This window comes from Seriola aureovittata, chromosome 5, assembly GCF_021018895.1.
Source record: "Seriola aureovittata isolate HTS-2021-v1 ecotype China chromosome 5, ASM2101889v1, whole genome shotgun sequence".
In the NCBI taxonomy this organism is placed as follows: domain Eukaryota; kingdom Metazoa; phylum Chordata; class Actinopteri; order Carangiformes; family Carangidae; genus Seriola; species Seriola aureovittata.
Window position 1 is genome coordinate 21,148,448 of NC_079368.1, and position 121,896 is coordinate 21,270,343.

The following is a 121,896-nucleotide window of genomic DNA, read 5'->3' on the forward strand; positions in this document are numbered from 1 at the left end:
TATACAAAGTCCACCGAGAAAGCCGCAAGGCATGGTATTCAAACCCTTGACCTTCAACTTCTCAGGCAACAGCTCTAATCATTGGTCCTCCAAGCTACTTTATCAATGAGTCAAGGTAGTGAGAGTCTTAAAAGCATCACAAAACATCATAGTTTAGTGAGACATACAAATGTCAAAAAAAGGTTACAGTATAGTAAGACATAAAAATGTCAAAAATGTCATAGTATACTAAGGCATAAATATGTCGAAAACTGTCACAGTCATAGTGTAATCAGGCATAAAAAAATCATAAAAAACAAAATAGTATAGTAAGGCATAAAAAGTCATAAAGAACTCTTATGTTCTGGGTTCAAATCCCATGACTGGGAACTTTGGGTGTGGAGTTTACATGTTCTCATTCTAACACCCAAAGTTCCCAGTCATGGGATTCGAACCCAGAATTTTCTCATAGTGAGGCAAGAGTTCTACCCACTGCTTCACCGTGCCAACCCATAAATAAGTTATTGTACAGTAAGACATAAAAAATCATAGTATATTAAAGGCATAAAAGAAGTCACAGTATTCATGATGTCATTTTCATGGGATTTTTCAACTCATACTTCGATATAGCCACTATTTTATGTTTACTCCTGCTAGCAACCTGACTGCTAGCCTACAGAAGACAGAAGCCTTGGAAGGTTAGATTGCTATTTAACACGGCTAAATAACATCAGTTGACATTTTTCTGGTGACGTTAGGCACATGACATGAGCCTTCAGATAGCCACCGCCCTTTCAGTCATTCAGATGCTAGAAGGCCTAAATCGGTTGTCGCGTTGAGACGCAGCCTCTTTGAAGGCACATTGGAATGATCTAATATGACTTCACTGCAAACATAGTGTGAACAAATTCACTGATATATTGGTAGGGACAATTCTGTCCTCCCTAAATATTGGAAGGGACATTTTCCCTACCGTCCATATGCAAACCTACGCCCTTGGAAAAAATATGTTATGTAAATGAGTATAAATTAAAACCACTATGTGTAGAATTTTTATATGATGGCATTTTTCAAATTATTCAATTATTAAATGAGACAATCCTATGTCTTGCTTTCAAACCCTGGATCAAATCCAGTGAGGAAGTGAATCAGAGGAGAATGCAGTGTCTTTTTGATGTTAACACAAGGGGCACCAAAGCAGAAAATTTTAAAATCCTATAGTCAGCCTAATAATCAGACTCAGCTGCAATTTTGTTTAACTTCATTCACTTAGCATGGTATCATTTTCAGCTTAGCTGACATATATATCTATATTTAGAGGATTTATTTTGTTTTGCTATTGACATAAAAAGCTGTGGTAGGGGTTTATAGACACAGTTAACTGAGTATACTTCATGAGTATGACATCCCCACTCTTCATCCTGCCATCAGGGGCAATCATTGGGGCACAACATCAATCCAAATTGAGGTACACCTACAAGCAGTGATTCAGAGGTCTGGATCCAGACTTAAAAAAGAATCTAGATTCACCAAATTGTCAATTTGTTGAGCTTTCACTGTGCAATATGTGTATATGTGTATGTGAATATGATGAAAAATGCTGAGTAAGCATCAGTCTACCTCTACCTGTTTGGGCAAATGATGTGTCCATCTGCACCAGATTTCTTTCACTTTAAAGACATGCTAAACACACATTATTGCACGTTAAAGCAGTTTTTGTCCCTAATGAAAAACACAATCAGAAACTAAAAAAACTAAATATAGCAAATTAATGAAATCTGTGAGTTATTTACATGCTTGGTCTATGATCATACAATATTTGATTGTATTTTTACAACATTATTGTAGCCACACAACACATAATATACTCTGTTGTGAAAATAAAATGCTTATATTACACTAAACATGTCACGTGACAGGAAAATATTTGTCCTGCACTATTCAATCTTGAAAGTTAGTCAGATGTATTTACTCCTGTCATGCTGATTGGTGTCCTGGCATTGATTTGGGCTGCTAGTTTGAAGAGTAGAACCTCAGATAGAATATGTAGATTATCATTCTCAGTGGTATTCAGTTCCATAGGCAGACAATCTGTCAGGTGAAAAGCAGTGAAAGAATACAGACATGACTGATCCATATTCCTCTCCACTGTGTGTCTATATTATGCATGCAGAGTCCAATATTTAACCATCCCAGAAAAAAGCTGAAATGTGCTGAGATATGCAAAAACTGCAGTGCAGCTTGTAATATTTGTGGTATGATTTATTTCAATAGATATCTTTAGAGGAGAGACACGAGGGGGGAAGAAACTGCAGTTTTTATGCAAAGAAAAATGGCAGCATAGAGGAGATTTTCTTATCTCTCATCATTATGCCGCCACTTCTTAGCCATCCGTAGTGCTGTTAGTGGACCGAGCATGTTATGATGTATTATTCAAAGTCACCTTACATTTTGCTGTTTATAGAAGCTGATTCAGTTTGACACAGTTGTGCTATCGGTGACACAACTTTGTCAATACATCACTGGAAAGTCGGCAGCAAATGATTTAGTCTCAAGAGATGTTTCCTGGTCCTTTTTTTCTACTGTTGATAATTTCTGGCAAGTTCCCAGACATGAAGTGTTCAATTTGCTCAGGAGAAACCTTGTAATTTATGTTAGAACAGAGAAAATCTTTAATTTTATCCAATAAAAGGATCAATCGAGGTCAGCAAGTACTTGGCAAAGACTGCCAACTGAAAAAACATTATTTGGCAGTAAGCTCTTGAAGGATAAGGCTGACATTATTGTGTATTTTTCATTCATGTCTCACAAATAGCATGAAAAGACCAAAGCCAATAATGTGTTAGCCAACTCTCAATACCTTTTGACTTCTCTGCCATGTCTGTTCCCCAACTCCAATGGGTTCTGCTGTAGAAGAGCCTCATATATATAGTTTCGTCTCTGAAAAGGGAAAAGTAATTTCCTAAAATAGCTGGGCACTGTAGTTTTTTTAGCAAATGTTACTTTCCAGAGAGAAGATGGCACTTGTTGGGGACTATATTCACCTGTGGATTAATATACATTTGGTATACGTGTGAGTTTTCAGGAGTGTGTGGGACTGAAAAACTGCAGGGACCCTGTTCATCACAATGGAGAAACATGTCAGTCATTGCAACAGTGTGTCTTACAGTCAGAATTTTGTCTGTGTTTTTTATGTTTTATTTAACCCTTAAAGTGCATTCCTCTAAATGTATGTACCCCTCATAGGTCATGGAGCGATAAACTAGTTTTATGGTGTTTAGATGCTCATGAATCTGAGTTCCTATGTGGATGTATCTATCTTATACTATCTTTCTGTGAGAGAGTTAAGGGTTTCCAGATGTTTCTGCCATGTCTAGAATTATAACTACTTTGAGAATGTATGTGTACTAAGACTTCTTACCAAAGCTATAAAAGCTTTGAGGTTTCATTGTTCTTGGTCAGTTTCTGTGAATGCATGGTTGTGAAGTCGTTGAGCCAAGCCTGTATTAAAGTTCCTCAACTGAGAGCTATTGTCTCCCGTCTCTGGTTGATTCTGCCTGATCTGAGAAACTTCATCTTCATCATCTCCTACAAGATTTTTGCCTAACACTTACTTATGTGTTATTAATAGTTTTTGGACACAGATGGAGAAGAATAAGTTTTATCAGACTTTAACTTCACAGTCAGTATTGTCTGAGTGGGTAAAATTCAGTCTTGGTTTTTGGTCTTTTCACTGCATTTGCTATCAATAATTAAAACATGGAATATCACCAGCTTTATCCTTTAAGGCATCAGCTGTCATTGAGTGGCCGTCCCCAACACATGAAAACAAAGGCATGAAACAGGAAATTGTCAATTTATAATGCAACATATGCGTAAGACAAAGGAAATGTAGCTGAACGAGGAAAAAAAACACCAGTTTTCCATTCATGGCAAGGATCTAGTGTACATGTATCAGGATCTTTGGAATGAGGTCAATCATGAAGTCAGTTTATATCAACAGACTCTTTGAAGGTTACCCTGAGTATTTCATGTAGGGCAGGGAAAGTGCCCGGCTTTATTTCCTGAGCTGAGTGGCAGATACAGTACAATGCTTCATTGCGCTCAAAGCACTTTACTCTGGGCCCAAGCATGTGGCCTTGATTTAGGTGAATGATCACATCCCATTTATATTCAAGCAATCAGCCTTCGCTCACAGAGACACATGCGCACACACAATCGTCCTGACTCTCTCACTCTTTCTCTCTCCTCTGCTCGCTCAGCCAGCAATGCTCATTACACAGCTGAGACGAGTGAGAGAAAGGAAAGCAGAGACAGAGAGACCCCAGACACAGGGGAGATCTACTCCCACACCAGGCTGTTCACTCCACGCCAGCAGTCAGAGAGTCAGTGATCCTGGCAGCAGCTGCACGGTGCTGGCTCACCCTGCTCCCTCGCCACTCTGCCAGGGAGGTCTGGAATGAGAGGCCTCCAGGCTCCAGACCTTAGGGTCCCCCCCAGCCTCGTGCTCATGCAGTGCACTCGTTTGACGTCAAAACCCAACATCGACTAATTGACATTGTGACGTTTAGCAGATGTTGGGTTTTGCTCACAACTAGACTGTTTGTATTTTATGTGTAACAACACAACTTAAAACCAACAAAATATCAATATCAGCTGTCATCAGTATTCTATGTCAAATTAACTTTGGCATTAGACATAGTCTTGACATTGAATTTTGGTCTCCTGATGTCACAACCTAAATTCAACCAAATATCAACATCTAACGACACTGGTGGCCAGCTGTGTGTATGCAGGTATAGTAATGAAGCCACAGAGAATCATCACTTGACTCTGCTCTTCCCCTCAGCTCCACAAAGAAAATACAACACATATTGTGCAACAGGTACACTACCTATTGTACGCAGACCGGTTGTACTGGCTAAGAAGTCTAAGACCAAAACACAAGTAAAATTGAATTCATCCGGTGGACACAAACATGACTGAATGAATGCTAATGTTGGTCCTTGTACAACTGTTTGATACCATCACTATTGCACCCATGACACGGCATTAGCTTTGAGCACAAAAGTTCAGTCTTGACCTTGGAACAGTTGTTTCTCAGTTGACCTTGACTTCATTCTTTTACATGAAAATTAACGTTCATTTTGGAATTATGTTTCTGGCCACTGTTTGAATTCAATGTCCAATATTGCCTCAATCAAAACAACGAGCTAAAAGAGGCTAAAAAGCTCAGTAGTGCTGCAGAGGTAGGGGAGCAGTCTCATGTGATTCAGCACTACAATAGTCTTTTGATATATCATACAGACAATAATAATTTAGTGGAGCTTAGTAAGAAAATGGTGGTGCTATTTTCTCCCCTGTACACACATACAGCAGGAGGCACAGGAAAGAGATAATACAGTATAGTGAAATCCATCATAACAGTCTCTTGTACTTATCAACACTTAAACTAAAATAGTCTCAACAAAGAAAAAACAGTGAGCTTCACAGAGACAGGGTTCATAGCAGGACATCTGTATTGAATTGTATTACACTGTGCAGATGTTCATGACAGAGATCGTAGGTAGGTGCAGATGTTAGAGTCACATGGTTTTACATTACAGATGTTGAAAAACATGGACATGATGCAGCTTTTGGACAGCGTCTAGTTTTAACACGGGTAAGGAGGGCAGGCACAATGTCAGAACAGCTCTGTTGGAAAACCACAGGAATTAAAAGCTTCTGTGCTTCTGCAGAGTCGGTGCTGTAATTATTACTTCTTCTTTTTTTGATAGCAGCAGGATCACAACCCTTTTTTTTTTTGTTTCTCTTCTTTTGGCAAAACTTGCTCCAGTTCCTGCAGCTGTCTCTCAAGATACACACTTCACTCACATACACAGGGTTATTATAGGGAGCTGTAAGCATGGAGGATTATGTGAACATCTTAATTAGACTATTGCTTTGCTTGCAGTGTTGATAATAGCCATTATTATGTGTATGTAATTGTAGCCAGTGATCAATTAAATAATGCATCACACAACATAGAATTACACATAACATTCTGCATTTATTTGGAAATTGTGATTATTCAAATCATAGGTTTGTTACACTGATATCATTTACATCACATCAGATAGGATTATGGCTGCAACACATGATGCACAACGTTTTCAACTATTGCACAAATTAAAGCCAGAGGGATGACGGAGGGGGGGAGTGACAGGTTGGGATGGAGGGATGGGCTGAGATGAGATGACAAGACTTGCAAGGGAGGCTTCATATTGCCTCGGGGTCTTAACCAACCATCAATCTGTGCTTGTCCACACTGACATACAAACACAAACATAACAGCCCATACCTGAAAACAGAAGCCGTGGTGTTAATAATAAATGACGTACTAAATGAACAATGACTCAATGTATCAATGTGTGATATGGCTCTCTCTGTGAGCAAAACATTTCTTTCTCTTATAGAAATTGTGATTCTACCTCTTATAACATTATGCTCCATTCATGTCATGTAAGAAGAGGACGAAGAAGAGCATCTTGTTGATGCAGCTACAGAGGGGTTTAGCCATTTAATTTAACACTCAACGTGGAGACGGTTAAGGTCATTTGTTGTTGACAAACTAGATTAAAATCAGCTGCGAGAGATAGCAGTCAGTTTCAATGAGCGGACGTGATTGCATTAACTGATTATTTTGATTCTTATTGCCTTGGATGGCTGTTGTCAATGAGACACGGAATGACCCCCATCTGCAAAATTGTAAGTGCACGTATACAAATGAAGAATAAAGACAGATAAGCACGGGTTGAGTGTGCTGCAGAGAGACAGATATTTTGCACAAGCACAACTGGAGCTTTTGTGTTCATCTGTGAAAACACTCCATTTCACATGGGTAATGTTAAATCCATCATGCTGTGAGAAAAAACACCAAACATATATAGGGAATATATATCTTCCACACATTTTGGCTCCTGCAGTGTTCCCACTGTGGCTCATACAGGCATGCTAGAGATGCCAGGACCCCCACAGAGGATAGATGGGAGAAAATGACATCTCCTGTCAACACTGTAACTCATGTCACAGTGTCAGTAAAGGATGTCAACAGCGATACTACAGTCTCAGGGCAGACACTGATGAGTGTAACTGAAATTGCAAAATATTGTAAAGTGTTTTCTCACTCTCTGCAATCCCTAACAACCAGCAGCGCTGTTACTTTTGCACACCCAGATAAAGCTATAAAGAGTCATTTTTTTCACTCCTATGCAGGAGCCCTCTTAAATGGAAATAAGACTCATTTTGAGAATTTATGTGTGTTATTCTTTTGGCCCTGGAAAGTTCATGTGGGGTTTTGGAAAAACTTTCCTCCAAAGCTTCAAAACCAGAGTGCTGAAACTCTAATCTGCATTGTCACATCGATGTACAGCCTGGAGCTGCTCCATTAACTATGATAACAGGGAGGAACTAACTCTTTTCTCTTGTTTCTGTCTATGGCAGACAGCATTCACTGTTCACTAATACAGGCTGAACTCTCCTAGGGCAACAAGATGACATATTTCAAACCTCAATGCAGTGGTTCTTTTCTTTGTATTTCCACCACCTCCAAGGCTTTCACACTTTTGCAATGGAATTTTTTTATTTTTAAGCACAAGGCTGAGATTTCCAGGAAAAAAAAAAAAAAAGAAAGAAATTTCTTGTTCACGCTTGAATTTTTTGAGCGTGATTTTTTAATGAGTATGATTCAAAGTAAACTTTTCCTACCCAGTGAGCCTCGCTGGGAGCTTCCACAAGAAAATCTGGTATCTAATCTTTATTGAAATTTTCTGTCCCAATGACTCATTAGAGAGAATGACTCAGCAGTGGCAACCTTTATCTCAACTCTCTCTTATGGCAACCATCAGTCCATAGGCACGAGGCATGAGTCAAAACTAGCTATTAATTTTCCAGGGAGAATTTATGTTTTAATATTAATTGCAAGGGAAACCAAAAATCCTCTGTCTTCAATCAGAGCAGCCAGTTTAAACATACTCTATGTGTCTGGCATCTTTCTCCAGCCCGACACTTCCATCCCTTCTGCTTTATCTCCTCTTCCCCCTAAATCTATCTCTCCTGGCTTAATATGCTGTTTCCTCTCTCTTTCCCTCCTCCTGTCTCTTTTTCTTATCTTCCTCTGTCTCTTCCCCCTTTTTCCCTTTACCTCTGCCTCTCCAGTCTATCTCTCCCTCAATCCCTCCCTCTTTTAGTCTTAAGCAAAAATCCTTGCTCCCATCTTATCTCCAGCCTCCATGTAGCGACGCCAACCATGACCAAAAAACAGTAAGGACTTACATGTCCTTGGCTGGTTGCCATCTTCTCTGCCTCTCTCCTTCCCCATGGCTTCAACAGGGTCATGTATCTGCCTGCCAGCATGCAGAGAGGGAGGGAGGAAAACAGGCCAACGGTCTGCTTTACTTTGCCTTGAGTTGGCAGATTAGCACCTTCAGAACCTTATCTCTACAGGAGTAGACTTAGCTATCACTATGTATGTGTCTGTATACAGTGTGTGAAGATTAGTATAGAAAAAGACAACTCAAATTTTTGAGTGACTTGAGTACAGATTCCAAGAAAAAGTATTTTAAGTATTCTTTAAAATGACATTAAAACTTTATAAGAAAGACACTGAGAGCGACTTTACCTCAGAATAGGTTTGAATTCAAAGCTAAGAGAATAGGCAGGGCTTTGCAGTGCTTTGAGATAAATAAGGCCTACTAATGGGAGCTTATTTCAGGGCTGCAGCTCACTCTTTCATCCCTGAGCGCAGTGTAGCTGTGGTGTTTCTGGTTTAATGGCAGCGTGCTGGGCAGGTGATGTCTACTGTTTACTGTTTACACTGTGTGTGCTCTGAAAGACGTCACAGCATGGAAAAGGGATAAAGCCGGAGACAATTAATACGTGCATGTACCTTCTTCCATTGCCAACAAAAGCGCAATGTATTGGGTCTTAGTGGGTTTTCTGATCAGTGGAAAAGGAGCTATACTAACGTTTACTGATTAGCCAAGTACAGCTGAGGGCTGATGAGAATGTCATTCGTTTTAAGAGTATTTGGTCATAAACCAAACGATTTGACAGTTTTTTTTTGACCCGATGATGGTGTTAGATAAAAAGTCAGTAGGAATTCATCCCCAAATTTCATGGCAATCTGTTCAATAGCTACTGAGATATTTCACTCAAAAATACACATTTCAACCTCATGGTAGTGGAAGAGAAAAAGTAAGGGGGTCACCAGAGTCTGTAGGATTCATCCTCTGAGGACCATGAATGTCTACACAATTTCAAGGCAAGCCATTGAGTAGTACCAAAATTTCCATCCTTAAAGCCTAAACTCACCCAAATGGTTAAAACTGAAAGTAAATTGAAAGAAATAAATTAAAAACAACAGCCAACCTTTTGTAAGCCTGTATGTTTTAATTTACTGGTGGTTTAGATGACAACATTACCTTAACTTACAAGTAATTGGCTGGCAGAAGCCAGGCTTAGAACAGTTTGTGCTTCGATCAAAGTCATTTAATGGTCACATATTTTACACTTCTCTGGTGTTTTGATTTCCACAAGGAGATATGTTTGTAGCTTTAAGCAGCAAAGACCATCTCAATATTGTTTTACCACAGGTAATAGATTGTAGCCTACAATTGTAGCTTGGTAAAACTCAAGGGTTCATGCAAATGACGATGGTCAGTCAGTACTGAAATTAGCCAAACAGATGGTCAAATTCGGACTAAAATGCTCTGCTATTTCAGAAAAAAATTTACTTTAGACACTGGCTTTTCATATCACTATCCTTGGGACGGCTGTGTTATTATATATTGGCCTCCTGACATCCAACAACTATGCAACATTTCCTCAACATTTTTTGCACTTTATAGTCAGTGACGGAATGACTGCATGGTGTGTTGTGGTTAATAAAGTTAAAACAACATAGGTGTGTCGAGGTAGGGAAGTGCTGGGGTCATGGCTAAGGGCGGTGACTATATAGTTGTGACATCACAAAATTTCAAAAGTCCTGACAGCTCATTTTAAGGCAAGATTTCTGAATACATACTGTGTGAATATTTTGATACTTTCACAGAATTTATATAGCATCTAGATTTATGTAGCACTTGGACCTAGACCCAAATCTCACTTTCTACAACATGTGACCTTTTTTCACTGCCCTGAAAGATGGAGCTAGATGTGGTGAATTTGAATTAGTCACAAACCAAAAACTTGGTTCTCATTAGAATTGACATACTTCTTATTTTAGGATTTTCTTCCAAATCAGCCAGTTAGAAGCTACTGTAAGCTTTTAAGAATTTCACCTTAAAAATAAGATTAAATCCGAGCAGGACTAAAAGCTAACACAAAGCCTCTTAGCTCTGACGATGTTCTCCTAAGGTAGAAAACTTGTTAATAGAGAGGAGGATTCTTACGGAGCTTTAGAGTTTTTTAAGCAAATGCCTTCGGGAAAGAAGAGATGGCAGAAAGTAGTCCCAACTCTTAACAACAGGGAGTTAGAAATGTCATTTGAGATTTGTTTGGGTTGCTTATTCACTGTAGTATTCCTATCTTGTCATGAATGTTTTTTCAGCCTCAGTATCACCTGATGTGTGCAAATTGCAGGCGAACAAATCCGTATTAATGGATACAAGGTGCAGCGCAGCTGTTGTGTTGTGCGGGTCACTGATGGGACACATTTGCATCATTGCTAGTCTGCGTTTTACTTAACAACCCTGTGTATGCAGCCTTTTCACTATGCGTGTGAGCCATGTTCACTATGTTACATACTGTTTATATATTTAATCATTCTAAATTTTTGATAAAGAAGGATTTTCATTAGTAAAAGAGTCACAAAACCACAATTCAATACAGGCTAAATTGTGTTATAATGGATTCCTGTGAGCATTTTTGAATGACTGAAGGAGGCACGCTGTGATTTCTTGATCAGTCAACAACAGAGTCTGAAAAAGAACAAAATACCTCCTCCCTTAGATAAAGGTTTTTGCCTCTACCTCGCTCCATGAGTCGCTCTTAGATCTCTCCTAAATCACTCCTATGCTGAGCCTACCTTGTTTCAAGCAAGTTTTCTCACATAGTGTTTATGGAAATCGCCCCAAAAATCCTAAACATATTCATAATAGTGAGAAACATTCCTCACGTTGTGTGTGCAAGGCGTCATAAATCACTGCATATGCCCTGAAGATCCATGCCGAGCCATGATGATCGATAAATGTATTTACCATGGATGCTGAGTGACTCATGAATTTAACATAGATATAAAGTCTCTTTCCAAAGTCAATATGTCATCATGAATAATTCTTTGCATGTGAAATCTCTCTCACAAGAAAAAAAAAATGAATGGAGAGAGAAAACTGAATCATTATCACGTTGGACTCTGGGAACATACTGGATTATATATTGACAGATATCCATTCCAGTCGAGAGACAGATATAGTGTTAGAGAATCATGTCTGTCAGTTATTGGTGAAATAATGCAGTCTGCAGACGCTGCCTATCAGTGCTGAGACGCAAGGCAAACAAATGTGTCTGACTCGGCAGCACTGGGTACTGCAACACACGGCCAATACCTTTTTCCTGTGTGTTTGTATCAGAACATAATTATGACACCCACGCTGTGACATTATTGCAACCCGGCTTTCTATTCTACCCAAACATTGTGCGCCTCAGCATAATAAATAATAAACAAAACTGGGAGGAAAAAAAGAGAGAGAGAGAGACATAGAAAAGCCAAACCATATTTGCACTGGAAATGATGAATAATTGAATCTGGGAGGCATACACACAGATGCAGACACAGACGTGCTTGCATGTGCACACATTCACATGCTACACAGACACACACATATGCACACATGGGGGGGGTAGTCCACTGGGTCTCCAGTGCCATCTAGAGTTGCTTTGTGGAAACGTGCATAAAAAATGCTAATATTAGGATTGTGATTTAAGAAGTTTTTGTAGTCATGGTGGCTCAAAGCTAGAGAGAAGGAGTTTGGATGTCAGCATGCACTGAGTTCATGTTTTTTCCTGCCACTGTTCAAAGATGCTATTGCCATTAAGCGACAAGCACTCACATGATGAATATGAGTGATTGTTAGTCATCTCTTCCAGCCTTCCAATCAATGACACTGCAGCTCTTTATGACCCTGAAAAGAAAGAGGCAGATGCAGAAAAGTAAACGGTTGAATATCTCTTTTGCGTTAGATGTGATTAGAGTGAGCGCTCAAGCCTTTTTGCTCACACTCTGCTGTGGCCCTGCAAGCAGCAAAGGGTGAGCTGAGGGCCACCATGTTCCGGCCCCTGTTTCTGGCAGCTGTGTGGGCTCCCATATGTTCTCCGTAATAATGAGTAGATATGTCATTCTTCCGGCCGGCTGCTCCTCACAAAGCGAGAAGCCATGCATGAAGTTTTATCAGCTTGTCAACACCAGCAGTGTGATTATCCCTCAGTGCATTGCTGTTGTTACATGGATTGACTTTTTCCGCATTTTGAGGATTTTAATAGCTTCCACTATAGAATCGGTTGACGCTGACTGTACTGGGGTTCTCTAGTCTTTCTCACTCTACTTGTCAGCACAGTAACATTTCTCTTTCTCCTGAATCTGTTTGTCTAATCAAAAGAGGTTTTGTCTGGCAGTTCCATGCCCAGGTTTCTATCATGCTGTATTTATTTTCCAATGCTATTTCAGTATAAATTAACTGATCACATCACATTCTTTTAACAAACTATTTAATTGTCTATAACTGTAAAATAAAAACTTGTAATGCGTTTTAAGTGACTACATTTTCAATACATTTGCTGAAGTACTCAATTTGACCTATTCTTATTCCAATACATTTCAAAGGGAAATATTCTCCATTACATTTATTTAAGTTGTGCAAGATTTTAAAAATACAAAACATATGATCATCTGATAAAAATTTAGATTTTTTGTGGATTGAACTACCCAGCCATATAGAAATTAGCTAACATTGTCTGTAGCTCAACATGAAAATGCTACTTACATTTGCAATTCTGTTGTAGTGAAAGGCCAATTATACAGATTTCATAATATGCAAATGTTAAAGGAGCTAGTTGTAAGTTTTGCTATGGCTAGATATCCAGTGTTAGCACTCAAAGCTGTTTACTTACCGGTCTAGAAGAAACATTGCAAGTTCAGCATCAAACTTCATTCCTTTACTAACCAAGTGCTGTTTCCAGCGGTGGAAAGCAACGCCAATGTTAACTCTTGTCTCTATCAGATCTTTTTTTCCACTCAAGTTAGCATGCTAACAAGCTAGCCCCAGCCCATCCAGTCATTTTCCATTAGCGACTCACTGTAGCCTCCAATATCCCATGAAGACATAGCGCTGCTCAGAGGGCGTATTATAACCTCTTGTATTATAAAGACAATGATGGCTGAAGCTCTTGTCAAGTGTCAATCCCCACCGCCCGCTCCCAGCAAGAAACCACGTTCAGCAGCAGAGAAAACTTACAAATCTTCCCTTTAAAAGTGCTGCTCTGCATAATGACCACTTTTACTTGATGCTTGACTATATTAAAACATATTTTTGAAAGCAATTCTTTTGTGTGGCGGAGTACCTACAGTATCTGTTGCTGTTTGAACAGTTTTATTCTTACACCACCAAGTCAATAGGTGCATGAAGGGAGCACACACAAGCACATAAATTCCAGCAACTTTCAAAAGCACACATCATATCTGACAACCTTTTTTCCCTATGGGCGCTGGCACAGGAACACACAACATAAGCAGCTGTTGTTTTTTCCACTGCTATAGACGTTAATGTTGTGTTTCCCATTGGCAGCACTTCAGATGCCACTGGCACAACCTGTGCTCTCAACATGGCACCGCTCCAGAAGTTTTCCATCCGCTCGCTATATAGTGTCTCTGCACTCCCAGGTCGGGGTCATTTTTCCCCTCACAGGAGATCGACTACACTGGGTAACAGTAGAAAAAGGTACAGCAAGATAATTTAAGTTAGTTTTTTTTTTTTAATCACTGATGCTGTGCTTTGGACGTCCTCGTCTATCTTTTGATGCTTTTTCTTGCACAGTGGAGTTGAAACAGAAAACGAACAGCCAATACTGAGAGGCAAAGAGGTGTATGGGAAACTTTTAATTGGCAACACAGAGCAAAGCTATGTTTTGTTGTCAAACCCCCCCGCCCCCCAAATTCCATTTGTCAGAAAGTGCAGAGCACTGTAATAGGGAGGCAGCACCTGAAACTAATACTTACAGTAAATACTGGTGGCAGGATTTACAGAAGAGCGGTCACCTTCCAGAGTCACCCATCCGAGTTCCCATGTCAGCCACTAACCAACACAATACTAGAGCAGTTATTCAAATTGTAAGCTATCATATTTGCGCAAAATGACAGCAACTACTGAATGTTTGAAGGAGGCTGCGTCTGACCCAAAATATCTGCAGAGGCAGCGATCCAGTGTAACACTCACTTTGATATGTTTTATTCATTCTCCTTGACTCCAGAGAAGGGAGGAGGGGAGGCAGTGTTGGGAACCAGACCGTGTTTCCAATCAGCGTCAGCCTTGACTCATTTCACTAATCATTATTCAAATGAGATTGATTTGCTTCCCCACCCCTGTGCCTAGTTTGAGTGTAAACTGGTTCACAACGGAGCTGACAGTCTCCAAGAGGAGACTGTATCATACCACCCCCCCCTGCTGAATTGCATCTGAATGGTCCCCAAGTTCCTAACAATAAGCTCATGAATACTGAAGTAGTATTTTATTTTTTTCTGCCTGGCTTGATTCTATTCACTGTCATAAAAGAAATGAAATCCACTTGAAAAGGGGGCCTTTTAGATCATTTGCATGCAAGCTCAGCCCAGTAATGGAATGAAATATGACACAGCAATTTAATTACTGCTTCAGAATTGTCTCGCCTCACAGTATAAATATTGATTCAGGCTTTTCCCTCCTCAGATTCCCTTCCACTATCCCCTTTCAACTTTTTCCTCTGCTGCTTCTGTCTTTCTCATCTACCATTCCAATCTCTTCTCTTTCCAAAGCACTCCCTCTCTTTCTCTGTGTAGTGTTGTTGCCTCCTCTTCAATTTTTTCCTTCTCGCTCCATCCAGCTCTCATCTCCCTTCACCAGCTGCCCAGTCCGTCCATTCCTTATTCTGCTAGCATCAGGTGATGCATGTCGTGTTGTAGGGGCAAAGACTGGCAAAGGAGCAACGAATATGAGATTCTGCCCTGGGTGCTCCTCTGCTCCAGTGTGATGATAGTGGTGCTCTATATGCATGCCTGCACTCTCACCGTTAACAGCCCCTGAAATTACACACAATTTCCATAGCAATAGGCTTTATAGAAGGCAAATGGGTCCCTGAGGGGACACCAGCCACGCCTTTACAGTGCAGGACAGCGCGGGGAGAGGGAAGATAGGCAGCGCGTACAAAAGCACAGAGGAGGAGCAGGAGGGGTAATTTCCCCGCAGGCATCTCCCATGTGGACTTCTATAAACTCTTTGGCCCCGCCGCTTCTCAAGTGTGTGAGGGGTCAGCCTCATGGTGCCACTGGGAGGGATACCAGCCCAGAGATGTGGCCCTGACTGTGAATTCGGTGGCTGTTCAGTGTTGTGGCTGTGTCTGTCTGGCCAGCCATTGCCATAAGCAGGAGCAAGAAGAAGAAATAACTGGTAAAGTCAAACACAAAGGGGGACTATAATGAATAAAACACATTGAGATATAGATGCCCTTTTAAGTATTTAAATGGAGAAGATCAGAGAGCGGTACTCTTAGCTCCTTGGACCTTTTTTTCCCCAAAGCTTTTCTGAGTCAAAGGGAAAAAAACATGAGCATCCTTAAAAGCCCAGGCGTTTTGTAAACAACAGCTCCTTCCTCACAAGGACTAAGTGTTTCTCATGTTTTCACAGAGCTCTTAACAGGCTGAATGCCTAACAGGGGTGTCTAAACAAGACATGGAGAATTGAATCCTTGTCGGAGGGTTCATCCATGAAAAGTGAAGCATCGACACCCTCCACCCTAACAGCTCTTGTTGTCTTATCCGTGTTGAATAGATTCCATTTTTACAAGTCACACTAAAGACATGAACTTTTTAATGAGTCAGGCTCAAATACAAGGCTAAAGACAATTAAGAAGACGGATCAGTCAGAGTGCTTGTGCACCATATCTGCCTCGCACACATAAAGAGGGTATATGGGCTATTAGGGCGCCTGCCTTTTAGAAAGCCTGCACTTTCAACCCACTCGCTCTGCTCCTCACAGGGTTAGGAAAACATCCATTTCCTAATGGCTCACTCATGTGAATCATCGCAACATAGCCTAAAGAAATGGTGACAAAGCTTCCCGGGCTGACGCATCATTAACACTGTGTAGCTGGAGCAAAAGGGAAGGCAGAGGCTTGACCTGCCAGCAGATTAATCCACCAAACAATGAAGTTAAGGTCAGCACTGCAGCCATGGACACCAGCGCAATACAGCTGTAATCACCAATGCTGAGAGGCAGGCAAACTAATATGACTAAACCTTGTGGGTATGTGAGACGTGTTAGGGATGGAAGAAGTGTTGAAAAACAAGAGAGAAAGCAGATGTTTTGTAGCTGTGATTAATCGTCTCAATCTGCAGAGCTATGCAATGATTATGCAGCAACTGCAGTCTCTGGCTTTTGTCTTAATGACATCTTACAAGGTCTCATGTTGAAATACTGCAGTTGATCTTTGAATTAGCTTTTGCAGACCTGTTTGTGTCAGTCACATAACAGGAATTGAAGAATCAGATTTTTAGGAGGCAAATCTGAGTCCTTCCAATTAAAAACACTTACAATATATACAAGTACAGGAAGTAGCACCATTTACAACTCACTGTGCAAAAATGTGGCCTATTGTTTCCCAAATAGCCCTTCCACAATGTATTCATGTCATCCATGTGAAGTTGAGACTTTTGGATGGACGGAAAAGATTTCTGGCGCACAACAAAACAAGACTGACTCATTAGGAGACCCCCAACTATCCCTTTAAGGGGGCAATAAGTATGTTTTTTACTGCCCCATAGGACAAAACGACCATAATATATCTGCAGAGGGTTGATAGGGTTATGCTTTAAAAACTCATTTTCTACCTCAGACTCTGTTTTAGAGCAAAAACTTTGAACTCCCAAATGTCTACTAGCATTTTAAGGCACAAACATCCCAAGGTTTATTATTCTCAAGGCAAAACTGTCAATGACAAAGCACTATTTATATTAGCCATTGACGCAGTCTTTATTAGTATATATATTAATTTCTCTTGTGATGTTTCTGTGGGATTTCTGTTTTAACTCCCTAACTTACGTATCTCTAATGGGAAAATCTGACTTAATTGTTTCAGTCTATTCCAGGCGCCTGTCCCTGGAGGCAGATATTTGTCAGTGATGTAGTTGCCACTGCTCGTCTCCAGAGGTGCACCTTTAGGTTCTTTAAGCAGCTTTTGGGGTCTGATAAAAGTCATGTTTAGAACATAGAAGGGGGGGCTGCAACTGTGTTAGTGACAATAGTTTTGCATGTGCAAATTGTTGTTGTCCCATCAATTTCTGTGTGTAAAATTCAATAGATTGTGTAACAAATCTTATGTGACTCCACTCTTAACGTGGTTTATATGAACGTGTGAAATGGAACAAAATTGAGGGGTTTCCGAACCCAGCCTTGAAAAGAAATTAAAAAATGTTTGTGCCTTCCACACGTGAAAATCCAGTGGGATGAAATTAATAAGGACGTATTTGATCGTGTAAATTTTAATAGAGCGTAGGTGGGAGTTTGCATCATTTTGCTCACACTCCCAGAAGAACTGAAAGAGCAGAGTGCAAGTATTTTGAGTCCATAAACTGGAACAAATTTAATTCTCGAGCATTCTCACATTGAGACATCGGGCCCCCTTAACCTTGATGAATATTAAAATTTTCTTTTCAGATATACTGGTGAACTTGTTGCACTACAGCTTAACACAGAAAATAAATGAAATAAGCAGACCTTACGGGTTATGGGTTGGGATGTTTTTTATCAATATTTCAACATGCGTACTGATTATTATGCAAAACTGGACAACATGCAGGTGGAATAAATAAGTTATTTGGGCATTTGTAGTAAATTTCATACACGTTGGAAATACATCTTGCAGTATGTGGAATATCAGGTCAGTTTATTTCTTATCATGAGACCTGCTCAGAATATTTCACAGAGCAGGATCTCTTGCTGCTGGAATAAATAAAGACAGAATGGCCACTTGGACAGCTCATCCTCAACCTGATGGAGAGTATATGTCAGTCATACTCTCAACATAAAGAGCAGCCCTGAGACCTGCCAGCTAGTATTAAATAGTTGATGAGATGTCACCGAGTTGACTTTGTGGCTTATTTCTCAGTTGGGTAACATGTAGCGTGTATCATTCATCTTCAAATTCTCACAAGCATCCCAACATCCCTTGTTTGACATTTGAAGAAAAGTTTTCTTCACAGTCCAAGTTACCAAAGCTTCAGTTTATTTGCATCCCTGTTAGATGCAGTTGACATCTGGTTTTCCTGAGGTCAACCCAGGTAGTTACATTTTGCAGGTCTAGCAGGTTTTCACACCTGGACAAACCAGCTCTCTATCTCCATCCCTTAAAATACACGTGGGCAGAAGGCAGAAAATATACTTTGGCTAGCAAGTCAGAAAGCTTGTCTGGGACATAATGAAGCAGGCAACATCCTTAAGCCTCCAAGTTACCAGTGCAGAGCATTTCTCTCTATCTGAGCAGCATGTTGTCCCATGCAGGCTAATGTCAACTCAGCTGTTACATCTGCCCAGGCTCTCCAAATCTCCTCCTTAATTCCTCCAGCAGGCAGCTGGAATCAGCAGAGGGGACATGCCAGAGATGGAGAAGCAGGTGGCAGCCTTGCAGCCATTCAGAACACTTTTTATATTTTCCACAGTCACTAGAGTGAAAGTAAAAGCTTTTCTTTTTTTGTTTTGCTTCCGTTTTGTTTTTTGTTTCTTGTTTTTTTGTTTTTTTTTGGGGGGGGGGCAATTCCATTTTTGTAACATTGTTCTCAGTTCAGAGCAGTGATGTATCACAGGTCGCTATCAGTGACTTCAATGCTTATTGCATATTTATGTAAAATATGTGAAGGATATGCTTGCATATGCCCTGCCAGGGGAGTAGCCAGTGTGAGAAAGCACATCGGTGAGTGCAGCATTTAAGAGATTTCAGAGAGCTGTAAAGACAGGGCAATGGCTGTAATCGTACACTAATCCAATTACAGCTACTCCATTACATTAAATTATAAAATTTCACTTTAATACGGTATTACTATGGGAGGGGTTACGGTGTGGCAGGGTTTCCATGGCTACAGTCAGAAAATCATAGATTAATGAAATATAGAGTGGAATACAACACCCACGCACAACACTACACAGCTTCAAGACATAATATTTCCCCCCATCAACTGGCAAGTATTTGTCAGGCAGAGAAAACAAATGGAGTCACACTACTCAAAGCCACAGCATGAGTTCATATCGTTGATGGATAGGTCCAAGATGGTATTTGTCTATACAGGCGGGCAGTAAATGAACAGGTAAGATAAAAGAAATGAGCTTACATTTTATTGAGATGTTCTGGTGGAGCGAGGACTGCAGGAGGAGAGGTGGATGGAAAGGAGCAGGGAAAGATCCAGACTGAGGTAGGGAGGGGGGAGAAACTCTGATAAGCCAGATGAGACCATCTGCTGAGAAAATTTATATTTCCCATGACCTACACTGTCAAAGATGCTACTAAGATCTCACTTAGGACCCAGAGGAAACACACTAAAATAAAAAAAGTCAGATATGGCTGGCTTCATTATTTGTTAACCCGAGTCCAGCTTTATTTTCCTCGTTCTGTGCAACACGAATGACTTGCATTCAACAGCAAGTGTGTGTCCAGTTCCAAAACAACCCCACCACATTGCTCTTTGAGACCAATTAAATTAGACAGTTTGCAAACATTGAGCTTAATACATTATTAATTTTGACAGGTGGCGTAAAGAGAGTTTTAAAAAAATAATAATTTATATGTATCCTCATGTTTTTTTTTTGTTTGTTTTTTTTTGTTTTTTTGGGGGGGGGGGGGTCTGTGAAACAAGGTAGAGTTGTGACCGTTCAGAATAACAATTAAATATAGTAATGATAGCAATGCTTCATCTTGACAAATGGCAGAATTAAAATGATAACACCAGTGATTCCCAAATTAAGATTCCAGTGTTTCTCACTAATAGATTCAACTGTGTGGAAGATAACAGTCATTAATTTCCATTTAGCCCAGTGAAAATGTGCTGTGTGGAAATCTGTGCCAAAGACAGTATCCAGGAAAGTAGTTGCATTGCGAGCTGTCAAATGAAAAAGAATAAGATATCCTAAGAGTGTTGTTTACCTCTCAGGCAAGCCCCTCGGGAGGCCTTGAAGTAAACTTCAAGTTTGTCCAAAAAACAAATCAAGGTGGGGGGTTGAGTTGGCAGATTTGACAAAATATTTGAGGTCTTTCTCTTCCTGACTCACCTTTTTTTGGATGCACGTCAGAATGAACTTTGTTAGCTTGAGATGTATCAGCAGTTTTGCTTAAGCAGCATGACTGAAGCTGATCTGAGGACACAGTGAGCCAGCGGTGGTATACAATCCTCAGCGCTGCTCCATAACTAGTCTGAAATCAACCTGCAACTTCCTGACAACACAGTGAGTGGATGCAACAAATATCCACACCCACGCTGACACGCCTGAGAGGACGGGGTCCACACTCAATGATTCATATATATCATCAAATTTAGGAGTATGCCATTTATCTGTATTGTTTTTTTTTTTACACAAGCATAATCACTGTAAAGTTTGAGGGCCACGGAATTACAGGATACAAGCATCATCAATCTGTCACTGTCTCTGAACTCCTGCTCTCCTGGCAGAGATTCAGGCAGTGAATTAATCAAAGGAACCGTTATTGCCAAATTACTGACATGGGTTCAAAGATAAATGTCTCCTGGCTGACGCCAACTGACAGCCCCGAGAGTGATTAATTTCACTCCACTCTGGTGATTGGCAAGAGACTCAAACTGAGGATGGTGCGTCACCATCATCATCTTCTTCATGCCACACATCATCACATGTTGCTTTTTATCAGAATCTGGATTAAAAGCATCAATCCTTATTACTGCAAAGCAGTGGTGAGGTATTCCTATATGTTTTTAGCCGAAGAGGAGCTGAGCAAAGCCCGAAGTTCAGCCACACAGCACTCTCTCACAGGCCTCAATTTGAGCTGCTGACAGGATTGAGTTATGTGGTCACTGTCCTGTCAAATGCAATAAGGAAAGCAAGGCAGAGAAAAGCCAAGGTTGTCTTCTTTGCGACCAGAGCTTCAATAACACATAGATCCAATACCTGCTGCAGGCAATAATGCAGCTGTTTTCATAACATGAAAAGACAGGTCTGCATCCTTTTCCCTAGAAATACATTCACCTGGATAATAGCATGTGGTCGACTTCGTACACGACCTCCCTGCAAAAAGCCATGTCATAAAGCACATCCAGTATGACACTTTAAGAAATCCAGTCATAATCCTAACACGCTGATCAGAAACCTTCAACTGCTGCTGCAAAAAAATGTGTAAATGGAGCAAAAACATTATCACCTTTTGATCTTTTCCTGTTAGCCTAAACACCCCTATCAATCTTGATATCAGTCCCGTGGAGAGGAGCGAGATCAATCAAATCCATTATCTGGTTTTTGTGTTTATCACGCTTTAAAGTTGCAGCAGGGGCTTGCGTTGTCATAGAAACAGCTGCAGTAGAAAAAAGGTTAGCTTGTTGTTGAACTTGGTAGGATGCATGGAGTAACGAGAGTCATCATTATGTGAGATATCAGCAGCACAAACAGAGAGGGGGGACTGTTGCTTCTTTTGTTTGCTTGAAAAGCAAGACCTTACAAATTAATGTGCACGGTTGACTGCAAATTCTCTTCCCCCCCTGAATGAAGATGCAGGGGAATATGGTGAGACTCACGGACAATATCGAGTCAAGGCAATATACTGCCACAGGTGTAGGGATTTGGCTGAATTCCTGCATAGTAATGAAGCTCAATGATAGAATTTTGTTTTCAGTGCTCAGAATTGGTCTGCACCACAATGCAATCATCTTGTCTTGCCCTCCTTCAGAAATGGATCTTGCGGCCCACCTGCAGTAAAGCTGAGTCATGGCGTGACATCTCTTTACTTTAGGATTGAACATTAGCATTCACACCAACCGGTGAGCTGCTTACAGTCTCTAAGACATTAGGCTGCTTGTTACAAGTGTTTGCGCCTCGACTCAATTTAACACAGACGTGACAGCAAGAGATCCTGCGAAGTGCAAAGCCATTCTAACTCACAGAAACTACGATTGCCTGGTGTGATTATCCAGGTAACGGAGTACATATCGTATTTGATCCAAAATTAATCTCCAAGTCTTATTTTCACTTGTAGTAAAGAAAAAAAAAACGCCCTGATTCTGTGGTTCCCTTTACGTTTCTTTCAGATTATTGTTTTTTGTAATACAGCCTGTAATTTCACTGGTTTCCTTCACTCTCATCATTCCTTTCTCTACATTGTCATTTTCAGCCAAAGCAGGAAACTGATTTCTGCTCTAAAAACCACAGAGCGCTACACAACTAGCACCGCACAGCAGCAGTCAGTCAGTTACTGTCATGGTTTGCTATGGCAGACACTTTTTGTTAGTTTTGTTTTGGAGTTTTTGCACTTCCTGTTTTATTTTGTATTTGTTTCCTTGAGTGTCTGTGTGTTGCTTCTTGTCATGGTCCTGTTTCTGTGTAGTGATTGTCTGCCCCGCCCTAATGTGTTTCACCTGTGTTCAATCATCCTTGCCTCCCTTGTTTATATAGTCCTTGTGCTCCCCTTTGTCTGTGTCGGTTCGTCCCTTTTCAGTTCCGGGTTTGTTCACGTCTGTTCGCGTCTGTTCATGTCACGTTCATGCCATGTTCATGTTTGGATTTTGGATTTTTGTTTAATAAACCTGCCTGCACCGTCTCCCATGTGTTAGCTGCATTTGGGTCCTACTTACCTCGCAAAAACCCTGACAGAACGAACCGACCAGAAATGGACCCAGCAGTCTACGCCAGCCTCATGGCTTTTTTGAGTGTGCATCCATCCTGTAAGCAAGCGCCCTCGTCGGTCATCAGATCTCTGTTCAAGCTGCCTGTCCCCTTCTCGGACTTGGACCTGGAGGACTCTGATCGGGAGGACCCTGACGAGTCCCCTTTCAGGGGAACTCGCCTGGCAATTTTCAGGGGATCTCGTGGAGGCCAAAGAAGGCCAGGTAATCACGGCTCCCGTCGCCATGGGGAGGCTCGGCCCCAGCCCCAGCCCCAGGTTTCTCGCTTCCAGCCCAAGCCAAAGACCAAAGTCCACCGCTTCCAGCCCAAGCCCCAGCTACCCCAGTGTCCAGAGCCTCTAATCCCCTGTGGGCAGGAGCCTTCACCAACCACCCTGGCTGACGCATCAGCTGTTCCAGCGTCGGGGGTTCCAGTTGGCGTTTCGTCGGCTCCTGCCCCACCTCCTGGGTCGATCATCCCGGCCGGCGCATCAGCTGTCTCAGCGTCGGGGGTCCCGGTCGATTCCTCCCTAGCCCCTGAATTGGGTGGGCTGGACAAAGTCTCCCCTGCTCCTCCTGTCCTGTCGCCGGTCCAGCTGACTCCAGACTCTTGTTCCCAGTCAGTGGTCCGGCCGATCCCTGCTCCTCGTTCCCTGCCGTTGGTCCGGCCGAATCCTGTCCCTCATGTCCAGTCGGCACTCCAGCTGACTACTGACTCTGGTTCCTGGTCAGTGGTCCGGCCGATCCCTGCTCCTCGTTTCCTGTCGGCGGTCGCTGCTCCGTGTTCCCCGGCGGCGTCGACGACTGTTCCTGTCCCTCCTATGGTGTCGGCGGCCGCTGCTCCATGTTCCCCGGCGGCTTCGACGACTGTTCCTGACTTTCCTGTGGTGTCTACGGCCGCTGCTTCGTGTTCTCAAGCGGCGTCTACGACTACTCCTGTCCCTCCTATGGTGTCGGCGGTCGCTGCTCCGTGTTCTCCAGCGGCGTCGACGACTGTTCCTGTCTTTCCTGTGGTGTCTACGGCCGCTGCTCCGTGTTCCCCGGCGGCGTCGACGACTGTTCCCGTCTTTCCTGAGGTGTTGGTGGCCGCGGCTCCGTATTCTCCAGCGGCGTCGATGACGGCTACTGGTGTGACGTCACCACCTCTCCTGGTTCCTGATGTGACGTCACTGCTTCTCATGGCTCCTGATGTGAGGTCACCACCTCTCCTGGCTCCAGCCATGACATCACCCCCGCTCGTGGTTCCTGCCAGGGCACCACCCCCATTGATTCTTGCCCTGACTCAGCCCATGTGGCTCCTGGTGTCCTTGACTCCTGCCAGGGCGCCACCTCCAGTGGTCCCTGACTCTGCGCCGCCTCCGGTGGCCCCTGACTCTGCGCCGCCCCCGGTGGCCCCTGACTATGTGCCGCCCCCGGTGGCCCCTGACTCTGCGCCGCCCCCGGTGGCCCCTGACTATGTGCCGCCCCCGGTGGCCCCTAACTCTGCGCCGCCTCCGGTGGCCCCTGACTCTGCGCCGCCTCCGGTGGCCCCTGACTCTGCGCCGCCTCCGGTGGCCCCTGACTCTGCGCCGCCCCCGGTGGCCCCTGACTATGTGCCGCCCCCGGTGGCCCCTGACTCTGCGCCGCCCCCGGTGGCCCCTGACTATGTGCCGCCCCCGGTGGTCCCTGACTATGTGCTGCCCCCGGTGGTCCCTGACTCTGTGCCGCCCCCGGTGGTCCGGCCGATCTCTGTTCCTCGTGTCCTGACGGTGGTCCAGCTGACTACTGTCGCTGGAACCAAGTCAGCTCCTGTTCGCCTTCCAGAGTGGCGACGCCATCCTCCGGAGAGACCACGTCTTCGTCGCCGTCCTCCTGTTCGCCTTCCAGAGTGGCGACGCCATCCTCCGGCTCGACCACGTCTTCGTCGCCGTCCTCCTGCTCGACCTCCGGAGAAACCCTGTCTTCACCGCCGGCCTCCAGAACGGCTCCGTCCGTTTGCCCGACCTCCGGGTCGCCCCACTGAACTGCAAAGCCTGTCCATAAGGCCTCCGCCTCGTCCCCCTGAGTTGCCATGTGTTGCCCCTGAGCATCGGAAGATGCTGTCCACTGGCCCCTGGATCCCTCCTCCCGCCCGAGTTTATGTTTTTGTTTAGGGTCGTCTGGGATTCGACCCTTAAGGGGGGGATTCTGTCATGGTTTGCTATGGCAGACACTTTTTGTTAGTTTTGTTTTGGAGTTTTTGCACTTCCTGTTTTATTTTGTATTTGTTTCCTTGAGTGTCTGTGTGTTGCTTCTTGTCATGGTCCTGTTTCTGTGTAGTGATTGTCTGCCCCGCCCTAATGTGTTTCACCTGTGTTCAATCATCCTTGCCTCCCTTGTTTATATAGTCCTTGTGCTCCCCTTTGTCTGTGTCGGTTCGTCCCTTTTCAGTTCCGGGTTTGTTCACGTCTGTTCGCGTCTGTTCATGTCACGTTCATGCCATGTTCATGTTTGGATTTTGGATTTTTGTTTAATAAACCTGCCTGCACCGTCTCCCATGTGTTAGCTGCATTTGGGTCCTACTTACCTCGCAAAAACCCTGACAGTTACAAAGTTAGCAGCTAGCCGGTGTAGCTACATTTCACCAGATATTTCTCTCAGGAGTTACTGGAGACCAAAGCAGAGAGCGAACATTGGACTTACATTTGCGAGGTGGCTGGTTGCTCTGTATCTGCTACTATTAGCACTGTATGCTATCATGTTGTCAACTTTATAAGGTAATGATATGTATTTACAGATTTTTTCTTTTTTTTTTGTCATTTAATGCTGGTTCATGCGGGAAAGTGGCTCATTTGCAGCTAATCCATTTCAATCAGTCAGAAAGGGTTTATCTGTATAGCACCTTTCATACAGGTGACAGCAGGTCAAAGTGTTTTACAGGCGACTAAGAAACCAATAAAACTATTAAGACAGCAAACTGATTTCATATGAAAAATGCTGAAAGGGTAGTGAAAAGATAAAAGACAATAACAGCGAAAAACACTTGAACACTTCACAGTGACATTACTCATACATCTATATAACCATAAAACATTCAAAAAATTACATGCTGTAGGCAGCATGATGAAAACCTCCTGTCTCTTTCTTCTGTCAGAGTCACAGTTTGCACTCAGTGTTGACGGCTTTATTACGACTCTTACTGAGACAAGAAGACGCACTAAGAAGAGCAGAAGGTAGTACCTGAGTTAGTTTTCAGAGATTCGTGAAAGTTTTCGCCCTAAGCCATCCGACAGCCATGATGTCAGAGTGGAATCCAGAGCTCGATTAGGCACTGAAACACAATGCTGTGCAAGGTATTCACATGAGAAGAGACACAAACCAGGCCAGATCTGAACCGTGGACAATGTGATTGCTGTGAGATAGGCAGCGGGGAGGATCTGCAGCATAGCAGAGGAGATAAGGTGAAGAGAGCGATCTCACCAGAGGCGAGTGGTTTGCATTCAACTCAGCTGAAAGTGAATGGCTGATCTGTGTTTCCGCACGCGTACACCTTGTTTAAAGCCCCTGGTTCTTTGCCTTCAAAGGCTTTCCAAACTCAAGAACCACAAAGGAGCCTTTTGAGGCAATATCTCCTGGTGTTTCAATGGGACAGCCAAGCGCCAAAAAAAAAAAAAAATCCCTCTTAATGTGCAGATCCACCCGCAGCCTGCTGCTTTACAGATGTTTAATTAAGACTGTACCCTGCTTTCTCTTTTGGGATTATACTCTTCAGAACTCAAGAAATGCTGTAAACATGTCAGATTTGATATCTGTTTTTATGGGATTATACCTCGTTGTACTGTAGATGCAAACAACATATCAATTTGCTTTCCCTGGCTCTCCTATTTTTTCATGACCACACCTCCAGCTGTAAGTAATTGGAAAAAAAATGGGTATCAAGACCCTGCTCAGTTTGAAATAAGTTTCCTGAACAAGCTCTGAAATAGAAAGTTTGGTTTGTTTGAACACCTTTCATTTACTAACTTCTTGGAGCTTCAGTTGTGAAAGTTTGACTTGAGTTATAGAGTAGTGACTCAATTATTAGGAAATCGTGTCATACGTTTACATCTGGTTATTGCATGACTAGATCATAACTAACTAAGCACCTGTGGCACACTAACCATATCCGACTGGTCTGAATTATGAAGACAGCAATTACTTTATAAAAATCCTGGAGTAAACAGTAATATTCCGATGCAGGCTACAACACACAACAGCAAAAGTATTTGATTGGTGCAGTGTACCAGATCAAATCCAATATCATTTGGAGGAATACATGCGACAAGAGGTTCTAGGGAAGGCGTTCGATAAGGGGATTACTTGACAACTGCTTTTTGGCAGGCCGAAAGAAGTCAGAGGGATTTGAAGATACGACATGGCTCTTGATTCTGGTCTTCACAAACACATACAGCCGCGCGCACACAAACACACAAACATGCCTCGTCTAAATGCACAGGCCTTTGCCTCATATTGCTGAGGAGAGCAGAGATTCCCCCAGAAATCTCTCAGCAGGGCCTATATCAAAAGCTTAGAGGAGCGGCTCGCCTGCCACAGCAACGCTCACACCTCTGGGAATTCTCCCTCACAAACGTGTGGCGGTAGAAGAGAGGGGTTTATTGTCAAAGTGTGTTTCGATTAGGCCTATAATTGCATTCAGGGAGGAAAAATAGAAAGCAGTCTGGAGTGCTTGAGATATCACATCCATAGTTTTAATGAACTGATTCCCCATTAAAGTTGAACATCAGATGCAGATGATGAGCAGAAAATGGAGACAGTCTTTGAGAAAATGGATGAATGTTCAACACGTTTAAAAAGCAGAGAGTGGTAGTGCCTCCCTTCTACTCCCCAGTATGTTCGTTGTATCACATCACATTAGTATTCATAATGGACATGCCAGGTGTTGTGTTGTTGTCACCAGTGTGAATAGCACACCACTACTGTGTTGTTCGGTTTTTATTCAGATTGTCACATTCTTGTGTAGAAGATTGTCTACAGGGAATACACTGTATAAGTGTGAGTGAGTGGAGTCAGGCTGAAAAGCGATATTGAAATATATAGAAGGAAAACAGAACAAAGAAAAGGCAGGAGTCAAAAATTCAGAAAGCCTATTTATAGGGTAACAGGTTTCAAAGTAGGCTATAGTTTGGGAGCTTTGTGGGGAGGCAAAGACACGGCTTGGTAAAGAGATGAGGCAAACAACATAAAAACACGGATTAAGGGCGGGAAGAAAGCCTAATAGTGGTAGATTATAATGGCATTACTACCTGGTGAGACACGAGTACACACAGCGGGCTCGAGGTGTCTGTGGGATGATGGGACTGACACTCAGCAGCTGAGTCACACAGAGGCTGAGCAGAGGGGCGAGGATCATAACGACTGCTGCTCGGCTGCGAGGAGGAAAGAGCTCAGCTGCAGTGAGTCATCTTGTGGTTTTAACCTCTGTCAATCAGACCTTTCACTGGCCACTGACTGCATCTATAGTTATAGGTCTCTATGGAATTCTGTAGTTGTTTGCACTTCCTCATTACAAGCCAGGAGTCTGTAATGAGACATTTTTTCTATCAGGTTTCTGTCAAGAACACTGCAATTGTTTCTTCAGTGGCCCACCAACATTTCAGTTTTAATGGGATTATGAGAACATTATGATTAAGACGTAGGTCATAAAAACACATTAATCTTATATTTATTTTAAGGCCATATGGAGATGATTAATACTGCAATTACGACATGCATTATTAGTCACGTTGTTATAGGTTTATTTAGACACCTTAATCCAGGTAAAATTGTTCTCCAGTGATTTTTCAAATTGCAACACTTGCCCAATATGCTTACAATAATTACATTTTCCACAAGCACTACACACGGAGATCTTAAATCCAATAAAATTAGTCATTTGGGTTGCAAGAAAACAACATCTATAACACAGAGGGAGGATTTTGTTTTTTAGTAAATATGGTTCCGCTTTCTTGCAGTTAGACAAGATTGATACCTCTCTGTGTGTCCTCTAAATGTGAAGCTCCAGCCAGCAGCTGGTTTTAGTTTGCAGACAGTCTTCATGCAAGGCTAACCTAAACTAACCAGCTGCTGGCTGTAGTTCATATTTAGTAGACAGATATGAGAGTGGATATCGATCTCTTAATCTAACTCTCAACAAGAAATTGAATAAGCCTTTTCCCATAATACCAAACTACTGCAGCAACTAACATAACAAAGAGGAATTCTGTTTACTGGGTCATGTAGACCTGTGCAAGATATCTGAATTAACCCAGGGCACCATGGCCAGCAGATCCAAGTAAGCACTCAAATAGCGGCAGTAAATTGTGTAGTTTGTCTGATGGTGACCTAACTCATTCCAGAAGCTGCATGGTGGTCACATGTACCTAGTTCATTTTGCCAAGCTTCCCCATCCAAGTCAATTTCACAGCCCGGCTGTAGTGAGTTTTTTTTCCTTTTTGTGTCTTTCAAACTCAATTTCAAAAAGAGTTCTGGGAGACAGCAGCGGCTTCAGTGTTGGTCGATCACATTTTCTAATTAATTTAAAGGCGCTGTAGATGCCTTTCGATTACGACATGAATAATAAATAGGCCTGTTAGTCTCCTTGTGGTGGGAGTGGTCCTGTTTAATTCAATGTCTATCTATGTGTATTAAGGAAACTGCTTCTCCACAGTAGAAAAAATAAAAGCTGAAAACAGCCTCAGACACATGACATCGTTGTTCCAGACTTAATAAACAACCCGTCAGGATGTGTTATACAGAGGGATGTGCCGGTGGACTGAGCTGCACAGAGAAAAACAGTGTCAGTGTAAATCCACTATTACACGCAAAACAGTTTAGGTTGTGATGCTGGTGTGTCTCAAATAACATTTCTCATATGATATGTGATCTGATGGTTCACTTTCTGCTATGAGATTAAGTGACAGCCCTCCATATTTCAGTGTGATTACAACTGTATCACTTTCTCGGATCAAAAGCTTTGATGCGAGTTGAGCTCCAATTTGCAAAGTAATTACAGATTATAACAGTTTTTCTCTATGGTGTTGAAAAAAAAAAGAAAAAAAAAATCCTTTCCAAAATTAAATCAGAGGGAAGGTGGATGAATTTACATTCTGATGCACAGCCACTGTGCTGCAGGCATAGGTGCACAGGGTCAATGTGCATCAATTTGTGAGCAAGACATTAAACAGATCACAGATCTTTGGCTCATCAAGTCATCGTCATTCAGCGGGGTCTTCCTCATTATCATAGCATTAATGCTACATATGAAACCACCATTAACAATGCAATAGGTTGTCTACCTCAATAAAGCACTTCCTCCTGGTCTCACATCCAGTTTGTACAACATGTACTTTTATTCTGCATGATGATTGTTAAGGTGTTATGTCTCCACCTAAAGGTAGCGTGGAGAACTGTGTTTGTGTGTGTGAGCCCCACATGACAAAATGCTGAACTGATAGGCAGGATAATCACATAAACACTCTGAGCAGCATTTTAATCAGAACCAATTATAGATCTCTGTCATCTTTAATGATACATTAGGTACAAGCAGATATGATTAGGCTTGTGAAATTAGTGAAATTCAAGGGTGATACTATATGCATCCAATTACACCCTCACATCTGTACAGTTTTTAATCAAAAATATCGGATTAAGTACAAATCACCATTAATTCAGCTGTGTATTACGCATAACAAGTTTTATTATTCAACTTGAACAATAATTTTACATAATTCTAGACAAATTTCTGTGCATCTGTACAAAATTGGATAGAAATATTAAATGTGAATAGGGGGAAAAAAACTACATGAATTGAGAAAGTTTTTCTTTCACTTTCTCTTCGATGTTTGCATGGTATTTCATTTGGGCAAGCAGTGCTTTGGCAGTTTGAAAGTCCCCTGATAATAAAAAAAAAAAGAAGAAAAAACAGTGAGAGTGCAAAAGGAAGTTCAATCAATGACTCACTCAGAGACTTAAAGGTAAGCTTCAGCATAGATTAGAAAAACAAACAAAAGGGATGAGTGGGAGGAACAGAAAATATTTCAGTGCAACATCTGAATACCTTTACGGAGGGCAGTGTCTGTTCGCTCCGTCAAGTCTGCCAGTTTCCCTGCAAGTGAAGGAGGAGACAAGTTCCAGCTCTGCACATGTTAACAAGACTTCATCAACAAGACTTTATCACTCGTAGAAATGCAAAAGCACACTCGCCTCTCAAGAGTTACTGCTTGATTTGCAGTGAAAAAACACAAAAACATTGGAAAAATCAAAGAGAAATATTGTGTTAACAAAGTTTGACGTGTGTGTCATCCAGCAGTTGAGTTTAATCAATTATACTCTACAGACAAATATAGACAAGGATACTTTAGATCTGTCATGTATGCATCACTGATTACTGTTAGATTTTTAACCTTCAGCGCAATGTACATCAAAAGGTAATTATTCCCAAAAAGTATGCTATTTACGGTCTATTATGTTCCGCATTAGCCATTCGATGTTTAAGTTCTGCATTTTAATTCTGTATTTACCTTTCTAGCAGTTTTATTGTTAGTGGTAGGTTTGTTTGGTTGTACTGTAAACACATTCATCACTTGCTCTTCTGTTGCATTTCTGACAAAGTAGCTGCTCAAGGAGCGTTGTTGTCTGTACTGTAGCTGTTACCATGGTAACCACAGGTATCACCAAATAAACCAGAACTGCAATCTTTACAACTTTAACCCCTAAATTAAAGCATGTCTACTCCGCATGCTCATGGTTATATAAGCATGTATTGTTAATATTGTTTCATACATAATACAAAATATGAAATAGCTGATGTGTACGCACCAATTAACCGGGGACTTGTTCTTTTCCACCTGTCTGAAATTATCCTCATTAATTAGCTTCAACTTACTCAAGAAGACTTTGACTACATAATTTGAAAAGACATTCGTTTACCTTTGGTGTCTTGGGCGATCTTATTGGTTTCTTCTGGGGTCTGTGCTTCATCAAGTGCTTCATTGATCTCCATCAGCTCCATTAGAAACTCCGCATCAGCCCCGGAGTCGGTGCCTTCTTCTATACTCATCCCCTCCAGCTCCAGCTGAAACATAGGACGGTAGTTCATCAAACTCCACTGCTCCTTTAAAAGCATGTCACTACTCCTGAACGTCAGATGGTAAAGATGTCTGTCTTGAACAGGAGAGATCAGACAGACAGAGCTTGAAGTTATGAAAATAAACTGTTCATTAGAAGCAGAGACTTCACACTCACCATGTAAAGGCCGCGACTCAAAGGCTTATGCAGCGTCTTGTATGCTTTGTTCACAAGAGACGACTGGCTTTCTGAATACTCCTGTTCTTTCTGCAAAAGAAGGTTCTGTTGAGTTTTGCTTCTAATTATGACAAGTTCAGTCTGTATTCATTCCTTAAAAAAAAAGAAAAAAAAAAAAGGGGGGGGGGGAGAAAATCTGTACAATGGTGATTTTTGACTAAAATGCTTTGCATTTTGAATAACAAATATTCCACATTATCCAGAATTAGACATCAAAAGGCAATAAAATCTGAGGTATTTTTACACTTTACCATCCCAGTCTATACCACTGTCAATTTTCTAAACACCAAGTCGTTGGCGCTACTGTCAATTAGGTGTATGACATACAGCTTCTCTTTTGTAGTCGAGCAGTTTGGGACCCTTCAAGGGATGCAGGTGGAAGTTTGACACGACAGATGTGTTGAAACAAGACGGGAAGGAAAATATCTTGGAAATGGTTGGCAGATCTGAGTACATTTTGCAGCTATCAGGTCTGTCAGCGCTCGAGAAAATCAATAGTCTCGAGCTCTGGCCCATGGGCCCATCATGTGGAGCTGTTTCTCTAATAACAACCAGTGCAGTAGGTGGCTGCCTTGTAGCCTTGTATAAGTAATGAGTTTTCTATATATGATGAAGACCCCTGAGGCTGGAGGATGTCTAATTAAGAAAAAATGGCCAGAGGTGCTGATAAATAAAACACAGTAAGTACAATATTGGACAGGTTGTGTGTGAGGAAACAATTTAGGCAAGCTCTCCTCTCTCACACTCTGCTGAATATGAGTTTAGCTTTCATATCATATCCTGACAACATTGTGCATTGTGCTTTTCCACCCGAGTGTACAGAATTAATTACATGTGAAACAAAAGACCTCTGCTCCTCCTTGTATCCATAATACTTATTTTTCTTAAATACAGTTTCTTAAAATGATTCTTGATGGGGAAACTGGATGATGTGAAACTTTTGTCCACTGTTTACTACTTTGTAAAATAACCTATAAACACATTAAACTTTAAGCTGCAATAGATGCATCGTCTTATTTCTAAGTCTTATTTTTTTCTGTGACATTTTTAAAGCTGATCTAGTCAAGAATTTTATGTAAAATATTATCCTATTTTTCTCATCACCCTAACTGGACTTTCGGCTGAGTGCAATTTATCAAGTACCTCAAATCAAATTTTCTATTTTTCTGCACAAAATTCAGGTTTTAGAGCGCTACACTTGTCTGCTTATAAAAATAGACAAATCAAAGTGAAGAGGAAGAGAGGAGCACATTTATTTCCTCAATCACAATGAGTTTCCTTTGCATTTTATTAATGATATTCTATGTCATTTCTTAAAGCAGCAGAGGCGGAAATATCCGCACTAGTATGGGTCAAGCTCCCAAAACACTGCATCCTACATTTCCCATAATGCATCTTAATAGCACATATCATTATGCCTTATTTGGTAGCAATTAGAAATTTCTACTACCCAGTCTGTAACACAGGCTTCTGTACTCTCATAGTCCAAGCTGAAATAACCCTGATGACATCACTATGACATAATCATAGCTCCTCCATTGCCACATTAGACATTATGCAACTGTTTTCACTGCACTCTTCACAATGTGAAACTGACCTTTACGCATAAAATTAGACCCCTTTAAAGACACAGTTCACTTTATATTCCCCCTTTTTCTGCAAGCTGGAGTGACGTACAAGCAAAGCTGCTTTCTGCAGCTTTAAGACATTTCATTTTATGTTTACATAAAAGGGCTGAGGTAAGTGCAGTTCACGGTTATCCACCATATATTTGATGGGATCTGAAGTAATTCATTAATTAATCGATTAGTTGATCAACAGGAAAATTGATCGGCAACTATTTCAGTTGTTTTTCAAGCAAAATAGCCAAACATTCATGGTTTTGGCTTCTAAACTGATGAGAATTTTAAGTGGTTTGTTCATGGTAGTAAATTAACTATCTTTGGGTTTTGGGCTGTTGGCCATGTAAAACAAGCAATTTGAATACGTTTCCTTGGGCACTGGGAAATAACGGGCATTTTTTCCCACTTTCTGAACTTTTATAAACAAAATAATTAACTGATTAATCAAGAAAATAATTGGTATATGAATTAATAATGAAAGTAGTCATTAGCTGCTTCACTATAATTAACTTTGCTGGGTGGTTTGGGGTAGAATTTCTACTGCTTTCTTTTCCTCCTCTGCCCAAGTATGTTTTTAAGTCAAACGTTGGATTTCAGTTTTAACTGCACAGTTTCTTTGGGACATGCGAGTCATAATTTCTCCCTGCACAACAGATCGATTGTAGCAAAAGTTATGAAATTTATTGATAGATGGAGGATGGAAAGGTCTCCATATGTCAAACTTTAATTTTCTCTTGCTTAACCTTTACTGTTAAAATAAAAAGTTACAACATACAGTATTTTGTAATAGACCTTTTTCACAGTAGACAAGTAAAGATGTCAAGTATAATTAATAACATTAATAATGGTTTAGGGAAACCAGTTCCAGGGTCCTGCCATTGGTGCCTGCTGGCTTACAAGAAATTCCTACTGGGATAGTTATTAGAAATGAGCCACCATTGATGGCATTAAATAATCCTGTCAAAATATCGATCATACTATAAAATTTAAAACTATGCTATACTACTGTTTGTAGTCAGTCACTCTATTTCCATTTTTTCTCATATAGGCAATAGCCTTTCATCTTCTCAGTGGTTTAGTTTTGATTCCTTAACCTTGTTTGCTTGATTGCATAATTTAGGATAAATTGCTCTGTGGGGGAAACACTTGACAACGTACTTTAACAAAGCCATCTTTCAATTTTGCACAGAATCATTTTCTTGGCCAAGACACAATGAATTATACTAAGAACACAAAAATGCACAGTCAAGTGGCCTAATAGGGACAAAGGGTCAGACTCAGTTTCCTGTGTCCCACTGCTGCTAATAGATAGGAAAGCTTCCGCTGACTCATAAATCATCTCACTCAGCTGATTTCTGGTCAGATTCCCCTTTACACCCCTCTCCCCCTGCCTACCACAGATTTCTGGCTGAAGTTGTCAGGATGCAGAGACCTCTGGAGCTGCAAGTATCTTTTCTGCAGCTTTTTTGTGTCCAGTGCGAATGTGCAGTCACTGAAAAGAGGCAACACATGATAACATGAAATGTGTAGGTCACAGATTGAATGTATAAAATGTTTATGTGGATAACACAGTGGGTAATAATTAGGGAGACAAGACACTCACCAATCCATGATCTTGAAGTAAGATGCCCCTTCTTCAGGGGGCTGGACTGCATTACATGACACGCAGAAGAATGCTTGTGCTTTGTCAAAAGATTGTTTACAGTTCCAGCAGTTCTGTTTGATTTGGCCCGTACAATAACTCCTTGGTGAGTTGGCTTGTTTAGTTGAGTAAGTTAAACCTCTATCCTTCACTGGTGCTCTGCTGTTCACGTCGCAGTGCCATGTGTCCTTGTTGGGGAAGCTGGTAGACGTCCAGTGTGTTGAACATGTAACAGCTTTAAAAACAGAAACTCGGTTCGTCATCAGCCAGTTCGGGTGCAGTGCAGCCCGGGACGAGCACAGAATCCGCAAAGAGTTCAATGACAACATTTCTTGAATTAAAACACAATATCTAGTGCTGTTAAGCAGATAATCAAAATTTCGGATCCTCCTGTCAAAACATCAACATCTCTCTCCTTCTCTCTCTCTGTCCCAATGAAAGATACAGGAAGAAGAGTCTACTACTTGTGTTAAAAGCGCCACACTGCCACCCCTCGGCTGGGCGGTGTAAGCGGAGAACTGGGACCGTCTCGGAGGTGCTGGAAATAAAAACAACAGCTAGCAAGCTGAGCTGCTAGCAACAGCAAACACAGTTTGTTAGCAACTACTGATATAAATTAACGTTGGATTTGATCGCAGCACAACAAACATAGTAAGTTGAACACCTTAGCAGTTTTTAAAAAGCATGTTAGCCGTGTACCACCGTCATATAAACATCAGCTTTTGCTAGGATTTAAACTTTCGATGACAGAAAGAGCCGGTGGTCAGTATGTGTAGTCAGGCTAGCATACTAGCTAATAGCAGCCAAGCGTCGTTTGCTAACGTGTTTTTAACAGCAATATTTGTTCTTGTTTGTGGTCATTGCTGATAGGTAGCTTGCTGGCAGATACCAGTGCACTTCCACCAAGACAGTGTTTACAATTGTTTAACAATATAAAAGAGAAAACCACTCAGGTTTAACTTTCAGTTGAGAAGCTTGCTGAGCTACCTAGCTAGACGACAAAGACACACCACGCTAGTGTGACGAGCAGTGACTGATGGATAAAGGGTACCTCCATTTACATGGAAATTAACATAAGTATTTGACAACACAATATATCTAACAGCAATATATCACACACCCCTTAATAAAACACATATCGTTTATCATAGGGTATTGTTTACACATAACTCGTTTCACTTTATACGCATGCAGGTGACATTTCCATCTCTCAATGTATTTTTTTCAGATCTTCTATTGAACCCCATGGCGATGAGTCGGGCAATGGTCCATGAAGAGTTTTGTATACACAAAGAGTGGCTGGTCCACCAGGGACATCACCGGGCACTGGAACACAGATAACACCTCCAAACTGGTGAGTAATGTATTGAGTGTGCTACAAAATCTACCTAATCCAGGCTTTTGCATTGGAATCTATGTACAGTCCATGATTAAAGTAGCTGTGTACAAAAGTTTCTTTGAACCGTGGCCAGTCTAAAAGTATTCTTATTTGGCCAAGGGTCAAACTAGGCGTCTTGACTCCTCGCTTTAACAGTTTCCTAACAAAGTACAAGCTGTGATGAATGCCAGCTCTTGATTCTTGTTTGTGTATATGTAGGTGTGTGTTCACGGGGCGGTGGTGGGGTGCAAAAGGTGACGGTAGATTATTCCAGAGAGACACTGGTTGGAGACAGCAGCTCCTATAAGATAAACAGGATCTCCTCCTGAAGGTCGAGGGAGGTGCTTCTCAAGGCCCCCACAGACAATACTCTGGGTATTATTAACGGAAATGGCTAAGAATAGAGAGCAGGGGAGCAAGGTGGCTCCTCTGGCGGTCGTGTTGTTTGGGTTAAACGAGCCAAAACGGAACATCATCTGTAGAAGAGTGACTTTCTTAAGCTTACATGCTGGGTGTGTCGCACTCGCACAAGGCTAAAGGGTTGATTTGGAGGGTTTTATCTGGCTCTAATGTACAGCAGCGGTAACAGAGTAGTTGTGGCTCACTCTTGACTGGTTATGTATGGAGTTATTTCATTTTACATTTTGGATTTGTAAGTAGAACCATTTTTCTATGTGCATTAACAGCATTTCTGTCTGTCCTTACACATAAAATATGTTGTTCAGGTGTGCTTTTTCTTAATTAAGTATATTTCCTACCAATAGTGGAGTAATAACTACTTGCTTACTGTGTGCCAGGTTTAGATTTGAGGTTACGTGGATACGTACGATTTCCTCCTAATTAAGGTCAGATGATATGGATAAAATCCTCAATCACAGTGTATAGAATTTTATTTCACAATATCATGCTGGAACATCTGGAACGTAAATTAAAGTCTTAATGAATTAAATGATCACACAGGAAAGTTTGGTTTGGGCTAATTAAGGTAATACCTGACAAATCAAGGCAATTTATTCCATTGATACAAAATTTATATAAAAATTCTATTTTTCCATGAAGCAAGCCAATCTTGTTCTGTTAATTCACTCGGACACGAAGACATGACACATGTACGCAGGCTGTAAACATAATAAATTATTTACAGCCTGCGTACATGTGTCAGGTCTTCGTGAGCACAACTCATTAATTTTATAGCTAGATCTAGTAGGGATTCAATTAAAATGCAGATATATTGACTTTATATCATCAGTGGCTGGTTTGCCACTTGGCTACAACATTTGAAATGCTATGTCCAGTATGACACCCCTTTGAAAGCAAGATTAATTGTGCCAGTTTAGCAGTGGGTAAATCAGTAACACGGTAGCCCTCCCAGTGAAGTCAATCAAGTAGTTATTTGTCACAACAATTAGGAATCTCTATTTCATTACTCCTGGCAGCCTTCAGACTAACTGTCTGGAATGATCTGATGTATGACCTTGTTAGTTATCATTGTAGTATTGATTTGTCAGCTTGGTGTTGTGTTGTGGCTGTTCAGGCATTGATGGGAAGGAGCATTTTGATTTCAACAACACTGTATATCACACCACTCTATTATGAGTATTTCCTCAAATCCTCTCTTTTTTCCTTTTTTATTTTTTAATAAACAGATAAACCATGATCCCCATCACCGAGCTGCGATACTTTGTGGACACACAGCCAGCATACCGCATCCTGAAACCATGGTGGGATGTGTTCACCGACTACATCTCCATTGTTATGCTCATGATTTCTGTGTTTGGAGGGACACTACAGGTCACCCAGGACAAGATGATTTGCCTGCCCTGTAAATGGGTGGTCAATGAGACCTGCAAGAAGAACTTCAATTCCACCTTCTCCACATCATTGTTTTTGGAGCCCAAAGGGATTCAGTATGATCTCGACCGTCACCAGTACAACTATGTGGATGCTGTGTGCTATGAGAATAGATTGCACTGGTTTGCCAAGTATTTCCCCTACCTAGTGTTACTTCATACTCTTATTTTCCTAGCTTGCAGCAACTTTTGGTTTAAGTTTCCACGGACTAGTTCCAAACTAGAGCACTTTGTATCCATCTTGCTGAAATGCTTCGACTCTCCATGGACAACTAGGGCGCTGTCAGAGACCGTGGTCGAAGAGAGTGACCCAAAACCAATGAAAATGAACGGTTCAATGGACCACAAGGAGTCCGTTATCAGTGAGGATGTTGAAGCAAGTGTTCCTATGCTCCAAAGGACAAAGACGCGCTTTGAGCAGGGCATTGTAGATAGAACAGAGACTGGGGTTTTGGACAAAAAAGAGGGCGAACAGGCAAAAGCGCTGTTTGAGAAGGTGAAGAAATTCCGTATACATGTAGAAGAAGGAGACATCGTGTACAGACTGTACATCCGTCAGACTATTATCAAAGTCATAAAGTTTATTTTGATAATATGCTACACAGGGTATTACGTGCACGATATTAAATTCAGTGTTGATTGTTCAGTCAATATAGAGAGTCTGACGGGCTACAGCGTGTACCGCTGTGCTCATCCGTTGGCTACACTTTTTAAAATCTTAGCCTGTTTTTACATTAGCTTGGTGGTGGTGTATGGTTTGATCTGCATGTACACACTTTGCTGGATGCTTCGGCGATCTTTAAAGAAATACTCCTTTGAGTCGATACGGGAAGAGAGCAGTTACAGTGACATACCTGATGTGAAGAATGACTTTGCATTCATGTTGCACATGATCGATCAGTATGACCCTCTGTACTCCAAACGCTTTGCTGTGTTTCTCTCAGAAGTGAGCGAGAACAAGCTGAGGCAGCTGAACCTCAACAATGAGTGGACACTGGACAAGCTCAGGCAGAGAATAACTAAGAACTCTCAGGAGAAGTTGGAGTTGCACCTTTTCATGCTAAGTGGCATTCCAGACACAGTGTTTGACCTGATGGAGCTGGAGGTGCTTAAACTGGAGCTCATCTCAGATGTCACCATCCCACCGATCATCGCCCAGCTGGTCAACCTGCGAGAGATGTGGCTGTATCACACACCAGCTAAAATCGAAGCTCCGGCGTTGGCTTTTTTGCGTGAAAACTTGAAGTCTCTGCACATCAAGTTCACCGACATCAAAGAAATTCCCCTATGGATCTACAGTTTGAAGAATCTGAGTGAGCTTCATCTGACAGGGAATCTCAGCGCTGAGAACAACCGTTACATCGTCATCGACGGGCTCCGAGAGCTCAAGAGGCTCAAAGTTCTTCGTCTGAAGAGCAATCTCACCAAGCTACCTCAGGTGGTGACTGATGTGGGCATGCACCTCCAGAAGCTTTCCATCAATAATGAAGGCACCAAGCTGATGGTGCTCAACAGCCTGAAGAAGATGGTGAACCTGACGGAACTGGAGCTCATTCGCTGTGATCTAGAGCGAATACCGCACTCAATCTTCAGTTTGCACAACTTGCAGGAGATTGACCTGAAGGACAACAACCTGAAGACCATTGAGGAGATCATTAGCTTCCAGCACCTTCATCGGCTGGTCTGCCTTAAGCTCTGGTACAACCAGATTGCCTACATTCCCATTCAGATTGGCACACTGACTAACCTGGAGAAGCTCTACCTGAACAGAAACAAGATTGAGAAGATCCCCAGCCAATTGTTTTATTGCCGCAAGCTGCGCTTCCTGGACCTGAGCCATAACAACCTGACCTATATCCCAACAGACATTGGCTTCCTCCAGAATCTTCAGTACCTGGCAGTGACAGCCAACAGGGTGAGTACTGTAATATCACAGTTTTATAACCATTTCAATCTTTGTTGATTGTTTTTATCCATTGTGGTTTGTTTGCAACGTGTCTGCTAATGAAAATGTTAAATTATAATCCCTCTCCTTTTCTCTCCCTACACAATACCTGCCTTGAAATAAAGATTGAAAGTCTGCCTAATGAGCTGTTCCAGTGCAAGAAGCTTCGCACTTTGAACTTGGGGAACAATTGCCTGCAGTCTTTGCCGTCTCGCTTTGGAGAGCTAACTGGGTTGACACAGCTAGAGCTGAGAGGAAACCGTCTGGAATGTCTGCCCGTGGAGCTGGGCGAGTGCCGGCAGCTAAAGAGAACCGGTCTCGTGGTGGAGGAGGACCTCTTCAACACGCTGCCCACAGAGGTTAAGGAACAGTTGTGGAAAGTTGACAAAGAACAAGCTTAAACAGGTTTGTGAGTGAAAACAGATACTCACGAACTGTGCCCTGACACGGGAGGAATGCCCATACTTGCTGAAGCAGGCAGTAGATCTGCTGCAGTGTACTGCCAGTAAGGTTGGGTATCAAGAACCAGTGCCAGTTTGACAGAACCCAAATACTAATTCTGGTAGCTTTTGGTTGTTCTCATAGCTAACTGTCCGGTTAATTTTGTTTATTCCCCCATGAACAGTTCCTTAGGTCTTTCCACTGTAACACAGTAATGATGCTTTTTAGCAATAATTAAGCACTGCCATTGTGATTGGAAGTGTGTGTTTACACACGATGTAGCAAGGTGGTCTCTAAGACCTTTCTCTCCTGATTGCTGAGTATAGATAATAGTCAAACAGTTGCATCATAACATGCAAAGGAAAAAAAAATCATGAAATCTGGAAGGTCGAGAGGCCGAAACTCTGTCTTTTATTTTGTTTGGAAAAGATTTAAGCTGATGTTCACTTAAAATATTTTACAAGTCATCTGATTATGTCACCAAATACCAATACCAATCACAAGCAAACTACACGGTCAAGCAATCCTTTAAGTTTTAGTCAGAAGAGTGGCTGTGGCCATGAAGGCTTTTAGCTCTTTACCTATTGTTCAGAACTGACCTGACACAAATTTGAACTGTGTTTCAGAGGGATGACAATGGCCTTCAAATACCGTCATGTGTGCTTTGTTTGAAAATGTTAAGAAAATCATGAGTGTATGACACGAAATCCAAAATCAGGGAGAACTAATGATGAATCATGTCAAGACAGGTTGTAGATTTTGAGATCCTCATGTCTGAGTAGGTGTTGTATAAGGTTAGAAGAAAAGGGTCATTGAGGACACTGTAAGAAATGCAAGTGCTGTAGAGAAGGAGAACCAGTTGTCTTTGGCTGGCCGGAGCTTTACATTTGCAGGGTAGGGATGTCACGAGGGCCGTTGATGCCAAAATTCTGATGTCACATGCCTTGGAGATGCGATTCTTCCGGGACTGACAAGAGTAGTATAACCCTACGAGAGTGCAAGACTGTCAAACTCGAAGAGGAGGGCAGGGTAAACAATAAAAACAACGCATGGAATGACAGCAGCATCTGTTTTACCAACACTACAAACATTAGCTCGTTAAGGCTAACGTAGCAACAGCTCATAAGGTGAGCTAAGTGCTCACAACATTAGTGTGCTACTGTCATTACTGTTCAAATACAACTCTGACTTTTAGACAAAACTGCTGCTTGCACTTTGACTCTATAGAGGTGTGTACATGTGTGTTAGCAAACTGTGTGAGCAGCCCCCGTTTTTTCTGATTTTTTTGCTGTGGTATCGACTTTTGTGGAATTTCATTGGTATTGGTACAGACTTCCAAATTTCTGGTATCAAGACATCCCTATGGCAGGATGAAGGGATTGATGGTCTCTTTCTGAGGAAAGATGTGTGCTGTGTTTGAGGAAGGGCAGTTACTGTACTGAATGCTACCCAGTGGACTAGCATAACAAAGCAACAACTCCCACACAGTTACATTATTGAGGCATCTTATCAGGAAGCGGATACCCAACCCTTACTGTCAGTAAACTAAGCAGTGGGAATTGAGCAAATCGTTTTCATAGTCATGCTGCATTCACAGTATTTGTTTGCAATGAATTGCACAAAACAAAATGAACAAATGTGGGGAAAATGCTGAAAAGGTTTTGAATGAGATGAGTCTTGTCTGCTTCATAAGAATTCAAATGAAGTCTGAGGATAACAGTGATGTTGAAATGTGTTTCAAATGTGGACAATATGTCTGACACTAACACAGACGCTTACCTGAAACACTAGATTGATTAATTACCCTTGCAACCACTGGTCTACATGTATGCCCTGATAGTTGAGTGTTACTGTCTGCAAACAACTTAAAGACCAGACATGCCCTCAAATCTGGGTCTGGGTGCCTGGCCTTGTGTTCTTTTCAGTTTATCATAACATTGTAATATGATGTTTCTACTTAATAGGGAAGCTATTCTGTTATTTTAATATAACTGAACTGCATTACTCAAATATTGTGCAATGTTCAGTGTAGATGTTCAGCCGTGCACAAGTTTACAGCCACCTTTGATGTGAGCTATCTTAATTGCTACATAATGCATACATAATTCATTAAGGTGAGTTGAAGAATAATTTAGAAATTTAATCAGTTTATATATATATATGTGTGTGTGTGTGTGTGTGTGTAAAAAATTTGAAAGAACAATGCAATAAGGTCCAAAATGGCCACTAATGAAACATCATTAAATCTAAAATTTTAGGCTTTTGCTTCAAAAAGCTCAAAGCTTTTAATAAACAAGCCACGTTCCACTTAATCAAAAGAAGAAATTAAATTAAGTCATTTCAGTGGCAAGAAAGGATACATTTTTGAAAAGAACCATGGATTTCAGGTCACTTGCCTTAACCTTAATTTACTCATTTTGTATTATGTCCTATTTCTGTTATTTTCGTTGTAGCATCTTTCATTCAAAACAAATGATCGTACTCTTGACTATGTTTTAATGCAGATAATTGTCTTTAAAGCACTAAGCTATCCAGGTCAAGATGGTAATGGACAGTTTTGCTGGTTTATATTTTGCTTTAATTGCTTTGTTTCATCACTTCCTGTGGACACTCAGTAAGTGATGATACTTGAAACCTATAATCAATTTGGGCAAATATTCATATAGTGTCTCAAATGGGATTAATGATTCTTTTCTGTTATAGCCTCACCTTGTCATTGGCTGTGCTAATTTTATTTTTACATAAAGGGTCTCCCCTAGTGCAGCTTTAACTTTCTTAACCAGTTTTGTTGTGCACTGCTGACATCTACCACAGAGAGTAAAAGTCTGAAGGAAATGAACATTATGATTGAAATTATCCAGTAAAAAATCTATCATTGTTATTTTGTAAAAGTGATTTGAGTTTAAAGATTAATTACTGAAGTGGCAAGCTCATTTTGGGAATGAAAGTGGATTGTTTTTTTAATTGTGTGATGGATTGGTTTTTTTGTGTGTTTGTTTTTGTGGCAGATACACTCATCTCATATGTTAACCTATCCCTGCCAGGGAAATAAAAACAGACACAATGCTAAAAATGATTCTCAAAGATTACAAAGTAATATCTTTTTATTTTGACTTACTGAATTAGATCAGTGAGATAGATAAAACTTTTGACTTGCCACCTTACAGCAAGCAGGTCCTGGGTTCATAGATTTTATCTTAGTTTCTCACAATTTTGACTTGCTGTCATATTTTGTCACAGCTTGATACATTTCTCATAGTTGTAGGAGATATTTTGAGAAGTTTTATTTATTTCTTCTTTTTTTGTTGGGTCTTGTCATGAATGGGCTTCCATACTTTTCAGGTCATCTAATTGTTTTCGTTTATTTCTCTGGCTTCAAAGTGTGATCATTTGTAGAGAAAAGTTGAATACTTTTTTGCCTTAGAGAGTCTTTTCTGCACTTGCATTTTGCCACAGTAAACAGCATGATGCTAAAAATGTGGAATTTAAGATCAATGCACAGCTCTGACACAGCACAACACACAACAGGGGTTCCTGTGTTTACTCTGAGATAAAATATCAGTTTATGTTTTAATAAACCTAACTGCAAGAAAAGTTGGACCGTAGCAATATACAGTACAATAACTGGGTTGAAAAGCATAGGAATAGTTGTGTACATTTATTTCAAGAACATGGTTAACTATCCTATATTGTGCAATATTGCCTTTATTTAAGCTATGTAAAAGTTAGTAGTGATGTAGTTTTCTAATGTGCATGGGCATTCTTTTTGTCACATACATTTTACCAACGTGATGGTGAGAATTTCAAGTTAAGTAGATTAGAGGAGATTTTTGATTCTAGAGAATGCTTTTGCACTACGGCACCTCTCCCACAAGTTACATTTAGGTAAATGCAAGTAATGGTATACAACTTCAGTGTCTACAATGCATGTTTTCTGGTATAGGAAAGGTTCAAGTGAATGACTGCCAGCCATGAGATTAAAATGGTATTTGATTACTATTTTAAGTATTTAAGGAACTACACATAGAAAAAACAAATTCTCCTCATCCTTACCTTTAAGTCCCAACTGGAGCATTAAATGATATCCAGAATGCCTCAGCAATACACCACAGATTAAGACAATCAACCATCGTAATTAAAAGGTGACATCACAAATGTCAAATTTGAAGTCCTATAGTGAGCACTGCAAGTAAATGATCAGTACATTTAAAACTACTTTGTGTAGATTGCTGATAAAGTGGTATCAGTAAATAGATTAGATTTTTGTCTCACAGTCATGGTTAATCTTTTTTTTTTCTGTATCTTCCTTTCTTTTTTTTTCTTTTAATAAATTTGACTCATTTTATTTCATTTTCATTTTGACAGCTATTAGTATTATGATAGTACAACTAAATTTCTCAGGAAACCAGCTAGCACTCACATTCTTTTTTGAGTTGATTGCCTATTTTTTTATTACACCTGGTATTTTTATTTATTTAAACAGTTGTGATAACATTTTTATATGCATTTCTATAAATTCTTTTCTAGTTTGGTGTATTTAATATTGACTGCTGGTTTAAAACAAAATATGTTTGTGATTTTAAAGAAACCACTTGGTTTAACCTTGATTCTGTGTTTTTGTCAATGACCATGTATTAATTGAGTTGTGTCATGTCAGAATTGTTTAATTGTCATTGTGATTAGCACAGATGAGGTGTGTATGAGTGTGTGTATGTAGGTTTGCATAGTGGGACTGTCACCCCTTGGTGTCCTCTTAAAATGATTATTTTTGGGTACAAAATTGTTTTCAATGTTCCCTAACCCAGTTCCAGTCATCATAGGTGATGTTCAAATTTGGTTTTGTGTGGTATTTTCTTTTTTTTCTTTGCCAAAAGTTTTTCATTAAAAAGGAACTCATCAATGCAACAGTATTGATATGAATGATGTGGCAATAAGTGACTATTCTGTTTGAACATGTCTCATCCTCTCTTGTACACCATCCATTAGGGTAAAATGAAATAAAGTTTGTTGACCAAATTAGTATTGGTTTCCATTCAGCTTCTGCTTGGATGTTGTGAAACAGTTCTCTTAAATGATCATCTGCCCCGGTACCATGCAAGATACTGATCATTGAGATAGTCATTATGTTAATTCAGAAGATTTTAAGAAGTAACTTGTAAGTGCTCAGTCGTTTTGCTGAGGAGCATCGTACAGGGGACATGCCATTCGATGAACACTTTATGAATACAAAATTGTGTTATGTCTTGACAGTTTATTTGGGAATATGCACCATTAAGGCGCAGTCTCAGCTGATGTGATAAGGGCCTTATGGAGCATCATCCTTTACCACCTAATGTTGAGGCCCTATCTTTAAGTCGGCCCCTAAATCCAGTTGTAAGACCTGCATTATAAGTTTTGTGCTTATAATAATCAAATTAATCTAAAGCAAATCTGGTATTATTCTATCATGGAGGGTTTTGAAAAACGCATTTGTACATTAAATGCTCAAAAAGGAGGCTCAATCTAATTTGTAAGGTTTAAGGTTTGTCCTAACACCTCACCCATGTACTGTTCACTGCAAAGACTGTGAGGCTCACCATGCAGTTGCTCTGTCAAACCCTATATCTGCCCGTTTCCATTGAGCTGTAACTATTCATTAAAGCCACAGGTCCACGATATATGTAAGTAGTTCACAGATTTACGCAGCACAATGTCAATAAAATTTGAAAATAAAAATCGGTTTTATTTTACCGCTTTGTGCCCATTCGAAATGACGGGAAATTCCTTGCGGAACCCTTCAACGCCGGGTAACTGGCCACAGACGGACATATTTCTCCGACACACTTGTTCGCAGACGCAGGGTTTGAAATGGTAAATTTCATTGTAGAAGTTTTCAGAAGATTGTTGTTAATACACAATTAAATAAAAAGTTCGATTTGTTATTAACTATTATTGTGGTTTAATACAGTTAATCCAGCTAGGAGCCGGTTAGCTAACTATGCTAATTTAGCGTCATAAGTTGTTTATGTTTGCTATCTGGGCAACAGGCTAAGCTAGACAGCCAACATTACTGAATGGCTATAAATTACTTTGCCTGTTAAAAGTGAACGTTTTAAGGATTTCATGGTGTTTTTTTCTCCTCTTGTAAATTTTCCAGGCTGTTACCCTTCACACAGATCTAGGAGAAATCAAAATTGAATTGTTCTGTGAGCGCACACCGAGAACATGCGAGGTGAGTTACATGTTTCATTTAATGTAAACCACATGGCTACACTTCACATTACTGTCGACTGTTTTACAATACAGAAGAACGTTCAATTGTTTGCACATTCAGTGAAGTTTGTATTTAAATGCAAGAAGCCTCCATATCACCCTCGCAACATCCATATCCTTCTGGGTTTGAACTACTAATAGTTTGGTGCTGTTTGGGAGAGTTTCAGAACTCAGGAGTTAATGTCTTTAAATTATTGCACTCTGGTTAAGGTGCCTTGTGATATAATTCACCAGTGCATGCATAGAGATCCAATATTATATTTTAACTAATGTAATTTTAATTTAATTAATAAAAACCGTGTTTTAAGAGTGGCCCTGTAATTTTAAAAGGTCTAAACAAATTCTGGTGTATTTTCCTCGATGAAGTCATAGTGCATCATGGTATGTCCCTTGTGATGATGTTTTACAGAACTTCCTTGCTTTGTGTGCCAGTGGGTTCTACAATGGTTGCAACTTCCACAGAAATATTAAAGGCTTCATGGTTCAAACTGGAGATCCTACGGGTAAAAGACTGCTCTTGTGTCTGATCAATACCTAAAATGTCAGAATTCACATTCTCACTGTTTGGATTTACTGTATTACAATTCAATTCTGCAGGCACAGGCAAAGGAGGAACAAGCATATGGGGCCGCAAATTTGAAGATGAGTTCAGTGAGCACTTAAAAGTGAGTATCTGACTAGTACCTCTGACTAGTTTTTACCTAAATAGTTTTAATTCAGGGGACGATAGTTTAATATTGTAACTTTTGTGTTGGTCTTTTGTCTGATTTCAGCACAATGTGAGAGGAGTGGTCTCAATGGCTAATAATGGCCCTAACACGAATGGCTCCCAGTTTTTCTTCACATATGCCAAACAGCCTCATCTGGACATGAAGTACACAGCATTTGGAAAGTACGTAACCTGTATACCAATAAGTGACTGTATGGTTATTTGAGATCAAAATAGTGGTAGGGATGTAAAATAGAGTGATGCAGTGAAAATAGTTTGGATTCTGACATAATAGTTATTAACTGATAAAAATTTGATTTACATAATACATCATATATAACTGAAGGGAATCCACAGGCCTTTTTGTATATGCATCTGCATTACTGATGTTCATTTCAGCTCACATTTCACTTTCTTCAACATGTAGGATTATTGATGGCCTGGAAACACTGGATGAACTGGAGAAACTGCCTGTCAATGAAAAGACGTTTCGACCACTGACTGAAACCCGGATAAAGGATGTCACCATTCATGCTAACCCTTTTGCTGGATAGCCGACTTGGCCTTTAAAATAGCCATTACTCTGATTTTTTTTTTTCCCAACAAGCAAAGTGATACAATGTATGGTACTTTGCCAAAGTTAAAATAAGTAAATTGATGAGAAAGCCCCCAGACATCAACAATTGACAGGACACTGACAAACCCTGCGAAATGCTAAGTTGAATAAACAAGATTAAGTTTTTACACCACACTTTTCCGATAGATATGACCTAGAGTTTAGATGTCATTTTAGGTTGTTATTGTTTTGATAACCAAACACCTTAATCACTGATTTCACAATTATATGCAAAAGCCAGTGGTCTGATTTCAACAGTTTGTCGCAACATCTATGTTGACTTAATTTTAAGAAATGTTTTTTCTCCTTTAAAAGCATGTTGATATGTCACAGTCTTTTTAATGAAGAAGTGCAACTTAATTTTAACTCATTCCTTTTCATGTTTTCACAATTGACACCATAAAAGGAAAAGACCTTTGTGGATGTTTTTTTTCTTAATAGACTGTAAATAAATTGCCAATGTTTTATAATAAATAAAGCTTTTGTAACTAACATTCATGTATAGTATGATTCAAAACATTAAGTACTTGCACAAAAAAAATGCAACAGAAAAGGTTGGAAGACGCGGTCATGGAGTGTCTAATACAGGAGTTGTTATATAAACTATAAAGTGATTACCTGACTCGTCAAATTACGTCATCAGTAGTGGACGAGGCAAAGTGTCACTGGCACAAGCAAGTTCATGCAAACTGCATACAAACCCCTCAGAAATGGCCTCAGACGATGCATATAAAGTGAGTTTACAGTCTTGCATGTGGTTTACCGTTTTTTCCGTGTATTTATTTCATCATTACTTCGAGTATGAACTGAATTACAGCTCATTAATTCATGGTGAGCTACTGTGTAGACACCTGATAGACATTTGCCGTTTCTATATGTATTTTAGGTGCACTCTCTGAAGGGGAAAGTGACCCTGATAACGGGAGCCAGCTCAGGTATTGGGGCAGGTACGAGCGTCCTCTTCGCCAAACTCGGAGCTCTGCTGGCTCTCAACGGCCGCGACGTGGAAAACCTCAGTAAAATAGCCAAACAATGCACCGACTGTGGAGCTGCCGAGGTACTGACTCATGCAACGTTAACGCTTAACTTGTGTTCATCAACGTTGACACTGTGCCAAGGTTTCGTTGACTGTAGTTCTTGGTGGAGCAGGAGAAGTCTCAATATACAAATAATACAGTTTGTCGTGACACCAGCCTCCAGTTGGAGACTTTTAAATCACCAGAACCTGATATATTAAGCTGATAAACTGGGGATATAGGTCAAATGTGGCATAAATAGGCCTGCAATCAACGTCAACGAGCCCCAATGCATTGTGGGACGAGTACAAAGCATATTTTAAACCCGTATTTGTGAACAGTGAATAACAGTAAATTGGTTTATTGTCAAATTGGCCTATGCAGCATGGATGGAAAATAAATGAATACATATAGATGATATAAAATGGCAATTTGATGCTGTCATATATTTTAAAAAGATGTGTGGGTGTGCATTTACTGTGCAGCCTTTGCTTGTTCCCGGAGACCTGACTGATGAGGAAACGGTAAAGAAGTCAGTGGAGCAGACTGTCGCTCACTTCGGCCGGCTGGACGTCCTGGTTAACAGCGCAGGTATCCTGGCCATGGGCAGCATCGAGACGACAAACCTGGCCCAGTATGACAAGGTCATGAATATCAATGTGAGGTAGGACATCATAACATCATGGAGACACATTAGTGCTGAGTGTACAGTGGCAGGGATGTGTCGGATGATAATTAAGCAACGTTTGCCGTTTTGTATCCGTAGGATTTGTGTATATTGTTGACTGAATCTAGATATGACTACTTTCCTTTTGAAGTGGAAGTTTTTAGTAGATATAATTGCATTTATCACAGAGTTATATTCAGTTGTGCTGTAAACAAAGCAGAGCATTCAAAGCAAATTCCAGTTTAGGAGTAAAAAAAGCGTGTTGAGCCCACCTGCAGATCTTCTATAGAGCACATCAGGCCAAGCTGTCATAAATCCTAAGGAACGTCAGAACAGTGGCACCATTCACCAGCTACATGATCTAAATAGAACAGTATCAATGTGGGTGTAGTTGTGATATTGCTGCTATTGTACTTGTGAAGATCCATCACAGATCTTAGGATGTAATTGTCACTTACAGTCTCAAGAGATATATAGTACACAGCATAAATGAGTACACCCCCTCTGAACATAATGGCATTTTTTTTCCTAAATGATCAACATTCCAATTCATAAGGTGAATATATATATATATATATATATATATATATATATATATAAAAAAAAATAGAAAGATATGTCATCCATTTCTAATAAATAAATAAATAAATAAATAAGGCAGCTTTGCTTAAATGTAGGGTTGCAAAGAGGAGTACACCCTTGTATTATTTTAGAGCTTAGTATGTCCTCCCTTACTTGTAAGAACTGCACCGACCCTTCTTGGTGTCGAGTGTACAAGTTCACAGCATATTGTCCTGTCTATCCCGTTCCACTCCTGGAGGATGCCTTTATGTTTGAGGGGGGAGTGCTGCTCCACTTGTCTCCTCAAAATTCCCCACAGTGGTTCAGTAGGGTTGAGGTCTGGTGACATTTGGCTACTGCAGCACTTTCACCTTGTTCTTCCTCAAGAATGCATCAGTGGCCTTGGAAGAAGGTTTAGGGGCATCGTCATGTTGGAAAAAGTGCCCATCGAGCGCGGAGAGAGGGTCGCATCTTCTCTTTCAGGATTTTGCAGTAAATCTGTGAATTCATGATGCCATCAATGAAGTACAACTCCCCAACACCTTCAGCACTCACATATCCCCCATATAAGAACTTTACCACCGCCATACTTCACTGTTGGAACCATGCACTTCTCTCTGTACTCCTCCCCTTTTGCGAGGCCATACATTTCGGATGCCATCACATCCCAAAAGATTGACTTTGGTCTCATCAGACCAGAGTATAGATTCCCAAAAGTCTCCACCTTTGTCAATATGGGCCTTGGCAAAGGCTAAACAGGCTTTCTTGTACTTTGGCTTCAGCAGTGGCTTCCTGCGTGCATGACGGTCTGGCACTTTTGTGTGGGGTGCGTCTTACTGTGTGAGATGAAAGTAACGTTCACAGTCATTTAGCTTACCATAGCTTTTGCCAGGTCTGAGGCACTTGCTTGCCGATTCTCTTGCACTTTTCTCAACAAAACTCGCTCATCCTGAGGTGAAAGCTTACAATGACAGCCAGGACGTTTCCATCCTTTTTGAATTTCTGTATCACTTTTGCAACTGTGTTCTGACTTAATAACAATAATTTGTTAATCCTCTTGAACCCTAACCCTTTTCTGTGCAATGAAATAATTCTGTTTCTCAAGTCTCCAGACAATTCTCTCATGTGGTGCCATTGTTGTCGGCATTAAGTCTGAGAGCAATTCAGTGGGTTAGGTGCTGCTTTAATTGTCAACTAGTTACACCTGTTTGAGTGGGTTGATTCAGCAGACTCACCTGCTGAGTCTGGTGCCCTTAACAAGCACCATAAAACATCCTATTAAGTTTTATTTTGTAACTTTCAGGAGGGTGTACTAATTTTTGCAACATATATCATTGGTAACTGATGTATTGAATTATGCACTACTGTAGGAAGTATGTTCCTTAACCTTTGTTTCATATTCCAGATCTGTGTACCATCTGACTCAACTTTGTGTGCCCCACTTGATCAAGACCAAAGGCTGTGTCGTCAATGTGTCCAGTGTCAATGGACAGAGATCAGTAAGTTTTATGCAGCTGGACAACAGTTTCCAACAGGACCGTCCACATCTTTATTTATCATGAAGCATCTTTGAGAACTGTGATTTTCCTCTCTGTAGTTCCCCGGTGTGCTGGCCTATTGCATGTCCAAGTCTGCCATTGACCAGTTCACACGCTGTATAGCACTTGGTGAGTTGGGCCATTTTCGCCTTGTTTGTTCGGCATTGTAAAAGTTCACAGTGACACATGAGCACAGGTGACCACGTGACTGCTTTTAATTTCAGAGCTGGCAGAAAAGCAAGTCAGAGTGAACTCAGTCTGGTACGTGCAATGATCGTTTTAAGTTCACTTTCAGATTCTTGCCTATTCTCATTTTATTTCACATGCCATTTCTTATGCAGATTGTCTGAAATTGAATTTAAAATTTAGCATTTCTGTTTTACTGGATTTTACATTTGTGCTTTTATCTCCTCAGCCCGGGTGTGATCATCACAGATGTCCACAAGAGAGCAGGACTGGATGAGGAGCAGTACGCTCAGGTAACACATCATGACATGACATTACTGCATCTTGCCCATTCAACTTAATTATACTGTCCTAATTATACTGTGAAGTCATCCAAAACTTAGCCCTGATGTTATGTTGCGAGCAAATAAATGTGAACATACCAAAGAATTAAACTTTTATCTGCAGAAAATGATAAAAACGAATTATATGTATCCCCCATCCTTGTGTCGTCTTTTTCACCACCAGTTCCTTGCAAAGTGTAAGACGACCCACGCCCTCGGTCGACCAGGTGAGGTGGAGGAAGTGGCCCACAGCATCGCCTTCCTGGCATCCGACGCTGCCAGCTTCATTACTGGAGTCAACCTACCTATTGATGGAGGTCGCCATGCCATGTGCCCAAGATAAGACCGTGTATTTTAATATACAGCAGTCTGTTAATATAGTGCTTTCAAACTCTATAAAGTCTGTCCGTGTTTTTGTGCAGTCGACTGAATTGCCCTATTTCCACAAAACTTAGACAGAGGAGAAAAGTTTTGTAGAAAAAAGAAAACATTGCTTCAAGGACACAATTTTTCTCCATGTTGTTTACAATGGTAGTAACTGTCAGGACTTGACGGTTTCCAGGTGTGAAATGAAGAGAAGGAAGCTAAAATGGCACTGTCACAAGTAGGCAGTTTAAATGCATTTTATTATCTCGCTTTGCTATGAAGTTTTCTTTGATGAATAAACAAAACAAATTGAAAGCTGCTTATCAACAAAGGTTTCACACATTTATTGAATTACCTGTTAAGTCATTAGACTTCATTCACACAGCATAAAATGTCTGTACAGACCAAACACTGCAAGCTCATGTACTGTGGTAGTTTAATGTTCTGTATTGTAAGAAATCCTCTGAGTTTATAGATTGGTGGGACCAACCATTATCGCTGCACAATTTAGTGACAAATGCATAAACAGTAAATAAAAAGGCTGGTAATGTCCTGATTGTCCAGGACAGTTTAATTATAAAACCTCATACAGACTGTAGATTCGTTAAAGCTCCAAATGACCAAAAATGTGCTAAAACATGACTTTGATGCCTGGTTTTGAACTGGAAAGCTAATCAGAATTTAAATAATATTTAAATAGAATCCACCGTTGATAATAAAAGTTGCATAATTATACATTTTAACAAATAAAAAAACTTAACTTATAGTGTCAGACTCGTACAAAGAATATTGAAAATGTTAAAATACTACCTTGAAAATATAATTTAATGAATTTGGCCTGCGTGTTTACAATCTTCCCTTTTTTCGTAAAGCACAGACGTCGCTTTGCCGAGTGCTGACGAGAGTTTATCAACTGTTGTGTCAACTGTTGCAGCACCAGGTGTCACCTCTGTGTCATCCCAGATTAGATCAGGTTACGAATTGTTTGCTGTGAGATGAGAGGTGCAGTACGAGGTAGCATCTGGACACACTTTTTTCTCGGTTCACACTATGGAAACCTTGGCTCCACCTTAACATGGAAAGTACCACACAGCAGTTGTTTGTGTGAAGATATCTGTAGAAATGTGGGGTCCCTCAGCACTGGACAGTTAGAGGCTCAAGAAGACTTACCTGGCGGCAGCATGCCTGTGTGTCTGAGGCACACTATATACCTGAATGAGTGATATGATGTTGATACTGTATATGCCTAAAGGCTGTGGAACAATAACTATTGCACTTTATATTACAATATACAGTACATATACATGTATAAATAATACTTTAACATTAAAATAGGAATTATTGCATTTGCAGGTGTAACTGTTCCATATTTCTGTACAGATCTCTTGAAAAACTTTTTAGGTTCTTGCAAAATCGGGTATCAGACCGTGAAGAAAATATGATACAACATGGTCCGAGAGATGACAGAAATGAGACGTTGATATTACTTCCAAAAGGGGCGTTCAGATCTTGTATCACACAAACAAGTCTCTGAAAAAGGAGCTTATTATTGTTTTCCATAGGCTGATTAGTGCCAGAAGTCTTATCTCTGCATTTCCAATGGGCCGTCTTTCTCTGGTGCCCCCTCCGGTTTCTGCAGTCCAAGCATATTTTGTAGAGAGAAAATTGGGGGGGGTCCTGAAGGACCAGTCTCCCCCATCCACCTTCCCCCAATGCAGTCACTCCTTTAAGGAGTATTCCTGGCCCCCTCCACAGGGCCCTATAAGAAGCACACGGGTCCCACCTCGAGGTGAAAGCGTGCGCCAGGTGCTGTTGTTGGTAGGTTGTACACATCCACTATGGGGAGTAAGTTCGGGTCCTGGGACTGGAAGATGAAGTGGGTCTGATGCCATCGGCCATCTTTGATCTGAAAGTGAAGGGTGCATTATGTCACATGTTGTGATGATGAGGAAGACAAAATGTCAAAGAGTCAGTTCTCTCACTTTGCTCAAGTGGCATCTATCTGTAAAGATAGTTCTGATCTTTGGGGCAGTTTTTCTGCCGCCACCCCAGTGCAATAGAGGTGAATGGAATTTTAATTGTGCTGCACAAAGCATTGAAAATTTACACTTAATTTAACAGCAACCTGCCATTCCACAAATGATGCCCCAGTTATTCTTGATAATCCAAAGACTTCAGTGGGAAAAATTTTCAACAAAAAAAACAGTCTCTCAAAAAAATCATTAGCAATGAGGTCTGTGGCTGATGGCTGATGCTACTGACTTTTTACTGCTCTGACAACCTCAAACAAAATTCAACTCACCTCCACCGTATGTGGTTGGGGGCAGAATCTGTACAAATCAAACCTGAACTATCTGCATGGCTAGCCACCACAAGAGGTAAGTGAGGAAACATGTTTTGTTTTGGGTTTTGTGGAGCTAGGACTAGGAGGCAATTAGCTTATCTTTGCATAAAGACTGGAAGCAGAAAAAATGTAGCAGCTAGCCAGAATCACTCCAAAATCAGTCTACCAGCAAACTCTTATTTAATCAGTGCATTACTGTTTATGTCATAATAGTAGCCGTGCATACCCAGCAGTCATCCCTGTGTATGATCGGCTCCAGGAGGTCTCCTGCTCGGATCATCTCGCCGTTCCAGGCCTTGAAGCTCACAGCGCTGGGTGAAGGCTGTAGGGAGGGTCCTGCTGCCCACACAGGTGTGTTGAGACAGTGAATGGTGATGTGCTGCACGGCCTCAGTGCTCAAAAGGTGGATGAAGTTCATCTGGATACGACCCACTCCTGTCTCCAACTGGAAGGCAAGTGGATTTTTGTTACTTTTAATTTGGACATATTTGTAGCATGAATGTGAGGTTTATTATTTATGGTCAAAATCTGGAAGATGTAACACTGACCAAGATACTTAAGTCTACTTGGTTCCTATTTCACCAGTTTGTTAGAAAATGACTACCACAATATGACTCCATATAGAGCTTACTTTAGATACATTAGATTAGATACATTTGTGTAGACTAAAAAATGTGTTTCTCAAATAATCCTAACATAGAAAATAGTCTCATCTTAATGACAGATTGTTCACAAACATGCCTGATGTACTGGACTTACTGTGCGGGTCTCTGTAATAGAAGAACTTAAGCACAATCAATTTGGGAATTGATAACAGGCTGCAATTCTGATATAAATTAGACCGAGTTACATCTGGATCACAGATTGTGCCTTTAAGTATGATTGCCTGTCCCCATTATTTTATTTACAGTTAATCCAGGAATTGAGTCTGGCCGTGATGTATTGCTGCATTGTAGGGTTGAAATATAAATCCAAAACAAAGGAATGAAAGGATGAAGGACATTTTAAGATTCTTGAGCTTTACTTGCCAGCTGAGTGCGCCTTTGACGATGACTTGGCCAAGTCTAAAGAGTAAATGGGACGGCTTAAGATTCACTGCATGAATTATCCATCCAAATAGTGCTAGTGTTTATTCTATAGAGGCAGAAGATGAACAGCTGTGCTCCTTTATTTATCACATGAATGGCATACACACACACACACACAAACAGCCCATCTTAAACTCTAAACCTCTCTACTTCTTGAGAAATTCTGTCTTAAGACAACATGAAGAAAACATTCTCCACAAGGACACGATCATTCATCGATTTGATATTCATCCACTGTCTGCACAGTGTTCTCCAGAAGTGATCTTGTCTCTATCTAGGTGATGTGTGTTTAAATTCTATAGGGCGTATGTCTCACTGAAGCAAATGACTAAATATAGAAGCGATCCTCACCTTGGACACCGTAATAGGTTTCAGGCACGTTTGTCCTCCAGCAGTGAAGTTACATGTCACCTCAATAGTGTCGGTGGAGCAGCCGAGGTTCGGGTCGATCCAGTAAGTGCCTTTCAAAGAGGAGCAGCAGAGGAGGGAACGGCACTTATCAATCAAAACACTGTGAAATTGTGCAGAGAAACGATGGAACAGTTTAAACGTCTCCTCACCATCGTACATCCTGTGTTCACAGTTGTAAAGGTCTCGGCAGATTCTGGCAGGATTGTCACGGGTTCCCAGAGGGTTCTTTAAACTCTGGATCAGAGTGCTGAGATGCTGCAGGGTCTTGAAAATCTCTGTGCCCTGGTCTAACATGGGCAGGTCCATGCTCTGATAATTCTGCTTTGGACATAATTAAAAAAAAAAAAAAAAAAAAGTCATGATATTTATCATACTATTATCCTGTTCTACAAAAAAAAAAAAAAAAAAAAAAGGTTTTACCAACTCACTCTAATATTTCATGAATCTGTAATGGCACAAACATTCTCTGACACACCACAGAACCAACCAAGAATCAACAGTGACTCTTTGCAATGAGCATTGTTTCCCTCCAAACTGACCTCTTGCCTCAGTGCAGCATGGGAATCAATGATGACTTGAAAGGCAGCGCCAAGAGCCTCATTTCTCTAACAAAGAAGACAGTGAGACAATGAGTTAACCACAACCGTGATCATTTGTACTGCTCTGTTTGTACTACAACATGTCTTCATTCCCCTAAACGCCCACAACTAACAATAGAGAAAAACATACTTACAAGTGAAAGGGCAGAACTGTGACGACCCTAGAGACAAACGGGAGAAACCAGTATTATAATGGGCATTTTTGTATCAACAGCAACTCGATGTATTTGTGTTCATGGAGTAATTCTACAAATCCTGATCTACACTGTCAGTGGTAGATTATTCATATATGCAACAAAATTATTATGAATGCACAGGAAATGAGGCATAAACAAAAAGGAAATAAAGCATTTCAGACGCAGTGAAATGGAGCCGATGGCAAACAGCTGTTTGAATTAGACCACAGTGGAAAATAAGCCGTTCTATAACTAGTTCGATTTTCTTATAAATAACACACTTGATGTGCTCACAGTCTAACCAGAGTGCAGACGTACATTTGAGTTTTTCCTCTTCAAATGATTTTCTAGCAGACTGCTACAGCCACAGCTCATTTTGCATGTTTCATTTTAAATTGAACAGTGGGATATGAATTATGAAAAACAGTTATGTTCCCATTACAGGTGTCATCAGATCCAATAAAAGAGACTAGGCATCACTAGTGTTCACAGTTCACAAGACCCATTTAATCCAAGATATTCTTTTCTTGGTTTAGTGGCAGGATCTAGTGGAACGATCTGACCTGCGCCTAAATACAGTTACTTAACACTACCGTCTACATATTGTCTTTTACATTTGTACATTTTGATGCTTATGAAGACGCAGAGTCGAAAAACTTGTCTGTCTGCACTATTAAAGACAGAAAATCAATTACTGTCCCGTCTCTCCCTCTGTAATATACTGTCCTTGATCTGGAAAGCAGCTAATTCAGCTTCAGACGTTCAAAGAGCGTCTTTTCACAAAGAAAAACTTTCATTGGAGATTTCTTTTACTTGTTAAAAGCAAAACACTCAATCACAATTCATTGTTTTTGATCTAAAAAAAAAAAAGAAAAAAAAGAGGAACTTACTGGTAGTCCTGGTGGTCCACGAGGACCAGGAGATCCCTGGAAAAAAATCACATGACCACATTAGGCTTCACCTTATTTCTAACTTGGACTTTACAAAAGATGATGCAGAAGTTAATTCATTAATTCTTATCATGCATGAGTAGACCACAGGCCGGAGCAGAGAACAATGATTAAGCTATAAGAGTTGAATAATTACTCACCCTTGGTCCTTGCAAACCCTGATTGAAATAAAAGAAAAAGAAATCAATATTCCAACAATATTAGAATGAGCAGACCAGATATTACACTATCATGTACAGTACAATGCCATCTTTGTTCTACTAATTCAATTCTTTATCTACCTACTGTCGTATTGCTATTGAGTTGCCCTCTCGCTTCTTTGCAAGCCTACACTCTGAAATCTTATTCTCACACAGCAAATCCTATTTTCACACAGGAAACCTATACATGAGTGTTGGCGTTTTCAAAGTGCGCTTGTGAATTGTGCCTGTGTATGAGCACTCAACAAACCTCTTGAAAAAGCTTGAGATGAGCATGCAGCCAACATTTATCACCCTGACAGGAATTCCACAGCAGCTAAGTGTTACTGTGAATGTAACAACAAACAGTGGAGTACAATAGGAAATGAAAAGTGCTGAGGGCAAAGTGGGCCGAGTGGCGTGCTGTCTCCATACTAAGTATCCTATTCTGTGCCCACAGTACAGACAGAAAAGATTCATCAAAACAGCGCCACGCACCGTCTCCCCCCGACTTCCTTTGTCACCCTGGGGTCCCTGATGGAGAGAAAGGAGACAGAGGATCACTCCATCACTGCCAGAAAGCAGAGAGAAGTCACATAAAGCTTGGCAGATAGGATGAGATATGAGATACATACAGGATGACCGCTGGGGCCAATGATGCCAACGGGGCCCAAAGCTCCCTCCGTACCCTGGGAAGCAGAGGCATGTTAGTGACTGAAGACACGTATGATGGAGCATCTGACGAAGCAGTGCTTATTTTTCACGGCAAGTGTGCGGTTTTTGAGAGCTGAGCACCCTGGCATTGGCTGAAGTACTCCACTGAGTTACCAAAGTACTATTAATCTTCATCGTACCATCAAACCACGTGGTCCTCTCGGCCCCTGTATCCCTGCTGGGCCAGTATCTCCAGGTGGTCCCTAGAAACACACAAACAATTGTTTTGTATGACTGGATGAGGTGAGTCAGAGGTTAAACCAGTATTAAGTAATCAATGACCTTTGTTGACCTCTGTTGGCAACAGGTAGGATTTAATACACTGACAAATTTCTCTGCGGTTTGCAAATGGCAACAAACATTGTTAAATGCTTTAGTAGTTGAAATATCTTAAGCTACAGTTCCTCTAACTAGGTGGTGAAATTAAGAAAATACACTGTGCCCCCAGTCCCATACCCACACATTAACTCCATATACTGTTACAGTATGCTATTAGTACACTGAATCTCAAAGCCAATCCTAGATGACATTGGGTGGGGGGGCAGGGTACACCCTGGACAGGTTGCCAGTCTATCACAGGGTTAACATATAGAGACAAACAACCATTCACACACACCTACAGGCAATTTAGAGTTGCCAATTAACCTAACCTGCATGTCTTGGGACTGTGGGAGGAAGCCGGATCTACCGGAGGAAACCCGCGCAGGCATGAGAATGTACTCCACACAGAAAAGCTGAGAGGTTCAAACTCAGAACCTGCTGTAATACTCCTGTATTAAGGCTTAAAAAGAGGTGCATTTGGGTCAGTATTTGCTTCACTGCCACCCAGGTTCCCATGCGCTTTGAGACCCAAACATAAGCTTCAAAATGCCGATTCAGAAACGTGTAGGTGTGCCACAGATGTTTTTCTATGGTCTACGGTTCCTATATACGTCTTATATATACAAAACAGCTCTGTTCATTATAGAAACAAATGTTCTGGCCTGGTAAGGCCAAGATGTAATATTTTCATACACCGCTTTCAACTGCTTATCCAACTGCTTAACAGCACATATGTTACCAGTTTTGATCATAACCAAATATAGCTGTAAAAATAAAGGGCTGGCAGCTGTGTTTTTGTTACATTTCTGCCATAATAGTACCATAATAAAAAAACAGCTTATGTTTCATTAATGTAGTAATTCTGAGGAAGTGGAAAACCTTTGTAAGAAACAAGTGTAAACAGCTTAATCTCTCCTCTTATTTAGAATAAGGTCAATACTGTTGCCATTACAGCCATTACGAATCACTCCAACAGGATGTTAAAGCAGTTTGTTACAGAGCCTTTACTTTTGCAACTTCATCTGATTTTACTGACTTTAATTATCCTTACTCATTGCTCCTGAGTTAGAACAACTGTTATAAACTCTACTAAACACTAACACAAAGCTCATCTGCTTCACGCTCCTGTTCAACTCCCACAGTGGGAAAATATCCAACGCCTCTCTCAGGGTTTTAAATGAAACTCTTGTAAAGCCTGCTCTGTTTCTTCAGCTGGCAATAATCTATAGTGCAGTAAGTAAAGCAGACTTATGGTGTAGCAGATGTTATCCTGGGGCATGTTACAGTAATACCTAACAGCTTTCATAGCAATTATTACTGAAGATAATGTAATGTACCTCAAGACAATTTTAGGCGTTTAAACTTCACAAAAGTGACTTTTTGGATCATTCTAAAGTCTTAGCGCCATATGATAGCTCTGACCAAAAGGGTAAGAACTTAGTTCAGACTGGAAAATTAAACTTTATAGGTCTGACTGACCCAAGGTCATCATTTCAGTTGTGAGTAGAGCTTGGTGGGAGCATACCTTTGGCCCAAACAGACCCGACACCCCTGGAAATCCTTGTCCACCAGTATCCCCCTGATACACAAAGAGAAAGAAAAGTGTGGTCATCTTCTTCACAGCACACTGTCACATAAAAGAACTGCAGTTAGTTATTTTTTTGGCAAGTCGGTGCTCACTGGTTGCCCTTTAGTTCCCTGGTCTCCTTGTTTTCCTGGCAATCCCATCCCACCAATAGAGCCTCTTTTTCCTGATGGACCGGTTTGGCCTGGAAGACCCCTCTCACCCTGGAGAAAACACACAAACATAAACACACATAAAAACAAGCACATCCTCCTCACATCCCACCCGACAACCTCTGCATCAGACACAGCTGTAGAAGCCACGATGCAGCAACAAGCTCATGATCGTTCACTGGTTTCCCACCAATGGACACAGCTAACTGCATTTAGTGGGGCCCCTGACCAATTAGGAAGCACCGCCAAGAACTGAACCTGGACATGAGCAGCGCTCGGCTGGTGCCTTTCCCCCTACATCACCCTGGTGCCCCCCAATATACTTTTTAAAGTTTCATTATCACAGGAAGCAGAGGAACCAAACTACAGTTTACCTCATAACAAACTGTCCAGCTTCAATAAATGTCTGCATGTTAATCACCAATACAAGGCCAAATCATAACTTTATGCCCAAACCACAGGCAGTGAGGTCAAAATTGCCTAATACCACAGGTCCAATAAATAAAGCCTCTCTGTGTTTGTCACAGTCATGCATATGTAAATTTTATGTAACATTGGCAGGGCCATGCAAATCGATACTCTGCCAACTCATTAATATTTTGCAACAGTAATTTCCTGAAATTATTGCAGTGAATATGAGGTCTTTTGAGAGAAGTCTTTGTGCAGACTTTGGCCTTTGAGATCAGAAAATGCTCCAAATATAAAGGCAGCTTTATAGTGTCGAGGGAAGCGGCCCTGACATATGAAAGCTGAGTTGGCAGTTTGCATTTGATACTGGCAATAAATTTGCCTGCATTGTAATCTATAAAATATGCTTTAAAATCAAGTTCTTTGTGAATACGATCAAAACTTTTTTAGCACAAGCAATTAAAGTGGTGCAAATCGTTCTTACCTTCTGTCCAAAGTAGCCTTGACTTCCAGGAAGCCCTGTCACACCCGTTTTACCCTGCTGCCCAGGTTTTCCGGGGAACCCCACCTCTCCGTCTTCTCCTTGCTCCCCCTAAAGACAAAATAGTGATCATGATCAGAGCGAATATTAATTTAATTTAGCAACAAATAAGCAAACTGCACTGTCCGCACCTTGACTCCTTTACTCCCATCTTTACCAAGAAGTCCATCCATTCCATGCGGCCCCTCAAGTCCCTCCCTGCCCACAACCCCCCGTGGGCCAGGAGGACCCTCTGGACCCTTATGAAAGACAATGAGTGACATTAATATGAAAGCTTGAATTGATTTTAAATAGTAACATGTAGTTTGACTGTGAGTTCAAGTCAAATCAAATTTTATTTATATAGCCCAATATCACAAATTTGCCTCAAGGGTCTTAACAATCAGTTATGTCTGATTATAATTTAGACAAAAGAAAAGCATCAAACTCACTGGTGGTCCTTTGGTCCCAGATGTTCCTGTTGCCCCCGATTTTCCTTTCTGACCCTGGAGCATAAAGAATTCATGTTGCACAGTTGTGACATGGTTGCATGACTGACAATACAGTCGATTAATGCTTCAGTTTTCTCATACAACAAAATCATGCCTCTATTATTTATGTCCTTACTTGATCACCTTTGGATCCTTTCAGCCCTGGTCGTCCCTTTGGCCCAAGATGTCCCTAAAATGATCATTACTGTTTGATTTGAATTACACTGATTGAGTTTGCGCAGTCTGACACAGTGTCGATGTATTTTACATTTCAAGAGGAATACATGGGATACTTACAGGAAGCCCTGAGGCACCAGCTTCACCTCTCTTTCCATCAAAACCCATTTGACCCTGGAAAATGTAAATTTCTGCAGTTCAATGTATAGAACATAACTTAACCCTGATCGACACTATTCTTGAAGACAAAAGCAAACAACGTATCAGTTTTTTTTTTTTATTTCACTCACAATGTGTCCGGGGTCACCTGGCTCTCCTCTCTCTCCTCTGTCTCCAGGAGGACCCTGGATTCATGTAGAAACAAATTAATTAAAGAATCCCGAACACCACAAACAAACAATACCGAAAAAAAAAAAAAAAAAAAATGGTACATGTAAGAAACTCACTCTGTCACCTTGGGGACCAGGAGGACCTTCAGCCTTGCTGTCATCTCCCTGTTCACCCTAAACAAGCAGTGCAGAAATAGACAAACAACCGCAATCAATAGCATTTCCCTAAAACCCAATGGTCTGTGCAAAATCAATGCAGCGCTTGTTTGAAAGTGTATAACAATGGAAACACATTGCCTGCTCTCTTTACATGAATGGCAAATCATTACATTCGCTATTATCCACAATGATCCCATTTCACATAAATGGTGCCAATGTCTGTTCCAGGGTCTTTATGGAATTCATTAACCAATAACCACAGGTGTGTGTATGATTTTAATAGTCATGTGTTGTGCGTATGTCAAATTAAATAAATAAAAGAGGAGCGCAGCAGGCATCGGAAAGTAGGGGGATAATTGGTGATGCCCAGGGGCCGAACAAAAGTGACACTTACATGGATAAAAAGCAATATATTGTAGCATTAGAGCTTTTAACATAACTGTGATTGGGATAAGTATTTATCTGCAGCATGCTTTAGTGCCAGTGTTACCTGGCTCTCTCAATTGAGAATCATAAATTTTGCAATGACCCGTGTGATAGCATGATATTGATTTTAATTATAGAGCAAGCACAACCATTATTTCGAGGATATTGGCAAAGAGAAAATAACAGATATCCACATCCACATGGCTCCTGCCCAGGGACAAAAAAAACTGCAAATTAGCTTCTCACTAAACTCTGGTACAGTATGCTCTATTGTGTGCTGCTCCTGTCAAATAAACACAAATTATGGAGCTAATATCCCCTAAAATCATGAGCAGAAGAGTCCTGGTGCTTGGTAAATTATATACATTTGACAGAACTTAGATAATTGGATGTGTCCTGGTTCAAATCATCGATCACATTAGGGACGAGTAGAGTAATATACGACAGACAGAAAAGGCACTAATTAGGGACACAACTAAAGTCCTGATGCATTAATTAAACTGACCATGCACTCAAAGACAATGTGCTGCATGATGGTTTTACCTTGTTAAATAACGCAACCATATCAGGCCCCCCAGAGCTCATCAGACACGATTAAAGTTCAGATAGCTATTAGGAACAGCAAATAATTTATATAAACAGAATGTACCTTTTCACCTTTTGGCCCAGGAGGTCCCAGTGGGCCCTGTGGTCCCATGTGACCCTATGACAAGACAAAGAGTTTGTGATTGCATCTCATTTCAGGGCTGTAACCTCACAGCCGTCCGCTCAGCTGTTACTTTAACACATGGAATCAAGCTACAGACAGAGGAGGACAAAACTTCTGAAACAGTATCATCAATCATCACTTCATCTTCTGGTGCTGTAAAGAACGCAATTTTGTGATTCATCTGTCAAGACAATTTGATTCTGCTTTAGTTTTAAGTCTGCAATAATCAGTTTCTCACCTCCATCTTACCCTGAATTTATTATGTGTATACACAGGTTCAGACCAGCAACGTTGCTGTTTTTATCTCCTTTGTACACGAAATAAGAGAAAGCTTGTCAAACGCCGATCCAAACCAAAGATTCTCTGTCATTCCCATATTTTAACTGGCAAATATGAAGCACCTTCTTCATTGGTACGGATAAATAGAAGGGAGGTACATATTTTTAGTGTGGTTTATACATTTAAAATAGCAAAGAATCAAGAGAAATCACAGTTAAATAATAGGCTGAAGACTCTGACAGAGCAGTGCTTTCACCTGCACTACATAAAAAATAACATTAACCAAAACAACACAAAGGGTTGTTGACACATCCAAGTGTTAGAGAGGAGGATTCCCCCAACTGTGAAATGAAGAGGAAGCACAAAACACCAGCCTGCGATTAATCAACAAGCAAAGTGTCTCACAAATCATCAGTGTCATTCACATATTTGGTATGAAATGTAAACCTGGATGAGATACATTTCTAAAAACTGTCCAGGCTTTTTAAAACACACATTGGTTAGAGGAAAAAGATGTAAGTAATATCAAGACAAAGGGGCCCCACGCTCAAAAAAAGAAGATTTACTGAATGCATTGCACATTTCGACATTACTTCATCATTAGGTAAGCGCCTGCCAACGACGTACCCTCCTTGCTTTCGCCCTTTGACACACACATCCGATATTATGTCATGCAAACTACTACTATGAAGCCAAACCATAAAAATAAAAGTTCTTCTTTCCATAGAATATATTATATAGAAACAGGGAAAGAAGGATTCCTTTATTTTAGAGGTTTAAGAAGGTTGTCACAGTTTTTAACCTTTCTAAACTGACTGCAGTGTAGAGTTTTTGAAGTGCACTCACTTTCATAACATCCTGCAACGGAGTGTATTATCCCATCACTGTTTATGTAGAAGTGCTTACCTCGTAACCTGATATGCCTGGATTTCCTTGTTGGCCCATTCTCCCTGGAGCACCCTGGGGAAATATGTATATTTAGCCCACATCCACCAACAACCAATTAAGTCCCTCAATCTATCTCTAAAGAACTCACCACTGGCCCGATGGTTCCTCTCGTGCCCTTCTGTCCCACAAATCCCATTTCTCCCCGCTCACCGATTGGCCCGGTCTCTCCCAGGTGACCTTGGTGACCTTTGCTCCCCTGGAGAGAAACCATCAATGAGCAGGTATGCAGCGAGTGTGCAAATGTCCCTGAACTGCTGTGTGGGTTGTTTGACAATTCAAACATTTAATACTGAAAGTCTACTTGACAAGCACCTCCACCTGACCTCACTGTTTACTACTACAGCAGAGAACTATTCAACTCTTTGTGCGAGAGAACAAATTGACAAGCATCCAAAAGCGAATGCTGCATTTCATCCCTGAGCAGGTGAACTGACAAACCTTTTCTCCTCGTTTTCCTCTTTCACCAATTTTGCCAGGCTTCCCCTCCTGACCCTTGTAGAGAAAATTGAACAGGGTTGTAAGTTGACAAAAACATCTGTCTTTTCATGGGAATTGAATGAAAATCGGAGCTGGCTGCTGAAACACTCACCCGTACACCCAGCAGTCCAGGAGGCCCGGGAGGTCCTTCGTTTCCTTTCAGGCCGATTTCACCCCTGTCTCCTTTAGCGCCCTCTGGACCAGCATCCCCCTTTTCACCCTGAGAAGAGCGTTACAAGTCTTATAAAGAACATGATCACAATCTGACTTACAATATACTGGTTTATTTAGATGTAATCACAGGCAATAACAGCCAGGATTTTGGCCTGTTTGAATACCTAAATAAAATATTCAGACTGAAAGAAAATGATCATTTTCACAAGGCAAGCGTAAATAATAAATACATGAAAGATCTGTCTGTAGTTACAGGTTTTCATATGATACTCCACATCATCACCTGACAAAATGTCAGCAGAAAGACTACTGCAGAACCTGGGGGGTCCACAACAACAAGAGCCTGGTCGCCCATATCTTTGAGTTTTGCCAGAAGAACAGTCACTTCCACCTGATCTGCAGAATAGTGCCTGTCAAGCTCTGGGTTAAGAGTCTACAGATCTGAGCAAGAGCGTGATTTTGAAGAGCGTGTCAGGTTATAAATAAAATCTTTCATTCTATCCAGTATTCACAGGCCACCGATGACACGAAGCCAGGACAGGAGAGATGTGAGCTCTGCAGCTGGCTCGACATGAAAGTCTTGCTGCAGCGCTCTGAGCTAGCGGCGGTTTCTGCAGTGACAGCTCAGGCATGTAAACAGAGAGTTACAGTAGTTTAGCCAGAATGACACAAAAGCATGACTAATTTATTGGTGAGACACAACAGGCTGTAATTTGGAGATATTTCGAAAGATGGAAAAAAAAAAAAAGAAAGAAAGAAGAATGTCACAGTGATTTGACGTGTTCAAGGTGCATGTGCTCCCAATCGTCACCACAAAGTGAGCAGAGGCTCAGCTGCAGTTTTGATGCTAAACTAACAGAGCATGAATGCTGCAATTTTACTGAAAGAAACTATTGGCTGTCTGCTGTTGGCCACCTGCTTAATAATTTAAAAAACAGTTATAGCAAGGCCTGGCTGAATAAGAGAATGAGAAACACCATAGGAAAAGAGAGGCAGTGAGCCTATCTTGTAGATCTAGTAGAGAGAGAACAGCACTCTTATCTGCACAGGTTAAAATATCACTTGAGACCTTAAACACAAGAGGGTGTGTTGTTTGGACATTTTCCTGTTTCATAATGCTGTCATACCCCTCTCTCCCAGCATTCCCCATATCAACTGACTGAAATATACAAAAAGACATTCATTTCAAAGGCATGTGTACAGATGATATTTCTTATAGCTTCACCTACTTGGTAAGCAGATCAACAGCCCCAGTCTTAGTTTTGTTGTTTTTTTTCCAAATAGAGGATCATGTTTCACTCTAACTGTGTGGTGCTTTATTTAAATATAAATATTGGTTCTCTCAAGAGCAGCTGATATTGCAGATATACAAAAGCCCATGGCTCTTTGGCAAACACTGAATATTCTCACAACCTAGAAACAAGAATTACATGTATAACTTAAAGAATGGAGCAAGGAAACAGTTAAAAGTATATATACAGTGACAGAGTTGATTTACATCTTACAGAATTCAATGTTCATTTCACCATGTCTTTATCATCTGAAAATCATTCAAATGCTGATAACAAACACTGACATCGAGTCCATGGGCTGTCACGTAATGTCACATAATCACTCACACGTTTTGCAGGATGTAATGATTTTGTGTACGTATGTATTTGTTGAATTTCAAACTCAAAATTCACCGGTTAATACGCCAATGAACCGTGACAATGGACTGATTTTCATTGTCGTAACAGTTAACAGTCAAAGCTGCAAATCCCTCTTGAGCTGCTGTTTTCCATCCAGGAGCTGCACTCTGGCCAAGAACTGCTCAAAGTAGTTTACTCCCCTGACTAACAGAAAACGTCCTGTACAGCACAGAGCTGAACAGAGTCTCAGGTTGACTCTATTCTAATCCTCTGTGTTCTCTGTGCTCACATTTTACCACCTTCTCTAAGCCAAAGGCTGTTTGTGGGTCTGTCAGCCATACTTGCAGCAGTTTGGCTCTGCTGAATAGGCAGGCTTTTGTACTTTTTGTGTTTTGTTGTTTTTTTTTTCGATCACAACACTTGCCAGACAGTAGAGCTCTTAAAATAGCCACTCTATCTGTTTTCACTAAAGTGTCAACACAACACAGCTCCGACTGTACAAAGGGCAATATCTTACTAACAATACTCATCTTGCTCTAATTACAGTGAGCTGCTGCAGTGAACGGGGAAGTTCAATGGGTTCACAGATATGCAGCTTCAGGACAGAAAAAAATTATGTTAAAATCAGTGACAACAATGTGACAATTACAATTACAATCTGAAGTTTTGAAAAAACATTTCTTTCTTTTAACTGTGGGCAATTAAAAACACTGTTGTTTTTTTTTTTCAAGTGATGCATATCTCAGATTTGGCCTTTTATTTTCATACTTGCCTTAGCTCCATCAGGTCCACTTGGTCCAGCCTCCCCATCGATGCCTGGCTCACCCTGATAAATAATCATAAAAAAATATGTCTGCAACATGTTTCAGTGTCACAAAACACTAATCACAGGAAACAAAAACAGATGTGAAGCAAGCACATAATAAAACTGCTTTTTTTAAAATTTGTAAAACAAATTTACCACTTGGTTTACGCTGTGTCGCAAGTGACTTGCCCACTTCTCAATATACTGGAGGGTTTGCCAACGTAAATTCAGTTCACTTGAACTCATTAAGACTTAACTGAATGAAAAACAGGGGCTACTCACTCTCTCGCCAATCAGACCCTGCTCCCCGATGCTGCCAGGTAGACCGATGGCACCCTGCCAGGGGAAGAAACATGATACTGGTGATGTGTTGTATCTTTTTGATTTTGTTTCAACCACGGTTGATTGAGAGTTAATTACTCAGTAAAGGAGACTAGTATGGCATTATATTTGCACTCCAAATCCTGAGCTTGCAAGTCGGCATTTGTGTTTTCTAGGCACATAATATGTATTTTGTTGAAACCTTAAGTGCTCAATAACCTCACTTTTACTATGCCACAACCTCAGCTAGTTGGAAAACTCAAGTACGTGATTTCTGATTTGCTGTTTTGTTTCCAATACAGTGGATAGTGCGATTACTAGTACCTATACTAGTACCTATTATTAGATAGGTACTGTGGGCAAAGCAGATTCACATGCAACTAGTTTATACAGTTTAGGTCACACACCTTGTTTTAATTTGCTCAAATTGAATCCTGTTTTAAATGATAATAATTTCTCAATAAAATTATAATTTATGTGCTTATAAAAATCTTGTCCCATCTGGCTCCCAGGACTGAGGCACAAATACGGTTCCATGTAGCAGAAGGTCCCCCACTCGCCTCGCAATAACCATTTACTGTGGCAAAGGTTGTTGTGATGTAATCATCCCATACCAATTTTCATGATGTAAGACATTAACATAAGTACACATCCACCAGTCCAATATCTCAACAATCTATAACAATTTCAACAGCTTTTATCATCATCATCATCTTCACCTTCTCTCCAGTTTCACCAGGCAGTCCTCTCTCTCCAGCCTTCCCTGGCAGACCCTGTCACAAGCAGCAACAGCCTTTAGCATTCAGCGCTAACATTAAAGTCAGTAGGAGGTCTTGCACCAGCTGTGTGATCAAACTCACCGACAGTCCCATCTCCCCCAGTGGTCCAATCGTTCCCAGGGGCCCTGCTGGTCCCTGCGGTGCCAAAGCAGAGGCATCAATAAAAAGGTTAAGAGTGTTTTCTAATCTTGGACAAACACCCCTGAAAGTGACAGTAAAGGAGGAAAAATGTGAAAAGAAATAAGAACCAGGCAGAAAGTGTGGATTTGTGGAGATAAGTTAATCTGTAGGGCTAAGAGCCTTGAAAATACTGAGCCAAAGCTTCTGCAAGTGATGGAAACAGGCCTGCTGTTATAGACACATTCAGGCTACAATACAGCTGCCTCTCCAGGAAGGAGACGGTGTAAATCAAATTGTCTCAGACTCACTACCTCTCTGCTGGTGTCTTTGAGACTTGGACAGAATAAGAGAAAGAGGATTAGGTTGTTCACGGATTTTAGACAGGCTGTGAGTTTCTAGGATGCACCAAATAAAAAGGTGTCAAAGCAGAAATTCAGAGTTTATGTGTAAGGGCGAGAAGGAGTTTGCACAGTAGGTGCTGGAGAGCCGCAGATCATTATAGATAATGAGACACTATGGTTTCTGCCTATATCTTCAAAATTTTACATATCTGAACCAGATGGCGTAAGAAAGAAAAAACAGTGAAAAAGCATTACCATCCAGTAGCTCTTTGATAATGAGGTTTATTTTCAATTATGGAACCAAAATAGGGTTCAATCATGGAGGCAAATAAACTCACAGGCTCTCCTGCAATTCCTTTGGCTCCTGGAGGTCCCGAGGGTCCCTGAACACCCTGAAAATAATACAGTCGTTTATAACAAACACACACACACACACAAACACTACTGGTATTCATAAACATGTCGAAATGCCACAACACTCACTAGAGAAACAGCGTGCCACGCAAGTCTCTCTTATCCACTACTGTTCCCCAAAATGTCGCCACCCCAAAAATCAAGACTGACCTAAAAGAGACCTCTGTTAGCCCCAAACACTTACTGGAAATCCCTTAGGCCCGGCTTCAGCTGCCTCGCCAAGCTTTCCCTGCAGCAAAACAACAACACCAAAAAAATAAATACAGTCAGACAGGTTTTAACACTATATCATAGTGAGGCATAGTCAGCATGAGACTAGTGCTCGGCTCTGAGCAGAGAAGAGAAGCAAAAACCTCACATTTCTTAAGCTAGAACCAGTGAAGAATGGAAAATCATATAATAAACTGCTTTGTACTAATTAGATATCCCTTGAAGTTCACAGGCCAGCTGTGGATGCACGTACTGAACATCTGGCAGTCAAAAACAATGAAAACATGTCAACACGAAGCTTTTGTTGTGTTCACAATTTAGTAGATTTAATAGATTTGAGTAGACATGTATCCTACTTGACCATGTACTGTATGTAACAAAAAGCACACATAATACACACACTTATATAAACTGCGAGACTGTCCCTCTGCCCCTGCTGTAATGAGAAGTCTCTCTCCAAAAGAGCCCAGGCAATTCTTCTTCATTAGGACAAAAGTATCAACATCTCTCTCTATTTATCCTAGATACTTATTCTGCAACCTTGAGAGGGCACATGAGCAAATGTACTCTAACCAGGATTGTTGCTAATGCTGCTAATAATGTCATTACTGTGACGAGAGGAAAGCGAAGAAGCCTGATTTTACCGTCTCTCCAGGGAAGCCCGGTTTTCCTGGTGGGCCGTCAGGGCCCTGCAAAGAAAACATCCAACTCAGTTAACTCAGCTTTTTAAAATCCCCCAGAGTTAAAATGTTCCCGGCTGCCAAGCACTTCCAGCACCATCAATATTTTAGGGCGCTTTGATTTAAGGTTCTGTTGTTAGATTTGTAGTGAGAGTGTCCTCTGAAGATTCTTCAGATGTTAAAAATAGTTAATAATTACAGTCTGCTGAACAAAGCTGCTACGAAAGCTCTCATGACTTTTTCCCCTCCGCTCAGAGACTTGAGTCATTTTGTTTACCCTTAATTTCCATGGGATAGATTTGATGTGTGCAATTAGGACGCTTAAAGCCAGACATTGCTCTAAGGCAGTTTGGTATGTAAAGTAACATTATCAGCAATTCACCACGAACTTGAACTCAACAAGAGGCTCTGAAGATGTTTTATTAACCAGGGTCAACTTTGACTTTTTGAGCATGTGCTCACCTTCATTCCTGTAGACCCTTTCTCCCCCACTGGGCCATCGGGACCTCTTGGACCCTGCACAAAGAAATGTAAGTTGTCAGTTATTAATAGCTTTGAAAAACTTGCCCTTCAACAGACCTGAGGCACATGTTATTTAATACATTAAGTCAATGAATTTAGCCAGTCAATCTCCATTTTTGTCATCCCCGTTTATTGGAGCCTGGGAGGCAATTCTCTTGGTTTTATAGTGTACTATTTTTTAGCCCTCACTGGAGAGACACGATCAAAGATTGTGGCTATTTTGCAAATACTTGCCGTCTGAGAATTAGCTCCACAGTGTGCCCAATCCACACTGTGTAGACTTTGTCCCCATCTTTCCACGATCACACACAGTGGTACTGTCTGCACACTGCCGTTATTGTAAAGAAGCCTTGGGAAAAGGTCACGAATCCTGTAGCTGATTCATTCTTGCCTTTTAAATTGAACCAAACTATAAACTATCAGAAAACATTAAAGGACTGACTGTGTGTTTTGCTTTTTCTATCTCACATAAAAGTTACTTAAAAGGAGCCACAGCAAAATACAGCTCCTGCCTATACGTCTTGACATTTTAATGGCTGAATGGTAATAAGACACAAACAAGGAAAACAGTTATACCAGAATTGTGAAACGTGTGTTAAACAGAATATGAATTAAACATAATAAGCTTTCTGATCACCCAAAAAGGTAAATTATTACGTAAATGAAGCTGACCTTTTCACATGCTGCCTGTTTTTGAATCATCTGTGTTGTTATATAGACACATTAAACCTAAAAAAAAGTCATTTCTAGTTTATTTAAAACTTGTTTTGTCTATTAATGAATGACATTTGGACATGAGGGAATAATTTTACTTTTTTCCGGTGCAGTTTTTTCCAGTTCAGACGTTATTGTCACGTGAAAAAGCAGATGATTACAGCTGATCTCAATTCACTGGATTCACTTTTAGAGGGGAAATCAAGATTGACAATATAACTTATTAAGATCAAGATGTTTTATAGCGCAGACATTTACTATCCATCTCTCCATCCATAAACAGTCTAAACTGTTTTTTCCATTCAACTTGAAGAGGCACAGGAAACAGCTGAGATAAAATGATTGAAAAGTTGCTTAAATTCAGAGGAGTGAGATTGGATGAGGACATAGGAGACTCTGAATGACACAGTGATATGATGGTGATGTATGACTGAGGTATAACTAAACCCTCCAGAAGTGAAATTTAAAAAAATAATAAAAGGCAAGAGAAAACAAAAAGCAAGGGAGGAGAAGTAATAAAACATATTGCTTTTACCCCTACACGAGGATCACATTTTTTAAATGTGTGTCCTGTGGAATAAAGCCATTGTCTTCTTTTTCTTTTTCTCCTTTTTTCCTTTTGAACATAATATCACAACTTTAAATACAAAACTTTGGGCACAGGAAGGAGTTATTACTATTTTTTCCCCATTCCTTTTAATTGGGAATTATTTTGGACACTGCAATAGGGAGAATGGTTTTTAATCATAGAGGTCTTAATTCTATTTTCCAAAGCCTTGATGTAATTTTCAGTTATTATAGTTATTAAATATTACATTTGTGACTGCTTGTGATATTAGGGGAGCCGTGTAAAACCAATCCAGAGAATGAAACGCTTTAATTATACCACTTACTCATGTAAGATCAATTATTCATTCAGTCCAGTCATACTGCTGTGAAACCAAGGGCTATTTTCACAAAACAGAAAACTCAATTATGGAAAAGCCAGCGAACACTGGAATTATCCTGAGCTCATAGCAGGCACAGCAACGAACACACGTTTCCATGTTCAGAAACTCCAGGGTATTGTATAGTATGAAGCAAGATGTTGGGACAAGCTGCTTAGCATATTAGAATTAATGTGCTTTAGCAATACATGCTCTGATTCTACTTGTTGTTTCTATGTAGAAATATACTGTTCTTTATGTTCCCTGAAGGCTTTTTCTTCCTAAGCAAGACTTAGTCTGGTCTTTGTGCACTGTTCTTCGATGAGATTTAAATATCTGTGCACGGCTGTATTCATGTGCTCTTACAGGGTTACACACTTCTTCCAGTTATTTCAGATAAAATGTTGTTGTTGCTGCAGGGGTTTAAAACACATGCTCTCCTATACAATAAACTTGTTTTTTTTCCATCGAGAACAACAACGAGCAAATATGAAACAAGACTATAACAATCTACAGCTATGCTGGTGGCTCTGTGTGGTAATACTTTAATGCTAAAGCTGGAATGGCAACACATTCATGATGACAATGTTAACAAGCTTATGTTTGGCTGGTGCAAAGTTCACCATGTTCACCACCTTAGTTTAGGATGTTAGCATGCTAACATTTGCAAATTAGCACTGAACAGCTAAGTACAGCTGAAGCTGATGCGACTATGTTTAGTTTTGCAGGTATTTGGCAGAGTATTGGACAAATTAACATTTTCTGGGGACCATGACTGCACAGAATATCATGGCACCTCATCTGATAGCTGTTGAGATATTTCAGTTTATACCAGAGTGTTGGACCACCAGCATGGGCTCAAACTAGGATCAAAAAGTTTTTGAGTTTGTAAAATGATCTTTACAAATAATTCCAAAGTTTGTAGTTGTTAATCAACCTTTGTAAACCTGTAAAATAAATCTGCATGAGAAATACACAAGTCTGAACATGTGTAGACAATATTTGTATTTGTAGAAAAGAAAAAGAGACTGATTAACATCTGTGAACAAAAGTTATGTGTGGTGAGGTTACACAAAGACACTGTGAAAGAGGACGGGCTTTTGTGAAGAACTGTGTACAGATCTAAAGAAGAAAAGTGCATGTAGAACTCAGCGTTCCCACACTGGGTGGGAGGCTGAAGTTACAGGTACAAATCTTGACCCTGTTTTTAAACCTGAATGAGACTGAACAATGACCATTCAATGACAAAGCAGAGTTCAGTCAGAGGGCAGGTGGTTCTGTTGCCTCGAGTGTGGAAGATTTCACTCTTCAACGACCCAAGTGGGTTTAATTATATTTGATGATGCTGCAGAAAATAATGGTAAATATTTAATGTGCATTGTATGTATTCAAACACACCTGGGACATGGAAGAGCCCTTCCTACTACATCTCCCTACTACACCTTTCAGGACCTGCGGTGGAGGTCGGTGGGGGTTTTTGATTGAATACAAATCATGGACTCGTTTGTTAACATCACTTTACAAGCTCAAAATCTTTTTGAGACCCATGATGCTAATTCCATGAACTGGTTGTAGACTGAATTGTTGTGTCATATAATTTGTTAACAGAGAGTATTCACATGTCATTTAATGGTTATATAAACTTATCGCGCAGATTTCTGTTACTTACCCTGATGCCTTTCGGTCCTCTGATGCCGATGGATCCCCGTGAACCGAGAGGCCCCTGAATGTGTGAGAAGAAATCGTCTTTGAGTTTGACTGTATCAAACTATGGAAACTAAGATACAATAGACAACTGTCTAAGTCTCAGTCTTGTCTTTATTGTAGATAAGGAACAATTGAACAATGGAACAATGTAAAGTTGAATGCAGGTACATAGAAACTGTTGGAAATATCCTTTTTCTGTCCAACCTATATTACCAGTGCTCAGCAACTGAGCTTTTTAATATGATGTTAACTGTCAAAAGGCCTTTAGTGCCTTTACAGAGGTTCGGGTCATTTATTGAGCTAATAATGGATTTTTCATTTTTTCAACAGTAACTTAACACTATCTGAAAATCTTATTTTAGTTGAACTCCAGTAGTTTAATGACCAGCTGTTTGATCTCAGAACTATTTCTTAAAATGTGATGTCTCCACATCGGAAGTTAAATACAAATGTGAAAGAGAGGAGGGAGGCGCAAGGCGATTTAAAAACAGGGGTAACAGTGTATATTTTCAGACAGTCAATCCAGGGAAAACCTTCATAGTGTTGCACATGGTTGTACTTGGGGCAACGCTATCCAATCATTAGATTTCATAAAGTTCATAAAGGGTATAAATCCAGCTTCTCACTTTGCTGCAGTGATGTAACTGCGACATCACTGCAGAATGTGGTAAGTAATGCAACACAGTACACCTACCTCTGATACTCGGTGTGGTCAGAAGTGCAACAGATTTTGTGACTATCAAAGAGAGTGCACTGAAACACTGCTTCCCGACCTGGTATTCAGTATCACACAAGGTCCGGCCGCACCGCTGCCCCGTGTAGTCTCTGGTTTACCTTCATTGCACATAAGTCTATGACAATGATAACAGTAAACTTACTGGGATCCCTTGCATTCCAGGTAGCCCCGTTTCTCCAGGTATTCCAGTGTGACCCTGATGGATACAACATCACTTAAATCTATATTATTCATCAAAGAAATCATGAATTAGCTCCTAGATTTCTGACAAAACTGAATGGCCTTATATTATCTCTCTATTAGACGATTATTGTTTAATCGCTTAAATTAGTCTCTCCAAACATATCACACCCCCATCCCTTACGTATGTAGAATTGAATGCCCCATGGTACGAGAGACGGGGTCCAGACTTACTCCTTACCATCGGCCCCGGTTCACCTGGCGGCCCAGGGGCACCCGTTTTCCCTCGGTCCCCCTGAGGAACCACAAGCAACAGTTAGGGAAACATCTCACATAAGGATGTATTGCATGATTACTTACATTATCGATTAATCTGTCCGTCTGATACTTATGTAAATTAATTGATTAAGGCTTTTTAACAAAATATTTGAAAATGACTGCTAATCGCAAAATTCAGAGCCCAAATTGCTGGTTTTGTCTGACCAACAGTCCAAAACTCAAAGATATTTATTCGCGAAAAGTAGCAAATAAATGAGAAGTTGGAATCTTTTGCTTGATAAATGACAAACGGTTGATTATCCAATTTGCTGTAATTGCTTATTGTTTCAGCACTAATCACAAATTCCAGCAGAACCCAATACAACAGATTAAACTGGATGTCGGACAACACCAGATGTGATGCTAGCAAAGTGTGACAAATTGAGACCAAGCTAACCTTTTCTCCGGCGATGCCCATCTCTCCAAAGGGCCCAATAAAACCAGGCAGTCCCTGAAGAAGAGAAAACATTCTGTCATAACCGTTTCTTATTCCTCTTAGTTCTACTGAAGCTAAATTTCTCATTATAGGCTGCTCAGCTTTGGGGCTCTAACAAAACAGACACACACAGACACACAGTGAGCATCAAACAGAAATCAGCAGTAAGAGGGAGAAAAGCCTTTACCCTCTCGCCAAGCTTTCCGACCTCGCCAGTTATCCCGGTCTCGCCCTACAGCAAAGCAGCCAATTAGCATATCACAAACTTATTCATGCCTTTCGTTTTTAGTTCAAATCAGTCGAAATGTGCTTGGAGGCCTGTTCCCCTGTCGTAACGGAGAATTAACATCTCATTTACACATATTCAGATGATACATTATCATAAAAGAGGACCAGGGAGAGAATGTTCAGTTAAGGATGACAGTGGTTCGGCGGTGGATGAGTGACTATTAGGTCTGACCTTCGGTCCGTCTGGGCCTGTCAATCCAGGGAATCCCTGCCTCCCAGGCCTGCCCTGAACAGAAAGCAAAAATGACACATAGAAGTGTACCGCAGCTCCACACAACAAAACAATAAAGTCTCTGTATCTCCTGTAAAAGGTGCAGTCTGTGAGTCGACTGTCCCCCGAGAGGCCGCGGCACAAAAAAAGACCAACAATTGATTCCAAAACAACAACATCCCTTTAAGAAACTTAATGATCCAGAAAACAAAAGAGCCATTTTCAGCATCAAAGCTTCTTCTTACTCACAAAAGTCATTGGGTCGTTTGTGTTTGTCTGCAGTGATCACTTGTGGGTTACACATTAGGGAAATGGCAGACTGGAGTCAACCATTTTCACTGGAAAAGCCTCCTCTATTGTTTAGCCCGGGATGACAAACACTTTTTTGGATCGAAATAGTCACTGTGGACTTTACTTATACTGCAAAACAGTTCAAAACCATCCTTTCTGTCACTCACTAAATCAAAAGTTTGGCTTTCATGGCCTCTTTATCCACTATGATCTATGTTCAGATACTGAAAACAGAATATAAATCTACATATGGTGGAGATATTTTAAAAACAAACAAGTTACTTTTCATAACCTTTAATAGATTTTACTGCACATTTGACTTCCCTTCACACTAATAATTCATTGTTGTCAGCATTTAGCATTTTATGAAACATTCATCACTCTGACAAACAGCTATACATTCGATTTGAAACTGAAAGATAGTTGCTTTGATTTGTGTGTATTTGTGTGTGTGTGTGTGTGTGTGTGTGTGTGTGTGTGTGTGTGTGTGTGTGTGTGTGTGTGTGTGTGTGTGTGTGTGAGAGAGATTTTTTTATGATAGGAAAAGAGAATAACAATTTGCTGACCAATCTGGTAATATGAGTTTACAGTGTCCAATAGGAAATCTTTCAAAACACCTTAAGAACAATAGAGAGAACAGTCAGCCAACGACCTTGCTGTCTATAACAGACCATAGATTGCAAATTAGGCAAAAGCTAAGTTTAGACAGAGACACACAGTGCTTTGTGTTGAATGTATTGTGGTCTGGTGTGTATAGTAGATCCTACATGATTACGGTGTTATGGTGTCTGGAGTTGCACGGATCATCCAATCAGCACTCACCTCGAGTCCAGCGGGTCCAGCTGGCCCAACTGGTCCCTCATCACCCTGACAAGAAAATTGCCGCAAAAGGTCAGAGGAAGAAAAATGTCTTTATCTTTTGTTCATTTTCAAAATATCAACACACCAAAGTCAAACCCACCTGAAGTCCAGGTGTTCCTCTTGGACCGGGCAAACCTCTTGTCCCTTGCTTTCCCTATCGATAACAAGACTGAAAGTTGAGTGTCATTGTATTTCTCAAGTTCCACAATTCCTGTCTGAATAGTCAAATTCACTGGACTAACCTTGGGTCCTTCAGGGCCGTTTTGACCTGGTGGGCCAATGTCACCTGGAAAGCCCTGTGAAAATGATAGAAAACCTTCTGCAACCTGCTTTGTATTAACATTTTAAATACACTGATGGAGCAACATGAATATGCTAGTCAAGATATAATACTTAGTAAATATAATCCGTCCTACCTCTGGGCCAAGAGGGCCAGGTAAACCATCAGGACCCTTTTCACCAGGTTTGCCCTGAGAAATGTCACAAATGATCTCATGACAACCTCAAAATAACTTTAACCAAATTTACAATACCACATCAAAGCAATCTAATATAACCCTGAAAATGAGCTACATGGAGATCTCATTTTCTTAACGCAACAGTATTCACCACATCAAATCAGCCAAATTACTGGAGCGCAGGTTAAGATCCTGATAGGAGGGACGAGAGGAATGAGGCTGCTCAGAACTGCTGCTATCACTGCTGCACCACGCAGACATCAGACAGCAGGTCAAGCAAGCAAGACAGTGGGTTTTCCCAGGAATCTCAAATCAGAATCAGAGAGCACTCAAGACATTAAGGACACTTAAGAGCACATGAGTGCCAAGTGGTGGATTAGTCTTAATGCTCAGGGAGCATTTGCAGTGGGAATTTGCCCATGGCCCTGCTCTTTGAGGGGTTGTTTGTGCTTGATTAGCTTAAATTTCTTGGACTAAAATTCTCCCACAGACTGAGATTTGCTTTTGTATACACTGGAAGATTTCCACAGAATTTTACTCAAAAGCACCAGTGACTTACTGTATCCATCTGAGCACATCACTGTGCTTTTAGATTCAAAATTCTTAGTAGAAATAGCATTCACAACTAAATTTTTAGAGAAGCTATGTCCACTCACAGCCTTCTATCACCAATCATTTATTGATCACTCAGGAAAAACAGCACAGGGCTTTACGAACTCAGGAGATACACAACCAAAAGCAGTTACACATGAAAAGAAATTCCTTCATAAAAAAATAAGTATGATCTCTATACAAATACTGCAGAGATAAACTCTGCTATCACTAATCACAGTTTAACTATGCAGTCTAATCAAAGAGATCCCCAGCTCTCTGCACTGGTGCTGGGAGCTCCCCTTAACTAAATGTAGCTTTATTTATGCTGTTATATCTTGTTCTCTGCTGGTGCTCAGTGTTTGAAAAGGGGGATAGAAAATACCTGTGGTCCAGGTTTTCCACGAGGACCCGGCAACCCAGGTGAGCCACGCATACCCTGTCACATGAAAGGCAGCACATTGTAAACAAAGCAAGACAAAAAAAGTGGGTCAAAAAACCTGCTTCGATACAGAAACACACTAAATACATTTCTACAAAATAAAAAATAAATGGTAACTCCTAACTAACCCATGTACACAAACACAACAGTGGTGGTAGAGATCCCACTCGTCCAATCACTGGAGGCAAAATGGAGTTCAGTGTCTTGCTCAAGGACACTTTGACATGCAGATAGTAGAAGCCAGTCATCAAACTACCCATCCTACTGTCTATAAGACCTGCTCTGCCGCCTGAGCTCACCCCAACACACACATACCTTGTCCCCTTGGAATCCACACTCCCCCGGCTCTCCTGGCAAGCCAACGTCCCCCTGAGAAAACACAGAGCACAATGAAACAATAACCAGAATGTCAGCAGAAAATTATTCAGTCAACCTGTATTGATGTATTACAGCTTTGTGTGTGCTTGCGGAGAGACACTCCTGTGACATGCTGTCCAGCTTTCATGGATTTAGAAGGTTAGTGGTCTAAGAAAGACATATGCAGATCACCTTATCACCTTTCAGTCCTGGTTCCCCTAGGTTGCCTGGTACTCCCTTGGAAGCAAAAAAAAAGAAAGAAACATTAACATCTTTTTTCCATGTTAACAAGGGTTTACACTGTCAGGCTGTTTGAAGGTGTGACCATGCTGTGGAAGAGTACACAACGTTCACACAAACTTCATCCCCAAACCAGCAAAGTGTTTGACAAAGTGTCTGTGAGCAACTCACTGATACTTGGAGACATACTGGTTAAGAACAACAACTAATGAGCCAAGCCGTAGTTTTTCTGATGATCACATCAAATATCCAAACCACAGACACACACGACATATCCACATCGTTTACCTTGAGTCCCGGTGGTCCTGCGAAGCCCATAATGCCAACAGGGCCCATGTCTCCCTGTCACCAAAAACACACACACAAAACAGCTACTTACAAAACTCAATAAGCAAATAAAACTATAAAACCTAAATACATTCACATGCTCACTGTCACAGGTTCAATCACCCATAACTAGATCTGGGTATTATATAACTTGTTATATACTTGTGCCGATTGAATACCTGAGTTTCAGTGCTGAGACAATGAAGTGTATAAACATGTTTTATATGTTTTTATACACAACCCTGTTTTTTGTTTGACAAAAGAAGCCGAATGTTTCATATGTTAAACGTTTTAGTACAAGATTGTAATAAAAAATGATCTGATCAGAGATTATTTAGATGGCCTGACATTCAATCTCAGCTTTCGGCTCTTTACAGTTTTTGATACTCAGTGATATGGGCGCATTTCAGTCTCAGATGAATTTTTAGAGCTGAATGTCCATAAAGATGACAAAAGAAACTAGTAAGAATAACAAGTGAGGAATCTCTTTTTTATATATATAGCAGTTTTCAAAAACAGCAGCTACTGCTCAATCCTATTGCTTTCCAAAAGGAAGAAAAAGATACGGACTTAAGGAGAAACAAGAGAAACAAGGACACTAAATACAAACTATAAATCACAAAATATAAAGCTATACAAGCAGTGAGAAGAATACAACACTCACAATAAGACCAGGGACTCCACATGGGCCAGGAGCTCCCAGTTCACCCTAAGAAGGAGGGAGAGGAGGAAGAAGAGATGCATAAGAGATGCAACATGGATGGAGACGGATAAATATGTAGAGCTGCAGCAGACAGAAGGAAGACGCATGTCAGTGTACAGCATTTTTTCGATATTTTGTTTGTTTATTAGTTTGTTCCTCCATTGATAGGCTTAATGTGTTTCTCCACTCAGCTTAGCATAGTGAATGAGCACTTGGCACTTGACACACAGAGGCTTGTTGTCCAAACGATCTACCCCGCAGCCACACCACATGCCATGACTACATCCTCTCCAAGCTGCGCATCCAATGGAGAGATGGATGACACACAGCCCAGTGTGGCCTTCCTGTCGCCTCCTCCTTGTTTGCTATGAATGAAAGGAGATGAATCCAGCCAAATGGAACACCCCCCCTTCCCTTCCCTCTGAAGGGAGAGGAAATGAGGCCTGGAGGAGGCTCTCGGAGGTCAGCCAATCACAATGTAACACTGACCCTGTCAATCACAAGCAGTGTGGGTCAAAGTCAAGAAAAAGAGGCGAGCGAAACTGCTGATGCTGCCCTCATATATCAGTACGGATTATGATGGTGAGTTACTAAGTGACTGCACAGATTTGCCTCACAGTCCGGCTTGTGCAACAGTAAAATCTTCCTTCTGGGAAACAAAAGTTCCAAGTAAACTTCAACTCTGTCACTTTTCAAACATAGTGCACCGGTCTGAATGGACCTGGCTTTTGTCGTCACAAGTGTATTTTTATATGAAAGCTGCTAAATAAAGTGTGGAATCTGGTGAAATCTGTCAGGTGTAATGTTGAGGACAGACATGATGAAGTTCACTGTGCCATGTGTGAGTAAAGGGTGCATGTATCTACATCGTTTCACTTACTGGGTTCCCATCAGGCCCTGGAGGTCCCCTCTCTCCAAAGTCACCAGGAAAACCCTGAACACACAAACAAACAGGACAGTCACGTAACCACAGGGGGAACTGAATTTCTATCATGACCATTTGGTCGAAACAGCCATATTAAAATGTTGAATTTATTTATATATCACATGGTTTGTCAGTGAAGTTATCACACCAAACTCAGGGGATCAACAAAGTGTTTCCCAAAACAGAAATTTGCAGAGTAAAGCCAAGCAAATCCTATCAAATGTGATCCCAGCACTTCATTCCTGGGAGACCGGCAGGAAATTCCATGGCTGAGTGTTTCTGAGCGGCCGAGTGTCTGTGTGCGTGTGTGTGTGTGTGTGTGTGTAAGAAAGTGTGTGTGTGTGTGTGTGTGTGTGTGTGTGTGTGTGTGTGTGTGTGTGTGCGCTCGCGCTGGCAGGGATTGCTCAGCAGCCCGCGAACCAAACCCCCAGGACTTGCCTAAATGGCTGAATAAAGCTGCTTGGCCCAGGAACTGCTGACTGCGTCTATTTTTTTGCTTGGTGCTCGTAATTCCATTATAGAGGCAGAACAAGAGGCGTGATGCAGCCGTGAGGCCACACGCTCAACATGTGCTTGTCAGTGTGCCAAGGTCAACATGGAACCCACTGCAACATCAAGGCTCAGCACTCGCCTACAGAAGGCGAGTGTTATAGTTAGAAAGATGACAACTTGCAGAACAGAGCAGAGATCTCTTATTCTCTGTCTGCAGACGGAAAGGAAAAGAACTAATTAAAAAATATGACGACCTCAAGAGATGGCAGAGATAGAATCTGTGTGGCAGACTTCTTATTTCGAACATTAGGCAAATGTGGATAAAGTAATAAGAGGTAATTGGTGCAACATGAACCCCACAGGAAATGTGGAAAAATTTGCTTCTCTCCAGAAATGTCAATAACTGAGCGGGTTTATCAGAAACACATGCAAGTCTTTCTTCTCATGTCGACAACAACTTTCAGTGAGGTTGGCAAGACCCCTGTCATTAGGAGATCTATCCAGTGGAGGTCCAGCCATTCACTAGGTAGATACAGACAGAATGCTACGTTTCTACTTTCCAACTATAACGCTGACACAGATGGCGGGAAGCTGTCAGATGCCATGAAATGGAAAAAAGTCTCAGAACTTGCTTTTTTGTGGTTCAAACTGTTTTAGTCTTTATGACGTGAATCATATTGTGGGATCTCTTGTTTGTCTCTGTTATTCTGCTTTTCTGCTGACTCAGCACAGAAAAAAAAAAAAAAAAACTTCTTACACAAAGTGACTGACCTCACTTTTCACCACAGAGGAAGAGAAAAGGCTTGCTCATGACTTGGCTATTACAAGCATACTTTTGGACCTCAGTCATGGTCACTGACCATTACTTCATAATAATACATAAAAAATAAAAAAAACCATGTACAACCAGACTGAGCCTGGGAAAATCTGATTTACACAAGCGGTTATGTGCAGTATTAATGTTTTCCATGTAAGCCTGGAAGGATGGGAAATTTACTTCCAGGCGCCAATGACGATAGACTTCCCTGGTCTGTGGGTAGAGACTCCAGATAGCCAAACCCACAACTGACACATCACATTATGATATCAGTCTAATTCAAAACAAGCCCGGTAATAAGCACACTGTATAACATACTGTATGATGTTTCCTAATCAACTTCGGGCAGAGAAAATTAGTCATACAAGATTTATAAATGAGCAGGCGCTGACTTTAATATGAGGCCAGTATCTTCTGATTTTAAAAAAAGGGAATATATTAAATATAATCTGCTGACACGTGTTTTCCCACTAGATTCAGTTACACTGTATAGGGTGAATATTCCTCTCGTTACAACAATCCCTAAAATAATCCCCTAGCATCATTGTGCCAGTGTGGAGGTTACCACAGCTTTTCTTCACAGATTTACGACTAAGGTCAGGAGGGGCTTCACAGAGAACGAGAGTCCCTGTCAGAGTAATGGTCATTTAATACCCTTTAAAAGTAGCACTGCAATACAGTAAGAGTCCATAGATCAAGACACAACATCCTCACTTTCATAAGGCTGCATTAACAATGTTGTCTGAGAAGTATGTTGAGAGAAAACTTTACCGGCCTACCCATCTTGCCCTTCTTCCCATGAACGCCAGGAATTCCCTGGAAACAGGAAAGAAAACAGAGTTGGGGAGACAGACAGAGAAAAATGGATAAGGAACTAAAGGAGAGCTAGAAATGCATGATGTAAAAACATAAAAATGATTAGATGATAAGACTGAATGGCTTCAGCCAGACTAGCAGCCGTGTGGAGCCGTGGTGCTCTGCAAACAATGGAGAAACAACTTTTCTGTTCTTACCACTAGTGGGGCAAAAGTGTACATATAGAACATGTACAGACGTTTCAGACGCGTCAGGTTCAAGTTCTTCATTGTGGCTCGGTTTTCATCAGATTAAAGTGTATTGAGGCTACACTAGCATGCTAATTGGCATACAACAGTCAATATGAAACCTTAGCCTGTTAGCTCCAAAGCATTATTCTCAAAGCACCGCTGGTGTAGACAGAATTTGTTTATTGATGAATATTCTGTCATAGTGGACATTTTGTTTTTATTGGCACTAGATGAAAAGTCAATTCCTTGACTTGGAACATGGGATTCATGCTCTAAGGACCATGCTCCAAATCCATCCCAATGTTCATGACATGTTTTAGTGTTGGATCAGCTGAGCAGACTGACTGACGCACTGAAAGGCCAACAGGACCGTAATGCCACTTGGCTAGGGCGACCGACTAAAAACGAAAAACAGATTCCAAATTACTTCCCAGGAGATTTGGTGCCAATTATTTCATCCACTGCCCTGGAGGGTCATATTGAGCCCTGGCTGAGTTTAAGTACATTTAAATCCACCTCCTACATTATAACCTTATCCAGGACAGTGGAGAGGTTGGGGTGCAGGTTTCCGTTTGATCCGATACTGTATAAGGCAGCTTGCTTTGAGCTTCTGAAAGTGATTTGATGATGTGTGTCTGGAGTACTTGAAGGAATTAAATCTATTTCTATTTCATGATTTTGGCCCGTGGACAGTCATATAATGCAACCCAGTAGGCATTTGCTCCCAAAGCCACGAATACTCACTCTTTCGCCATCAGGACCAGGGAGGCCAAAAAGCCCAGGGATGCCAATGTGTCCCTGGGGAGATGAATAAAAGATGGGAGCGGAGGAACAGATGCAAAGATAGACAGAGAAGCAAAAGAAGGTGGACAAGAGGTCACAATGAGACTGAGCAGAGAAGATGGAGATGGACAGTAGAACTGTTCGATGTCAACAACACCAACACGTGTCTAAAAATATCTACAAAGAATTGAGCTGCGAGGCTTTGATGTGTTACAGCACCGAAGGCTCTTTTTTTTTTTTTGCTACAGTGGAGAGTGGTCTAGAAGAGCCAAGCCTTGAGGCAAGTGTATATGCCCATGGACTGCATGGTGCTGGCTTCCACGATGTAGTCCAAGGGCACATACCCTCACATCAGGGATCTCTGAAGATCTCTCTGCCGTACCTGCTCAGAAGAAGAAGAGGAGAGAACTGGCGAAAAGGGCAGCGGGAGGAATTACAGAGACATGACATGAGCACCAGCATTGTGGCTGCACTCGGCAGCAGAGCAATAGTTTTATGATATTTGCCCAACGTTAACGAGAACAGCAAGTTTGGAGAGGATTTAAAGATGGCCACAGTTAATTATTCCTACAGTAGTTTAAATCTGCACCAACATAACCATCTGTCACGGTCATCACGGCGTTAACAGGGGCAGACGAGTGGTGTTTATGACATTGGTCTCTTTATAAACCCGCACTGGTTAGGTAATTCAATGAGCACGCTTTTCACAGTTCATTTCAAACGTTCAACACATCTGCTGTAGTGAGAAGAAACATGATTCTCATCACATCTGTATTTTTCCAGCATTTACTTACCCTGACTCCCTTTGGCCCCATTTTCCCTATAGGCCCAGGAAAACCCTGCATGTAACAGACGACAAAACACATTTCAAACAGTGGCAGAACTTCAGTCTAACCGGGTTAAACATTCTCACATCTTGATGATAAGCATCAGCTTTATCCGGACTTTTGCATCCTTTTTAAAAATCCTAATTCACATCTTGGCTGACATTTACAGTGTTAATATTTCAGCAGTGTTCACATCAATTTCTCAGAGACACTGCCAGCAAATCCACCAGTGCAGAAAATATCTCCCTTTCAACTATAAAGATCAACTCACAGCTCAGGAGCTCTCCCCACAGCAAAATGCAGCATCTTGACATAGACCTACAGCCCCCAATGATTCACAGCGTACAGATGGTAGGGGGTGCTAAAGCCTAATCCATCACACGCCACTAAGTGTCTATAGGGATCGGAGTCCTGACATAGTAAGTGCGCTGCAGCGCCGAGGCAAACGCAGAGACCCGTGCCTGAACTTGACGTTATCATAAACATTCAGACAGCGCAAGTGAGTAAGCAGTTGTCCAGCTGTTTTTGAAGTTCAAATTTGCTTAAAGCTAGGAGGAAACAGATTCTAAATGCAGAGAAACCCCTAATGTTTCCCAGCTTTGACTTCTTAGAGTTAAACACTATTCCTCGAAGTGAGGCAAGGGCTGACGCTGACAGCTAGGACGGAGAGAGGAGGTTTATTTGTACCCGGGGAGCTGTGGCATTAGTCACACTTTTATTACCCTTTCTTTCTTCGGGGTATTGCTTCCTATGGAACCTTTTTGACATTTTATTTCCTCGCTGGACCAGGGGGGCAGACAGCCGTGGCTGAAATTCCACCACGGGTGCTTCTATAGTTTAGAGCTGTTGTCGCTCTTTCTGGGGCATTTTTCCTTTCATTCAGCTGCTATAAACTTTTTATTTGGATTTACCAAATTAGGTTTTTGGAGGCTGATGCTGAGACGCCGATGGCTGAGAATTTTTTTTTCTTTCGCCAGCATCCAATATCTTTAAATGTGATTATTTTCTAGCTACAGAAAACACACAAGGATTCAGTGTTTCCCCTATAATTCCCTTTTCATTCATCAACCTGACAGTAAGCAAACATTACTAGCTCAAATTTGATTTATTAAAGAGGTCAAAATCACCCCAATTTTCAAAAAGCTCAATTCACAATAGAGGTGATATCCTAGCCTCCAGTTATTGTTTTTTCCTTTTTGTGTGTGTGTGTGTTTCTAAGTGTGTGTATGTGTGTGGCCCTGTTCAACCAGCACCGCAACACTAGATTTACTGCACCTGCCTGCCAGGATAGCCTTTGGCCCCAGGGCTTCCATCATCTCCCCGTTCACCCTGTGGAAAGAGGGACAGAACAGAGATCAGCTCTGGAGGACGGCAAGAGACTAAAAGAGGGAAAAAGGATGGAAGAAAGGACTGGAATGATGGATGGAAGGAAGGACGCAGAACTCTTCTTTTCATGCACACGTGGTTTCTGTTGGAGCCTCACTGATTGCAATGATACATAGTTAAGAAAGATGGTAGTAAAATGAGAGTAAGCTCTGTATTTATGAAGTGATAAACAACGGTCGGTTGGTCCTATGGAAGAATTTAAATCTCTCAGCTTCTCAATAAAGACCTTTTGTTTAGTCGAGTCGGTGTTCCCCATGTTGCCAGAAAGCGCTATTATGATGTGGTCAAGCCACACGCTGTTAAGATGACTGCGAGTACAGTTTCGCCTTAATATGTTTATCCTCATCAACGCACAGTATAACTCATGAGTCACTTCTTCCTTGGGGTAAGACCAAACCAAATGCATCTCATCGAGAGGAATGTTTCATTCTACATGTATGGGAAGAGTGAAACAGGATTAGCTAGTGAAGGCATGCAAGAAATTACAGGCTTTTCATAGAATATATTTAAAGCCTACCACGTTCATTATACACTGGCAATTGTTATGTTTCTGCATATATAGTTTCCAGAAAACACAGATCAGACCAACATGTTGTGTGTATTATTAAAAGTGATATGAGAATTCTTGTAAATGGCCACAAAGACATAGTCGTCACAGTAGCAGCTGTAGTGTTTGTAGAGGTAATAGAAGCAGTAGGTATTATGACAGTATACACTTTGTGCTTTATTAGGTCGACCTGTATAATCTAATGCAGTCCAATACAACAGGCTCTGCAATATCATCCATCTTTACCAAGCTCGTAATGTTTTTTTTTGTTTGACAGGGATGTGTAAATTCAATTATAAGTTTATTATCTAGGCCATGGTTAAAGGTGGTGTTGGACTGGTCGGCATTATATTGAGAGTTGTTTCTATTCGGCCTATTTATACGCATGCACAATATTAGAAAACGCCTCTCAACACAATCCAATCCATTACCTAACTTTATCAAATGGCACGTTTAATTATTTGACCCGGGACTGGGACTCCTTTAAAGGTACCCTGTGGAGTTTTTAAATCACTGGGCATCATGTTCAATGTCCCTGTTTACTGCCACAAGGAGGCACACAAGCATACAGGTGACGCTACACGCATTCCTGGTGACTGCAGAGGACAATATTTCAAATATGTAGTCCATGCAAGCCACGCTATCCCACTGATCAACAGTTGGTGGCAGTAACACATTAATAAACGTAGCATGCGCCAGCAAAAGGCAGGATAGAAGACTGCTAGCCAATGTAAAAATGGATGTTTCGGTATAATGTAAGGAAGGAAATGCAATTAACCCGTTTGTTAGGCCTCATTTTGGTAGGAATCACTGAAACTAAGCCTAGTGTCTGTTTACAAATAATCTTCACAGGATGCCTTTAACTAATGCACAAGTTCCACCAAATTAATAATTAATCAGGAGTGTCTATAGCAACATAGTAAAATCACTCTGGCACAAGATGTCGCCAGTTATCTTCATTGGTCTAGAAAACAACCAAATCAACTGCACTAACAAAAGTAACAGACCTCGAGGTCAACAGGTCTACGTGTTAAACCATGTGCTATTGTAATAATTTTCCAAAGAAATGAGTGCATGATTTCAAGAGAATACCGGAGGAGACATGAAAGCCTTTTTTTTCCTTCCTTGTGACACAGCACAGTCTTTTCAAAGACAGTACACAGGATTTGAACCAGGAAGGAGGGAAAGGAGGAGGAGGAGGAGGAGGAGGAGGAGGAGGAGGAGGAGGAGGAGGAGGAGGAGGAGGAGGAGGAGGAGGAGGAGGAGGAATGACCTAGGGTGTCCAAACTATTTAGCCCACTTGCATCTCTGCCAAAAATCTCTCACTCCCTTTTCCCGCCAAGAGTCCCGAACGACTAATGTGTAATGTCTCTACTCTCTAGCCGTAATCCCCTCCCACCCATCACCCCTCTTTTTGAAAGTCCTGATGTCTCTGTGTTAATATTCTCTCTCTCTGTCATTCCCTCCCTTTCTTCTCTTTTGTAACTATAAATGGAAAGACATGCTGGAGTCGTATGGGATCTGTCTCTGCAGACTCCTAGCTCTTCCCTTCAATGAGTAAACATACATTGACATGCAGCCTAACACACTGCAGCCATCAGACACACAAACAGCATGCGGTGGGTTTAGACAGCACGATAAGACTTCAAAGAGACGGGGGAGGGATTGTGTCAAAAGAACCAAAGTAATCACATTTCAGTTGTTTTCAGTTGGCACGTTTAGAAAATCCTCTTTGGTTGCCTCATGATTGTTTTTAATCCCTATGATAAAATTCACACTCAGACCTCAGACACTGTTGATCAAATGTTTAAAAAGGGAGAAATGGTGCATCACGCCTCAGAGTCTACTGTTTGTTTTTTTCAAAATGGTATGAACTGCATTCTAGTAATCTCCCTGTTGCACTCATTGACCTAAGGGGACGCTACTATTACAGACATTAGAGTGACATTACACCTTGACAGTAGACTTGTGAAGATATGGAGAAAGAAATTCTACATTTTTTTTATGTTATCAATGAGAGACAATCTGTGATATACATCAAACTGAATCTGTGAATACAGAGGAATAAATTACTCACAGGTTCACCTGGGAGACCAGAGGGACCAGGATGCCCTTTTTGTCCCTGTTGATAGAAAAACAATGAGTTAGAGATTTGCACATCCAACAATAAGACCAACTGAAAATACTATGGCATCTTATCGCATTTAAATTCTGATCACAAACCCACAGGGAAGTACAATGCTAAATGATGCACTGTGGAGAAAGAGATTATGTCAGTCTTGGGGAGAAAATATTAAGTCAACGGTCAAATTTAATCTAATTTTTGTTGTTTATCACCTTGTGCTCAAGAGCATCTCAGTTAACACCACAGGGACTGGATTTATGTGGAAGGATTTTCTGCTTTAGAGAGGACTTGACTTTGTTTCCATATAAAAAGTTCAATAAAATAACTTATTTTCACCCAGAAGGTTTAGTTTAAAAGGCTCCACAGCAAAGACAACCTTAAAGCTGTGAAACTAAACGACCACTCCTCAGCTATTTAACATTTAACCCTGAAGAAAATGCCTCTTTATGATTTCTAAACAAGCCCAATGCAGTTTTCATATATTGCCGTAGCACAGCCGCTTTGCTATGAGTTTGTCTAATAACTGCCACCACTAAACTGATAAAACTATTCAGAATAATCTTGCATTAATTAAACCAGTAAACCAATTAGACAGTAACAAGTAAAACCCAAAAGGGTAATTAATAGTCACCTTCATGCCCTGTGGTCTCAAATGAGCATGCCAGCCGGTTGCAAAATGTATTAATCTTCTTCCAATCAAAGCCTACAGTAGATAGAGTCATGTGAAGTTATCTCTGAGGGAAGAACACGTCTATCCCTTCAAGTGTGAAGTCATTAGTCACCAGCTGTGTCAGCCTCTCGGCAGCAGGACAAGTAAACCACAGGGAGCCAGAGGCTGATGTAAAAAAAACGGTATCACTGTAAACAAACAATTCACCATCAAGAGAGCCATACAAAGCACTCTCAAGCCTGCCGCCAGAGTGTGTACATGAGGATTAAAATCTCCTTCTGCAAACGTCTTGTGAGATATTTGGTAGTAGTGATATAAAGCAGGGCTCAACTTTAATGGCTGGTTCACTGAGTTTATGCAGTGTGTGATGTATGATGCTCACAAGGAAGGGGAATAGCACTAAATTTAAGAATTTTTATCATGATCAGGCTGATTTCTGCACTAAGATCGGCCTCTTTTTGTGCTGCTATTCAGGTTGCTGAGATTAGATTAAATTCATGTGAAAAATAAACCAAGAATGACCAGTTTTTTCATAAATGGCACAATGTTAAATCTGTGAAACATCATTCACAATGCAAGGTGATTCTACCACATGCGAATAAAATCTCTTAAAATTGGACCACAGCCAATTAATCTTTTATTTTCAACTTTAAATGTGTACTTATCCACTTTCTTTCTCATATCTGTCTGTTAAATATGACAGGAGACGTTAAGCTTAGTTTAGCTTAGCTTATCTTAGCTTAGCACAAAGACTAGAAACAGAGAAAACAGCTAGCATGGTTCTTCCAAAGTTTTACAACTTCACCTACCAAGATCATTTTTAGAAGTTAGCACTTTATATCTGGTTTGATTCAACACATATAAAAATAAAAGTAAAAAGAAGTAAAAATAACAATTTATGTTTTTACTGGGAACTGTGTGCAGGACTATCATTTAGTCAATGCAGTGACTTCCAGTTTCCCCTGTTTGCTATATGCTAAACAGGGGATGTATGCTACCCTAAGGTGATCGTCTCCTGGCTGTATCTTCATATTCACTGCACAAAGATAAGAATGATATCCACTTAATGTTCTGCAAGGAAGCAAATAAATGTATGTGGAAGTATTCCTTTAAACATTCACTGGTGCTCTTTAATCTGTTAAAGCCACATTTTTCTCCCCATTTAACACTTCATTTAGACTTTCTGGTGCTTACAGTCAATAAAATATTAAAACCTAAGACACTATGTTCTTCAAATGAGAATTTTCTATAGCAGACGTGTATGTCTTGTGAATCATTTAGCACACATTTTGCAGGAATGGAGCCTGACATGACTGTTGTCTTTGGAAACTTTGGATACTTGATTAGAATTTAAAATGAGGTTTTGTGGGTTTGAAAACCATTTTGGCTGCACAACAGGAGTTAACATTGATGGACCCACTGGTGGGTCAAGCAGGGCTGAGGGGCTGAGGCAGAGTGAAACTGGCATGCCTGAAACTGTTAAGTAAAATCATGCTGGCAGCCTGACATCCCATGTTGATCAAAAGGCTGATATCAGTCCAGCACATCATCCTAACTCCGGAAAGTAGATTAATAACACGCCATTGGAACAGTTCAAGTGAATATATCACAGTTATCCCGCAGCTACAAACCAATCAACTGAGACTCACGTCTGTGACATCATCATGATGGGAAACCTGATCCTTAAATCATCAGCACAAAGCTACATTTGAGCATCCACCGAAGTATGTAACAGAGATGAAAAACACCCATTGATGTTTTACAAATGCTCAGAGCTCGGGGCTGAGTTCAATAAAAAAGTGCTTACAAAGAAAGAAAGAAATAAACACACTCTAAAGGCAACTATTTTTTTTCTGATTCAAATTTTCAGTCACATCCCCTGCAGCTTTTGGACACGGAGCGAAGCCAGATGCTGCTCCATTGGCCGGCGCAATTCTATCAGACACTGTTGTACTGTTCTGTCAAACTCCTGATTATTTGTCTATTTATCTGCAGAAAGACAGTTCGCTTCAAGTATGAAATATCTGACAGGATTTTTTGGGAGTAGATGAGTGTCCTGCAGGAGCCAAAGTGCTGCAGCCACGAAGGGACAAAAGAATGTGTCTGGGCCTTGCAGCAAAGCCAGTACAGCTGACTACAGTAAAAGAAAAGGAGAAGAGGTATGTCCCTGAAGTGCGTTATCATATATGGGCTCAAAAACAGCTTTCACAGTTCTGTAAATCCATTGTGTGACACAAAGTTGGCAAAGGATCACATTCTCCATTAGTTCTCCCTCTCTATGAAGAGCAAACAGTTTTAATTAGTGTAACTAACACCAGATCAACCCTGCAGCCAACAGGACAAAGTCCAGCAGCAGCAGCAGCAGCAGCGATGGTGTCTCCCCTACAGAATAAGTAACAGACTTTACTTGGCAGACAAAAAAAAAAACCTTTTTTCTTTCCATAGATTTTCATTTTTATTATAACACAAAATCTTATTCCCACCTGGCAAGCCTCACACTTCTTTCTTGGACAAATCAGACTCAGCAAATAAAGGTATGAGAATGTTATTATACACAGTTGAGGAGCAGGAGGGGAAAAATCTTGAGGGCTGCACAGCTAATAAAAAGTTGAGCGTTATTCCAGTGTGCCATGATCAGAGCTGGCCATGTAAAAGGCACACTCGTCCAGGGCTGGTAATACTCTCAATGGTGTTTCGGCTTGACACACACATACATGAATCCCTTCTCACTTTGCAGTGCAGACTGACTCCCAGGCAACGTTCCCATTACATCTTTACACATTTCCCACAGTGAGAAAGGCTTTCTCTGGCAGCCGGCCAGGGACTGAGCAGAAAACTCAGCGAAGAGGGTCCATAAAGCTGCAGCAGGTCATAGCTTTATTGGCTGGTTGGACGAGAGCAGACAAGAGAACGAACCTCGAGCTTCAACTGTGGCAGATGATGGAATTTCGGTGTAATTTGAATACAAAAGTGCGCTGTAAGGAGTTTTGGCTTTAAGTCCCAGAGTATGATCAGAAAAAAAAAAAAAGAGAGTTAAGCACAGCTGCAAGCAATGAGGTGTCTGGTGGCTTTCAGCAGAGCCAAGCTGACTGCCTTGATTTCATTAGCTGGATACGAACTGCATTTTAATACTTTGTATGGCTGTCAGCAGTTACTTGTGTGGACGTGTGTGTTTTTAAGGTTAACATAGGATTGATTGGAGGGGGGGGGGGCACCAGAAATCCCACCTGAGCTGATCATCAGAACAGCAAAAGGGATCTGTTACAACCACTTATTCACGATTACCATAAATCAGCAGGAAGAAGATCAGCTTTTTCCCATGACTCTACGTTCTATGACTCATGAGGCGAGGAGAGGTCTTCCTTTTTCAAGTTGGAGTCCTCCCCACTACTACACTGAATGGAGGAACCTTGAGCCCACCAGATGGTTTTTCACAGTCAGCTCTGTCCGATTGCATAACAGATTGCTGGAGATCCCGCCAAGGCATTATTGCACTCATACTATTGTGTCCCAAATGAGGACAGGGGTGTGTGTGTGTGCATGTGTGTGTGTGTGTTTGCGCGTGTGTCACTGAGAAAGGAAGTTGCTTACAAAGGATTTCTCATGTTGTGTGACAGTTGTTTTCTTAATTAGCATTCTTCTGTAATCCTCGTCCTGACCTCACTGTGACCTTTACTGTACTGATGCACAGTTTTTGTTTCTGTTCCGACAGAACAAATGCTCTTGCAACACGCTATCATGTAACTCAGCAGCGGCTCTCTTTCTCATTCTCATTTCAACCAGAATAAAAACTGTCTGTAACCCACAATAAAATTTAAATCTATTTCATGGCACTAAATAAGTAGGGTGGCTCCTTCTTCATTAAAAGCTAATAATCCTTTATATATTTGGGTTGTGGGGAGAGTTTTTGTGTCCTACAATGGTTCAAGTGATGTTTCTATGGTTTTTCCCCTGCTAATGAGATAAATCTGGAGGAAATGCTGATTTTTGACATGGAAATTAACTATGTTTTTGTCTTCTCCAGTGATGGGTGGCAACTGAAAGCAAAGAGTTGTTGTGGAAGGTTTTGTGAGACTGTCTGTTTATTGCAATCAGCCGTTGCTTCAGACACCTAGTAAACATCTACTAGACATGTGATTCCGATTTTAGCAGTGAAACTACAAACATCCTGTGAAACTTTTCTTCCTGTTCACTATTCTGAACTGATAATCAACATTTTTCACAGCACAGACTCTAACCACAATCTAACCATGGTTAAAGTGCTACAACAGTATTGCCTGTTCAAAGCCTGATACAGCTTATTTATCTGAGTTACGGAGCTCCATTGTTGCCCAAAAACCTATCCACATTATTCCTAACCTCATGATACACTGCATGAATTATGGGCACAACTTTCAGTTATTCATCACTGATGCTGGGTCTTCAGGTCGTCCTCCCATCCCTTGGTAGCAGAAGTCAAAGGTTTGATTACATTATCCTGTTTAAGTTGCTTTAAGAAAGGAAGACACCTTCAGCAGGTGACATGTCTCTTTATTACAATGAACATGGGTGCTCTAGATCATTTTGAGTCAGTCCCACTGGCACCCTGCTGCTGTAAATACTCACAAGAGTCCGACATTTGTATTAATCCACAGCTGAAAGTAGTCCAGAAACAAATGCAGAAACAGAAACTTCTGTTTGAATAATGTTAGCTATAACTAGAGTGTCCAGCTGTTTTAAGAACACTAACCTTTTTTCAAATGAAACTACATATCTGTGGCTCTTTTTTAAGATTTTCATCTTCATAACAAAAATATAAACTATCACCAACTTTATTCTTTCATGATAGCCGGAATTATGTTTTATGATACTCCATCATCCCGAGAAGTTAATCAGTAATATTTTGATTTAAAAAATTTCAATCATCAAACTAACAAATATTCATATGTGGGGAAAAATTACTAACGCAAAAATATTGTCTTAAATTCTATGCAAAAAGAATCAGGTCACTACAGAGTACTATGTTGTTTGCCCCTCATGCATAGTAGGAAATCCAACAGGCTCTGGTCCACTTGAGATGTGTAATTACTGTGAGAAGGCTTTGAGCAAAGGCCAAGGATAAAATGCACGAAGCCATGGAGAAAACGCTCTGCTGCTAACCATCACTCTCTGTCAGGGTAACCCAGCACAGCGGCGTGTAAAGAAGTGGAATCATGCAGACGAACAATCCTGAACAGGAGCTGATCGCAGAACTAACCAACATAATATAACTTGCCTTTCTTTTCAGGGAAAACAGCTCTCCAAAGTATGAATGACATAACATGGATTTACAACATGAGCTTCACCCAGTAAACTTCTGGTTTCCTCGGCTTTCTTCCTCATTTTGGAGGCCTGTGATACTGATGATGTAACAGCCCAGCTATTCAAACCTTTAGTATTGCAACCCACAGGGGAGCCGGAGCACAGGTGTGCTCCTTGACGCCTGCATTATGTTAGGCTGCTTTCCAAACAAGAGCTCAAACATCCATGTTTGGCTGAAGCCTCTAAACATTGCAATTTCACAGACTTCCCTGCTCAGAATCAGGTCAGAGAGGGCCAGGGTTGAGAGCGTACATTTGACTTAGTGATCCTTGATATACATAACTCCACTCATTCAGTCACTCACTCATTTTGTGTCTGATTTATGTCTGGAAACATTCTGAGGGCAGAAAAAGAGCAGATACACACCTAGAATATAAACTTTCACACATCTGGGACAGAGCCAGTAAACTCTGATGGATATCAGTTACTTCTTTGTGTATTTGCACACACAAATAAACACACAGTTTGAGAGGGTTTGTGAGCCCAAACGGTTTTTCTACCTTTCGTCCATCTTGGCCAGGCAGTCCAGGGGGGCCCACGACACCGGGCTCTCCCTAAAAAAGAAAAAAAAAAAAAAAGACAAATTAGGTCACATTCAATACGCCAGCATATTTACATGATCGTGTCTGCAAATAATCAAGTGGTTTTAAAGAAGGGAAGGTACTTTTTGTCCTTTTGGAGCTTGACCAGGGGACAGTCCGGGATCTCCTTTTTGTCCCTAGAACATAAAAAGAGAACAGTTTCTTTTTCATACTTTTAGAGGCACTTTCTCACAGTAGGCACAAGATACTAGCCTGCACCAGCATTCACCGCATATTTTCTGCATTGCCACAGCCTTCCACTTCTCAAGGCGCAGAAGAGCTTGCAGTGTGCATTTACACTATCTTAGAGTAATGACTTCACCCTACTTATTGGTGGTTGTATTTACACAGACGTGCAGTCCATTTATGCCCTCTCCAGCAAGAAGTGATGGGGAGTGAACATGTACATTCTTCTCCCTTTTCGGGCAGTGGGAATCCTGTCAGTGCATTCTGGGTCAGCATTTGATGTCCAGTTGTGCCGGTGAACAAGCTGCCCAGTAATCTACGCAATTATAATGTCAGAGGTCCATGGAGAAATAGATAATGTCCTGTGTTAGTGCTTATCATATAAAGAAACAAGTATATGAGAGAAAGAATTTGCAGCACTGTGTTGGTTGGATTGTAATCAAACGACAGCTGTTATCAGCTCATTACAAAATGCTCTGACACAATTCATTCAACAAATTGAAGTCTGGGTGTGGAAATAAATCCTGCATTGTGACTCACTTCATCCTGTGGCTAAGACCTCTTTTTAAAAAAGGAGTATGGGGGCCATTTTTCCCCAAACCTCTTAGGGCAAAATGCAGCAGCACACTACAGTTCAGTCTTAGATGGAAAGACGTGCACTGCTTCAAAAGAATATATTTTATTGACTGAGTTACTGATGAAAGTAAGATCAAATTTCCCATCTACAGTATATTGGCCCATTTAAACCTACATGTTCGTGTCAGATACAACTTGGCATTGAACAGTCTGTGGGAATTTTCTCCAGAATGATTTCTAAACAGGGCCTTGAGTTCTGCTCCAGCCAAGAACAATATACATACACGAACACTGTGTCTTTTCACCTCAACTAGATTATCCAAAGAGTTTAAGATCAAAGCAGAGCTAAATCAGGTAATTTCTTCGGAAAGCTCAAGACCTTAATAAGCACTTGTGCTTTCCACTGATTATATGTGTATTCTATGCCTTCATTCATTTCATTTTTAAGTCTAATGGTAGGCTACTTACAGTAGTAGGTGACTGAACATGAGCTTGTCTCAATTTCTCATCATTAAATTCAGACAAAGTGACATATTCAAAACAAAATTCAGCTAACACACAATCTGTTTTCATTTTCTTAAAACAGAGAGCTGTGCCAGACCAGACAGTCTGCTGTTTGAGGTTTGTGTGCAAATGAGTCAAACTGAGCCAGCCCAGGTTTGGTTAGGTTCCAGTTGACACATATGTACGATATAAGAGATATGGTTTTTCCCCTGGTTAAAGTAGGCCAAAGAATGGTACCAATTATGTTTTTTAAATGCCCGAATACTGTGGAAAATGTTGAAATTCAATGCATTTCAATGGATTAGGTACAGGCTTGAAATACGAACAATTTTCCATTTCATTCCAGCAAAGTCTAACATGCAGACTCCTTTGTGATATCAGACTGACATTTTATGGAGCTAAGCAACCTTCTCTGTTGACAGTTCAAACCAGCTGGAACACAGACTGATGTCAAGTACTTGCAAATTAGTGAGTCAGAAAGACTTGAAACTGCTGTTCTCTCCTGAGCAGAAACAAATGGCTTCGTAAGAGGGTAGAAGAGGGTTGTGCTAAGAGGATCTGAACTCAGACACGCAAACCAAGTTAAATCACAAACAAACACTGAATGACAAAGTAAAACCACAAGAAATACTAGATCTTCATATTTACAGTGTTTTTTAAATGACCTTGTCACATCAGTTAGATATGGAGCATTAAGAAATATTACATCTACACAGATCAGCCACAACATTAAAACATTATCAGGTTTAATGGTGTGGCTGATGTGGCTCAATTATTTCATTGTTTTTTTTTGTGATGTTATCTTAACATTTCTTCCTGATTAGAACTACTTGCATCCCTGAGGGTTATGATTTAGAGACATGATCCCATATCCCATATAAGTATATGTAAGTATAAACAGAAGTAAATAGTGCATTTGTTGGGGACTATTTTCAGCCACAGATTAAAACACATTTGATGTTTGATGTATGTTGGATCGATTCTAAATACTGCCCGTGTTCATCGTGATGAAGAAACGCGACACCCAGTGCTACAATGCGGTTCACTGAACACTGAAGGTATCCAGCACAGAGAAATAAGATATACACTCACCGAGCACTTTGTTAGGAATGCCAAATTAGTATTGGGTAGAGCCTCCCTTTGCTCTTAAAACAGCCCCAGTTTGTTGTAGCATTGATTCCATAAGATGTTGGAAACATTCCTTTGAAATTCTGCTCCATGTTGCCTTGATTGTATCACATCGTGTCGTCCCCTGCTCCACAACATCCTAAAAGTGTTCTACTCGATTCAGATCAGGTGACTGGGGAGGCCGCTGAACTTCACTGAACTCATTGTCATCTTTGTGAAACCAGTTTGAGACGACTTTTGCTTTGCGACATGGAGCATTATCAAGCTGGGAGTAGCCATTAAAAAGATGACCACTGTGACCATGAAGCAACAATACTCTGACAGGCTGTGGCATTCACACAGATTGATTGGTATTAATGGGCCCTAAGTGTGCCAGTAAAACATTCCCCACACCATTAAATTACCAACACAAGCCTGGACGGTTGACACATGGCAGGTTGGGTCTATGGATTCATGCTGTTGACACCATATTCTGACCCAAACATCTGCTGCCTCAGCAGAAATCCAGATTCATCAGACCAGATTTAATTTCTCCGGTCTTCAACTGTCCAGTGTTGGAGAGTCTGTGCCCAATGCAGCCTCAGATTTGTGTTCTTGGCTGACAGGAGTGGAACCCAACATGGTCTCCGGCTGCTGTAGCCAATCTACCTATGGTTTGATGTGTTGTGCATTCTGAGATGCTATTCTGCTCACCACAGTTGTTAACAGCGGTTATATGAGTGACCGCCATTCTCCTCTGCCCTTTCCCATCAACAAGGCGTTTCCATCCACAGAACTGCTGCTCACTGCATGTTTACTTTTTTATAAAGCAGGATCTAGGTTCAATATTAATACTGTGAAAGTATCAAAGCGCTCAGTCCACAGAGAAATGCATGAAGCCTGTAGTCAGAAACTGAGCTTTAAAATGAGCAGTTAGGATTTTTGTAACTTGGTGATGTCACAACAAAGCAGTCACCGCTCTCAGCCATGCCTCAAGCCCCCGCCCACCATCCAACCTTGCAGGATTTGGTTTCTCTGAGTGTTTATCTGAAATCTGCTATATTTTTATTTGATCACTCAGAAAACAGTCAGCCAATCAGCAAAGAGGCTCAGAGCCTCCTCTCTGATTGGCTGACTAACCTGTTGGTACTAGAGCTCCAGAGAGAAGTCTGAGAGAGGAGATGTAAAACTACATTGCGATGGTTTATGGTGCTTAAAACCACAAATATATCTTCTTCAAATACAACATCAGAAAAGTAAAATATGGGAAATCTAATGATTTGAATGAAGTAGTTGCTTTCTAGTGTTAGACAAATCAATAGGAAAGGGAGAGTGGACTACAATAACATTTTCATTTTGGTTGTGGGATCTGGGATCATGGAGTGTTCCTTTAAGTCTCTGGCTTACAAAATGAAGACCTTATTATTGGATTCACTGAATATGGTGCATACAGGTGTATTTTCCTTCCTCCAAAAAGAAAAATACCATTTGAGATAACATTATTGAATCATTGATGCTGTACCTTCACTCCAGGAGGTCCAGGACGACCAGGGTTTCCATGTGGGCCAGGGGGACCCTGGAAACAGAGACACACATGATTAAGGAAGACACAGAGTAAAGGTGATGATCGGGGTCATTGAGCAGGCCTCCAATTCAGCAGCAAAGAGGGGGAGTTAGCGCTATATGTGAGGTATTTACAGCTGTATGCACACATTGTTCCCTTTCCACTGCCTGTGTTATGGGACAGGTCAGCAGTGCCCCAAGGTCCCTCTGTGTTTGTGTATAGGTGCTCTGTGAGACATACTGTGTCTCCTGCCTGCCTTGCCTGTCTGCCTACCCGTCCAAGTTATGACATATGGATGTGATTTTCCTCACCCCTACACTTTTCCACTGGTTTTCTGGGGTCCCACAAAGTGAAGGCCACTCATCCATCACACCATATTCCCCAATCGCTTTGTGGCACAAGTTAGGTATCTGTGTTACATAACATGCATAGATATTATTCATGGAGCTATCTGCACCAGTTGTTTTTATCAAAATGGACTATCTCCTGCAAGTCAGGCCGAGTGGGTAGGATGTACAGGAGCAGAGAATGAGAAGACAAAATCAATTTTTTCTGGTTGAAGGGAAGATAAATTCAAGCAAGCTGCAAAGAGGGATTGTTTGGAAAAAATAAAGCCACAACTTCCTGAGGCATCCCACTGAAGAGTCCTCCGTTCAACTGCGCACTTGTGTGGAGCGGGGTTGAAATGCTGAGCATGGAAAATTCTTCCCCAGCAAAACTGAAAGCATTGAAACATGTTCAGATGGCTCGAACAGGAAGCTACTGTATCTTCATCCCGTTATTTGAGTTGTTCAGACTTTCCATGGGTTGTGAAGAGCGACCTTTTCCCCCGAGCTGGAGGTGAAAGTGAGGGATAAAATTACTCTTGAGTAAAACAGACGGAGGAGGCCAAGAGGTGTAAGTGTATGGTTGGGTGATCCAGCCGGTCTCTGTCTCTGTTATTTATCTGTGCTCTATTATCAAGCTGTGGAGACGAGTCAAACAGCCCAGGCCCGTTCCCCTCCCCTCGAACTGGCCAGACCTCTCCCCTTGCGGGCGCTCGCTGTTGGACATATGGAGACACTTAACAGAAGCTCATCTACAGATTTCCTCCTCTTTCTCCTCCTCCTCCTCCTCCTCCTCCTCTATTCAGAGCATTCCCTCTTTCACTCACTCGATATTAAAGCGTATGGAAATCATTATCTCCAGATAGGAAGCAAAGGGAGGAGGAGACATAGAGAAATAGGGAGGTCGAGAGAGAATATTACAAATTGCATTCTCACAGTACATAAGGTGAAGAGCCACGGTGCTGATGACAAGGTGGGCGGGTGTTGTCCCACTGGAGACAGAGATACTGGGGAGAATGAGTCACTTTGTCCATCTATCTTCGCATGGGAGAGAAGTGGAATAAACATCCTCTTTGCTTAATTATTGAAAAGAGCTCATGACAAGAAACCGTTTACACACCACCAGGTAAACAAACATACATAATGAGCGCTAACGTAAACCCAAGTCAGCACATATGGAAGCACACACACATTCTCACACCTGAGGCCTGCGGATGAGGGGCACCTGTATGCCAGAGTCGTGACCAGGTTTACGACGTGAGCCAATGACTTTTACAGGGATGACGCGTGAGGAGTGCTACTGTTTTTATAGGCTATTAACCCAGAGCAGGCCTGCTAACACCTCCTGTGGACTGCACGGGAGGAAACACTGAGTCTTTAGCCTGATGATTATAAGTGCTAACTGCTTCTCTAACATCATGGATCGTGGATGAGAGAGAATCAGTGTAGTCAGTAGTGTGACTGGGGTTGCAACTAGCCATTATTTTGTAATAATTAATCTGCCAATACTTTTTTTCAATCAATTCATTTTGGTCAACTGACAAATCGTTTCAGTACAGAAAATTATCTGAAGTGCACGCGCCTTGTCCTTGGGTTTTCTGTTGGTTAATCATATTCATGTCTCTGAATGGCGGTACTCTTTTATTCTATGCATTTATTTAAAACAAACTACTGTTGCTGCAGCTGGAAACATAAAATGCATCACTTCCTTTGCACCAGAGGTGGTATCTGATAGGTAGACCTACCACATACTGATACATTTCATCTACTAGGTACTGCTTAAATGACTCATGTGTTACAATACCTTAACCAATGGAAAAATCTTTAAATTAAAAGGTCTAAACAATATATATTGTTACTGTCAATGATCAGGAACAATTCAGTGATGAACAACTGTCTGACTGACTGTTGCTGGCGTCTTGTGTGAACCCCCTGCCACTTAACTTCAATGTGCTCCCGATTATCTTAAGTACAAGCAACAGTGGAAAAAGTCTGTGTGACTAATAATGACAGAGAAAACCCTAATAAAGCCTCGAGAGACTGCTCATTCGTCCCTACACGTGTAATTCATTTCAGAAGAATCTAAATTTTACAGCATACGTAAATCTGCTCAGTTTTCTGCACCGATCGACCAGTGGCAGAAACAGTGCTGAGTCTCCATAGACTCCCTAAGTCATGTCATAGAGTGTCAACCATTACTTTAGCAATTATGCAAATACAATTTCACAGAAACCCAGCATCACATACTGACTGCACACTGGCAGGTCCTTTTCTCTGCACAAAGCCCTCTTTGATCCACTCTCAAGCCTGCCCTTCAGGGCCGCGTGAACTCCGGCGCTCTGCCGGGCTTATGGCTGTGTCAAGGAACGTGGACGCTCTCACGTGTGAGAGATGCTGCTCATTGGTAGCAGTGGTGAGACTGTCTGCTCAGTCAGACATGACACCTTGCTGTCAGAGAGGTATAAGCCCTAATGGTGCTGTGTCATTCCAACTGCTGTAAAGATTTTGTGGTGCGTAAGAGAGTGCCAACTCTTTCCCCAGAAAGACCACACAGTTTCTGCAATAGGAACAGTTTGTTCCACATCATATCTCCCAAGGACTTTTTCTATATCTGACGTGAAATGAGATAAGGACCCTCCAAAGATTAGAGTTACTCACAGCAAATCAGACAATGCTGAGGAGAATAAATTTATCATACATGCCCTCAATTTCTTGAGGCCTTTTAACTTCACATATCAAACGGTGTCTCACTCATTTAGATTTGGTGCATTTCAATGCTTGTGTGCAACCATCAGCCACCAGCAGTATCAAAGAACTGCAGTCCTTACATTTACCCTTTACTATGTTAGCTTTGTTTCTACAGGTGTTTCTGTTGATCGTGTGTGTGGCTATGAGGTTCTTCTTTCTAATCACATGAATTATCCAGGAAAATTCTGATGGTTCAAGAAAACAATCAGGTTTTTTCTGAGTCAGCGTGGCCTGTAGTTGAGTCTCAAGAGCTTGATGATGAATGAACTCTATAGAGGTTGGTGCACTACTGGATAGAGCTGCTGAGCTCCAGACAGGGTCTTAAATGCCTTTAATAAGATGGGGACAAAGCCCTCTTTCTTCCTTGTTTAAAGAGATTGGGTTCCCACAGCCCACCCCTCTGAGGCCCGACCACAGGGCGCAGTCTCACGGGTTGTGGCAGGTAGCTCACGCACGCACACACACGCACACACACACACACACACACACACACACACACACACACACACACACCTTGGTAACACAAGTGCTCTGCAGGAGCACTTCAGCAGGAGCTCTATAAAACAACCAAATTGCTATCTATCAATTTTTTCACTGCCTTAAGTTTTAGCATATTTATTTAATCTTAGTGCTCACTGTAAGACTCAACTTCTGCCTTATCCATTTTCATATAAGGGAGGTGAAAAGGCAGCTACAAGGGCAGCAACTACATACACAACTATCAGTAATAGGGCCTTAGAAAGAAATCAAAATAACAAAACCGTCACTTGGGACAAATCATCTTCCAATGTTTTCCCTCTTCTTAAATGTCTTCTGAAAACATGAGCTTAAAATAACATCTGCATTCACTCTATTTGGTTCCACCAGGAGCTCACAGTTGTGCACTGACACTGAGCCCCAGAATGAGAGACATGGCACCAGAGGACTGAGTCCAATACACTAGAAGCATTTACGAATGTTAACATAGGACGTATGCCTAATTTGAGAACCGGTGCTGTTAATGAATGGGATAGAAAGCACTTGTTCTGAAAGTATGTATATACATAAGCTCTCATAAGTTACCTTATTTTTTTCATGTCCATCTAATACCTACTGTATGTGTTCAATTAATTTTAAATTGGCATCCGACAGATTTGTGGCTTATGGCTGTTTGCTCTCGAGCTTTACAAATGGACTTTGGCAGCAGAGAAGCACAGCTTGATCAAAGCCAGAGCCAAAGCAAACTAATGTCTGGCTGAATAATGCTCTGTAATCCAAAGATGTCACTGAGTGCTTGATCAAAATGCTCAAAGATCTTCCATGTCAGTGCACTTCAAATGGTGTTATCTCACTGTAATGCAGGATCAGGCATGATTAAGGCATCATTAAGATGGTGAAAGAAGTGTGGTGCATATGGAAGATTTTGGAGGGGAATTGAAAAGAGAAACTGTAGGAAGGTAAATGGGAAACTTGTCACTGGCTGGGAGACACTCACCCTTGGGCCCCTCTTCCCTGGCTTTCCAGGCAACCCTGGAAGTCCTTGAAGGCCCTAAAAGGAAAAGATAAAAGATGTCAAGGATAGAGTGAGGCAAGGCCTATAAATACAAAGCAGGAAATAACAGTTGCCGCTTTTTGTCGTATCATTTCAAGAAAGCCTTGAACATTTTTGAATAGAAAAATCAGATAAAAGTCACTCAAGCTAGATATTAACTCAATACATCTTGAGCTTTTTTTGTGAAGAAGTGAAGTTAGCTGAAAGTAGCAAAGCACTCAGACACTGAGATGCTGGCAGGCATGAGGATGTCTTGTTAGAGGCTAGAGCAGCCCTATTCCTTCTGTAGCCAATATTATTTCAGTGCAAAACCACTACAGTGCTCTGACTGTAAATCTGAGTCATTGTACTGGCAGGGAGGTCGGCACCGATTCCAACCAGAGCCAATCACATTAATTATGGGCATCAGCTAGCTTTAAAACGATTTCATACATGGATTAGCAAAGCTCTAAAAGGTCAAATCTAATGAGGGGTCAATCTGAGGAACCTCAGTTTACTTGAGATGTTGGGATTGTTACTTATTTTCCCATGGCTCCAGAAGTTTAAAGTGGTCAAGGAAAATGGTCCTAAAAACGGCTCAAGGCTGGACTACTGTAATAATGTCAGATGTATAGACGCTTTTTGTCTGACTTGGACAGGATCAATATTATGCTCTTTCAGCTAGCTTACACTTTGAAAAGCCAAAGGGCTTTCAGAGACCTAAAGACTCTTTAGGCTGCAACCATCAGGCTGTCCACACATGATAAGCAGTTTGAGCTGCAGTCGCTGCCGGGGTGGGCGCCAAGGCAGAGCTAGATCTCACATCTTTATAGAATTTATACAGTTTATAAACAATAATTATTCATGACTTGAAACTCTGAGTCATAATTTCTATATCCATGACTGAGTGACTGAGTGACTGAGTGAATGATGAAGTTACGCCATTGGTCGGACAGTCGAATGTCTTGACTTTTTCCTTTGGCCGTTGCGCTTTCAAAATGATGTGGTGCAAACAGTTTCTATTACATCATCAGGCGGTGTTTACAGTGGATCCACAACAGTTTTCAGCACCTGTATCTCCTGAAATGACCAGGGCATTTATTTACCTCAGCTGCAGAAGGTAACAGGCCTTTATGTGAGGCAGGCCCTTAGTTCCCTATATTTCCCTTTGCTTGATATGTATATTTGGCCATACTGGTATTTTAGTATGATGCCTCATTTTGGTCCGCTCCCGTTTGCCCATTTACTGCATCAGACGTGAATACAAACTCAACACTTCCTGTAACTGTTTGCTATTGAAAGCCCTGTAACGTTTCAGCACAGCTGTGCTGACATGCTACAGTACAGTCGTCTCTGATTTTTTGACTGGCCCACAGATTAAATATTGAAGTGTTTTTGGCACACCTGGCCAAGTGATGTTTGGGACTGAAAGGGGGACTTAAATCTGGCATGTTAAATAAGCATTTTTCTCACAAATTGCACCCCATGCACTCCCATACACGGTCCAGCCACATACTAGGTTTATACCTAGTCTTGTTGTAAAGTAACATGGTGGTCTGGGATTGATGTGCACTAAAAAGAGTAGTCAGTGGCTAGCCTGACTGAAAGTAACTGAAATACTGAATTTAACAATGACATTCGCATTGTCAGTTTCATACATAATAGGCATCCAATATTCCATAGCCCTCAAGTGGAGACTTTACTTGATTATCAAGTCATTAATTTTGATCCTCCTTCTTCAGAGCTCAGGTCAGTTGAAGAGTTCATCAGATCTTATGTATCAGATCTAGCTCTGCTGTCTTAAGAAAGTGCAGAAGACTCCTACCTTTAAAGGCAATCCTGTTATTGTTTACAGTTGAAACATAAGCCTCAAGTCATAATGAAATGACTCACAAGACAATATGGTAACCATATTTCACATCCTGTACCTGACTCAGCAATCTGTTCAGACTACAATGTTAGTAAGCAATACAAATGGTGAACGTCCTCAGGAAAGTAACCTTTACCACACATCGGAGATTAATATTGATATCATTTACTCCTCTCTTATAAAAATGGTCAGAGCGGCTTCAAGGGCATGCAGAGCTCTGGTTTCCCTCACTGCCAGAGCAGGAAATCTTTACTTAAAACATTCTTTTTGGTCAAACATGACCTAATACAAGACAGAGAAGTCCTTTTAACAATGGAAAATGTGGGTAACCATTTTGTGTTCAACAGAGGAACAGTGACAGGGCCACATGGTCAATATGAATGTACACAGTCTACAGTTCAACACTGGTTGATAAATGTCAAGATAAAATACTTTGACTGTGTTCATCACTAACGCTTTGTTCTGAACTTAGAAAGGTCAGTCTTGCTCTGCAGTCTCAAGTCATCAGTAGATTTTTAATTTTAGCATTTTATCACTGAAACATGTTGTTGTTGTATTCTTAACAAATTATGCATTTGATTTAACTTTTTATTTTTTTAAAAAACCTGTCAAGGCTGTAAAGACAATTTTCCATTTCCTACAGTTCCTGCTCTCAAGAACGTCCACTGTGCTTCAAATGGGAAAAATAGCACAGTTCTGATAATGGGGATGATGCATTGCATTTATATTGTATAGACCTTTATATTCCTGTTCTGTATAGTTAATTGAGCGCAAGAGCTTTATCCTTACTTACTTTAGACCCTACTTTAAAAGTATGCATTCTCAGAGCAGGCACACTCTCTCTCAGAGGAATCTAACACCTCACCGCCAGCCTTGCACTCAGACAAACACTAACTGGCATGAACCTGACTATTTCTACCACTGCTGCTAAAAAGGAAATCACACAGTAATCAGCACCAATTTGAGGAGGATAGAAAATTTCTAACACCAAGTCAGAAAACAAATTGAGGATATGGAATGAAGCGATTCAAAAATCACAGTCATTAACACACGCAACACTTCTATTGACAAATTAGCAAACATTTTAGAGATGTAGTGCTCGTTGAGCACCAGATTTGGAAAACCACACAACCAAGAGACATGTCAGCATCTACGTCAGCTCCAAACATCAAAGAAAGGCCAACCAACATTGAAACAACAAGCTGTCACACTTGTGTATCATTGTGATCCAAAGATGTATTAGGAAACTAGCCCAAAGCATAGAAGAATGGCAGCCAAGAATTAAAAACATGCATCTGTTACAGTCCAATTGCTCTAATTCATAAGACATTCATTCATAAAATAAACACTAAAACACTATACTGTAAACAAATCAAGAGATAAACAAATATTACTGTAGTGCAAGCACAAATATGCGCTCATTGTGGCTCAAAGGGTTGATATTCATGCTTTTATTCAGGGGCATGTTTGTGTTGTGTTTGTTTAGAGCTCACACACTCACCGGCGGTCCTGGTTCTCCCTTTAGTCCAGGTGGTCCAGCCAGCAGTGAGAAGTAAGTCGGTTCCAGGTCAAATGTTTGGAAGCCATCTGTTGCAGCTGGAGTGACTGGAATAAGCGAGGTGGGTTTGACATCCTGCACACCGGTCACTTTTGGCTCAGGTTTCTTAGGAGCTACTGTGCTCAACTGCTTTTTATGGGGAAGGTAGGCGTTTGAAGGAGACCCCTGTGTAGAAGCAGCTGTGGTCTGGAGGTTTGGCCTCATCTCTGATGGTCTGGTGGAAGCAGGTAAATCCATAGTATTCCCAAAAGGTTTCAGGGCATTAGTATTTCCTTGCTTTGTGGTCTTTCCAGTATGTAAAGTTGGGCTTGGTGGTGTCACGCTGATCCTAAGAGATGTAGCAACTGTTTGAGTTGGAAATTTTAACGGGCTTTCCAACCCTGGATGAACTGGTGGAGAAAGAGACACAGCACCAGGTTGTGGAGTGCTCAAAGTCTGATGCACAGATGTTTTGTTCTGCATCAGCAAGCGGTCAGTTGGAACAAGAATAGTAGTCCTGGTGTTTTCCTCAATCAAGGCCAGAGCAGGTCTCAGCCCCTTTTTGGAAAGCTCTGTCAATGACAGTGGAGTTAGATGAGTGACAGTAATATTTGGGTCTGTGGAAAATAGAGGTAGCAGGGGTGGAAACACAGGCCGATACGTGTCGGCTTCTCTGCAATGTTTCTTAATGTAATCACAATAGTTATGAGCTGCCTTAGCAGAGGGATAAATGTCAAACTGACAGATGGCACCTTCAAACGGCACCGAGTTGTGGTTCATTTTGCCCAGCAGGAAAGAGCCCTCTGGATCCAGGGCCTCAACTTTTTTAGAACGCAAATCTGTATGTACGCTTTTCTTCCCACAAGAAGTGTGTAAGAACACCTGATGGCCTTGGACATCCAAGGCCAGACTATGCCACCGGCCATCGTGGACATCATAGTCGAAACTCACAAAGCTCCTCTGCCCCACATGTACCAGGACCTTCCCCGGAACAAACTGCACTGCGAGCTGCACTTTCCTTTTCTTAGACAGAACTGAGAAAAGAAAAGCGCTGTTGACTCGATGAACAGACAAACTGAGGATCAGGGAGAGATTGGTGGAGCTGTAGTTAGCGGGGATGACAGTTCGCACAGGCACCTGGATACGTGCCCTCGGGGTGAGGATAATTCCAGACTTGAAGGGGATGATGCCATTAGGGATGGTTCGAGCGCCTGAAGATGATGACCCGCCTGCTCTTCGCCCAGAAAGCCCGAGCTGCTGCAGAACATCCACATCTTCAGAAAAAAAAAAGACAGTGAAGTCAGTGAGTCTTAGCTCAGGAGACATTAAACATCTACAGATATTTAACAAGACCCTTTTCACAATATCATGATTTCTAAGCTTATAACAAAATAGAAGACTTTCTTCTTTCCAAACCCTCTAAAAGTAAAAGCTTTAACATAACACTTTGGTGACCGCCTACAAAAAGCCTTATAGGAGGGCATAAAAGGAAAACTATTACCATACATAAATGTTCAAATTAAAAAGGTTAATCGCATTAAACATTTCACTTTATATGTGCCCCTAATAAGCAATTTAAAAGAAGATACCATAATAATTTGTGCAAGACACCTATTAGCAACATCCCACTCTCACTCAAGAGCACTGATCTGCATCAAAGTACAAACACAAGTGCAGCAGTATAAGTGACAATTTAATATGTTGTGATGCCAAGCAGGGAGTTCACAAGTTTAAAGTTAGACTAATGGAAATGCTGCAGCAAAAGCAATTTAAAAAGGATGCATAAAATTTTCAATAGGGCCAAACATCGACATCGAGCTTTGGAGATTGCCACAAATTATGTAATCATTACATCAGTCTTAATTAGAACAATCTCAGGAAGCGGAGACTGAACGCTTCCCTGGAGAGGACGGGGGGGTGAGGAGGGTGTTAGGAGGTATACTAGTGCAGAGACAGAAAAGTCATCTCACTTTATCCGGTAATGTCTGCTGATTAAAGATGATCGCTCTGACAGGGGCCTGAGCTCATGACAACATACTGCAGGGTTTTCTGCAGGTTTTAATTGCTACTTGCTTCTCATGGGAGGAAAATGTGGGTAATTTTTGCACATTACAGTGTTGTATATACTGTACACTGCTCCTAATTGGATCCACACCTTTGTTCAGTGTAATTAAATCCACAATTCACTGTAGCAGGAAACAGCCTTTATTTCCAAAGTATTCTTTACAATAAACGCACAGTGCTGAGCAGCTGGTGACCACCCATTATCGCTTGCACTGAAAAAGGTTGTGTTACTGAATTGACACTATTTAGTATTTCACAAGAAGTTAAGCTAGAATAAGAGGAAAAACTGTTTAACCTCTAAATCACCTCACAAACCCAGAAAATTATGTACTTGGTGACCTCCAAACCCAACCCCATGGTCCAAAACTGACAACCACTGAGAAAACAGCACCACGGTTATTTAAATCTAGATATTATTTTCACAAGTATAACATTCAGTGCTTTTAGAAAGTCAAATCTGTTTTTGGTTCCAACATCAAAACAGATTGGAAATGTTCCCATTGTCATACTATTGTCTATTGTTAGCCACCGGTGCAAGTCATCAGCAATGTCAAACAAAGGCTTTTTGTTTAGTTTAGCAAGGTTTCGAAAATAAAGAATTGATCATCCCCAGCCAATCAACATACCCTGAATACAGTGCATTAATCCTCTCAGTACATGCAATGTAGAAACTAAAAGCTTATATATGGATCTCAAATATCCATCTTTTTCCAGACTAACGCAAAACAAATGTAGGCAATGCTGAAATGAACTGCTAAATGATGAATTACAGCTCACCAGAGGAGACACAAGTACAGACACTATATATGTTAGGAGGGAAACCCTGCTCAGTGTGTGCAGGCAGCAGGAGGTCAGCTCGATACCAAAGAGAAGAAACATAAAACACAGAAACTGAACCCAGAACAAAGACTTTCTTCAGTTAAATTACCCACACAGCACTGATTTTAAATGTTAATATGGTATGAGGACAGCAAAACTATTCTTTCACTTTGATTTGCGATCTACTTTCACGGCTTTCGCTGCATACCTAAATCTAAGCGGATAGGAAGGCCGCCTAAGGCTTTTTGTGACCTCCTGATGAGCTGGAGAAAAGAAAAAAAAGGAAAACCGAGGATAAAACATCCCAGAGACAAAGAACAAGTGCGGCAAACAACACAACTTTTCTCAGACAGCTGGCACGTGCACAAACAAATGTTTTTCCACTATTTATATGCTGTCAATGCACACTCAAGGTTTCCTGCAGCTGCTTCACACTAAAAATCTTCTAGTGGAGAAGAAAAATAGAAATAGATTTTTAAAAAAAAATGTAACACTTAATTTGTTCATTCAGGAAAAGTGTTGGCATTAAGAAACACAACTGGTTGTTAACATTTAAAACAACCACATAAATCACAATTTCAAGAATTCTGCATCCAAAGATGTTTCTAGGTTACACTCTCTCTAGAAAAAGGGAGTAGTTTGTTGGCCTCTGACTCACACATGAATGCAACTAATGGCCATCAGGTATTAGCAAAGGTCTGAATGCTCAGTCAAAATCTCTCCTATTCCACATTAAAATGGATGATATATGTCTTTACCTTGTTATATATAAATTATTTACAATCATCATTATTATTCAGACAATTTGCTTTCTGCCTGTAAGGCCTCCAAGAGGTGTTGGGTCAACCAGTGACCCCAGGGCTGCAGGTATAATTCCTGGCACTGACAGGTGAGCCATCATCTGGAAGATAGTTGCTATTACATCTGCAGTGACATATTGAGCCCCCAAATCTGCTCCAGGGATGCTGCACTGTGGCTGACCTCCATCAGGCCCTGAGCCTGATGGAGGAGAAATGTGTTGGCTGTTAATCTATGTGTAACCATGGTAACTGTGCAAAAAGGACTAAACTTAAATTGACAGCTAAGTTTCGATCTGGTGTCTGAGGTGAAAACGTGGTAGACCTCTGATGTCTGCTTGGGAAAGGCGACACTACGCCAATCCTTGATTGGGTATTTAATACGCCGCAGTACAGCCAGCACCATGGAAACACATTAGTCTGTCATTTTCCATGTGCAATATTTCCACTGTAATCCACCTCCTTAATAATAACATAACATAGACATTGTCTTTCAAATGATCCAACCTGCAGGTTTTTACAGTGCACCAGCAGGACCGTTTTTCCAGTGCAGCCATGCGCAAATTCATAGTCTCATTAGGAACTGAGAGTTTGCAAATTAACACATCCTTACAAGTGAGCAGGGACAACATCAGGATGCAGGACTGATGAATCAGCTAAACTTTATTAAGACCTTAGGAAGGGTGTGAGGTTTTCTTAGGCTTAGAGACATAAGAACTGAAGGTTTGTAAATTCATCAGGTTGTGTCCAATTAAATTAAAAACCTTTCCAACAAAATACATTTCTGAAACATTTCTGAATGCTCATATTTTAAAACCTATTCTTTTTCACAATTTAGGTATATACAATGAGTGCAGTGCTTTCAGCAAAATTGCTAAGATGTCAGTGTTTCAAAAGGCTTCAACTTACAAAATGGGATGTAGCAAAAGGAGAAAATGAGGCTCTAATTCCACCATCCTCCAACAGAAAAACAATGCCATGAAATAGAAGCTATATTCTGGAGTGTCCTACTAATCCAGTTCAAGTGTTCAGCACACAACAACCACTAAAAACGGAAAAATGTTCTGAGAAGAGCGGCTCATCTCCTACAAACACTTTCCAGAGACAACATCCTAAAAATATTGAATCAGATGTGCAGCTGCCCAAGCTGGGGGAAGTGTAGATGGCAGTCATAGATAATCCATAGATAACTTGGACAAATGTGTACAACAAGGGGCCCCTGTTAAGGTAACAACTTATTTACTCATTCATTCTGTGATCCACAGCTATTTAACTGCATATACTCATGACATTACCTAGTTAATGATCTGAATATTTCTCACAGTGGTGTAGTGCACAGGACACACCTGAAAGTGTCACTGTAACCTCCCATAAATCCATTTTAATTTCCTCTTCACTCACACTGTAACGCCACCAGTTCAATACGGCGCTTGCATCAGTAAAGTCTCATAAGACAACAACATACACCCACGTCTTTCCTAAACGCACTTACCTTGTGCTTGTGCGAGCCTTAGAGAACAGGTGCAAGAGAGTATAGTCCAAAGAATCAGAACTCTCCTAAAGAGAAAGAAAACAGTTTGAGAACATTACAGCTGACAGTCAAGGTACAGATAATCTTAAAGACTATTTCATTACAATTCATTAATCTTTCAAATATGAGTTAAAAGTTAAAAGCAATGATAAATTCCCATCAAAGGTAAACAGAGCGATAAACTTTATCCCTTCATTTTCTTACTTAGTCTGATCAACAGCAACACAATGATTCATTCATTTATTTAGAATAATAATTCTTTAGAATGACAAACAAGGAAAACAAGGAAAAATAAGATATTTTTTTTGTAGCTTTAACGAGCACATGGGACTGATGAGATTAATCAACTAATTGTTTAAGCTCGTAATTAATCTCTAACTCATCTAATTAAAAGTCACAATGTTGAATCAGAAGTTGCAGAGCATAGTACAAGCCTAAGTTGTGACATGTAAAGATGAAACTGATGCACTAAAAGTCTTGATGCTTATTTGGCCATGAACTCTGATCTTACTGTGACCGACCACAGTGATCAGACCTGCTGCAGAATGAGTGAAAGCGTCAGCAGCAGCTCTGCTTTGTTCAAGGAGTCTAACGTCTGCTTCAAAAATAACAAGCTTTGTCTTATCTTCCTGCCTGACCAGATAAGATACTGCTCAACAGTTAGGCGAGTGCTCGCACTGGACCACCTCTGACAACCCTACGCCACACCTCATCGCTTTAAGACCTATAATTTCAAGTTAAAGATATAGACATTCGTAACCAATTTCATTTATCAGTGTTGTATTTTATTCCTTACATTTGAACTTTTCAGTAACTGAGAGAAACCGCCTCGATTATAGCCTGTGCACTTTCTGATGGCAGGTTTCAAAAGGATTTCATGGATTTAAAATGGTGCAGACTTTTCTCAACCCACAAAAGACTATGTAATCCTTCCAATTGGAATTAGATCAACCCCATTTTCACATGACAACAGTGACATTTATCACCTCACATCAGGCAATGCACAGCAAATTTCCCTCCATTGATTTCTCAGTGACATTTATAAAAGACAAGTGTTAAAAGGAGTGTTGACTGCTCACATGTAGAGCTGATGTGGCTCTAAAAGGTACACTATTAGCACTGAACAGTGTAAACTTGTATTATCGCAGAGATAATGTTGGTTTTTACATTCCTTGAGCTGTGATTTCATTGTGTGCACCCACATAAAACTGGATGCTTGTTGAGCAAGGGATGTTTTAGAAGTGGTACAGGAACAGTGACAAGTGCCATTATGAAAGCAGTTAGAGGAAATCTTTTACATTTGTGGTTTTCCAGAGAGCCACAGAGAGCCAATGGTCAACCACTGCCACACTGACTGCCAGTTGAAGCGCTTAAAAGTTTTCCTCCCTCTTTTTAATGTCCCACTGCTCTCACACTATACTGACATTAGCAACAGAAACAAAAAAGGAGGGGGGTGTGCAGTTCGTTACCAAGTCTGTCATATGTCCAGCAGGGTTATATGATGCAACATATTTTACTTTTATTTCCCCTCCCATTGGGACAGACAGCCAACCAGCTGAGTGAGATGCAGTGCAGGGAGGAGAGAAAAAGAGGAGGAGGAAGGGAAGGAGAAGACTTTCTCCTCCTCTCATACATCTCCCTCAAATCAGTCCCAGATCGTCTGGCGGCTCATTCTGATACAAGCTGCAAAGACACAACCTCAAAAACAGTCCAGCAGACAACACTGGCGTCCACTAAACCGTGTCAAGAGCAGAGAAAAAATTGTCTCCATAAGCTCACCTGCAGCATATTAAAGCGCACCACCTGTTCCAATTTATAACTAATTGTTTCAAGTATTAACTCTGATATTTTCTGCAATTTCTCAGAATAACTGTCAGCAAATTCTGCAGCAAGTTTTTCAGACCACTTGTGGAAAATATTACAACTTAAATCAACACTACTAGCAACAAAACACGGAATATCACTGTCAAATGTACATGGTGCCCTTAAATCCGACACAGGTGATGTTCATGAGCATATGAATGACTTCCTCTCGAACCTGATAACCCGTAAAAAGAGAGAGAGGAAAGCATCCATTTAGTTTGAACTTTAAAATGTATCGACTCACCCCCCGACTCCAGTGGTTTTGAGTTTGGAGTACGGGGCATTGTCCGGCTCCATAGCGGTTACTTCATTCTTTCTTGGGAGTTTTTACTACAGTCCAGACGAGCCAGATAAAGTTTTTCCATTCCAGGTGTTCCTTGAGGGGCCGCGCGAGGAGTGAACGAGCCAGAAAACAAAAACAAAACAACACATCCAAAAACTGGGATTAACCGGCAGTGAAAAGGCAGCTTTCTGTCATTGCATTGTCTTGTCCCTTTTTTTTAATATCCCTGTAGTCTCCTTCCAGCAGATGATAGCAAATTTACAAAAAGACGCTCCGGAGAGCTCCACCTGTGCGCTTCCTATGTTTTTTCCGTCTTCCTTTCGCGCGTTTTGCAAAGTACAACGAACGTCAAGTCAAGTCCAGTACAGCTTTCCCGGGAAACAGATGCAGGACAAGATGACGACCGCCGTTGTGTGTGTATGTGTGTGTGTGTTATGTGTGTGCCGACTTCCCAAAATGAAAGTTTATTGTGGACGGAGGGAAATCTTGAGAACCGGGGAGGGGGAACACCTCCCTCTGTCGCCCTCAGCTGACATCGAGGGAAACAAAATTGGAGCTGTACGACCGTGCAGTTCCTCCAGCTGAAGGTGTGTCTTTTCAGAAAGCAGGGTCCTCTCAGATTGTAAGTAACATATATGTTGTGTGTGTTAGTGGGTCAGTCAGTGGCAGAAATGCTGTAGGGTTATTAATGACCGAACACATACATCTTCTAGTCTCAAGCTGCTTGATGCAGCTGGAGCATGTTCAGGGCCACACACAGGATTTTAGAAATACAGAGCCCATGAGTCCGGGCCCCCTTAACCACCCCCAACACAGACCTGCAGGAAACCTTCAACAGACACCAAAAACCCTCTGTAAATTATTTTTAAGTTTCACAATTAATGACCAACGTTAAAAATTAAATTGCAAATTTTTCAGAAAAGACATTTTTAGTGAGAAAAGTACAGGTGTAAATAATAAAATAATGACTGGTTGAATTACATCTAGCTGCGTCAGCTTCAGGGTCCGTGTGTTGTGTAAAGGCCGAACTGAAATGAGACGGTCTGTCCTACGGAGGAGGAGAGTGCGGGTCCTGTCGCCTAGCAACTTTGACAACATGTGACTTTTTTAGGTTTTGGTTGGTTTGTGGTTTTTTATTAGTTGTACAGTTTGTTGTTGAACTGAGCTGAAACCTCAAACTTACATTTAAAAGTGCAATCCTCGGGATCTCTCAGTGTTGTTTGCTGCCATATTATTTTCATTACCGGCGTGCAGCTGAATCTTGGGATAGGTTTGGCCAATGACGTACCAAACCGTTGGAGCCTTCATTGCCCAGGAAAAGTAGGCTACATTTCTCAGCTGCATTTGAAGGAGCATTCAGCCTAGTCGTGTCGCTTTGACACAATCAGTCTACCCTCTACTGTCATGGCTCAAAAAGAGCAAAGCCATCATTAAGGTTATTAGCAACGCCTGTGCTTTTTTTGTTTTCAAAGTCAAAATTCTCTGCTGTGAGAATGCTGTTTTTGTTGAGAACACTTGGTGAATACAACATGGTGTACAGAGGAAGTGACTGATTACCTACAGCAATTGAGCAAAATCTAGCCGCTAATGAAGACTATGCGAGACCTTCAACAGCTCCACAAAAAGCATGTAAGTGGACCTTGAGGTGAGATTGTCATTGTCGTGTTGTCATTACACAACTGTGTAATCGCAGCGCTGTTTCTAAATTGCACAGGCAGGTCTTTGGCATTTATATGTATACATCTGTGTTAAGCTATAATAAAGCCGCTCGATTTATTGGTCAGTTTTTATTTAGATATTTACATGAGGTGTACTATTTTAGTATTGATTACAGAGACCCAACAATTCCCACCATGAGCAAGCATACTTGGCAACATGCAAAAGCCTGAAATTTTTGGGACACACAAACTGTTGGAACCAAAACCATAAGACATGATGTTGGGATCCAGAGCTTTTTACTTCCTTGTATGAAAGTGTACAGTTCAGGTGAGGCCCAATCACATTTAAAAACCTTCATGAATCACCTTACCAATAAATGGCCATCTTTTTGAAATATATTTTATTTGATGTGAGAGGGGTGGTATAACCTCTTCCACCAAGCTTAAGAAGATACAAGGAACCAATAGACCAGCTTTTAGTGACAGCCTTCCTTCACCAACATCCACTTCCGTTCTCACCACAGTAACATGGATCTGGGTTGCAGGGCTTCACTGGTTCCAGTTTGTGTGTGTGTGTGTGTGTGTCTGTGTGCATGTCTGCACTGTCGTGTGCTGTGAAATTCCTCTGCCAAAGAAAGTCCTCATTGACCCGCCTTCAGCAAACACGCTATGACAGTGTCCAGGGGAGACCCAACAGAGCACCGATTCAGCTGCCTGCAACTGGATCCCTCCTGCTCACACAGAGCCCCCTCACAGTTCGTCCTCTCAGGGCCAGGAAGGAAGGGAGCGCACCGCTTTGAAAGAGAACTTCCCATGTACCTGTCTGAGCTATGTCGGATGTGAGCTTTTGTTACCGCAAGTTTTAGTTCACAGACAAGAAGGGCAATGTCCTCGCGGCCTGTGGAGGAGTGCAGAGGAAGATCTCCAATCGGGGGTGTACAGTTTCATGGGGTTTGTAATGACTATTGTAGCAGCTTATGGAGGTGGCTCTCAAACTGAGAACCAGGGATGCCAAGTGTTCTTGAAGGCATGCCAACGGAGGCCAAGTAAGAAGAGGAGTAGTTTAAAGGAATAGTCCAACATTTTATGAAATACTCTATTTAATTTATTGCCAAGAGTAAACATGAAGCTACAGCTAGCAGGTAGTTAGCTTAGCTTAGCATAGCATAAAGTCTGTAATCAGGGGGAAACAGCTCTGTCCAAAGGTTACACATTGGCCTAAACTATTACTCCTTTAGAAAACAATTATTTTTTTCAAAATTCTTTCATTTTGAGGAGAAGGCTGGCAAAACTCAGTATTTTCTTTTTTAAGAATTTTTTGGGCTTTTTGTGCCTTATAATGGACAGGACAGTAGAGAGACAGGAAATGGGGAGGCAGAGAGAGGGGAATGACACGCAGGAAAGGGCCGTCCGATGCGTGAGTCGAACCGGGGGCCAGCTGCAGTGAGGACTGTAGCCTCTATATATGGGGCGCCTGCGTAACCCACTGCGCTACATGACGCCCCAAAATTCAGTATTTTCATTAATACTAAAAACCAAAACCAACAATTCATTTGTCAGTCTCTGAGTACTTTGACTTCCCACCAGTTTATAGCACTCAGAACCAAGTCCATTCATTCTTACTGAAGATGTGTATCTTTAAAAAAAAACAGGTCACAAATACATAGATTCATTTTTTAATAAGGCTAAATAATTTCCTAAAACAGCGGGGTACTGTAGCTTACAACAAATATCACTCAAGCTGAGTAACACTGGCGGATTAATACACATTTAGTGTGTTAGCAAGTGTTTACAGCAGCAGACCATGGTGTATATGGGCTAAGTCGAAATTAACTACAGTTCCAATATTCATAGTTGTGGCTTAGTGATGTGCTTTTAATAGTTTTTGGGCACGAATTGAGCTCTATGGCACAGCGGAATAAGCTACATTAGGCTATGGCTACAAAGACACATGGGATTTGTTGACAACGAGACAAATGGAAAGGATATCCTTTAATGCACATTGATAGAAGAAAGGGGGTGAGTAATAGCTGTCAGCATCCATCCTTTCCCATGCAACGTAGGGTGTAAGTTATGTAATTGTTCTGTAAAGTCTTTCCAGATATATTTTCTTGGGAAGCATCGGGGATTTGTGGTCTGATACCTATGCTGGTGGTCCTTAACATGTAAAGGCTTGAGAACCCATTTCAAGTTGGCCTATGGGACGGAGCGACTGAAGGCAAGAGCACCGTAATTTTATAACAGATTTCCTACCTGACAGCAGTTCAACACGCACCTCCTTCCAATCCAAGCAAAGACCTTCCATTCTGTATTCAGGCCAAGAGCCTGTTTCATGGAAACCCTGAATGAGCTCTGGTGGAAAGAGAAATTAAAGAGTAGATGTTTTTTTTTTGTTTTGTTTTTTAATAAAACAATCCAAGTTTTTCTATTAGTGTTTTATGAGTCGATTTTCTTCCACTCATCACATGTGACTGCCATCCTGGACCTCATCTATAACCATTGACAGGTGTGGATAGACACTGTGACTGTTTTTACTCCAGACCAGTGGTGGGTAATAGAAGTCAGCTGGCCGGTATACCCCAACATTACAATGGATATTAGAAGTTCAGCGTCTACAGGAAATTGGAGGATTTTCCTGCAGACAGACGGTGTCAATGTAACTAGCGACCCTATAGCTTATCGCTA

At 41.0% G+C, this 121,896-nt stretch overlaps 5 protein-coding genes and 1 long non-coding RNA gene across 7 annotated transcripts; 3 read left to right on the forward strand and 3 right to left on the reverse strand.

Annotated features, from left to right (window-relative positions):
- Positions 1–5,422: 5,422 nt before the first annotated feature.
- Positions 5,423–12,141, reverse strand: LOC130169787 (uncharacterized). The gene is made up of 3 exons (XR_008827886.1): positions 12,069–12,141; positions 8,293–8,363; positions 5,423–6,319 (listed from the first exon to the last, which is right to left on the reverse strand). It is a non-coding gene; the product is annotated as an uncharacterized LOC130169787 (long non-coding RNA).
- An 18,622-nt stretch (positions 12,142–30,763) lies between these two features.
- hscb (HscB mitochondrial iron-sulfur cluster cochaperone) lies at positions 30,764–36,099 on the reverse strand. Its single transcript, XM_056376251.1, has 6 exons — positions 35,618–36,099; positions 35,410–35,506; positions 32,333–32,422; positions 32,018–32,162; positions 31,146–31,193; positions 30,764–30,981 (listed from the first exon to the last, which is right to left on the reverse strand). The coding sequence occupies exons 1-6, from the start codon at positions 35,983–35,985 to the stop codon at positions 30,887–30,889; spliced, it is 843 nt and encodes a 280-aa protein (XP_056232226.1). The 5' UTR covers positions 35,986–36,099; the 3' UTR covers positions 30,764–30,886.
- Positions 36,100–36,159: 60 nt separating this feature from the next.
- Positions 36,160–46,289, forward strand: lrrc8ab (leucine rich repeat containing 8 VRAC subunit Ab). The gene is made up of 4 exons (XM_056376250.1): positions 36,160–36,307; positions 36,885–37,010; positions 38,681–40,799; positions 40,955–46,289. Exons 3-4 carry the CDS (start codon positions 38,688–38,690, stop codon positions 41,228–41,230), a joined length of 2,388 nt encoding a protein of 795 aa, XP_056232225.1. The 5' UTR covers positions 36,160–36,307; positions 36,885–37,010; positions 38,681–38,687; the 3' UTR covers positions 41,231–46,289.
- A 749-nt stretch (positions 46,290–47,038) lies between these two features.
- On the forward strand, positions 47,039–49,341 carry ppil3 (peptidylprolyl isomerase (cyclophilin)-like 3). Its single transcript, XM_056376253.1, has 6 exons — positions 47,039–47,120; positions 47,407–47,481; positions 47,932–48,025; positions 48,120–48,187; positions 48,296–48,414; positions 48,659–49,341. Exons 1-6 carry the CDS (start codon positions 47,118–47,120, stop codon positions 48,783–48,785), a joined length of 486 nt encoding a protein of 161 aa, XP_056232228.1. The 5' UTR covers positions 47,039–47,117; the 3' UTR covers positions 48,786–49,341.
- Positions 49,342–49,469: 128 nt separating this feature from the next.
- zgc:101858 (uncharacterized protein LOC449555 homolog) lies at positions 49,470–53,835 on the forward strand. Its single transcript, XM_056376252.1, has 8 exons — positions 49,470–49,581; positions 49,734–49,904; positions 50,349–50,527; positions 52,497–52,590; positions 52,689–52,758; positions 52,854–52,890; positions 53,045–53,108; positions 53,323–53,835. Exons 1-8 carry the CDS (start codon positions 49,558–49,560, stop codon positions 53,479–53,481), a joined length of 798 nt encoding a protein of 265 aa, XP_056232227.1. The 5' UTR covers positions 49,470–49,557; the 3' UTR covers positions 53,482–53,835.
- Positions 53,825–118,148, reverse strand: col27a1b (collagen, type XXVII, alpha 1b). Of its 2 annotated transcripts, none has more exons than XM_056376249.1 (61): positions 117,515–118,148; positions 115,369–115,433; positions 110,161–111,470; positions 106,754–106,807; positions 102,164–102,217; positions 98,352–98,405; positions 98,188–98,241; positions 91,630–91,674; positions 88,895–88,948; positions 87,587–87,631; positions 86,754–86,807; positions 85,735–85,779; positions 83,610–83,663; positions 82,691–82,735; positions 81,988–82,041; positions 81,652–81,696; positions 81,418–81,471; positions 81,046–81,099; positions 80,028–80,081; positions 79,854–79,907; positions 79,712–79,765; positions 79,573–79,617; positions 78,421–78,474; positions 78,148–78,192; positions 77,922–77,975; positions 77,448–77,501; positions 77,169–77,222; positions 76,253–76,306; positions 72,884–72,937; positions 72,386–72,430; positions 71,716–71,760; positions 71,456–71,509; positions 70,738–70,791; positions 70,597–70,650; positions 69,839–69,892; positions 69,524–69,577; positions 67,059–67,166; positions 66,908–66,961; positions 66,558–66,665; positions 66,428–66,481; positions 65,183–65,236; positions 64,066–64,122; positions 63,910–63,963; positions 63,740–63,793; positions 63,579–63,632; positions 63,404–63,457; positions 63,104–63,211; positions 62,916–63,023; positions 61,967–62,074; positions 61,812–61,865; positions 60,106–60,168; positions 59,887–59,940; positions 59,750–59,785; positions 59,213–59,230; positions 59,013–59,048; positions 58,081–58,107; positions 57,887–57,952; positions 57,497–57,665; positions 57,288–57,397; positions 56,075–56,293; positions 53,825–55,410 (listed from the first exon to the last, which is right to left on the reverse strand). In XM_056376249.1, exons 1-61 carry the CDS (start codon positions 117,565–117,567, stop codon positions 55,264–55,266), a joined length of 5,103 nt encoding a protein of 1,700 aa, XP_056232224.1. In that variant the 5' UTR covers positions 117,568–118,148; the 3' UTR covers positions 53,825–55,263. The 2 variants fall into 2 exon arrangements, with proteins under 2 accessions (XP_056232224.1, XP_056232223.1); XM_056376248.1 differs by having other exon boundaries at positions 57,497–57,668.
- Positions 118,149–121,896: the final 3,748 nt, after the last annotated feature.

What these genes read in the sequence shown, in the direction of transcription:
- hscb (XM_056376251.1), bottom strand. Translation starts at nt 35,985, where the DNA reads ATGTTGTCATTGAACTCTTTGCGGATTCTGTGCTCGTCCCGGGCTGCA. An exon ending in GATCGCCCAAGACACCAAAG is followed by an intron (nt 31,194 to 32,017) that starts GTAAACGAATGT and finishes CTTCACTTGCAG; the next exon opens with GGAAACTGGCAGACTTGACG. An exon ending in AGACACTGCCCTCCGTAAAG is followed by an intron (nt 30,982 to 31,145) that starts GTATTCAGATGT and finishes TTTTATTATCAG; the next exon opens with GGGACTTTCAAACTGCCAAA.
- zgc:101858 (XM_056376252.1), top strand. Translation starts at nt 49,558, where the DNA reads ATGGCCTCAGACGATGCATATAAA. An exon ending in CACACGCTGTATAGCACTTG is followed by an intron (nt 52,759 to 52,853) that starts GTGAGTTGGGCC and finishes TTTTAATTTCAG; the next exon opens with AGCTGGCAGAAAAGCAAGTC. An exon ending in ATGAGGAGCAGTACGCTCAG is followed by an intron (nt 53,109 to 53,322) that starts GTAACACATCAT and finishes TTTCACCACCAG; the next exon opens with TTCCTTGCAAAGTGTAAGAC.
- ppil3 (XM_056376253.1), top strand. An exon ending in GCACACCGAGAACATGCGAG is followed by an intron (nt 47,482 to 47,931) that starts GTGAGTTACATG and finishes GATGTTTTACAG; the next exon opens with AACTTCCTTGCTTTGTGTGC. An exon ending in AGTTCAGTGAGCACTTAAAA is followed by an intron (nt 48,188 to 48,295) that starts GTGAGTATCTGA and finishes GTCTGATTTCAG; the next exon opens with CACAATGTGAGAGGAGTGGT.
- lrrc8ab (XM_056376250.1), top strand. Translation starts at nt 38,688, where the DNA reads ATGATCCCCATCACCGAGCTGCGATACTTTGTGGACACACAGCCAGCA. An exon ending in TGGCAGTGACAGCCAACAGG is followed by an intron (nt 40,800 to 40,954) that starts GTGAGTACTGTA and finishes CTTGAAATAAAG; the next exon opens with ATTGAAAGTCTGCCTAATGA.
- col27a1b (XM_056376248.1), bottom strand. Translation starts at nt 117,567, where the DNA reads ATGGAGCCGGACAATGCCCCGTACTCCAAACTCAAAACCACTGGAGTC. An exon ending in CGGGTCTGTTTGGGCCAAAG is followed by an intron (nt 60,169 to 61,811) that starts GTATGCTCCCAC and finishes GTGTGTTTCTAG; the next exon opens with GGACCACCTGGAGATACTGG. An exon ending in TGAACACAGGATGTACGATG is followed by an intron (nt 57,398 to 57,496) that starts GTGAGGAGACGT and finishes CCTCTTTGAAAG; the next exon opens with GCACTTACTGGATCGACCCG.